The following is a 121,896-nucleotide window of genomic DNA, read 5'->3' as shown; positions in this document are numbered from 1 at the left end:
GGAGTGAAAAAACTCAGAAGACATCATTAGCGGACAGAAAAAAATGAGGTAAAGAAGAAATAAAAAAAACACCTCCTGACTTGATGACTCTCGGTGTGTGTCGGTGTCGGTGATGGTCCATAAAAAAATACTTACTTACAAAACTTGCGGGTGATTCATGATTAGAAGTAATTTAGGTTACTACTGTTGAGGTAATGGCAGACAGGAAACAGAAGGGAATGAGTATTGTTCAGAAGCAGAAGGATTGGTAGAAGGAATTCTATTTAAAAAATATAGTTTGAAAAGAAAAAAATCACCTTGCAAGATTCGCCAAACACTTTTCTGAAACCATGCAATAACTGCTCGTAAACTGATGTCGAGCATGATTTATTCATTTTATAAGAGACAGACAGAGAATATATAGAAACAAGGAGAAAAAGTTAAAAAAAAAAGACATAAGCTCGAGATAGAGAGACATTTGCACAGCGAGAGACCAAGAGAGTTTGATAGTCAACCGACAGAAGGACAATTGACATAAATGATAGACAAACAAACAGGCAGGCAGAGATAATCAAAGTGAGGAGAATAATAAAAAAAAATAACGGTAAATGATATCGACAGATATAATCAGCAGACTGACAGACAGACAAAAAGTCAACCTGATTAATTACCAAAAAATGGACGAGTTTACAAAGTAGACAAGTTCTTTCCCGTTCATTCCTCTCGTCTGGCTAAGCAATACATCTTTCAGTCCTTGTGTCCATCCACGCCACCATCCATCCACTCAGTTAAACTGGAAGATGCGCATTCGACACAGCTGCAGAAAAAATGTCTTTCTTCAAACATTTTCTGATGGCGAGTGAATAAACAAAAACAAAAGATGCTTTTATTCTGTCTGTGAATGTTCCACATTAATTTAATTGTTGACAATATTTTGACAACAAGCAATGGAATGTAAGTTGTTTCAAAACAACAAGAAGTCGGTTGCTGCCAAACTGGAATGGTTGCACTGTTTTTTGTCATCGCCTGTTATTGTCATCGCCTGATATTGTCATCGCCTGTTATTGTCATCGTCTGTTATTGTCATCGCTTGTTATTGTCATCACCTGTTATCTACCATTTTCTCTGCGTGCATACGTGCGTGTGTCGGAATGTGTCATGTGTCAGTGACAAAGTGACAGTCAACAAGCCGGCAAAAGACAGCAACAAATCATGACATTCACACAAATATTTGTTCATTGATTTGTAACTTCTGGCATCAGAACGCAAACATCAATCAATCCGTCCTTCCTTGCCACGGTTGAGTTACAGAAGTGGATTATACAACAAAAGTTCAGAACACAACAACCATCTCTCAGGTACAATCACACACACAGTCACACATGCGCACACCTTTAAGGTCGGTACAGACTGGAATGTTCCTTTGATAAAATGTTTGGTTACAAACTGTAACTAATTTCCAAAGAGTCGCTCCTCTATTCTTCACAACCTTCCAGTCCTTTCCTATTATGCTTCAATATATTCATCGTCCGTCTGGTTAATTTAATGGTCTATAGATAATGAAAGTCGTTTATACAAAATGAAGTAATAAAAAAGCAAATCATGCTGTTGCAGTCCTACATCACATTAATGCTTCTACAACCTAACGGTTCTTCACGAAATGACATCGCAGAGCAAGAAAATCTGTCAAAGTGAAATCAACAAAAAATTACAGTTTAATTCTTAACAATAACTTGCAATTCCTCCCAGTGAAGCTGCTTACATCGGTGTCATTATGTGATAGATTATCTCAACTACTGCTAAATGGCAGGAGAGGGAGAGACAATGGGAATAATTATCATTTGAAGGCTTGCTTTGTAGAAAATATTTAAATTTAAATACAAAAAGAATAACCGTCTAGTCTTCATACAAAAAGTAATTAACTTGAAGCCAGTGTATTGATTGGAGTCTGAGAAAAATGTCATGCTAAGCCTCAGGAGATGTCAGAACCCTATAAGTAGCGCAGTTGCCTTCCTTTCACCTTGTGACTGATGGTGGTTGTCTCCCTTGGATCTTTGCTTGCTGACTGCTGAACAATTGCGGACCGTGTTGCAACGGGTAGAAAATGTTTGATGTTTGATGTTTGATGACTGACCTATTCCTCCATGCTGGCTACTGTACTGAAAATGTTTGTACTTTTGGTACTTTAAAAGGGTAAAGGTCATTCTCTAACCTTTTCGTCACTGCCTTACCTTCCCCAACCCTCTATGGAGTCAGGTGCCATTCCCACCAGCTGAGCCGACTGGGGGAAAAGTTTCATGAATTGAAAGACATTTTAGGCAGCAGCTACATTGCTGTGAAAGATTGTTCCATGAAAAGTCAGTTCACTCCAGTATCGACAGGTGAGCGACGATGATGCAACTCTAAGAGATTGTTCCCATCATCAACAAACACAAAACAGATTACTAGCTGAGCATTTGAGCTAATGATTAAGAAGCCACATGACATTCTGACATGTATACTATATCTAAAAATAGATTACAAATATGACTATAAAACGGTTTGTCACAAGTATATACTCATATCAAATTTTTGGTGCAACGCTAACGATAACCTTCGGGATTTCCATGGTAACACAGAGCGAACTGCTCGCATCTTGGACGGGGTGGCAGGGTTTTGCGAATCATACTTCCCCTGAATGTTCTCCATCAACATGACCAAACAACACACCAAGAGTCACGAGTGCATTAACAATACTACTTCCGGTCACGTGTCTCGAATCCCAGGTCGCTATTGGCGGACTCGTGGTTGTTAGCGAGAGTAGAGATGCCCTTGTCGTTATCTTTGTAGACCTTCACGGGGCTTTTCCCTGCTTCCGCAGCTTTCTTTTCATCAAGACCAAGCTCGTCTTCTTCGTCATCATCGTCGTCAGCGTAACCATCGCTGCCGCCGCCACGCAGCTTGTTGAGCGGCACGTGACCGAGGGTGGAGTAGTAGGCGGAGCTTCGTCGATAGCAGCAGCCGATGATGGCGCCCACCGTCATCATGAGGAGGAGGAGGATACCCACGTGCCAGGAGAAGCAGATGACGGCCAGCATGAGGGCGTGGTGGTCCTCCTGCTCCCATTTCTCGGCTCCGGGGACCGGATTGTACAGGATGGTCCCCACGGCCCAGAACCACGTGCCCTGCAGCAGCGTCAGCAGCGCCCTCAGCATGGGCAGCACGGGCGACTTCCGGTACGCTGCCTCAGCGGCCACAACCAAGATGGAGATGCCGATGACGTAGAGCAGAAGCGTGTGCAGGAGGATGTCCAGGGAGCTGCGCCCGAACAGGTGGAACTTGAACAGTGCACCTTCCACCAGCAGGGCCACGATGATGGAGGCGTAGTCGGCGCCCGCGGGGGCCACGTCCTTGTAGACGAGGATGTCGAAGACTCCAGTCAGGAGGTAGAAGAAATACATGGTGATGTGCTGGCCATTTCCGGCGGAAGTAAAGTGTCCGGAACTGTCGAAACCTGCATTGTAAAAAGGAAGGAGTTATTTTCACTTTGTGTGTGTATATATCTTTTTATTTATTTATTTATATTTTATTTATTTATTTTTGCTGCAACTGCGTGTGGTGAAGCAGAAGATGCACTGCTAGGCATTTCATAATAACAAAAGTAAAGGAAACATAGATAACTACACAGTCTTCAATCGTAAAACCTCAATGGAGAATTCGTGTTCGCCAGAAGCATTTTACCTCCAATAAACTCCACGATAATGCCGACGACACAGAGGGACATCTTGACGACAGCTTCCACTGGAAATGTGCGCATGCGCGGTCCGGAGCAGCAGCCGCAGGGGAAGGTGGCCGTGGAGTGGAAGCGCTTGCCTGTCTTGCGACACAGGAAGTAGCGCCGGAAGACCTGCACCGTCCACCAGGCTCCGAACAAGAAGAAGATGGAGCCGGGCAAGGCGTGACCTCCGAAGCTTCCCATGTTTGCCTCAGTGAGTCGGGTTCACTGTAGCTGTCATGAAATAAAAAATAGGAAAAAAAAAAGAGTTAAATACAAAAAATCATTTATTTGTTTAAAGACTGTTTTTTCTGACGTGTGACAAGTGTATTTTTAGCATTCTTCCTGGAACCGTTTTAATCTGCAGGACATGAAATAATCAGGTATGGTAAATTTAGATATCCAGTGATTTATTGAATCTCAGTAAACTGCTTTAATTGCAGTGAAGGTGGGTTAGTCAGAATGCCTATTTAAATAAAATAAATGCATTTACCACTAAAGCTGGGACACTGGGGATACTTCCACACTTCACCAGGTGTTAACACGGAGCTAGGTCTCTGATGAGTGTTTGTCCTTTAAACTATTAACAGGACATCAGTATCGATCATTTAATTCAATCTGCACGTTCCTGAGATTCGTTTACAGGTCAATCAAGCTACATTAATTCAGTCCTCACGTTCCTGATTTAAAAAAAAAATCTGAACAATTGTTTTTTTCCATGACCTACATTAGATTTTTTTTTAGGTCAACACATAGAAAGCGTTACAGGTGTTATATTAGTCTTCAAAAACTTAAATATCCCTTATGGCTCTAAGATATCATTCAGACTATCCAAATAAGAACCACATGGCAATGAAACTGATCGAAAGGAATAATGTTTGGAAATCAATGAACTGTTTCTGGAATCTCGTGAAGAATAACGAGGACTAAACTAAATATCAAGACCAAGTGCCGTGTGTAGATGTCGGGCGTTAACCCTTTTGTGTGGCCTGGTGATTGACTTTTCTGTCTACATGGGGAAGGCTGACAAAGAGACCGATTCTCGGGCGTTCCCACCGCCAGGACGGGAAGCACGGAATTTCGATGTTACATTTGTGGAGACCTGCACGAAAGGTTACTCGCGCGGGTTGAGCGTGTCTCTCACTGACTGGTTGTTCGATCAGCAGCAGATGGAGCAGCGCCACCCGGGGGTAGGTTTCAGGTTTCAGCTGCATTCACACTCAGCAACACAGGGCGAGATCAAGATGCACGACACTGAAACTTTAACATCTGCAAGTTGTGACACGAGCTTGTCTGCCCACATGTCGTAAAATAACAGTATGTTTGTCTGTGTGTGCGTGATGTTCTTTTTTTTACGATTAGAATATTCTATTGTAAATAATATCCTACACAGAATATTCTATTGTAAATAACATCCTATACACTTTGGATATTAATACGCTGATTATATTTTTATTTTTTTCGTGTTCCTCTTTATTCTGGCCACAGATGTTGCCTGTGATTTGTCCCCTGACATCGACCTGTTTGTCTGCACCTTCGTGTTTTTTTTTTTAATACAGCTTACCTTCTTTAGAAGAGGTTTTTTTCTTTCTCTCTCTCACACACATAAAATTTATTTTTTCAAGTTTGTCATCTACTTCCTGCCTAGATTGCAACAGGAGCGGGGATGCATGTTAGTTCAGCCTGCATGTCCTGGTTACAAATTTTATATAATTCTGGCGTTGTTAATTTTCAATTTTCTTTTATCTAAATTATATAAACTCCTCATTGGTACAAGGAAACAGTCATTTACAAAGAAGAATCCCATTGTAAATTATCGGAAAAGCATCCGCTGGTTGGAAATGTCGCGCCTGCGAGTCACACCGTGCGAGTCAAGCTTCAGACAAAATCGTGACTTCACAATCCGGAGACACAGACAGCCGACGGAAATAAAATGCTACTTCATGCATCCCGATTTTTTCAGCTCCCCACTTCATCCCCCTTCACCTTTTCCCCCCAATACGATGCCTCAGACGTTGGTCACGTGATCACCGCATGGCTCTAGCTCCGAGTGACATGTCCTTCAACTGCCCTAATCTGCAGCTTTATCTTGAATACAAAATAATTATTTTTAAAGGGATCCAATAAGGAGGCTATAATCACGGAATGTTGTACAAGTGTCAAGCTGATCCCAGCAATGTCCATTTTTTTTCTTCCTCATCCGGTGTGTTTCTCCAGCAAAATCACACCAGGACGTATTTCTAACATATTTACGACGCCATTGAAGATACAGCTCCGTGTGTTTGTCAACCGAGGGCACTCCGCAGCTGGATTCTGGAGCTGTTAGCGGCTTGGAAACCACTTTGCTCATATCAGCTTCCATCTGCGCAGCAAAGCTCTCGTCGAGCTCGCGTCTGTACGGGAGTATCCCTCGAGACACTTGCTTCAGACACGCATTTCGCGAACTCTGGTCATTCTTGTAGAAACCCGGATGTGAAGCAGCCAGAATGAATGGCAGCACCGTTTTCAATAGAACTAGTCACAACAAAACAGTCACATGGGTGGATCATCGAACGAGAGTTTTAACCAAATACTGTTGTACACATCAGGAGGAAGGACAAAGAAAATAACTCGGTCTAACACCACGATGATCTCCAGAACTCAGGGTTAGCCATGTCGCTAGGTCTTGTCATTGGAAGCCGAGGAAGACCCAGGAGGTTGCAGGATGTTCCAGAAGTCTTGCTTGCGATTCACAGGCGTGGACAGAATACTAGATAGGGGCTGCAGAGGTAGGGAAAACATCACGGGAAGGGATGCAACCAGGTTTATGTACTTTCCCTGAAACAACCGACCGACTAAACAAACTGGTTAGTTCTATTTTACTCAGTCAGCGAAGTTTATATCGCGGCGAGTTGGTTCACCTCTGAAATATCTAGAGAACAAACTTAGGTATCCCGGAGACGAGATGTGAACCCACAACCCGCAATTTTCACTGAGTATGTATGACGTGTTTACTGTACCACTGAGCCACCGGGCTACTCATTTGACTGACCGACCGACTGAACGGACGAGTGAATGAACGAAAGATCAACGATCAAGTAAAAGACAAAGAGACAAAACAGCAACAACACAACAAACAAACAAACGGACAGGCGGACTGTCGAACGCATTACACTCTCAACAGCAAATATCTTAAAAAGACTGGTCACAAGCTCGAAGTCAGTCAATGAAGATGTCTAATTTTTTTGTTGTTGTTTTAAACTTTTCTGGAATTAAACTGCAGTATCACTGTCTACTCGGGTGTGGCTGCGTTCACTGTTCACTGCTAGCAATTACCTGTCTCGTTAGTCCCAGTAATTAGCTCGGGGCGCAGTCACGTGCATACATTCCAGGACCGCGCCCGTTCTTTTGCTTCACTCCGAGAGAAGAAGGCTAGCTCCTAAACTGGTTTAAATGACCACCTGTCGGCCGACGAAGATGGAGTGAGAAAATACAGTCAGCCTTTATTCTTATCCTCACACAGACGGCTGATGTTTTGTTTTTCCATCGCCGTCTCGATGTTGTGTCACACTGACATGGAAGCAAAGTTTCTGTGTTTAGTAATCATATGCATGCAGGTCGTGTTAATTGACTAACGAAGATAAAGTAAGGAGAGTCACATCTGTCTGATATTTACATACACAGGTATGTAATATAATAATAACAACCAGTTAGAGACTTGGACCTCCAGTAATGAAATTACCCGGATGAAGATTCATGAGTGGAATTTTCAACTGTAACTGATGTCAGAACAGTATACTATGACTTTGTCTGAGCTGGAAGCAAAGGGGTTAATGTATTTGGCGCCAGCGAGTGTCTGACTCTTGCTAACCCTTCAAGTGAATAATCTGCACTCAATGATGATGCATACATTGCAGGCAGCTGGCTGTTGTGTATTGAGAAAACATCTGAACTCGAGACAATAACAAAAACATGTTTTAAGCTTGCCAGTATGCAAATACTTGTGTGCACTCAACATTGTGTGACATATAATATTCCACACCTGCAGACCTCGTAGTGACTCTGAGGAAGATGACAGTCAAGAGGTTACAGCCAAGTTAAACGGGGGATAGAGAGAGCGCAAAACTAGGGGTTCGATACCCGTGTGGCGTACCGTTTTTTCCCTAGTTTATTCAGATGATGAATAAAGTCCGACCTTTTCAAATTGAGCTTCGCACGGAAACGTAGAGATGGAAACCACCCTTATAAAAATCTTGTCCCTAAAAAAGTGCGATTTCTACTAGCTCCCTGCACAACGATCAAAAAGTCCGAGGAAACAACTTGTATCTAGTGATACATCATGGACAGATCTTTGTCTTGACATGAAAGTGTCTGTGAAGATTTGAGTAGAATATTAATTGACATACGGTAGGAAACAGAATGACATTTACGCCCTAAGGTCAACATTTATATTCATGGTTCACTGGAGCGGGGAGAACTGTTTGAGGTCGAGCTACAAAACCCTGAATATTCAAGTCACGTGTCCTCGTGACAATCGCTTCATCGCCTCCGTGACTTGCCCGAGGTCAAGTACGTGCTCATTCACTCAAGTGCCGGAAACATAAAGTATCCCCCATGACCCCCAAAACAAAACAAAACAAAACAAAACAAAACAAAAACGAAACTGTTTTGAAAACAATACAAGGCAACAGTGTAGTTGATCAACAATAGTTTTGTTCTGTGTCTTCTCAAGAATCCTCGAGCTGTCCGAATTACTCATCAGCTGATGAAGGAGCTGAAAATAACCAGACTCACCAACAGTCGCCGATGAGCTGCTTCATCAAATGTATTACAGAGGCAAGGAAAAGATTGGGGGCAGGGGAAGGGGAGGGTCGACTTGGGGCCGGGGAAGGGGAGGGCTGACTGGGGGCAGGGGAGGGTCGACTGGGGGCCGGGCAAGGGGAGGGCTGACTGGATCAATCAGAATGCCTAACGAGGGCCCTACCGCCACCGGCAGGTAGATTGATTGAGGTCTGGACTTTCTGGACTATCACTCCATCGATCTCAGGCAACGGCTCAGGTGGAAACACACGGAGGGCAATGTGACTTGGAGCTGATTGAACCGCGGACCAGGTGCCGTTCACAGCTCACCTGCTTTTGCCGCGGGATTCCTGCTAGCTCACAGGTGTGATTGCGAGGGTTTGACTAGTTTACCTGTTCAGCCATGGAGACCAGACAATGTCGCTAAGAGGTCGCAAGTACCTTTGGGGGGGGGCTGTATACCCCATTACAGGTAGAAATATCCCCTTCCCTCTCCCACAACAGACTGCAAGACCTTATTTCTCTATCATTGTTCTCATTTTTATAACCTAATGCCTTTTTCTTGTGAAACGGTTTAATCGACTTCAAATTAAACGAAGTATGATGGCGTCTTGTGTAACATTGGTGAAGGTTTTTCTTTATCTCTCAGAGATCATGTTTGATTGATTATGCCTGTAAAGCAACATGTTTTTATATTTTTTATGGTTTGCCAGTATTTAAGCAAATGTTCACCTTCATATGTCCCTGTGAGGTGTCGATAATCAGTCGTGCGTGTGCATGCTCCGGTGTGTTTGAAAGAGAGAGAGAGAAAGGGGAAGAAAGGTGAGACTGAGCTATTACTCCATGTTGCTGGGTCAGAACTTGTAAGACAGGTTGTGTACGTGTTTGTAAGAGGATATTATGGATTTATATGTATACTGCAATAGAGGGAAGAGGAGGTAGGGTGGGTGTTCACCTCCGTGGTGTAGTAAAGCGTGTATTTCAGTAGACAGGTAGGTGAGCAGGAACCCTTCAGTTCCACTAATATGTAGGTAAGTTTACATTTCAGTAAGGATGTAAAGTAGTGTTTTCTGTTTCACTGCATGTTAGGTACTATAGTGGATAGTTCAGTACACTTGCACTTCACATTACGCACTATAGTAGATATTTCAGTACACCTGCACTTCACATTAACGAATAAAGGTTATATTTCAGAAAAAAAGCAAAAACGACTGCTTTCAGTTCCACGTTAAGAGTAAGTAATACATAATAAATGCCGGTGAGGGGAAACAGGATTAAAGAAGAAATGAGTGTTTTCAGATCCGTTGCAAATTAATTATTAATAATTATGGGTTAGGAAAACGGAGCAGTGTTTCCACTTCCGTTGCACATGACATGTTAATAGTTATTTTTAGACGGAAAGGGATCTCAACGAATTCCTGTATAACATGGATGTTGGGAAAGACCCACCCTCGTGTGTGAACTTTCAGAAAATGTCCTGCTGACCTTTATAAAACACTGACAATAATTCATTTCTGTTGTTGTCTTATAGCGATGATCGTAATTGTTATTGTTATGATGTTGATTCTGTCATGACAGTATTTACAGGTTATACACAGACTAACATGTTCCTGTACAGTTGATTCTCGACTTACGATGGTGTCACGCCCCTGTAAGCTGCGTTCACTACAACTACTGAACATCATAGCCTAGCCTGCCTTACCGTGCTCAAAACACTAACTTTCATCTCTAAAAAATGTGTTGAAAATATTATGTACAATGATTAATATTCAAAATTCAAATTCCACAGAATGTTTATCTCCTTCGCACCATCGTAAAGACGAAAACTCGGAAGTCGAACCATCGTAAGTCGGGGACCGTTTGAATAGTTTTGGAAGTCGGTCATTTCATATCAGTAGTATGAGTAGCGACTTGCAATTAATGTGTCTGTGTGTGTGTGTGTGTGTGTGTGTTTTATTGAAGATGTCAAGTCGTCCTTCAGTGATAAGATCGGCGATAAGAATCACAATCGTGTGATTTAGTACCGAGAGTTGTGGAGGTCCAGTTTTCGCCCTGTTGTATCTCAATGCTATTGTAACGCATCAAGTGGACATTAATAATAATAACAGCAGAAATTTATAGCACACATATAAATGTAGACCCAATAAACATAGTCCACAGACATAGACCGAGAAACACGAAGAAACAGCTATACAGCAACACTACGACAGATTATTCGAGTATTACTAGGTTTGTAGGTCAGTCGGGTACCCTGATGACAGACGAGTGATGCAAGTGAAAAGTGAGAGACTTGTGGTTCTCCACACTATTGTGTGTTCAATATTACTGTATTGTTGACCACACATCATCACACGTGTAACTCACCACATTACACAGACTAGAAGCAAGGAAATTCTGTTCATCTATCGCTGAGAACTTTTACGACATCTTTGACCTATAAAGCTGCTGTCAAGTTTAACCTTTGACCCTGGTGTACCCACTCACATTCCTCTTCTTGACGGCAGGTGATTCAAAACTCAGTGCTTTTGTACCTTTTTGTCTGTGTATGACGGCGACAGAAAGAACTCGGTACTAAGGGATTTATTTTTTCTTCTCACGAATTATCGCGGAAGACGATCGTGTGGGACCCTCCGCCCAACACGCAGCAGAGGTCGCGGGGTCAGTAAGGTGACCACATCATGCTTCACTCCACAGCCAGAAGATGTCAGATTGTGTATATTTACACAATGTGATGACACAATAGTGTTCTATAGTTATAGTACGACAGATCACAGAAAGCAAACACACGGCCATCTTGCTTCTGTTCGTCACGTGCCTACATCAGGAAAAACCTTTCACAAGTTGTTGCACCGCAAGAGGAACTCGAAATGAATGAGGATTACCGAGACCTCCAGCAGGGAACCAAAGCTTTTAAAAAAATACTAAAAATAATAAAGAAATCGTGCAGACTTTAACATCACGTGACACTGTCTCAACTATTGTATTTCTCGTACTAAGATGTGAACTTCACGCAATTAAAGTTAAATTAACTATTGCTTGATTTATTAGGCAAATTTCTGTCCATACCGGGAACTGTCCCCACAAGCTGTCCAAAACGGTCCCTCCCCGTTTTTTATTTTTGTTGTTTTGTTTACAAATCTCAGCTTCCGGCGTTGCGGTGTCATTGACCCGTCACACGGTATTCAGGTGTAAGTCTGTACACCTGTCACACACAAGCTGGTGTGTTGCCCTGTATTTCTTGAAAACCTCAACAGGAACATTCCAGAAACACCTACTGTCGCTGTTAATGCGCATTAAATACTCGAACTTCCAAATAACAAGACTATTTTTGTAAAACTCTCTACAAAGAATGGGGTGGAACATCGGTGTGTAACCTCCCAACAAGCGAGCTGGTGGTTATCGTTTTCTTAACTGTACACACCGGTGAATATGTTTTGCAACACTGTTGTTTATACGTGGCGATCAAGTACTAGTAACCAAACGTAGTGAGCAATGTGTCCGGATAAGAAGACTGAAGAAGAAACAATGGCTCGACTCTCCGGGTGACTAACGGGTGAGTAGGAACACAAGGAAACATCGATCTCCTCCAGTCGATGAAGGCTCGTTGCCAGTAACCGCCCCACCCGCTGGGAGCACGGTGACTCGGGTGCAGCGACAGCAGAAACTGGCTACAGCTAAAAAAAATATTTATGTCCCTCATGGGAGAGAAGGAAAGAGGGAGAGAGACGGATAAACACAAAACGCGTTTGTGGTCGAGCTGCAGCTAATGTAGAAGAGAGAAAAAAAAAAGCACGGGCGAGTGTGTGCCGAGAGACAATCTGTCTTTTTAAAGTCTTTTTAAGGCGAGAAAGACGGGAAGAGCTACTCACCTGTATGCCAGGTAGACAGGCCGCCACAGCAGTGCGATGCCACGCATGCGGCCTGAGCCCACAGCTCGCTGCTTAGCAGGCTACACACCGGTGTCCCTCGTTTGTCGGTCCCCCCTTTAAATATGGATGGGCTGAGTTTTCTTCCCTCTCTCTCTCTACGCATTTTTCTAAAGTCTTTATATTTCTTTTCTTGCCTGTGTGTGAATGTAGGGATGTGTGTGTGTGTCCGTTTATAGTTATGTTGTAAATAGTAGACATAACATGTTATTATTTTTATATAACTGACAGACTCATTAATTAATCTCTTTATTCCACCTTCCTTAAACACACACACGTGTCAACAAATATTTATTTATGGAGCTTTCGAAAATGATAATGCAATAGAATCAATATCTTTCTATAAATTCTCACACTCTGTGTCACTCACCTCACCCTTCCAGACAATGGTTCTATGTTTTTGCAGTTTTCATCAAGTGGGACATCGGTGATGTGGGTTAATTTGTCATTATTAATGAGACGGATTGAAAGATGCTGGATCTTTCTCTTTATGCAACATCTGTATTTCTTTCAATCAACAGTCAGCAGTACAAACCACTTTCAATTTATGTCTGTGTTGTGAGGAAAAATATCTTTATAGTCTCTCAACGTATCTTCTCGCATCTCGTTGACAAATTATAAAACAATTTCTAGTGTTTGTATGTGTGTGTACTTGGGTTGATATGTCTCGTGTATGTGTGATAATATTTATGCCGGACGATATTATTTGTACCAGGCCTCGTATTTCATTTGTTGCCCGCTTCATATTTACAATACAGATAAACATAAACAAATGTATCCATTAATCATCGTCTTCTCGAGGGTGAGTCAGAGTTGCTGCTGCAGAATGTATGACACGTGACGCAGACGTGTCACAACGTGTCTTTGCGACTCGACGGCACGTAATTATCTCGCGCACGTAGCACGTAGCCCGCCCACTGCAGTGCGTGTGTACCCTACAGGTGCATGTGTGCGGAAACCATTTTTAAAAGTTCTGTCAACCCCTGGAGAGCCTGTGTCCGCTAGCTTGTGTCGTGGTTGTCATCTATCATCTAGAGACCAGCTACCGACATCAGAGATACACCTCGACTGCTCCGTGTACCCGGGGTAGGATTAACGGGGTAGCCTCATCAGCTTGAATTATTGACTTGTTTGCAGGCAGAAGCCAGGCAGGGTGTGTAGACCCAGCAACACAACAAGAACACGATTCCAGTCAACAAGGCCGCCTGCTACTTGCATCAGAACATTGACTCTGTCAGTGAGTGCTTCTAAAGCTAAATAGTTGGGTTTTTTTGTTGTTGTTAGAAACAGTTGGAAGAATAAATGATTAAAAAAAATAAGCATCAGCATGCTACCTATTACATTCTGATAAAACATACTTAGTATCTTATTACCCACAGAGAGACCTACCTTTCCTCGTGAAGAACAATCTAGATTGAATCCTCTTGTACAGATTGACCAGACCTGATTAGTTCATCATCGATCACAACTCTTTTTTTTTTTACTTACAATCTCTGTTGGCCTCATCCTTCTATTTCTACTGAAATTAAATATTGTTTCTTTGACCTTATTGACACTGAGTTCTGAATTATTGTCTTTGAACTAAATGATCTACTGGTCTACATGCGCTTGGTATTTAAAAACATCATTTTGAGAGATACACTCCACCGAGGTCATCAGAGGTTTTGAAGATGACTTGTTTTGAACCACATGATCTGATGTGTATAGTGTGGAAGGAGGCTGGCACAGTCCCCTCAGATGATGGCGGTGGATGGAGTACATTTGATGTGCGAGTCAGCTCAGTTTTACTGGCCCTAACCCTCCCAGGTACCCCTACAAAATGTCGGTCAGGTAGTCAACGACCGTTACAGATCTTTCCGGTGTTATTTGTGTAGTTAGGTCACAAGATATGCTTCAATGGTACTGAATACAAGTCAAAAAGCTTTGAATAGTCGGTGGCTGTCGGTAATCAGAGGAGAATGTATTACAAGTCTATTGCTGGCCTTAAGAATTTTATTGCGGTTGTGGACATTGAGGTCGTCAATGGTTTGCTGAGACCCGACAGCTTACAATTTCACAAGAGACAAACAGACAGCAGTCCTCAGAGATAGACATCCGTGATGAAAGCTTGTGGTAGTTGGTGGTTGTCGCTTTGTCAGCGGAGAATAGCGAGACTACAGGTGGGATAGGCCATGATCAGTCAGACCCAGAAGCAATATGAATGAAGTGTCTCATTTGCATTCACACGGAATAAGTTTTGTCCCTGCGGCTGGGAGACGACACACATGACTAAAATATGGGTCGTGCTGACTTCAGATAGAGCAAAATAAAATCCCCCCCCCACCACCACCACCGAAAAAAGCAGCCAGACAGCCAACCAAACCAACAACAACAACCTAACAAACAATCAAACCAACAAACCAACAACAACAACAACCACCACCACCAAACAACGAACCAAACTAACAAACCAACAACAACAACATGGCTTCCAGTGGGTTAGCCTGTTGATCGCTCAGAATTTGTTAGCAATATCGTTGTTGTTGTTGGACGGTGGGTGACTATAGACATAAGACAGGTCTACGAGAGGGTGTAACAGTGGCGTAGACTGACGACTACGACTCCAACATCAGGTGAACACACAGACACCCTATGACCAAACAAACAATATCATTGTTCACAGAAGTGCACACGACACCTTGTTTCTGTTTACCACTGGCACTGCAGTCTCCGTCAAGTCTGATACAAGAAAAACTATCATTGGCTGTGGTGTACTCTGGAACTTCTCTGTGAGAAAACTCTTAAGAGTAATAGCCGTATGGAGCTCATCCACTTTGTGTAACAAGCTCTGTTCGTTATCTGTGATAATAGATGACAGAACAGACTTACAGTGTCTGCCTTGTCCGCTGTCGAACACCTTTTTGTCTCCATCATCAGCTTCCCTAGGGCGGAGACCATCAGTCGATGGTGGGGCTGCCATAGTCTACTTGTAAACTTGAGGTACGCAGACAGCAACACACAGGAATACTAACAGGCAAAAAAAAATTCAAGCTTTTGGCAGAAATTCAGAAAGATAAAAAAGGATGACAGGACCAGTGATAGAGGAGCCATAAAGTGAACTCACTAAACAAATGAACAAAAACAATATGCACTGTAAGCATAAAAGTATACAAACAAGTACATAAACAAGATTCAAGATTAGAACTTCCGTGAAGCGCTGTCAGACATGAGCCTGTAGGTTCAATAGCCGAGCCTACATTAACATCGATCACACAACAGACTGAATGGCAAATGTCGCAGCTTCTTACACGAAAAAATAATATGGAGCCAGCTAACTGCCAGATAAAATGTGTTTAATGAAGACAACTTCCATCTACCATCTGGTTCTGCAACATGTCTTTCTCCCCGTCAATGAGTTTGGGGAAATAAAAAGACTTTGAGTGCGTTTGGTGTTTGTGTGTGTTTGTGTGTGTGTGTGCTTGTGTGTGTGAAGTGATAAAGTGATGAAGGGGGGCACAACTCTTCATTAAAAATAAATAAATGATAGATGGTTAAAATAGAGGGCCTTCTATAAGAACATTGCTGGAGTCGAGTGACAGTCTTGTGTCTTCCTAGACAAATCATTAGCTGTTTCGTATTAACTTTTTTTTTTTTTTTTGACTAACGGGCATTGACTCACAATACATCTCTATTTCTCTCACTCATACACTCAGGTAGACCTTAATTTTATTGTTTCTTTTGTAATCAAATTAGTTGTGAGTTTGGAAAAAAAAACTGATGGAGCTGCACGTGCAGAACAATAAACTTGCTCCGCACTCGTCAGGCAAACATTTCATGGACGGCACAGGTACAACAGCTTGGTCACCTGACTTCCACCCACACTGTCAACACATCACGAGAGAGAGAGATTGATTGACAAGAGAGAGAAATAAGTAAGAAAGAGTGAGAGAAAGAATCACAGAAACAGAGAGAAAGAAAGAGAGTGACAAGCACAGAGAAGACTCACACAGATACCGCCCACCTGACAACACACCTCAGTCCCCATTATTTCAAGTTTGCCGCCTCCGCTCCGCTTGTCGCTCCGCTGCCGTGCCGCACTTCTACATTAATATACATCAACCCGCGTCCGGTATGAAGTCACGTGGTCAAGAAAGAATAAAAATTGCACGTGTTGACACGAGACAAACAAGATGATATATACACCCTGTCCCATGAGAGGCTTGTACCTGAAGTGAACACACCTGTGTCACGGGAGCGAGGTCACACCTGACTTCACTTTAACACCTGGTAATCGGGGGGTTAATTACAGGTAAGCTGTTGGTGATGTTTCGTAACTGCTGGAGTGTGGGAGGGGAAGGTGTGGAAGTTTTTATTCGCAGTAAACTTGAGGTAACAAGACGAAGGGTATCCAAGTTCCCACTTCACCGGTGTGGAGGTCGGCAAACATAACACCAGGTATCTGCAGGTATCTGCATTTTGCAATAGCAGGACATTGAGTACAGGTGTACTAAGTTACAGCACGCAGATACTCTTACTTTGTACTACCTCTGTCTTACATTCAAGCCTAAAGTTGTATTTAAGATCGTCATACTGACATGAAGATGAAGAAATGAGATTGTTTTCATAGACATTCGTCTCTTCGGTTCTACCACGCGATCTTTATTATGAATATGTGTGGTGAGTGGGTGAAGGAAAGAGAGACTTAACCTGAGTTTATAGGGTTGTGAATGGGTAAGGAATTCATGTGTGTGTGGGTCACTCATGCGTTAGTTCGCTAATTGTCTGTCGATGTTTCCTCGCGTCTCTCATTTCCTTTCGTTACAAGCTAATATTGTTTGTAGTGGAAGTGAGAGAAAGGTTTTGAAAAAAAAATCCTTCAAACCATCACTCCTTTTTTTCTGTCTGCTTCTTTCAGCTGACAATGAACAAACTGACCTTTGACCCTTTTAACCGCAGGCCTGTTGAAAGGAGAAGGTGGCTGAAGCCAGTGAGGAAAGTCTTCAGTCGAACTTGATACGTCGCGAGTCGAAACTCGTTCTCGAATGTCGATATTTTCTCTCTCCCTTACCCCGACCAACACACACACAGAATATCATTTTTATTTTCATTTGTATGAGATAATTTATGTTGATCTAGGAGACAAAAAAAACTTTGCAGCTGCTCCTCGTCCCAGCCACTCCTTTAACGATGTTGCTTAGCGACACAAAAATGCGGATAAGACTTTGACCACAACTGTTTATTTTTTATTTTTAAGACATTGCATTTGCGCAACACCATTGTATAAAAAGGATATGCGATTATATAATTTCTGTGCAATATGTGAATCACTCCACAGTGAAAAAGACTGACGACTCAATAAATATATTTGTTTATACATCCTTACCTCCGTCTTCCACCCCGCAGTAACTCCAGGCATCAAGTTTTTTTCTCCTCTTATCTCCACTGTCTTTACCTTGAGAAGTCCGGTACTGACCAACCCACCCATTCCACAAAAAGAGAAGCTTCTCAAATTTGTATTTGACTACACTCAAATGTTTGCTAGCACAGTTTATCATTTATACAGTTGATCATGGAGATTGATTTTCAGACATCAATAATAGCAGACATTAATTACCAATAATAACATTAATTTTTTTAATTAATTACTAATAAGTGGCAATATGATAGCAAAGTACAACAGTGGAAGTTTCACCTGGGTGAGTATACAAACAGCACCGACAAGGGGCGCGGGGTGTGCAGGCTCACCTGGTGTGGTTGTGGCTGTCAGTCGATTTCTGTACCCGGCCTGTCTGTATACCTCCTGTTCAGCCAAGCGTGCAAGAGGAGGTGGGTAGATGCCAACAAACCATAAATCATCAGCACTGGGTTATACAGAGGCCAACAGGTTTGAGTCTCGCAACGCTTGGCGTGTAATTTTTTTTTAAATTTTTTTATCGGCCTTTCTACCTGTCTGACCCACTTCCTCCCACCTCCACCCGGCCTCCATCTACAGGTACACGAATCGACAGATTATATAGTGTTTATGGGCTAAGTCTTCTTTATGGACACCAGCTTAGTAGCTCTCTCTCTCTCTCTCTCTGTTTTGGTTATTTGTCATTGATATCTCCATCTCTAGTGCTACTGGAATACCTGCACCCCAGTGTGTGATCATTTGTCCTGCCCTCTCATCCACAACTGATCAAGATAGTATCAGGATGTGCTTGCAGATTCAAAGCCATAAAGACTCCATAACTCTTTCAAAATATGTATTAATAACTGTCACATTTTGTACTTAGTCTTCCTGTTCTCTCTGTTGATATCATACTTTATTTTCTATTAGTTTAGTAACCTAGTTTATTCTCCCTCCTATAACCAGCGAGGGCTAAATGAAACTAAAGAATTACCTTTGTCATTGTCATGTCGTTGTCTCCCACTTTCTGTCCTTCTCTCTCTCACACACACACATGCATGCTATGTTCAGGTTGGAGAGCCTTGGCTCATTACCGCTCACCTTGCAAGTCGGTCGATCTACTGACCTAATCTATTGACCTAATTGATATTCTCGGGTACAAGCGGGTAGCTTCGAAATATTCTTCAAGACTGGGTGTCCTGTCCTTATAGTTGTCAGGGAGGCCGGCATGTTACAGGTAAACAACTTGTACCTGGCTGGGGCACGTGAGACCTGGCACGACCTGTCTCACTAACTCACGCGCTGTCAATTTGCCCGTTTTCACAGTAAACAAAAGTTTTTGTTTGTTTGTTCGCACATGGCCACACACCAAAATATAAACGGATTCGCCAAACACTCGACATGTTGGTGTCTGCTGAATTAATTAATGACTGCGTTAATCCGTTGTGTACGTTAAAGTTCTCATTTATTTTCTAATGAATGGCTTAAACTAAATACAAAATGTTTGTTTTTGTCCTCAAATTCTGGATAAGACAACCCCTTGTATGTTCTCAAAGTACAGACCTATCGCCATGCACAGGAGTTCAGGCTCGTGAGGTCACGTTGAGCATCATCTGCCACAGACTTCACGAGGTATTAATAAATGTATCAACTCACCATCCTGACCTCATCCTGTGTTATTGTGTATCAGGATGTTTGTTTACACCTATATCTCAAGGACAGGAGTGAGGTGTACTATACTCAGGTTCTGGGGAATGGCAGAATGAGTTTCAGCAAATCAGAAAACAATATACTTGACCTTTAACCTGTGGGATGACCACTACAATCACCACCCGGAGCCAAGGTGTAAACTGTCAACAATCGAGCATTGGTGTTTAAAGGCTTACTTAACTTAATTGTCAAATAAATGTCCCCCAGACGAGTAGTCGAGCGGTCCCGGGTACGAACAACGGAATAAGGTTTAAGCGGGTGGCGGGGACGACCACGGGTAAGGTCAGGAGGTACTTTAGTTGTGGATGACGAAACACTTTACGAGTATTGAGAGGAGCAGGTAAAGTGCCCCGCTAGGTGTGGGGGGACAGGTATAAAAATAGACTAGGACCCTCATAAAGCTTTGCTCTCGCTCGTGTTCTGTTTGAATTCGTTATTGTGCACACAGGCTGTCGGTCAAGAGAAGGATATTCTCTCCCTGTGTGTGTTTGTGTGTGCGTGAGAGAGTGTCACCGAGCTCAAGATTTAAACCAAACAGCAGCCTTTATAGTTATTTGATAAAGCATTGTCCATATATGAATGTAGACTATGTATACACGGTCGCTGGCCTTCATCTGGCAAACAGTATATAGACTAACTTATAGTCTGGCTGGGTGAGCAGTTATTTAGCGACCCACCATCCATATCATCGGAAATACACCGATGTATATACAACTTATTAGTTGATGACAACCTGCCTTTGCTTGTTTTCCCCCACTTAATTATTTCAGGATAATTAACTGTACACACCTGTGTGCTGATAAACAAGCTGTCAACACGCATGGATTAATGTACCACCTTTGAAATGTATACTGTGACGGAATGTATTAGTCAAGGTGTGTGGAGGAAAAGCTGTGTGTAAATAAATCTTGTCAACATTTTTAGCTTTATGGTGAGTGAGCGTGTTGTACCTGTCTGGGTGACAACAATGTGCAGCCAAACACACTTGTCCTCCTGCTAACCCAAACACACCTCCAACGGAAAAAACGAGTTTTAATAACTGTAAGAACAAAATTTTGCCGTCGAGCATTGTAACATTCATAATATTAATCTTCTGAGTTTTATAAGAACCGAGGGCTCTTTCTCTCTCCCTGATACATAAACTACAGCTTTTCATGATTTTAATGGCAATAGTTTGCTGGATCTTTAACGTGAATAATAAAGTATAATACGAGTATTGGGGCGCCCTGTAGTGACTCACTTGTCACCGCAGTAGTATAAAGGTCTGGGTTCAAATCTCCTCTCAGGATCACTCTCCGTAGGTGCCACCTGTACAACGACAAACGTGTCACATGATATAAAGAGCTTCATGTGGCAGTGTGCTCCCCATCCCCCACCCCACTCCCATCGGCCTCCTCCCGCTTCCCTCCCAGTGCCTCCTCCATCCAGCTGTAAAACTCGATTGTCTGCCCCTGTCCCTCCGTTGCTCACTGGATGGCGGACGTGTTCCTCGTCACGTAGCGCCACGTTTGGCGACGTCCTCAGGCTCGCCGGCGATGTTTGTCTGTCTGTGTGTGTGGCATGCTGTGCATAACCGGATGGCGCCTGTACCACGTGACACAAAAAATAACAGGTCAAGGTCTCTCATTTTCGAGCGTGCACGTCGCAGGAGATGATCGAGCTTGCTTGCGATCGTTCTTCAAAGCACGAGCTACTTTCCCTTCCGTCATCTGCCCACCCCTCCTCACCCGTAAAACGTGGAGGGAGAGGAGCGTATACGTCAACACTTTGTTTATACCCTCCAACTGATTAATTAACTCTCCTTCCCCACCCCTCCGCACAACAAATTGTAGCTTGCTCCGGACTCTATCACCAACTCCCTACCCACTCAAGTCTCTCATCTTGATTATTTCAATGTATCGTGTTAATATCTCACACCAACGTCAGTGTTCGTCAATGTAATCATCTAAAGATGTTATCCGACTGAGCCAACGACAAAAGAAACTCTGGAGCCTCGTCTGGCAACAATGGAGCGGAAGACCTGGTTCGGCAAATGTCAGCCAACACAAAACTGATGACGACCGTCCTTAATGGTGGATGGAAAGGTGGTCGATGCTGATGGAGACAAAGGGAAAAAGTACTGGCCGGCTAGTCTCGAAAAATAAAGAAAAATGTTGCTTATGGCTGGTCAAGACAGTCCTACAAATACGATACAAAATATCTGTAGTAATCATTTTCAGGAAGTTGTTTTGTCTGCCAATGGTAACAAGAGAACATCATTATTAACATTAATACTGTCTCTGTCACAGACACTCGCGTGCACGTAGTCGCCTCGACATTTGCTCGTTCTTTTACTTCACAAAAACAACTCTTATCGTTACTGGAGCCTGATATACTGGTCTCCCATCCATGGCCCATCTCCCAGCTCCGTAGACTGGGCTTGTTGATAGTTACAACAAAAACCAATTACTAATACATACGTGTAGCTTTAAGAGAATACAGGAGAAAGTCAACATAAACAAATACAAAAGAAAGACAAAAAGTTGAACACTGCACATTTCTAGGAAGACCCAGCCACCACTCCCTACACTTGCCGTGTCTCCTTGGGAATTAAAGCGACAGTTAATTATAGGGTCTTTCCCCATTTTTGCCCACTGACTAATAAAACCCTTTTACTCACTCAATAGGTGTGGCTCAGCTATTTAAGCTTATGCGACCCCTCTGTGACAGGCTATAAAAAATAAATCTTTTAATCTGACATCTACAGTCACTTTCGCAAGTATTAAAAATCTCTACGCAGTCACATTGCTACTCAAAATAGGAGAACACAGAGGTGAGTATAACATCAAACATAATCGTATACATGGAGGAAATGGGGGTTGTATCTACATTCTAGATAGCGGGCCTTGGCAGCCACTGCACCTCATCAGTTGTTCCCGAGGACGACCGTTACCCGGCGTTGGTAATTGCTCATCATCTGGCGGGATAAATGGTGAAGATTCATCCATCTTCATGTTTCTCGTGCATCACTAGTCTACTTGTATCAGTCTCTCTATATACCGTAAATTTGATAAAACGGATCTCAATGCTTCATTGGTATGCAGCTTTCATTTGAAAATGTGAACAGTGAACACCTTAACATGGAGCTCATCCAAAAATTAGTCAGAATCTGAAAGATTAAAACAAGCCACATTGCTGTTTGAGCCACATGGTTTAAAGGTGGGGAATACAAATGGCGGCTTAATAGTCCGAGATTTACGGTACATGTGTCTTGCGCGTGATAAAAGTTGTTTTTTTTTTAAACCTTTTTCTTCTTTTCATTTACGATGGGTCTTCAAGGACGCAAATGGCTGCCAGTGAAAGTTGAATCACAAATCAAAAAGTTTTGTCTTATCTCTTGACTTGCGGAAGGAGCTGAACACGTGATACGAGCATTGCTGGAAAGTCACCTGTCAAACGATGCTTTACAAATTAGTCTTGTTACTTGAAACTAGTTTAATATTTCTGACATTGCATTTGCTCCCTTGCAGAACAAACTAATTAAGAGGATTGTATGTGTAGGTGTATCTATAATGGAACAAGGAAACACTGATGGGGCTACAAATAGAAAATGTGAAAATAGAATATAAAAAGTATCTGAAACATTAATGAATTTAAAAACATGAGAACTATTTGTGGGATATTAAGGATTGGATGAAACTTTGGCGAGACCTGGTGCTGTTTTCTTTTGTTCAAGGAAGTTGTCATCTTAAAAATTAGGTTTGTGAAAGATTGATGGTGGAGGGTTGCTCGAAGGAGAAAAAAGTCTTTCTAGATCAGCAGATAGCAATTCAGGTAGACATGAGCACGTGCAGGTAGATACAGAAGACTCACAAGATAACTTTAAACAGCACTCATTGATACCAGCATGCATTACTAGTAATATCATTATCATCGTCAGCGATCACGATGACATGTCAACCCCGCTTCCTCCCAACTCGCACGCAGGGATATATAACGACCAGGGGAAACAACTGCCTTTTGCGTCTTCTTATACCATTAGATTACTTCCCTTTAGAGTTTTGTCTTTTGTCAAAAAAGAACAAAGCATCAGCAACTGTGGGTACTTTGCTCACTGTATTAGACCTGACATAAAAGGAAGTGATGTTAGAAGCAGCATGTTCTATTTTCTTTTCCTTAATCTCTTCCTTGTTTCTCTTCTTACTTTCAAGATACTGAATGTTTTTTCCCTTCAACTTCAGTATTTGGAAAAGGAGAGGTAATATATTAAATGTTGCAAAAATTAGTTTTAGACCTTCTGCAGTTTGTTGCACTTCCATGACTAATAATAAAGATCACCAAAGAAGCTCATGTTCCCTTGAACATCATCATCATCCAATCAATCAATCATAATCAATAATTCATCATCAATCATCACCAATCAACAATAATCTTCTTCTTCTTCTCCAAATGTTCTTTTTCATTGTGCCATCGTGATGAATTTTTGATGTTTTTTGTGGATTATTATGAGTATTTTTATTACAATATTAAATTTATTGTAGCTCATAAGTAGATCAGTTTTTTTTTCAGGGAAGAATAATATTAATTCAGAAAGAATTACTAAGGTTAGGCGCAGTCTACCTCGCAAAATTTTCTGTGGGATTCTGTGCTGAGTTGTCTACAACTTCGGTACTTTTATAAAGAAACGGGCGGGAAAAAAGAGATGATGTTCATGTCTGAAATCAGAATGAACTCATCCTTTCTGGGTTTTATTTTCCGATCCTTTCCAAGGTCTTTCCTTTTCTGCATTTTCCACCTAAACAAAAAAGAATTTGCTTCAACTTTGATGCCGAAGAAGTCAAAGGATGTTGATGTAGTTTGATAAGAGCAGGCTGGCACCATGATCAAAAGCAAACATTTTGTTTCAGATTCAAAGAACCTTGAGAGCAGAGAGAGAGAAAGCTCGCCAGTTGCTGGAGGAGGATCAAGGAGCAGTTTGTACTTTTTACTCATCTTTCCACGCCTCCGCCTGTCTGATGGCATTCTTTTTCTCCTATTCCTTTTGTCTCATTTAAAATCATTCGTTCTTTTCTTGTTTTGCAGTATATCTACTTCTTGTAGGTGTCTGTGAGGGTTTTATTTTGTTGTCACCACTCCAGTCTTGTCTCCATCTGACAACATTTCGTTTGTATATTACATTAACTGTCTCGTCTGCTTTCAATCCATCTCTCTAACTAGACCCATTCAGTTTTATGGTCAGAGAGGTTTGGTGTCTCCTGGAATCTTTTTTGCTTAATTTCTCGTCGAAACACGTTTTAGCCATTAAACTTTCTATAAACTTTTCGAACTTCCGTTTAGAAGTGGTGTGCGGCGGCAGTCACAATTTTCTGAGTTCCAGAACACCATGAGTAGTTACAGACTTATTATATAGGTTTCACTTCCTTTGCCCATCTTCTCAAATATTCCTCTTTCATCTTCTGTCGATAACTGTTAAAGCAAACCCTTCACACAGTTCGATAGTTTTGAAATTCCAAGGTTATTAATTTTCAATATTCCACCCCTATGACCTATGTCTATTGCGTGACATTTTCATTAAAATAAAAAAAAAATGTAAAGCCAAAGTACAGTCAACAGATAAAGATTCACAGTATTTCTATTTTTGTTGTTACTGTATTTGTATGCCCTTCAAAGGTTTTAATTTGTCAATCACTGCAAGAATTACATTTAGCATCTCCACCTAGTGACATACATGATTAACCACTTTGTCACCATGCTTCATTGTTAATCGAGGACAGATTGCGATCCTGAAGGATTTTTTTCTTCTATGATTCCTCCTCCAGGGAGGATGCGACTTCTGGATGACATTCGCGAGTCTGCGCCAGGCGCCCCTTCCACAGGCGGACGTTCCTGTTGAGGATGTCGGAGTAGGCGCTGTGGCTGCCGACAAAGGCCGGCCTCAGGTAGGTCAACGCCATCACAGAGTGCGACTTTGGACGCTGGAATAGTGCACCTGTGTCAGGGTACGTGTCCTCGGGTGGCGGGGTCGGCTGGCTGCAGGTCAGGTCAGGGATGGTTGTGATGGAGCTGCGAGAGAAGTCGAGCTCGTTTTCTGACGTGTCGGTATTGAGGGCGTCGTCAGATGACCCCAACACATCTGGAAAGTAAGATTGAATAATCAAAAGGAAAATATTTAAATTTTTTAAAAATGTCTACAAATAAATTATGTAAAATTATGAAAACTTAGTGCAAAATATGACCACAGAAAGAAAAGAAGTCTCAAACACAAAGAAAGATCTTATAAAAGACAATAAAAAATAAATACAAAAATATAAATAAAAATTTACGAAAATAAAACACAAAGATAACACGAAAAATTAAAACAGAAGAATCGAAAATAAATAAATAAAAATAAACACGGCACAAAAAGTACTAGTAGTTACGGATGACTTAGCTCGCTTGCCACATGCGAAAGAACTCCAAACCTTGGACAGCTTGTCCAAGAAGTGGTTAGAGAACAGAGGTCTCACAATTTAGAAACATAACAGTGCATTTTTCTTACCAACAGAACAGCTTCCGATGCTAGAAGAGGAGCCTTGTCGAGAGCTTGACGTCAGCACGTCTAAGTGGTCGAGTCGGCACAGGTGGGGCTCGCTTTGTCGGCGCAGGAGGGGCACGGAGGTGTCGGGCCTGTCGCCCAGCAGGTCGGCAAATCGTCTTTTGGGCGTTAGAGTGCACAACGACTCTGTCAGCTGCTTCAAGTCCACGTCGGGATGCACGAGGGGGAACACTGCTGGGTGGGAGCTTTCCTCCATCCTCCTTGACCGGGTCAAGCGCTGAATAGTCTCTCCGATATCGATGAGCTGCTTCAATAGGCGCAGGTCCTGTTCTCGCATCTCCATCTTTGGAGAAAAAAAATTGTAGTTGTTGTAGAAAAGACTGAACAGTTCTAAAGTTATTTACCGAAAAGTTTAATAAGATGACTATAAGAATTACAACAGTTACGTGTACAGGTAGTCCTCGACTTACGACGGGGATCCGTTCTTAACGTGGCGTCGTAAACCGAATTTCGACGTAAGTCGGATCATACGTTCATACAGTACTGTACCATAATAACAGTACAGTACTGCAAACACTTAGCCTATCCAAACACCTATCCTAACACAGTGCCCTACATAATTATCAATAAACATAAGTACAGTAAAATATTGTGCAGTACAGTACGCTTTGTCATCACTGTCGCTTTCATAGGAGCAGATCCTGTCACATGTTCAAGGATGCGATCTTTATCCTTGATAGTCGTAGCGACAGTCGAACGACTAAGTCCTAATGACCTGCCAATTTCTGTTGCTGTCTCCCCTCCTCAGATTGCCTTATGATATCCACTTTCACCTCCATGGTGATGACCTTCCTTTTCTTTGATGCTCTGACCTCGTAAGTCGGAATGAGCGTCGTAACCACGAAACGACGTAACTCGAGACCGTCGTAACCCGAGGACTACCTGTATATAAATGCTTAGTTTGAAGATTTTGTGGTCTCAGGAACTGTATACTGTATTAGATGGCATGTCACTAGTTGCAAGATCCGACCACCTGAATAGAGTGTAGCAAATAATTACATGTGTTTTTCGTCCATGTTTGTAATATTTCAAACTAATTTCTTCTCTTATTCAAACTTTCTGTTTTCATATTTCCTAATACGTTTTTTTTTTCAATCTTGGTTGTCTTGCGTTTGGCTTCATCTGGTTTCTAGTTGTTGGGAAGAAATTCTCTAAAGTGTGTTCGCGATGTGTATTTGCTGTCTGCCCTGTGTGTGCATCTGTATCTTCTGCCATGGATTTCACTCTCTCTCGTCAGCACTAGCACTTGAGCACTCCATTAGCGAGTGCAGTTTTCTCGTGACCCTGTTTTTTAAAGTTCATGGTAAGAAAGATTTTACAATATCTGGATTAAAATCGCAACAACCTTTCTGATGTAGACTGACATGCGAAACCTAGAGGAAAACATAAGAGCATGCAGGAAATAGAGAGTTATTTATCTTTCAGACAGTGGTTGTGTTCTCTTTTTTTTAAAGTGCTTTTGTGTTATACTTACACTTTAAGCGCACTCACGCGCTCACACACACAGGGACGAATGGATGGTGTTATACTGACATTTAACATTTAAAAAGTCAGCACACTTGATGCTGTAAGTGGGAGTCTAGTCTATCCTCCAGGCAGTTGATGCCCGTTTCAGCAGCACGAATTAACTGCTGTAACACGCTCCACTGACTGTGAGAGCCAGGAACACGATGTCTCGCGTCTTTCTCGCTTATCTCTGTCGAGCACGAGGCGAGCAGCTTCCTGCTTCATGGTCAGCGGAAGAGATCGAGGGCTGCTCGTGGCGTCTTCCTGCCAGTCCGTGATGACGTAGTTAATGCACGCGCAGGAAATTGCTTCTGATGTCGAATGCGAAGAAACTTAAGTAGCGCTCGTAAAAAAATGCCAAAAGAAAACTGCAAATGTTGTATTCTGCGTTAGAGCAAGAACTTGTTAACAGACGAGAGATAGAGAGAGAGATGTAGTTAACATTTACACTTCCATGGACGAGTCCAGCGACAACCCTTCACAGCAACTATAAACGAAGAAAATAGTCTGTATTCAAAGTATGAAATTGGATTTTCTTACGAGTTCCACCTTGAGAGTTCGCAAGGCAGCGTCCACTCGGCCGATGGTGGAGGCAAAGTCTCTCAGCATGTCCGTTCGTTGGACCGTTCGTACTGCGTTATGTATACAGCTGGTCTGTGGCTCCGTGGCTGCCATGACTTCCTCCTCGGTCCCCTTGTCTGCAGGTAGTCCTTAAGCTGTTCCCAAGCCTAAAATTTAAAATGTTATGATATTTATTTATTTATTTATTTAAACTTACAGCATCTGTGTTTTATTTTTAGGAAATAAAGATATAAAAACAAGAGATGTATTAATGGCGTCTTCACTAAGATATTCTCGCTTTAGTGTTACTTAAAGAAAGTTAAAAATCTGCCTACACCAACACATTAAAAATAAGCAAAAAAAAATTTACAAAAATAAAACTAATTAAGATAAAGTAACCTATCATTTGTAAACAGTCAAGAACTACAGATACCTGTTAAGTATGCAAAGTGTGTTTGTTAAGTCCTGCCAGCATTTTCAAACTGTAGCAGCGGGCAACAGCAAAGACAGGAGTGTTCTGATATACAAGTAGACTAAGCTGTGCGGCACTTCATTCGGTAAACTCCGTGTGACACGTCCTGGAAGTGCAGCCAGGAAGTCGTTGTGGGATTGTCGTGACGTCACAGGGTCTGAATACACAGCGTCACTGTAACGGACAAGTGCCACCGGATAAACTAATTATTATATTTATAGCACGACTGCCCAAGGCAAAGATGTATCTTACTCTTTCTCTCGTGTGATTATGGTCTTGGCTTATAAAGTAGTGTGAGCTCTGTATATCTGTGTGTGTGTGTGTATATATACACGAGTGTACCTGTGTGTGTTTTTGTGTGTGTGTCGATTATTATCTGAATAATGTTTCACACTTCAGGCGATACGACACCAATGATCGAACCTCACATCGAACGCTAACAAAAGCAACTGAAAGCTGACGGCTTCCGTCGGTTAAACAGTTTCTCCGTCTGCAACGTAGCCGCAGCACATAGTGGAGTTGCTTCCCTTAGACTATCAACTTGGTCGCTTCTCTCTATCTGAGGATTTATTGGTACGAGTGAACAAATATTGGCGATCGTAGAATGTGCTGGCGAGTATAGAATGTGTTGGTGTCAAGTGCATAACTAAAAGATAGCTCCTTACCATCCCAAAAGTTGTCATTTTCTGCAATTTATAATATTTTGGGTTTTTTTTTCTTCAGTGCGAATTCCTTTAATGTTTTTGTTTTTCTTCATTACAACTGCAAAACTTCTACACAAGGTATAAATAAGTATAAGGTGAGACTTATTACTGTAAACACGTTCTCAATATTTTATCTAAAAAATCTATCTATTAATATTTTGTTTGATGCCAATTGATGTGAGTATATTTCCAGTCAATGGTGTCGAACACTTTCTCAAAGGATTCGGCTTGGAGAGTTCACAGAAAACTCATCCCACTCCCCTCTCCAAACACACAACTATTCTGGTTGACCAAACAGTGCATTACATAGTACATAGTAGTTTCGTAGATTGGCTAAACTCTTTGGCCCCTACTGATCTTGGACAAAATTAGGAAAAATATAAAACCAAGTAAAGACTAAGGTTCAAGGGTAAGATAACGAAAAATCCGGACTCGTCGCTAATGTAGAAAAGAAGAAAAACAGTTGCTAGCTGCTTTTCTATACTCAGTGACCTCCGACTCCATCTACGTGGCGACTTCTACTTTATGTCATATTTTTCTTTTTCATCTGAGGGAGAGGTTTGCCATATGACACAATGCTTAAATCGTCTTAGATTACAATAACTAACCCTGCTATTGTCACAGTTAATCCTGTTGACGGCAACACATGGCCGACAGCTTACAGTAACAATACTGTATCCTGGACTGAGTTTTATGTGAGGTCTTGAAAATAGGTTTTAAGTCCCCAGTGCCAGATGTTAAGTTTGGTCTTAACAGTCAGTCATGCACCTTGACACCAGCGGAGATAAAACTAATTTTCCTAGACTATCATGCACCAAAGATGAAGACGGTTCGAAACCAGCTGAAAGCAAACCTGGGCTAAAAATTATAGCAGGGCATTTCTTCACTTTCACTTCCATCTAAGTATGTTGCAGTCTTTAGCTTCCCAACCTCGTGGGAAAGTTAATCTTAGAGCATTTATTGCAGTATAATCACTTTTTAATAACTGTCCCATTCAATTTGCTGTAGACTCGTCGATTGTCCCGTTGTGCCTGTATTCTCACGATGGCTCTTAGTACTTAGCTGCTACAAAGGATGCATTCATAAAAATAATCCGAAAATGATTCATACTTTTGAGAACAAATCCAATCTGTTCTCGTCTTGAGATTTGATTCTTCATGCGACAAGAGATTCCCATTATATCAGGATTATCATAATGTCGCTGTGAACGTAGCTTGTACAAAGCATTCTTTGTTGGCTAATACCTAAACTTAGTCTATTAAAGATAATCCTTAAATGATTGAAGAAACGAGAGGTATAAATATGAACCCACGACACTTCTCCACAGAAGGTGCAACATTGAGCTTCCGGTGAGTATGTCTTCAGCTAGCAACGTATTTTTAACTGATACTTATCATGGAAACGCCATGTAGCCATCGGTTTGATGTAGTGTAACAATGGTACTTATTTCTAAAATGTCACTGTGGATTATTCTAATTTTTTATGCCAAGCAGAATATGGATTTGTTTGTTGAGCCATTTTTAATTCTTGCAGGCTTCATTCTAATTGAGTTGTTGAAACCAGCGGACATTATTCAGCATGATCTCCTTTGCAGTCTTACTCTTCTCAGCGCTCGTGTTCTCAGGTAAGTTCAGACATTCGAGTCCTTAGGAGCCTTCATAGCAGGACATTTCTTGATAAATATGTGATTCAAATCGGCATTTATTTCTTTGATCATGGCGTAAAAATGTTGTCAAGGGTAGACACGTACGAGGTGTATCAGGTTACGAAGTTCCTAAAACAGGTACGATTTGAAATCATAAAATTTCATCAACAATAACTAATATTGTCTGTCTGGTATGTAAGTTTACGCTCATACTGGTTTGTGTTGTATGTCAGCGCAAGCTCAGTTCAAGTGTGGTCTGCAAAGAGGCAAGAGGATCACACTCTTCTCCGGCACCATGGAGAGACTCAAGTTTCCCTGCAAGTACAACGCAGTGCGTCAGCAGTGTGGCCCCTACTTCATCAACCTGACTCCAGGTAGCGACATCAGAATGGACACTGGCGAGTACTACGAGGGCACAATGTGGGCTTCCATCGCACTCATCAAGACTGGACAGAAGTGGGAAGGAAGAACCTCCGTCAAAATTGCAAGCAAGGTTACATACTTTCATCGCTCTTTGCCCATCTCAAAAATACAAAACAAAACTTTTTCTAAACACTCAGTCTTGAAACGATTTTTATTTTTCACCCATCATTCCAATCCTTCTTACTTAAAGGGCATCATTCATTGTCTTTGCAGTACATCAACGATACTGTGACCAGAAGACCCTTCCACACTAAGAACAGAGGTCTGGACATCACTAGCATCGCCACGTTTGAGAAGAACGACGAGGCCAACTCTGTGTCACTAAGAGAGAAAAACAATGTCTTTACCATCACCTTCGGCGCCTACCAGGAAGGAGGCTTGAAGAACAAAGTTTCTGGTTGGGAGTTCGTGTGTAACGACCCCAGTGCGGTACTGGCTCCCTACCCGACACAGGTCTGCGGTGGGTATCCTGACAATTTAAGAACTCCTTACAACTCATTATTAGTTTTGACAGTATTATTGTGGCTATGTGCACTTTATCTTTATTCAATTCGTAATGGAGAACTTTATTTAATTACTCCTGCTAAATAAAAGTATTTCTTCGCTACCAATATTGTTTTTTGGAATATTCAGGCAACCTGACCGAAGACAACCTGAAGGCAATTCGCCTTGAGCTTGACTTCCGACAAGACAACCAGGTCTTGATGCTGAACGTGTTCAACGACACATCCATCACGCAAACGTGAGCTTTGCCGATTGGCTGCTAAAAATGGCCTCATGTCACAATTAATTTTAAATCAGAGTAATTTTTATTTGGATAGAAATTATTTTCCATTAACAGAAGGACAGGCGAGGTTAGTTTATTCGACTGCATGTTTTTCTTTTGTACAGCTGTTAGGTTAGAGGAAACAAATTAACATGCATTCTTTTAACATACTCAAATGTTTATCCCCACTAAAAGTGGGTCAGGTTCTTTTTCAATCGCACAGCAATGGTTAGCTAGTTTATTCTTTGTTACTCCTCCAGTAACATACAGGCATGCAACAGTAATAATGATATCCAGATATATATTCAAATAGCTGACATAAAACTGGTAACAAGGACTAAACATTTCAGATTTTCTGTTACATAAAAACATTTCTTTGTCAGGGACGAGGACTGCAAAAATGTGCAAAGAGAATTTGTAAGTGCAAGTCAAGCCGATAGAGAAGCAGCTATGAGGGAGTGCTTCCCAATAGTGTTCTACGGAAAAATTTACAAGCCCATGATAAAAGACAACTTTAGACCAGCCAAAGTCCTCAGGGTAATTTTCTCCTTCTTATACCTTACGTACAGTCGCTCCTTTGTTTCTAAGAAAACCTTTTAGTACTACCAAAAAAGGGTTTTAATAGGCAAGAAACGATTTTCATGTGTGGACACACGATAATTGGGGCGAGCTTGGCTTTTATCAAGGTTTTGGCAAGATGTTCAATGTCAGCAGACTGTTTCTGCTTCTCTCGAAGTAAATTTTCCTGACGTAGCATAGACACGTTTACAATGAAATCCAATCCCCATGTTGCAGAACTGTGTAACGTTCGTCGTCTCTGGCTACACTGATGATGCCAGTTGTGAATACCTGGCCGAGGCGCTGGACGATGCAGCGAGAGTGTCGGATAAGATCGCCCAGAAGATACAGGAGAAGCAGTGCTATCCGGACTTTAAACGAGTCTAGAGCAGTCAGTCCACTCACAAGACTCCCACGGTCACAATATGGCCTGCGTTTTGAAAACAAAGACGACGACAGTTTCTCGTGAAACTCAACTGTTGACAAACTACCTTCGACTGTGTTTGATGGTACACTTTCTCAACAGATAAATAAAACTCTTCAAATCTCTGTATTTGCTTATCTGCTCTGTTTGTATATAATTGCTGGTGAGTGTGGACAATATTTGTACTATGTGTTCTATAGTATGTCTTTGTGTTTTTCTATCTCTCTGTCCGTCTGCGAAAGGCAGTAAACTAGTAAGAAATGATGAAAACGAAAGGAAGCAGAAACGAAAAGACTAATGAAAAATAATAAATGTGAAAGCGAAGAAGATAGTAAACAATGATGTGTCATGACCACGTCACACACTGACGTCACCGCCTCACACGCGGTGTTCACGCGCATTCGAACAACACAAAACACAACGCTGTGTCCGTTGTCTTCTCGTCTTTCTTTACTAAAATAGCCCGCTGTCGTCAAAAACGTAAAATAAAATCTAACATTGCGTCCGATTATGACGTCAGACCACGACGCAGCAACCCCCTCCTCCCCTTCGTTCACGCACGGGTAAGGGAGATAATCCCTTCTTACCTATTCCTAACCACCTGTTTCTCGTTTAGATACTAGTACTGTCGGAAAAGGGTACTTGTCTTTCTACGAAGACGTTAGGTCTGGGGAAAAACAATTGGTGATAATTTTGTAAGTGGTCCACCCATCAAGCTTCTGTATATTGGAAGGGGTAGGTCAGGGACACCCACAGGGGCTTAAAAAGCAAAAGAAATAATTTTGCATGAAATGGTGTGAGGACTGTCCTACTTTTTAACTTTCATTTTAAAAAAAACCTGTGGAACTTTTTAAAAACGAATATTGTGCAACTTAAACAAAATCATATAAGTAGCAAGAAAGCATTATGATTCGGCAGCTGGGACTCTTTATTGACTTAGCAACTCATTACTAATTAATATAAAGCAGCTTACTACTGACTATTGAAATCTTAATTGACAGGCAGGTTAATTGGATCGATTGATCAAAAGATGTGTGCTTCACGTAAGATGTGCCGACAAAATATACATAGTTTTCCATGGTTTTGTATATATATATATACTTAGAAAGATGACATAATTAACATTCATAATCTCAAAATGGTTATAAAATAAATATTTTGTCAAATTTCAGGGCGCCTTGTCTGACCCTAAATAACCTTAGAGTAAATGAGTAACAAAAGAAAGGAAATCGGATTCTTACAATCATATAATTCAAAATATTGCTCTGTAACACAACAGATATTTATTTTGCAAACTAAAGACCAGGGGTGGGCAATTAATTTTCCCAAGGGGCCGCATGAGAAATTGGGAGGGTTTTAGAGGGCCGGACTAATATAGTTAACTCAGTTTTACCCAATACTGTATATAGAGTATATATACTAGCGGGTGGGCCAGCGGACGGGCCGGTCAGAGACAGGAGGCGGGCTGGATCCGGCCCGCGGGCCGGCCTTTGTCCAGGTCTGCTAAAGACCATCAGCAGCAGTGAAACATGAAAAAATATGTCCACAAAAAACTATAATGACTTTTTTTAAAAGACTACCTCACATATTCAAAATATTCACACACATAAAATTAGCAAAGAAATGTTATTTTCATCCATGTTGTGCAATAAACTCCAAAAACGTTTCATGCAGCATGCGGCTACGATCAAAAAAGCTCTAATTCAATTTCAATGTAACCTCTGAAAATCTTGTTTTTTGGACATCTGCCAATGTGGGTGCCCTAAAACAAGAAAGCAACATAACTATAATTTAAATCTTTAAAATGATTTCTGTTAACTACCTGTAACAATTAGTCTTAAACAGTCTCGATATTTTAAGAGTGAATAGAATAGGGCAAATTAGATAAATAAATACATTCTGACAATAATGATGTCTATATGAGAATAGCCATAAGAAAATTACTGTTATCTATTAATTTTTTTTCTCTGACTCCTACAACATTTCTCAGCCATTACATCTGGCTGAGATTTTATGGTGGAATTGGTTGAACTATTTGACATACATTTTATACACTGAATCCAGACTTCTAACTGGTGACTGCAGCAAGCTTAGATCAGCCACCTCCCATTACTGTGTAATTATGGAGCTTACAAGTAATGTCACTATGAACCTGTTTAGCTTGTTCATTCAATGACATTCATATACTCTATGTAAGTCAATAAATGTCCCTTAGGTCTCTTAATCACAAATGATTACAACGATACTTGTCTTTTAACTACAGTTATACTCTCCAAAGCTGTACACTAAAGACTGTGCCAATCTTCAATATATGCAGACCTTTGAAGTTCTTTCTGACTCTCCTCCCACTGAGCATACTTGATCCAGTTGGTCATAACAGAGCGGTTCTTGTGAATGTTGTCTTCAAAAGCCTGAACAGAGCAAGATTCTTCTGAAATCAACTCCTCTGTTGTATGCACAATGTGCATAATATGAAGAAGTAGTTATAAGGCTCATCACAAAACTCACTTTTATTCATCAGCAAACATTTTGAAGTACATGACAAATATGAGTCAGACCCACCACAAATATTTACAAAAATATGGTAATACTGGTGTTCTATTATCAAAAGCTAAAATTTATCATATAAAACACCATAAAAAATATTAAAAAATGGAAAGTTGAGAATATTTCTTTGACAAACTGACCATTCATTTTTGCATCTGATAGTCTGCCAGTTCTTCTGGGTCTGAAATCTTCTGCTTTGGAGACTGAAAAATTATGACAGACACATTTTATTACACAAAACAAGTATCAAACACAATTAATTTGACACAATCCATCTTTTAAAACTGACCAATGTTTTAAGTCAAAACAAAAAGCTAACTGTACATTCTATAAAATCATTTCTGTATGGTTTTTCATAGGTCACAAGTCATCTTAGAGACAGTTTATATGCACATGAAAATAAAATAACTCTTACACACATAATGTTATACTGGTGAAAGAGATACACATCAAAGTTGGGGAAATTATTTTTTTTAAATGCTTACTTGAGATACCAGCTCCATCTCTCTTATCTTTGCCTCTTGCAATAACTGTTCTGCTGTAATCTGCACTGGGGAAGGCATCTTGTTCTTAACCTGCAGCATCGAATAAAAATGATACCATGAAGATGAATTAAATATGCCACTTTACACACTCATATACTCTTGTATGCATCACATTGAAAAGAACTCCATAGCCATAACTTAAAAAGTCTCTTTAGTGCGCTGATAACATACACTGTTAATGTTAATGTTCCAAGTTTTCTAGAAATCTAAGTAATAATAATTGCAAGACCTGAAAGCCATTCTTTGGTGTAATATAAAAGTTTATGTCTCCCTCTCTCACACACACTCAAAAGGGGAAAGAGAGAGAGAAATAGAACTATGCACAGTGCTACAGGATCAAGGCTCTGGTTCAAGAAAGGGATAAGTTTCTAAAGACCTTTTGAAAGAAGAGTGTATTTTTTTTTCCAAATATGGAGGGGCAACTAGTACAGATGTGCTTGATTACTAAAGTAATCCGTAACACAAACGCATATATCTTCCAGAAATACTTTCATGCGCTTTTGGTGTCTATCAGTAAGCATGTGCTTCTTCACAACACTTTCACCCATGGCTGAAATATTCAAGGATATTCCGCAGGCAGCACATCCTGTACAATGTTTATCTTTAGAGTCTTTAACCAACCAGTCTTTATATTTTTCTTCCTTTAAGCAGTTCTCCTGAAAATTATTGGAGTTTGGATTTACTGGAGTCCGCCAAAGGAATGAGAGAGAGAGAGAGAGCTGATGGAGAGAAGCAGATTGAGACAAAAGACTTTGACAGAGAAGGAGTGTGGAAGTGTAGTGTGCTTCAGCTGACACTAGCATCACAAAACGCGAGAGCTGCGGTGCCCTTTGACCCCATGATCGCGACTAAAATACAATGGTTAAAATCCTTTTCAACTAGGACAGGTCATCCTCGCCTTCACAATGCTGTTTTTACTTTAAATTCACACACACTTCTTTAATAACATCATCAAGAAGCTAACAAAACAAAAGTTTACCTCATTCAAACATTCTACTTTTAATGCCCTATTCCCACTTTCACGTAGAATCAACAGTACTTTACTGTCATCATTACAGATAATAATAGCAGAGGAACTCACAAGAAACATTAATGCAGAGGTTTAGAAATAACATTGATTTCCTTTGTTATATTATGATTGAATTGCTGAAAGAAAATGAGTTTCCTTTCATTCCCATCTTTCGTGCAACAATATCACCCAACGTCACTCCCAGACTGAAGATCATTTACAACCTTCATGGCTTCATTGCAGTTTAATCTCTTTTTAATAGTTTTATCGACTCATTCTTCATATACCAATAGAGTCCGTTTGGACCCGAATATCAAGATGGCCTCTGTAACTTCATTTGTGACAAAATGTCTTTGTAGGCTAACACCTCAATAAAACGCATTGAAAATAATCTTTAAGAGCATTTTATTGCCGTGTGGTCCCTTATAGTACGTGTCATATATTCAGTTGGTGGGGCAATGGATTCCTATTAAGCAATGATTCTAAAGATGTTGACTAGAACTTAACTTTGCAGGCTGTTGCCCAAAGAAAGTCAAGATAATCCTTAAATGATGAAAAGACCTAGTATAAATAGCTGGACCTTCGAGGACTCAGTACGGTAGAAGAACGAGCTTCTGGTAAGTTTACTTTAACCTCTCTGTGCTATCAGCGTTGTTCAAAGCCTCTTGAAGCAAAAAGATTTTTTATATGTTATATTTGCTGTTGATAAAAAATAAATTCTTCATTTTGCCATCAAATTTATTTCTGAATTCTGTTGTGGATGATAAATAACAACTTTCGTTCGATTGGGTAGGGAAATAACATGCTATAGACCCTCAAAAGAAAGAAAAAATCCAAGCCAAACCCCTTAATTCTAACCCTAATGCCTATTTCCGGTATAAAAAGGGCCATGACATTGTAGACCCTGGAGTGGATGGACAGTATAACAAAGAATATACCCATGCTGGTCTTTTACAACAGATATTTGTATTTATTGCAGGTTTTATCTGAAAGGAAATTTCTGGAACCAGTGGACAACATTCGGCATGGCTTCTTTCTCTGTTCTTCTTATCTCTGTGCTTGTCGCCTTGGGTGAGTTTATTTCTCCTTTAACCATAGGAGTATTTATCTAAGGACCTTCAGGTCATAAAATTTTTGATTTTGTTTTTTGTTAATTTGATGCTTATTCAGACATCGGTTGTTTTCCGTTCAATATAAAACGATTAAAGTGCAATAATGGAATGTTATCTTATGCTTGTCTGTTTTTCAGATTATCCGTATTTCATCTTGTCTGCTATTTATAAGCGTAATCAAGTTTGATTATTAAATGAGAATAAATATAATTTTAGCACAACATAAATTGGATTCTCTATGTCTGTGTTAACTCTAATTTATCATTTTTTGAACACAAATAATAAACAAATAATGAATAAAGATTTGCTTGTCTGTTACTTCAACTCGGCTTGGTTTGTGTTGTATGTCAGCGCAAGCTCAGTTCAAGTGTGGTCTGCAAAGAGGCAAGAAGATCACTCTCTTCTCCGGCACCATGGAGAGACTCAAGTTTCCCTGCAAGTACAACGCAGTGCGTCAGCAGTGTGGCCCCTACTTCATCAACCTGACGCCAGGTAGCGACATCAGAATGGACACTGGCGAGTACTACGAGGGCACAATGTGGGCTTCCATCGCCCTCATCAAGACAGGACAGAAGTGGGAAGGAAGAACCTCCGTCAAAATTGCAAGCAAGGTTACAGGCTTTTGTCACTCTTTGACTATCTCAAAAATACAAAACAAAACTTCAACTATTTCTAAACACTCAGTTTTGAAGCTATTTTTATTTCTAACCCATCATTGCAATCCGTCTTACTTAAAGTGCACTATTTCTCGTCTTTGCAGTACATCAACGACACTGTGACCAGAAGACCCTTCCACACTAAGAACAGAGGTCTGGACATCACTAGCATCGCCACGTTTGAGAAGAACGACGAGGCCAACTCTGTGTCGCTGAGAGAGAAAAACAATGTCTTTACCATCACCTTCGGCGCCTACCAGGAAGGAGGCTTGAAGAACAAAGTTTCTGGTTGGGAGTTCGTGTGTAACGACCCCAGTGCGGTACTGGCTCCCTACCCGACACAGGTCTGCGGTGGGTATCCTGACAATTTAAGAACTCCTTACAATTCATTATTAGTTTTGACAGTATTATTGTGATTGCGAGCACTTTATCTTTCTTTATTTCATAATGGACAGACATTACTTCCATTATTACTGTTAAATAAAAGTATTTCTTTAACACACACATTGTTTTTTGGAATATTCAGGCAACCTGACCGAAGACAACCTGAAGACCATTCGCCTTGAGCTTGACTTCCGACAAGACAACCAGGTCTTGATGCTGAACGTGTTCAACGACACATCCATCACGCAAACGTGAGCTTTGCCGATTGGCTGCTAAAAATGGCCTAAAGTCACAATTAATTTTAAATCAGAGCAATATTTATTTGGCTAGAACAGACATGAACAGACATTTCGATAGAAGGACAGGCAAAAATAATTTATATGACTGCATGTTTTTCTTTCATACAGTTATAACCGTTAGGTTAGAGGAAACGAAATTATAGTGAATACTTTTAATCTAATGTTTATCCCCACTAAAGGTGGGTTAGGGTATTTTTAAATGGCATAACAATAGTTCGTTATGTTATTCCTTGTTATTCCTCCAGTAACATACAGGCATGCAACAGTAACAATATACAGACATATATTCCAATAGCTAACTATAATCTGATAACCAGGACTGAACATTTTAGCTTTTCTGTAACATAAAAACATTTCTTTTTCAGGGATGAGGACTGCAAAAATATACAAAGAGAATTTGTAAGTGCAAGTCAAGCCAATAGAGAAGCAGCTATGAGGGAGTGCTTCCCAATAGTGTTCTACGGAAAAATTTACAAGCCCATGACAAAAGACAACTTTAGACCAGCCAAAGTCCTCAGGGTAATTTTCACCTTCTCATACTTTGTTCCCTTCTCCGATACAGTCATTCTCTTGACTTTTTCACACATCGGAAAAAAAGGCTTTTAAAAGGCAAAGAAACGATTTGCATATGCGGACACACGATAATTGGGTGCGAGCTTTTCTTCTTTTAAGGTTTTGGTCAGATTTTCTGTCAGTCGTCTGTTTCTTTTTCTGTATAAATAAATTTTCCTGACGTAACATAGACAAGTTAATAATCGAATGTCTTTCTGTATTTATGTTAACAGTTTTATTCGCTCATAAATCTTTACTAATGGTATTTGAAAAAAAAAGAAATGAAGAAAGAAAGGAGATTTAAAAAGTACAAATAATACAAAAAAAAGGAGGAAAAGGCAGAACAGAAAGAGAATGAAGGAAAGAATGTCAAAGAGAAAAACTGAGGATGAAAAAAACCAAAAGATTTATAAAGTGTTACATTGTGATTAATAAACTAATAAAACTTGAACATATGAACCAATCCGCATGTTGCAGAACTGTGTAACGTTCGTCGTCTCTGGCTACACTGATGATGCCAGTTGTGAATACCTGGCCGAGGCGCTGGACGATGCCGCGAGAGTGTCGGAGAAGATCGCCCAGAAGATACAGGAGAAGCAGTGCTACCCGGACTTTAGACGAGTCTAGAGCCGTCAGTCCACTCACAACGGTCCGATGGCCAACAACGTGGCCTGCGTTTTGAAAACAAAGAAGACGACGGTTTCTCGTGAAACTCAACTGTTGACAAAACTCGCTTTAGGCTGTTTGTGATTGTACAATCGTTCAAAAGATAAATAAAACTCTTCAAATCTAATTCATTGGGTTTGTTTATAGTCTTGGCATAGCTGCTGAACACGACGACCTTACAACTCCTATCATCCTTCCTTTTTCCCTCTTCCTTCGCCCCAAAGTGATACTCGAAATCCTTTCGATTTAATGAATACACAATTTATGTCAAGGTCTACTCTTTTTTACAACAAAAAATAATAAGATTTCACCTCATTCTTTCACCTACCGTAATAATAATAATAACAACAACAACAATAATAACATATCATCATCATCATCATCGCGCTGATCTGCCTGCTGTAGAAGTGAGTAGCGATCGTTTGCTCTGGCTACACTGATGACATCAGTTGTGAAGACCTAGCTGAGGCGCTGGACAATGTCGGTAGAGTCTCGGAGAAGATCGCACAGAAAATGGAGGAGAAACAATTCTACTTGGACTTTAGACAAGTCTAAGGCGTTGACGCTGTAAGTGTAGTATGTAACAGACGATTTGAAAACAAAATCAGATGACAGTTTCAAACGAGAGTCAACTGTTCACGATGACTGTTGGCTGTTATTGATGAAGATTCAATCTGTGTGTATGTGTGTTTTACTTTTAGTGTTTTCAAACTATTTTATTTAACAAACTCTTTCTGTGCTTAGGTCAGTACCATAACTCGGCTGAACCATTCGAAACAAACTGATTAGACCTTCAAGTACAAAAATATATATATAATTTATGACAGCATTATGCGTATGTGTTTATGAATTTACCACCAATTTTACCGATTTTGAAACTACAAACCACAACTTTTGACTCGCTTTTTTTTTATACAAAATATAATAAACGATGCTGAAAAAATGAAATGTGCTCCACACTTTCTTGTCAAAACACAAAAGACTTAAGGAAACGATTTGTTCTGTATTACTCAGTACAAATCGTGGTTATTCATGCTGCTGTCCTCTCAGCACGGTCTAACTGTGATCAGTTATGTCTATATTTATAATAAGTCTCTAATACTTTTTTTTTCAACTGCATCGATTCCATTTTCATAAGTTGTGTAAATTTTCATGGTATTGCACTTTTCACTGTTTCGTATCATACTAGCAGAAACATGGCCCATTGTGAAGAAATAAATATTTCTATTAGTTTCTCTTTCACTCATTCTCTCATCAGAAGTCTTATAGTACAATTCACAGCTGGACCAGGCTAGACGAGGAGTGGCCGCAGGACGTCCACGTGTCGATACAACATGTCGTAAAATAAATAATCGTAAAATAAATATTCATGAATATTTGATGCGCAGTCAACGGATCGATTGCAGCATATTTGTGCTATTACAAGAATTGCAATTTTAATTAAGATTATATTTATCCCAGAGGGCAATTCGGGGAAGCGTGAAATGAAATCACAAGACAATACCATAACCTATTCATATCCGCCAAAGAAGACTCACGCATTTATGTTTCAGACAGCTGTATTCATTCTCTCACAGTAATAATAATAATAAAATTTGTAAAGCTCATTCTCACACTCCTAAGGAGCATGGTCGTAGCGCGCCTAAGAACAAGAACGAAAGACTTCATACGAGGGACAGGAAAACAAACAAATAATATAAACTATAAAAGAATAAAAATTCAGTACTAATGAAGACTAGAATCAAATACAGAACACACAAAGAGAAACTAAATATCAACATTAAGAGCTGAGAGTAACATGATATTGCAAAAGGAAAGGTGTGACAAGTCCATTATGGGAAAGTTTGTTCGGAGAAATGTCTACGGAAGAGGTCAGTTTTAGTGCACGTTTACAGGATTCCATAGTGGGAAGGTGGTAGATATGGAAAGGGGGAGAGTTCCATTGTTTTGCTGCACAGTAACTAAACATCCTGTGTCCATATGTTGTTCTGGTGACAGGAAGAGTCAGGAGACGATCATCAGACAACAAGTGGAGTTGTCTAGCTGGGATGTAAGGGAAGAGGGGTTCAGAGAAATAATCAGGGCCGGTGACAGCAACGAAATTAAAACACAGCACGGACAGTTTGTACTGGAACGATAACATTCAGAAGTAACACGATAGGCACGAAAGAAAGCAGCAGTCTGTTGGTCCTGCACTCAGGTACACATAATCATCGCCCCGATGGAAGGTGGAAAAATTCTCCCGATAGAATATGCTTGTCATCACAAAGGGTTTGAGACACTTTCGGAAGTGTCTGCTTGTTATACAGAGTCTGAAGACCACTTAGGGCTTTAGCAATGACATTAGAGCAAGTGGATAAAACGTGATAAATGCTGCTCTTGTCCTTCGCCGATAAACTGCTCTAAAAAGAGAAGAACGAAAAGGACAGCTCGCTCTCTATGTGCGATCTATAAAAGAGCTAAAGAAATTGCTGACAGACAAAGAAAGACTTCAGCTTCCAGAGAAGTAAGATGCGCTGTTTAGTCTTCTTGACGACAGCTAGAATGTTGGGATTCCAGTTCGACAAATTCAAAATAGCCGGTTTTATGGCTTGCAAATAAAGAACCAAACAAACAAGGAAACAAACAAATAAACAAACAAGGAAAAAAAAAAGGAGACAAATAAAAGGAGAAAAAAAATGCCTTTTTGAACAGGTACTAATCCACGTCGTCTGTACTGAGGTGCTATTCCCTCCTACACGCGTTTTTTTTTTTTTTTTTTTTTTTTTTTTTTTTATTTTCCTTTTGGACACAGCATGTTGGAGTTCAACGTGTTTGCTTCTCGAACTATTGAAATGTCCCGTATGCCCTCAATCATCAGTATATATTTTACTCCTTATAAATTGAATTCCCTAAAAATGTCTCCAAAACCCATTTTAACAATGATGAATAAGATCAAAATATCAGATTGGATATATTATTCATGACAGTTTTTTTAAGGAACCAAATTACCAATATAGCGTCAAGCGTAGGTCAACAGTATAGTTTATGCATATGTAATGTAGCCAGCACCATCTGGTCTTTTTGTGTCTTTGTGTCTTTAAATTATTCTTTGAAATGAGATTAGATTGATTCTGACGGTCAGAAAGATGTATATAAACCTCGTCTCCACAGACTATCCCCAAACCGTTTTGGAAGGAACTTTGGTAAGTTGGTTTATTTCTCTCTTATTATTACTGATCATGTGTTCTGAAAATGACTTTATTTAAAGTATCCACAAGTAGGTTTGCCTACTGACTGAAGATGCAGTCGATCATTTACCCAAATCTCCTATCAGTTCCATGTATTGAGCTCGAAGGATCTGGACATGGCTCACTTTCAGTTGTGCTTCCCAAAAACTTTTCTTCATCTTTTGGTTCTAAGCAGGCCTACCCTCTTATACACATTTTCAATTATCATATCAATTACAAATGTGAACCCCTGACTAAAGAACTACAGTCACACATAAAAATTAAGCTGAAAATTACGGCTACTAAAACTACGATATTCCAGCCACACAACTACGCTGTTCTGATGACTGTATCGTCATTATTCCTGTCACCAGAACAACAACATACGGTCACAGGAGTCTTAGTTACTGTGCAACAAGCTAATGGAGCTCTCTCCCTTTTCATATCCACCACCTATCCAACATTGAATATTTTAAATAAGCTCTGAATACACACCTGTTATTTGAGCTTTAATCCCAACAACAGTCCACACAATGCAACATTTTCACCCCAACCCACCCCTTTTCTTTTATTGCTACTTCTCTACTCGTGTTTCTCTGCTCAGTCACGACACTTAGCTCTAGTTACCGGATTCTTTTTTGCGTTTTCTCTATTTCTCTTTTTAAGTCATTTATTAGTATTGTTGTTTGTCCTTCCATTCCTTCATATGTTGTCCATGTCTCGTTCTTTTCTCAAGCGCGAAGACCACGTTCCTTACGACTTTGAATATTTTAATACTTTAACTTGTACTTGTGGTACAGGTTATTCTCCTTTGCTATTACTGTATTTTGATTTTTTTCAGACTTTACAGCAATCAGACTACTGTAGAGATCAACTCTCAAAATGATTGTCTTCACCAGTTTGGTTGCCAGTGTTCTTCTCATGTACAGTAAGTTATATTGACATTAAGACTTATGTGTTGTTAAAGAGTATTTGGTCATAAAAACAGAGCTTGTATCACATATAAGCAGGAGGAAAACTTGTTTCTGAACGTTTGTATATCATTTATTTATTTAGACGTTTACATTTTAGTAGGTTTTTAGTGGTTTGATATTGACTTGCATTAATCGATAATTAAGAATCGTATCCAATCAATGACACAGTGCAGGTGTATTTCTCTTTTTCTAGAAACAAATGTGACATTATATGTCAAAACAACAGTACAAGACTGCTCACTAGTATGTTTCAATAATCAGAGTACGATTTTACGACTTATTCATTACCTATATGTAAAGAATTTGGTGACATTTGGAACTAACGATAGACAGCTTTGTGTCGTAGCCCATGCTCAGATCCAGTGTGGGCTGGAGAAGGGCAAAAGACTGGATACGTTCTCCGAAGACACAGACCGACTGAAGATCCCGTGCAAGTACAACGCCGTGCGCCAGACGTGTGGCCGCTACTTCATCAACGTCACACCAGGCAACGACATCAGGAGCGACACTGGCGAGTACTACGTGGAAACCATGTGGGTGTCCATCACTGACACGGAGACGAAACAAAAATGGGAAGGACGAACTTCAACTAAAATTGCACAAAAGGTCTCCATATTTCTGCAGCTTTCTTTTTTTTAAAAATCTTTTTGCCTATTTCTTTAGTCCCTTCTTCTCTTACCTCGTGTGTGTGTGTGTGCCTTTCTGTCGTGCAAGGTCTGTTTTCATCTTCTCATGCTCATTTCTCCGCGCTAATCGGGGGTCACAATATCTACCTGCTGCATGTGTGAAGAAACATTCAGCCCTCCCCACAAAACACAGCAGCTCGCCACCACGACTTTACCATGTTCTCGCTCAAAAATAAATTTCTTTGTATTTATTGTTTATTTCTCTTTTCGTTTGTTTTCAGGCCATAAACGACCCGGCAAGATCCCCCTTCCAAACCAAAACTAACGAGCTCGACATCAACTCCATCTGTACAATCGGCGCGAATGAGGACACCAACCAAGTGTACCTTATGGAGAAAAACGGCCTCTTTTCAATAAGCTTTGGTGTGTATGAAGAAGGTGGAAGAAAGTCCAAGACCTCCACATGGGAATTTGAGTGCAACGATAATAACGTTGAACTCGCTCCCTACCCACAACAGGTTTGCGGTGAGTTCGCTGCAGCCCAAGAGTAGCAATCTTTTTACTCTTATTCAAGCGCCGAGTACATTAAAATTACACAGGAACATTCCGTAATACAATGAACGGTCATTGACGGCGAACGTCGGCCACCCTTTTACTATTTACTTTTCTTTGCTTTTACAGGCAATCTGACGGAAGACGTGGTGAAAAATATTCGCAAGGACATGGACTTCAGCCAGGACAATGAAGTCTACATGTACTACGTACTGAACAACAAGGCCATCGCTCAAACGTATGTTAATCTTGATAAAGTTTCAGCCAATCGCGACATCATAAATGTACTTGTAACAGCATCAGCATGACTTTATTAGTAAACTGGTGCTGCACTTGCTGTCTCCCTTTGGTGTTAATGTCCGGTGTATCAGAAAGAATCACAAAACTAACATGGCATCCGAGCAACTTGTCGCCCATGTAGTGGTGTGACATTACAATAGCTCAGGGTCTTGCACGATCCATCTCATTTGGAGGAAACATAAGTAATTTGGTTGAGAATATCTTTCTGGCGCAGTTACCTCAATTGTAATTCATAAATCTCCATTATTTGAAACTGGCGACATCTTCTTTCAACTGTTTGACATTGTCCTCTTAAGATTAAATGTAAATTTGTTTCCTACAAAAAGACTGTTGTTTGATCAGATTTAGTTTCATACTCAGGGCTAAGGCATCGGTCGTTTCACTGGCAAATTGGATGAAAAAAACATTTTATCACTCGCACTGTCACGGTCAAGAATAAATTAGCCTTGATATCAACAGCCAATATATCACTTAGTACACCTGTGATATCTCACTACTCAATGTCGTATCTTGTATCTGCTTTTGCATTTGAGAAAGGTAAGTGTTGTGTTATGTCTTAGGAGCGAGGTCTGCAAGTATTTGGAGGAAACGTTTACTACTGGCAGATGCAAAGCTAGAGAGGCATTGGCTGTTCATTTATGCTACAGGGTCGTCTACTCTGGATTCATCTACAAAAAGCTCCTCCGCTTTGGTACTGATCCGAAGTATGTCTGGAAGGTAAGTCGAACTGCTTTCATCACTATGAATAGTAGAAAACTGTTTGTCAACTTGTTTCAGTCTAGGGATCTATTTTAGAGGGGCGGTGGTGGTGGTAAAAATTGGTACATGGTCTCTAAGTAATAAGCTTAAAGAAAGTTTTTGAGGAATACTCGTTCCGTTTAGGATCGTCTATATAAAGCTTAATCACTTCGGGACTGGTCCAAAGTCCTTCTGGAAGGTGCTTTGAGCTGCTTTCAAACAGTGGGGAAAGTGCAGGCTCTGGTTCATAGCCTACATTTTCGTCGAAAGTGTTTTTCAACAGTCTAGGTGGTGCTTAAGATCTATGGGTGAAGGTTATGGTAAAGAATTCGACCTGGTTTCTAAGCGCTGAGCCTCAAGAAAGCTCTTGCGGAAGGCTCGATCAGTTTTCGCAGCTATTTTTTTTAAAGGGTGAAGGGTTAGGGGTTGGGACTTTAAATCTAGCTAGCCCCCAAATACCCTTACATTAACTCTTATATTTTAAGGTCCAAAAGACATCGACACGACTCCCACAAACGAATTAAAATGTGACTGTCATTTTTACTTACATTTCATTAATTCCCTTGCCATTCAATGAATTTATCGTTTGGCACGCACGAGCTCGGAAAATTAGCCACAAAAAGAGACGAACAAACGGCAGTTCCTTGTCTGATCTCTTCCCACCTAGCTCACAATCTCCATCAAACAAAGGTTTGGAATGACCGATTCTTCCTATTTGAAAAAAAATCAACAACCGAAACTAGGACTAACTTTGATGGCTGCTTCTATTGAACCAGGTACACACTGGGAATAATTGCTATAAATGTACACTTACCTTGAAAACGCACGACGTATTACACACACCCACAACACGAGCTCGACGATCCCCTGCAGATGACGATGAAGATAAAGAGATTTGTAGGTGAATCGAGTCGAAGAGGCACAAGTTTCGAGGAATGCCACTGTGAGAGTTATGGCGGACGAAGACCGGTTTTTTTTCACCACTTACTCGGCCATAGAGAAAAATCTCCGTCTTTTTGTATATGACGTCTTTTTCTGCTTCAAGTGACGTGGAACAATTGACGCACACAAGACGTCAGACCAATGACACCATTCATGCACGAAACAAGACGAGACCTACACAACTCATTACAATCTCTAAATCAAATCGCGCCTACCTGGCTGTGCGATTTCAAACTAATGTTTGCTTCTTCTTGTCTGCAGGCTTGCATAGACTACGTGTGCTCTGATTTCACTGACCAAGTAACCTGCGAGTACCTCGGGGAGGCTCTGGATGAAGTCAAGAAACCCTCCGATACAATCGCGAAGAAAATTGAAGAGAACAATTGCTACCCCGGGTATAATGGGTTCTGAGCAGATCTACTTTATTCCAGCAGCGTCATGAGCACCAACGTCGCTTTATTTCTATGAGCGCCATCTGCCTACATCAGTCATCAAGAACGATAAACAGCAAAAGAATTTTGGAAGATTTTCTCCCTTGAGCCTTAACTACAGTTCTTTTTGCATGAGTAAAGTTCACGTCTTGAGACAAATACGGCGAATATGAACATATAGCAGATGTACTCCTAAAGTTACTTTCTACCATGTCCAAAGCTAGAACTTTTGCAATGTAATGTTGTTCATTTTGGAAAACTCCATGAATCACTAAGCCTCTTGAACAAAAACTGTTGTGTGGCAGTTGCGATGTTTTCTGCTCATGTTGCAAATGTTAGTTTGCTGGAGAAACAGCCAATTATCCCTTACGACAGTGATGAGAATAAAAAAGCATTAATTACAATACAGCTTGCTTTTACTTGTTGATTTATGAAGACGATATTTTATGCTTGGTGAAGATTGCTAGGGGAGACATCCACATACACACGCTTGTACTCACACAGCAGACGACGCATGACGTAGCACGGCATGACGTCAAGCGTTGCTACAGGCAGCGAAAGAAGGCCTCGACCTTCATCCCGCGAACCGGATAAAAATAGCCTTGAATCTGACGCGAACTGTCTTCTGCTGTGAGCTGCCTTTATTCACGGTGCGTCTCATGGCTGAGAGAAAAACCCAGGCACACAGAAATGTCTGGCACAAGTAACTTTATTCTTTATTATTTAGTGCAAATCGTGTTTGTTCACGGTGCTATACTCTCACGGTCTAACTATACGCAGCTGTGTGTTTATTTCCAATAAGTGTCTCATAATTTTACAACTACATCAATTCCATTTTCGTAAGTTGTGTAAATTTTCAGGGTATTTCACTTTTCTGCACTCTGATTCGTGTCATGTTTGGAGAAGCTTGGCCCAGCCTGAATAAATAAATATTTCTAATTTATGTTTTCTCTTTCACTCAATCTGTCATCAGAAGTCTTATAATGCAATTCACAGCTGGACCAGGTTAGACGACGAGGAGTGGCCGCATGGCGTCCATGTGTCGATACAACATGTCGTAAAATAAATGATTATTTCTTAGTCTTTGTTTGAGGGCAGGCCAACCCTTTTCTTACGTGGCAAGGTAATGTCAGAACAACATCCTTGTTTACTTTAGTTTCTGGCGTTCACTTGAGAAACTTCATGAATATTTGATGCGCAGTTAACGGATTGATTGCAATATATTTGTGCTATCACAAGAATTGCAATTTTAGTTAAGATTCTATTTATCCCAGAAGGACAAATGGGGCAACTTGAAATAAAATCACAAAACAATACCATAACCTATTCATCTCCGTCAAACAAGACTCAAGCAATTATGTTTCAGACAGCTGCATTCATTCGTACATACTAACACGGCCGAAACGAAGGACAGCATCAGTCTGTTGGTTCTGCATGCAGGTACACAGAATCGGCGGGCCGATGGAAGGTGAAAAAATTCTCACGATAAATTATACTTGTTATCACGAAGGATTTCAGACACTTTCAGTAGTTTCTGCTGTAGCAATGATTTTGGAGCGGGTGGATACAACACGATGTAATCTGCTCTTGTTTTTCGCTTTTTATGTGCGATCTATAAAAGAGCTAACGAATTTCTGGGAGACAGAGAATGACTTCAGCTGCCAGAGACGTATGAGGCCCTGTTGAGCCTTCTTTACGACATAGAAATTTTGACAAATTTGAAATAAAGGGGTTTTATGGTTTGCGAAGAAAGAAGGAAAACAAAGAAAGAAAGATAAAACAAAAAAGCAGACAAACAAACAAACAGACAAAGAAAATACCTGTTGGGATAGGTTCTGGTTTATGTCATCGGCATTGCTGTGTTATTCCCACCTACGCATGTTTTTTTCTTTTTTTCTTTCCTTTTGAGCACAGCATGCATGATTTCAACATGTTCGCTTCTAGAACAATTGAAATGTTTCGTATGCCATTAATTATCAGCATATATTTCTGTTCGCTTTATATCTCAAATTCCATGAGATTTCTAATAAAACTATATCAACAAACAGGGTGTGCGAATGAGATCAAAGTATCATATTGGATATATCATTATTGACAGTTTTCACGGATTCTGTCAAGGTGTGATCGACTTTCCCCCTTACAAAAGTCGTGCTCAACTTACCAATATGGCGTCAAGAGTAGGTAAACAGCATTGTTTAAAGTTGTTTACCACAGCTAGCGCCATCTGGCCTTTTTGAATGTTTGTGTCTTTAAATTATTCATGAAAATAAGATTAGATTGATCCTGACGGTCAGAAAGGTGTATAAAAATCTCGTTTCTACAGGCTATCCTCATACTGTTTCGGAAGGAACTCTGGTAAGTTGGTTTTATTCTTCTCTTATTCTTAATAATCATGTGTTCTGAAAAAGACTTTATTTAAAGTATCCACCAGTAGGTTTGCCTACTGACTGAAGATGTAGCCGATCATTTACCCAAATCTCCTATCAGTTCCATGTATTGAGCTCGAAGGATCTGCACATGGCTCACTTTCAGTTGTGCTTCCCAAAAGCTTTTCTTCATCTTTTGATTGTAAGAGGCATACCCTCAGCCACACAGCTACGCTGTTCTGATGACTGTATCTTCATTATTCCTGTCACCAGAACAACAACATACGGTCACAGGAGTCTTAGTTACTGTGCACCAAACTAATGAAACTCTCTCCCTTTTCATATCCGCTACCTATCCAACATTGAATATTTTAAATGAGCTCTCAATACACAGCTGTTATAGAAGCTTTAATTAAGCCTAACAACAGTCCACATAATGCTCCTCCATTTCCTTCAAACCTTTTTTATTGCTACTTCCCTTTTTATTTTCCTCTGCTGAATCACGACACTATTAATTCCTGTTACCCGATTCCTTTGAGTTTTCTTTATTCGCTTTTTATTACTGTCATTACTGTTGTTTGTCTTCCATTCTTTCGTATCTTTTCAAGCGCTAAGACCACGTTCCTTACTAGCATGAGTTTGGGCTAACCAAATTATATATTTTTTATAGTTATTATTAGAGTAACACTTTTTTAAGTTGGGTTTGATTCGTTAATTAGTACTTCAGGTCATACCACTCGGTATACTTCCGTGCATACACATTCGTCAGCGAGTAGCAGTTTCTTGGGAAGGAAACGTGGATGGAAGTTTCGGCTGGGTTGTGGAAAGTCGAAAACATATGAATGAAATTTGGTGACAACATAACATTGACTGATCTTGTTTTTAATGAATTTGTATATAGAGTTATTTATATCTTTGTGATGTGTCATTTGTGGCTATCAACAGCTAACAGTGCAGCAGTTATAAATATTTGTATTACCACTAACAAAGAGCCCGCTGTTACGGAAGATTAGCATGTTAAATACCGGTTAAATACCTACCGGTGAAGATCTTTGCGGGGTAGGTAGGTGTGGATGCCAAAGTTGTAGGATTTTGTAGCGCGTTATACTTCTTTTCATTGCGTTTTATCTCTTATTCTTTTTTTCTGTATGTCTAGAGCATTTCTTCTGCATTGTCATTTTTTCACATTTCTTGTTTGCATTGCTTTTTAAAATTTTTATAGCATTGGGATTTTAGTCATTGAACTTCCCTTCACCTTGCACTTGTGGTACAGGTTATTCTACGTTGGTCTTGATATTGCTGCAATTATTGTTATTTATATAACTTTTTCAGAATGCACAGCTATTAAACTACTCTGGAGATTACCTCTCAAAATGTTTATCTTCAGCATTTTGGTTGCCAGTATTCTTCTCATGTACAGTAAGTTAGATTGATATTAAGAGAAAGTCTTATAACTGTGTTGTAAAAAGTATTTTGGAATGAAAAACAGAGTTTATTATCACATATAAGGAGAAGAAATGTTTTCTGTAGGTTTGTATATATTTTTATACAGACCATAAATTTTAGCCGATTCTTTTGTAGCTTGATGTTAACTTGCATTTATCTACTATCAAATATTGTATTCAATCAATGACTCACGGTAGTCTGTTTCTACTTTTCGAAGAACAAATATGACATTATCTGTCATAACAACAGTACAAGGCTGCTAACTAGTATGTTTCAATAATCAGAGGACGATTTCACAACTTATTCCTAACTTTTGTTTAAACCCTCTGGTGACATATACTAACGATAGACAGCTTTGTGTCGTAGCCCAGGCTCAGATCCAGTGTGGGCTGGAGAAGGGCAAAAGACTGGATACGTTCTCCGAAGACACAGACCGACTGAAGATCCCGTGCAAGTACAACGCCGTGCGCCAGACGTGTGGCCGCTACTTCATCAACGTCACACCAGGCAACGACATCAGGAGCGACACTGGCGAGTACTACGTGGATACCATGTGGGTGTCCGTCACTGACACGGAGACGAAACAAACATGGGAAGGACGAACTTCCACCAAAATTGCACAAAAGGTCTATCTGTTTCTGCAACTTTCTCCTTAATCTTTTTATTTTTATGTCACTTCTTCTCTTACTTCCATTGCCTTTTTGTCGTGCAAGCTCTGTTTTCATCCTCTTCTCATGCTGGTTTATTCGCGCTAACCGGGGGTCACAATATCTGCCTGCTGCACGTGTGCAGAAACATTCAGCCCTCCACACAAAACACAGCAGCTCGCCACCATGACGAATTTACTTTGTTTTCAGTCGAAAATAGATTTCTATATATTTATTGTTATTTCTCTTTTCGTTTGTTTTCAGGCCATAAGCGACCCGACAAGATCACCCTTCCACACCAAAACTAACGAGCTCGACATCAACTCCATCTGTACAACCGGCACGAACGAGGACACCAATCAAGTGTACCTTATGGAGAAAAACAACCTCTTTTCAGTAAACTTTGGTGTGTATGAAGAAGGTGGAAGAAAGTCCAAGACATCCACGTGGGAATTTGAGTGCAACTCTAGTGACGAAGTCACTCCCTACCCAGAACAGGTTTGCGGTGAGTTTGCTGCAGCCCAGGAGTAGCAATCTTTTTACTCTTATTCACACGTGCTGTGAACATTAAAATTACACAAGGAGATTCCATAATGCATTGACTGGTCAATGTACAAGTGCATGCACACGCAGGATAACAAGATTGAAAAATGGGACACGCAATAGAAACGAAATACGAGGGGAGAAAGACCGAGAAGGATAAAGATCCTCAAGGACGCGAGGATGTTCATGTCCATCCCATTTGATGGTTCTCGTACGTTAATGTTAACACGTCAATCAGTGTGAAGTAGGAATCAGTTTAAAGATGGGAATTCCTGTGAAAGAATAGCGAAGATGTGATTGGATGCATGGAAAATTGAAGAAAAGGTAAATGTGTGTGTGTGTGTACGCTTGCGTGCGTGCGTGCACGACATTATCATTATGTTTTCTTCTACAGGCAATCTGACGGAAGGCGTGGTTAAAAATATTCGCAAAGACATGGACTTCAGCCAGGACAATGAAGTCTACATGTACTACGTACTGAACAACAAGGCCATCGCTCAAACGTATGTTAATCTTAGGAAAGTTTCAGCTAATGGCGACATCATAGACATGCTTGCAGCAGCATCAATATGACCCAAAATTGATGCTGCACTTGCTGTTTCCCTTTGGTGTTAATGTCCTGTGTATCAGAAGGAATCACAAAACTAACATGGCGTCTGAGCAACTTCTCGCCGATTCGGTGGTGTGAAATTACTATAGCTATAGATCTTGCACGATCCAATTAATTTGGATGAAGTAAATAATTCTGTTTAGAATCTATCTGGCTCAGTTTCCTCACGACTTTGTAATTCATAAATCAAACTCGATTCCATAGGAAATCATTTAAAACTGGCGACATATTCTTCCAAGTGACTGTTTAAAATTGTCCTCTTAAGATTAAGTGTAAATCTCTTTCTTATACTGTAAAAAGATTGCTGTTTGGTTTCGTACTCATGAATAAGGCAGTCGGTCGTTTCCCTAGCAAAATGGATGACATCCTTTTATCAATCTCACTCTCACGGTCAAGGATAAATTAGCCTTAGCATCAATAGCCAATCTATCACTTAGCATACCTTTGATATCTCACTACTCAATGGCGTATCTTGTAGCTGGTTTTGGTATTTGACAGAGGTTATGTGTTATGTTTTAGGAGCGAGATCTGCAAATATTTGGAGGAAAAGTTTACAAGCGGCAAATGCGAAGGTAGAGAAGAATTGGCTGTCCATTCCTGCTACAGGGTCGTCTACTCGGGACCTATCTACAAAAAGCTCCTTCGCTTCGGTACTGATCCAAAAACCGTCTGGAAGGTGCGTTGAGCTGCTTTTTATACAGCGTGAAAATGCAGGCTCTAGTTCATAACCTGTCAAAAAATTTTTTCGTGTTTTTCAGTCTAGGCGGTGGTTAACTTTAAGACTTATGGGTGGAGGTAGTTGTAAAGAATTGGACCTGGTTTCTAAGCGCTGAACTTAAAGCTTTTGCGGAAGGCTTGATTAGTTTTCGCAGTCCTTGGTTCAGCTCTCGTCTCGGACACGCCGTTCTTTCTCTGCATGTGGCATCTGTTTACAGGGCTGGATGTCTTACCGTGATTTAGCCTTAGTAGCTGGCTTGGTGTAAAACACCAATTACAACCCACCCACCTCTTGACTCCCACAAGCAAATTAAAAGGTTCCTGTCATCGTTAGCTAGATTTCAGTCTTTCCCTTATCATTTAATCTTCGTAGACACGAGAGAGCTCGGAAAATCGGCAGAATAATAGACGAACAAACATTTTCCAATAACACCTTGTCTGATCCCTTCCCACCTAGTTCATAATCATGATCAAACAAGAGTTTAGAGTGCCCGATTTTTTTCTAGTTTAATAAAAACGAAACAGGACTAACTTTGATGGCTGCTTCTCCTGAACCAGGTAAAAACTAAGAACGATCACCTAATTAACTCGCTGTCCTTGACTTAGAGGTTTGTCTGCGTTTGTTTGACTGTGCGATATTAAACTAATGTTTGTCTCTTCTTGTCTGCAGGCTTGCATAGACTACGTGTGCTCTGATTTCACTAGCCAAGAAACCTGCCAGTACCTCGGGGAAGCTCTGGATGAAGTCAAGAAACCCTCCGATACAATCGCGAAGAAAATTGAAGAGAACAATTGCTACCCCGGGTTTAACCCGCTCTGAGCAGATCTACTTTATTCCAGCAGCGTAACGAGCACCAACGTCCCTTTATTTCTCTGAGCGCCATCTGCCAACAGCAGCCATCAACAACAATGAACCGCAGAACAATCTTGCAAGATTTTCTCCTTTGAGTTTTGATTACACTTACTTCTACGCGAGTCAAGTACACGTCTTGAGACAAAGACAACCAACAGGAACATATTAAACACATTCCTAAAGTTACTTTCTACTGCTTCAAATATTAGAACTGTTGCAATGTAGTGAACAGTGTAAGCTTCTATTGTTCATTTTGAAAAACAGCGTGAAACGCCAAGCCTCTTTAAAAAAAAACCTGTTAGGTGGCAGCACCGCTCAATAAGCAAGTTTAGTTTGACTGCTATGTTTTTGCTCGTGTTGCAAATCTTAATTTGCTGGAGAAACAGCCAAGTATCCCTTGCGACAGTAATGAGAATAAAAGAGCATTAATTACAATACAGTTTGTACTTGTTGATTTATGCAGACGAGATTTTTATGCTTGGGGGAGGTTGTGTGCATTTATATTACCTGTCATCTCACCTGTCTTAGTTTTTAGCGACTTCCTGCCTTTCACCAGCTACACGCTGCTATGGGTTCCTTGGTACTGTGCAACCATGGCAATGTAACGATTCGCGATTGAGACGAATCTAGTTAGATTCATTTTTATTTTTAACTTTCCCTGTGGTCAGGGAAGAGCAGTCGCGCGAGCGCTGACGTAGCTCTGCGTGACGATTCTTTTGCGTCATATAGTGAATGACGTAAAATGAACTGAGCACAGTGTAACTAGGGCGACGGTAGGCAATGGAGAGCCAGGCAGTACTCAGGATTGGTTGAGAGAGTCTCCAACTAAGACTGTTAGGTGGTCGTCCTAGTTACCGGGTCGCTAAGGGTGCCTGATTGGTCAGGAAGAGAAAAAGAACGAGTTAACCTAGGAGATCAAACGGTTCTCGGGGCAGACGAGACCAAGCAGTTGGTGTGTACAGAGCTCCGTGGGGAGTGTACAGTATATGGTTAACTGCCAGCAACGGATAGCCGACGTGCGTCCAGTGGAGTATTATCGAGTGGAGTATTACCCAGTGTGGTACAGTAATCAATCCAAGCGGAATATAATATCTTCGCCGATACGGATTTTATCTTTTATCTTCACGAACTGCGTGAAGAAATTCAGAGGATTAACCTGCTGGTCCAGTGATTTCGTCAGCGCCAACCGTCTGAGAAACGTTTGGAAGAGGTTGACGCTGGAGGGGATAGAGTTATTTTATTTTGTTTCATCCTCATCTCATCGTTAGTTAATTTCATAAACATTAAATGTGTTAATCGTTGGCCGGACCTTTTTGTTGAAAAAGGTGAAAGAGTGCGGCGAGCGTGGTTTACATGCAGATGTTTACACGCGCTCGCAGACACATTCAACACACTCTTTCGTAAAACGTTACAGGCAACGAAAACAACTCTTTAGTTCTTTAGACAACAACAGCCCCAAAGAATATCCCATGAGACCCTTTATCAATCATCCTACCCAGAGACTGTTTTTGCTGTAATCGGCGCTGGTTTTGTGCAAGCAGTGCAGCAACATTTAACCTCCTGTCATTTGACAGCCTTTTTCCTAAAAGCTTTGAGTCTGGCAGATGCTGGAGAAACACGCTATACAATTATTATTATTTTTATTTATTTTTTTAAGTAATAGTAGTATACGAGAGGGGAGATTTTTATTCCCATATTATACTCGTTCACCACACCCACCCCTCTCCTTCCAGCAGAAAAAAGAACCTGATATGAAACACAACTTTCGTTTCTTCCAATCCTATTTTCAACGGACAACATAAAGTAGCGCACACTGGGGCAATGTTTATCAGATGGTCAGTCGGATATCATCTTTCCGTCATCCACTCATTCCTTCCTTTTTCCAACCTCCTCGTGTATACCTGCATATTTAGTCAAGTAAAATATATGAAAACATGCAGACAAAGGATAAAACGCTTTGTTTTCTCTCTCACTGTTCTTCACATAATTCTTTGTTCTTTACTATTTCTTTACCTCCAAGGAGTACTGTACATATTAACACGCTTCCACCCATCTTAAAATTGAATATCGCACTCACTCACCCACCCACACACATACACATTTTATCAACTCTTGTAGTTCACCCTCCTTGGTAATGTTTCCATTTTTTTTGTCGGCAGGTACCTGGCCTTAACACAGGACTTTGCCTTTTTGTACATATCCTTGATTATACATATGAATCTCCCACTAACCCCGTAATTGGTTAGGATAATGGTCATAGGATATAGACAGAGCGTTTAGCAAATATATTCGGGGGGAAAGTGCAAGAGTGGAGTTTTACATCTAGCGAGAATAGTCTCTCAGTCAGTCACTTACACACGCACGCCCACACTCTCACTTTCGCGTTCACACACACACACACACAAACACAGATATCAGCGGGTAAAACAGTGAGTACTTACATCTGATAAGAACAGTCAGTTAGCAAGGAAAATGAAAATGCAAATTGACAAGAAATGCTCTGGTGGGTCCAGTTATGTCCACCGCCTGCATGTGATAATGACCATTACCCAAACATCCAAACCTCCCAACGCTCCGCCACTGCTTAGTGCAAGTAGGGCTGACAGGAAACGTGGTCCACTCCTGCCCAACGAACACAAAAGCCAAATATTATTCGTCAATACTTTGCTACAGCAGACAAACAACTAAAATCACCATCACAGGAGTAGGTTCACACGCAAACCACTAACACCACCGTCACAAGAGTAACTTTACAAAAACATGGCTGTTCCATTCAGCCTTAAAGAACGAAACACAAATTATTTTAAGTTAATGTATTGTGGGTATGAAAACTGTATCTTCACAGCAGACAGCAGAAATTGTCTTATAAAACAAAACCCATTGCTTAATGCATTATAACGAACGATTCACAAATTATAAAAAAATTCGAAATACTTCTCGAGTATTTGTGTGTATCTTCTTTCTTGAGACACGTCCCGTTATTGTCACTACTTCTCTTTTTTTTAATTAAACAGATTTCTAAAAAATGCTACCTACAAGAACAAAGGAAAAATTCTTCAAGACTTCGACGACATCAGACTGTACAATGTACGAGCGACCTATTGCTAGGTATGTGGGTCTCTGGTGTGAACCTTCCAGATTATATGACACTATCGTGCAGGAAAGACACTGAACACAGCTGGTCTCACGTGAACCATGAGAATGAACCCGCAGAAATGAGTCAGCGGTAGTGAACGGTGCGTTAACATCGGAAATGCATAAATATTTGGTCTTTTCTTCTTAATTCCGCTAACAGACCTAAGCAATGTATGGTGGCATATAGCTGCCTCGCCTGCTGTTGTTGGATGGCATTCAATAGTTTGACGGTCGACCGATAAAATCTTATACTTGAATGCACGCTAGAGGGAGAGACCACTCCTTCTCTAGGACTTTGAGTCACAATGCTGATCCTGCAAACGTTTGACTGTCAATAAAGTGAAGCGCACACACACACACACTTACTTTTGATATCCTGAGAAGATTAATGCCATTTTTGTGTCTTCAAAAAACTCTTTTTATATTATGCTATTTATTTTTTTAATCTCTGAAAGGATTATTATATATGTATGTTTGTGTGATAATATATACCCAATCGTATAACGCTTTCCCCACCGTTACAGGCGGACTCAAATCACTAGTCATAACTCTCCACAGTTCATAACGATAGACGAAGCTGCAGTTGTGAGAGAATAGTGTGATGTTGTAACTGCTTGGTTAATACAACTTCAGTGTGTTCATAAGACAACTCGCGATCTCAGTTTTCTAGATCAATCTGTTTTACAGCCTCTTGTCACTGTTGAATCTATGAACGTTACCAGCTCTCAACGGCCCTGAGTTCACATCTACAGCTCGCAAAGCCATTGCGTCGTCAGTAGCAACGCAGAATAAATCAACAGAGACTCGGGTCAACGGAGCTGAAATCGTCAGAAGACTGCTAGTAGCAATGCAATCACAAAAAGAACAGGAAAACTGCATGAAATTTCAAAGCAAATGGCGGACTGTGGGATCTTTAAGATCTTAACAAGAAATCGTTAGGCAGAAAAGACCTGCAGTCGACTGAAAATCAGAAAGTCACAGAAGAAAACAAAAGGTCAGACAGTCATGCACAACAACGACGCAACCAAAAATGCACCGGTCTACACAATGGGCACCAAAAACACAACAAAATAATAAAAATACAAACATTGCGGAGAGTCGCCTCCCTCAAACCTTCTAGGCAAAGGGACGTCACTCCAATAGAATTATTTATATACACAGACACACACACAGAGTAAGGAAAAGAAACTATGTTTTTTTTCTCATGGTCTTTTTTGGTTTGTTTCATATTTTAGCCTATCATGTACGTCTATAGATTGCTTCTGCATGATGCAAGTGGTTGGGTTGGTCACTGTTATTTCAACCATACACTCGATGCTTTTTTGACTATTTTCAGCCACCTGATGGATGTCTTGTGTGGTTTTTTTTAAACCACAAGCTCGTGTTTATCTTTATGTTACTTCAGCGTAAGCTTATTTTGGTTTGCTTTTTTATTTGCCACATTTTCAGTTTTTCTTTTCTGTTACTTTAACACCATGGGGTTTCTCGGGTTGGTTTATCTGTTTACTTCGATTATGAAATAAAATTTGCTTTCGTTTGTTGCTTCACCACGCAGTACACAGCATTTTGCTTTGGTGTTTATAATTTTACCACCAATTTTAAAGGTGTTCATCTTGAACACCTGAACTTTTGACACACTCATTATGAAATAATTATGATAAGATGAAATCAACTGTACACTATCTTGTCAATACACAGAAGACTTAAGGAAACGCTTTATTCTTTTTTATGTAGGACAAATCGTATGTATTTATGATTCTATCTCCTAACTATAAGCAACTGTGTATTTATTTCTAATAAGCCTCCAATAATTTTACAACTAGATTTATTCCATTTTCATAAGTTGAGATTTTCAGGGTATTGTGCTTTTTTTCTACACTGATTCGTGTCAAACTAGCAGAAGTATTTTCTGAATAAATAAATAAATATTTCTGTATATGTTTTCTTTTTCACTCAATCTCTCGTCAAATGACTTATGGTACAGCTGGACTAGGTTGGACGACGAGGAGTGGCCGCAGGGCGTCCAGGTGTCGATACAACATGTCGTAAAATAAATGATTTTTTCCCATAGTCATTGTTTGTGGGGGCTTAAACCCCATTCTTACGTGGCTACAGCCAAGGTAATGTCAGAACAGTATGTTAATTTACTTTAGTTTCTTGCGTTCACTTGCGAAACTTCATGAATATTTGATGCGCAGTCAACCGATGGACTGCAGTTTACTCTTGGTTTTAAACTTCTAATTTACAGGAGACTTTGCGATTTACTTAAGTTTAAATTATGCAATAAAAAGATTTTTATGATTTACAAAAGAGAAAAATAACTACCTCATTTGAGAATATGTTGACTTCTGTTGTCCTTCTACTTTTTTTTTCTAACTGTATTTAGGTTCACATTATGTTTGGTATTTGTAACAGCAAGCAATTGCCGGTGATTTTCAAGCACTAGGTGGAGGAGGAGTTTCTGACAGGAAACATCTTAGAAAGAAATGGCCGTTTGCTTGTAGTGGAATGCGTGAATAAAAGAGCATGTGTGTGAGAGAGAGAGTGTGTGAAAAAGATAATTAGGTGTGGATTATATTAATGTATGTATGTACAGCTATATAGGTATATATGTGTATGATATTATGTTAAATTATATAATGCATTAGATGTTCTAAAGATTTGACATTGTTATTACTCGGATGATGGAGTGCTGAACTTCTCAATACCTTTTTTTAAGGAAGAAAAAATTAATTTATACAAAATAAAATAATTAAAACATAAAATCTGCTTTTGTGCTGTCACAGAGAACAAATCACAGTGTTCAGTGTGTCGGTGTTAAAGTATCATAAGGGTGAGCAAAAGTCCCCACTAAGAATCCAACGAATTCTAATGACAGGTAATACACAGGTAAGAAGCACTTACTCGCTACGACAAACAAGGATGAAGAAAAAAATTGTGGTTATGTGTAACAGTGCTTCAAAATCTAAATCAAACGAAAGCTTTGAAAATGTGACCAGTATTACTTATAAAAAAAAACTGTTTTCTTTTTAGGAAAATTTTGTTTATTACGTTGAATAAAAACCAATGAACTTTCTATTTCTAAACATTTCTTCTTATGCACTCCGTCTTCCACGTTGTACCTGTCTGGGCAGGAACTGGTCCACGTCGTCTGCGTGGCTACGCCATTCACGCCTACGCGGATTATTTTTATTTTCCTTTTGGGCTCAAGGTATTGTATTTCAACATCATGTTCGCTAGTCGAACAATTGAAATGACCCGCAGGCCCTACCTTACTGGCATATATTCCTTTGTTCTTTATAAAGTAAATTCCCCCAGATTTCCCACAAAACAAGATCAACAGAGAAACTGTGTGTGTGTGTGCGATCAAAGTATCATAATGCTTATATCGCCATTGACAGCTGTTTACGTAAAATGTCAAGATGTGATTGACTTTTCCACTCACCCTGTACAAAAAACGCGCTCAGATTACTATTCATGGCGTGCAACGTAGGTGAACACTATTGTTTATATTTGTATACCGCAGCCAGCGCCATCTGGCATTTTTTTGTTTCTTTGGGTCTTAAAATTATTTATGAAAATGAGATTAGATTGATCCTGACGGTCCGAAAGATGTATATAAACCTCGACTCCACAGACTTTCCTCAAACCGTTTTGGAAGGAACTCTGGTAAGTTGGTTTTATTCCTCTCTTATTCTTAATAATCATGTGTTCTGAAAATGACTTGATTTAAACTATTCACGAGTATACTTATCTACTGACTGCAGACATAGGCTTATCCAGTCGATTATTTCCGTAGATCAGTTTAATGTATTAAATGTGTATTAATTTATTAAAAGTTTGGATGTGGCTCACTTTCAGCTTTGTTTCCCAGAAGCTTTAAATCCTCAGTAATCGGTACTGAGCAGACCTACCCGCTTATAGATATTTTTTTTATCGTATCAGCTAAGAATTTGAGCCCCTGACCAAAGAACTATGGTCACATGTAAAAACAAAGCTACGATATCCGAGTAAGTCTTTTTTCTAAGTTTGGATCGAGTGGTTTAATGCTGCAGGTCAGGGGTTCATACCACTCAGAAAAATTTCGTGCATGCACTTTCCTCAGTGATTAGCACATTTCTGTGGACGAAAAGTTCCTTCAACTTCTTCCTCTAACGAACTCATTAGTAAATTGAAGTTTGACTAAATCGAAAAAGCGCATTTGTGAACCAATTCGATCAAATTTGTCCAGAAACGAAAACAGTCGGACGTGGTAATTTGTTGTCGACATGACTTACAGAATTGTTTTACATAAATTTTTTTGTAAAGGGATTTATATCTCTGTGGTGTGTCATTTGTGGCTAAAGCTATTAACAGCGACAGTCATCCATACAAATATTGGTATTGCTGCTAACAAAGAGCACATGGCTACGGAAGATCAGCATTTTAAACGTAAATCCTACGGGTGAAGAACTTTGGGAGTAGATAGATATGTATACCAAAGCTGTAGGATTTCCTGTCACGTGACAGATATTTCTCCTCCATCATTATACCTATTTTCATTAAATATATATCTACGTCGCTTTTCTGCTGCATTGTCCTTTTCTTAGTTACACGTCTTCTAAATTGCATTTTCCCTTTCTGTTCTTTGTCTATGAACTGCCCTTCAACATGTCCCATTCGGACAGGTTATTCTGTTTTGTTGCTTCTTTATTATTATTATTTTATTTTTTTCTTCAGATTTTACAGCAAACTACTGTAGAGATCACCTCTCAAAATGTTTGTCTTCACCATTTTGGCTGCTGTTGTTCTCATGAATGGTAAGTTGTATTCACATTATGAGAGTGTTTAGTCATGCAAAGAAGTTTATAATAGCATGTAAGCAGGAAGAAAACTTGTTTCTGCATTTGTACATAATATGTAAATATATGAGACGCTTTCTTTGCTAGTTGATCTTCACTTGCATTTATCAGTGATAAAATATCGTATCTCACCGGTGTCTCATGTTAGCACATTTCTGTTGTTAGTGGAACAAAACTGGGGTCATCTGGCATGAAACGTATAGATTTTAGAATATATTTATAACTATTTAAAGAATTTGGTGACATTTGGAACTAACGATAGACAGCTTTGTGTCGTAGCCGATGCTCAGATCCAGTGTGGGCTGGAGAAGGGCAAAAGGCTGAATACGTTCTCTGAAGACACAGACCGACTGAAGATCCCGTGCAAGTACAATGCCGTGCGCCAGACGTGTGGCCGCTACTTCATCAACGTCACACCAGGCAACGACATCAGGAGCGACACTGGCGAGTACTACGTGGATACCATGTGGGTGTCCGTCACTGACACGGTGACGAAAAAAACATGGGAAGGACGAACTTCCATCAAAGTTGCACAAAAGGTCTCTCGATCTGTTTCTGCAACTTTCTCTTTTTAAAACTTTCTGCTTATTTCTCTGTCCCTTCTTCTTTTACTTGCCTTCCATCTTGTGTGTTTGCGTGTGGGTGAGCCTTTATGTCGTGCAAACTTTATTTCCATTCGTTTCTCATGCTGGTTTATCTGCACTTGCCGGGGATCACAATATCTACCTGCTGCAAGTGTCCAGCAACATTCTGCCCTCCACACAAAACACAGCAGCTCGCCACCATGGCGATTTTACTTTGTTTTCGCTCGAAAACGAATTTCTCTATATTTATTGTTATTTCTCTTTTCGTTTGTCTTCAGGCCATAAGCGACCCGGCAAGATCACCCTTCAACACCAAAACTAACCAGCTCGACATCAACTCCATCTGTACAACCGGCACGAACGAGGACACCAATCAAGTGTACCTTATCGAGAAAAACGGCCTCTTTTCAATAAGCTTTGGTGTGTATGAAGAAGGTGGAAGAAAGTCCAAGACTTCCACGTGGGACTTTGAGTGCAACGATAGCAACGTTGAGCTCGTTCCCTACCCAGAACAGGCTTGCGGTGAGTTTGATGCTACCCAAGCCTAGTAATATTTTCCTTTTATTCACCTAAGGCGGGTATGCTTAAAATTACAGACAAGTGTTCCATAATACATTGACCGCTTATTGGCGGTGAAGGAGCGCTTGCATACACAGATTAACGAGGGAGAAAGGGACACTGACAAGAAAAAAAAGGCAGGATGAGAAGAATGAAGATTCTCTAAGACGCACACAAGTTCGTGTGAATATATATATATATTTTTTGTAGTCCTACGTTCATGTTGACTCGTGAATCAGCGTGAAGTGGGAATCAGTTGAAGGTGGGAATCACTGTTGAAGAATAGTGAAGGTATGATTCGATGCGTGGGAGGCTGAAGGGAAGAAATGCAGCCCCGAATATTTCAAAGTATTTAAATTTTACTAATTGAAGACCATACTTTAATTTCAGTTAAAAGCTGTAAGCTCACAAGTGATTTGATAGTGGCGTTTGCATCAATTTACTGCTTTAGTTTGAAATAATCAGCCACCGTTTTAACATTTACTCTATGTGCGTGTGCTTGTGTGTGTGAGCCCGCAGATACGTATAGCCGACTCACTAACCTAATAGCCCCACACTCATTTTCAAAATTCTTCTAATTATGTTCAACTTTTCCGCTCTCTAAATTTAGCGTTTTACGTATCGTGTTACAAAATCAAACAAGAAACAATCATCAATTATCGTGTTTTTGTTTTTACAGGCAACCTGACAGAAGACGTGGTTAAAAATATTCGCAAGGACATGGACTTCAGTCAGGACAATGAAGTCTACATGTACTACGTACTGAACAACAAGCCCATCGCTCAAACGTATGTTAATCTCGAGAAAGTTTCAGAAAATGGCGACATCATAAATGTACTTGTAACAGCATCAATATGACCTCATTCGTAAACTGATGCTGCACTTGTTGTCTTCCTTTGGTGTTAATGTCTCGTGTATCAGAATGAATCATAAAACTAACATGGCATCCGAGCAACTTCTCTCCGATGCAGTTACCTTAAGATTGTGTAATTCTTAAATCGAAATTCCATAAAAAAAATTATTTAAAAGTGGCGACATCTTTTTTTAAGTAACTTTTTTAAATTGTCCTCTCAAGATTAAGTGTAAATCTTCTAAAAAAAAAGATTTATGTTTCGTTACATTTTGTTTCGTACTCTTAACTAAGGCAGTCGGTCGTCTCATAGGCAAATTGGATGAGATCCTTTTATCAATCTCACTGTCATGGTCAAGGATAAATTAGCCTTGATATCAATAGCCAATATATCACTTAGTATACCTGTGATATCTCAGTGCTCAATGTCGTATCTTGTATCTGCTTTTGCATTTGACAGTGTTCTGTTATGTTTTAGGAGCGCGATCTGCAAGTCTTTGGAGGACATTTTTGCAAACGACAGATGCGGAGATAGAGAAGCATTGGCTATCCATTCCTGCTACAAAATCGTCTACTCGGGACCTATCTACAAAAAGCTCCTTCGCTTCGGTACTGATCCAAAAACCGTCTGGAAGGTGCGTTGAGCTGCTTTTATACAGCGTGAAAGTGAAGGCTCTGGTTTATAACCGACATTTTCGTCGAAAATGTTTTTTTTCAGTCTAGGATATGCGTAAGGTGTATGGGTAGAGGTGGTGGTAAAGACTTATATTTACTCTTATATCTTAACTGTCATCGACACGACTCCCACAGTGCGGTCCGGTGGCGCAACGGGTAGCGCCTGTCACAAGTGCAATAAAGGCTGGCTGTCCTAGGTTCAGCTCTCTCCTTGGGCACGCCGTTCTTTTTTTTTTGCATGTCATCTACAGCGATAGATGCCTTGCCGTGATATAGCCTTAGTAGCTGGCTTGGCGTAAAATGCCCATTAAAACCCAGCTATCTCTAGAGTCTAGACTACCACGACAGAATGTCATCTCTACCCATTAATAATTAGTTCCCTTACTCTTTAAAATCTTTAGTCACGTGAATAGACGAACAAACATTTTCCAATAACACCTTGTCTGATCCCTTCCCACCTAGTTCATAATAAAAATCAAACCAGAGTTTAGAGCGCCCGATTCGTTCTAGTTTAATAAAAACGAAACCAGGACTAACTTTGATGAATCTACTGAACCAGGTACAAATTGGGAACGATCGCTTAATTAATTAACTCTCTGTCCTTGACTTAAAGGTCAGTCTGCGCTTGTTTGTTTTTTGTGATTTCAAACTAATGTTTGTCTCTTTCTGTCTGCAGGCTTGCATAGACTACGTGTGCTCAGATTTCACTGACCAAGTAACCTGCGAGTACCTCGGGGAGGCTCTGGATGAAGTCAAGAAACCCTCCGATTTAATCGCCAAGAAAATTGAAGAGAACAATTGCTACGCCGGGTATAACCCGCTCTGAGCAGATCTACTTTCTTCCAACAGCTTCACGAGCACCAACGTCCCTTTATTTCTCTGAGCGCCATCTGCCTATAATAAACCGCAAAACAATCTTGGAAGATTTTCTTCCTTGAACTTTAACTACAATTATTTTTACATAAGTACACATCTTGAGACAAATTCTATCAATGTGAACATATTAAACGCATTCCTAAAGCTACTTTCTACTGCGTCCTGTGGTGGACGTGTGCTACTATTGTTTACTTTTCAAAACTGGAGATGGCAGCGCTATTCACTAAGCAAATTTAGCTTAACTGCGAATTTTTTCTGCTCGTGTTGCAAATCTTAGTTTCCTGGAGAAACAGTTAAGTATCCCTTACGACAGTAATGAGAATAAAAAAGCATTAATTACAATACCACTTGTTTGTACTTGATGATTGTTGATTTATTTGGGAAGGCTGTGTGAGAAGACTGCCGTCCTTACTGTTGAAACCTCTAGAGCAGCTGTACTGTAGTATATTACCTTCTACTTATCTTCTGCATATCTAGTATGACATGTCAAATATCCATCAAATGGAATAAAATAGAGAAACGACATTAACATATACAACACACAAGAAAGAAACAAATTTCCCAATCTAATCTTGCGTAATCCTGCAATTGCCCGAAAAAGTGTAATAATGGTGTCTTAATATGGTTTCCTCTGAAAGGATATTGAGACAATGTCCTGTTTCCAGTACATATTTTGTTCTCGTCTTTCCTACCTTTTTGTGCTTGTCCCCTGGCTATTTGCAAACTCCCATTTTGACCTTTCTCATCATCTCTCCCACTATATTCATAACTAGTCGTTACAGTTGACTGCCGCTGCCTCCATGTGCAAAAATAGGCACGGGAGGTAGAGATAAACCTGCCTGTCTCACACCTCGTGCCCTTCACGCATCTCTCTCTCTCATAACATTATAATCAGCATCAACAGAGAAAAATGGCTGACCTCGCTGTCTCAGCAGCGAAGTTGTTCAAGAACGTAGGTCAGCGACTACCAGGTCGGCATTATCATGGATGGCATCAGCATTATCACAAACGACGTCAGCATTCTCATCAAAGGCGTCAGCCCACCATCCCCTTTTCTTCTCATCGTTAGAAACAGCTTGCTACCCGCCATACACAACAAGTTCTACTTATGAGCACATGAGAGTTAATGGCAAAGAGGTGAAATTTATGCAATGGGACACCAAACATGAATAAAATAAATAAGCCTTGATAAGTGTGCCAGAAGTCAATCTTTTCTCAAAATTAGGGTCGCTTGGTAGTGGTCAAAACACTCGCTTGCCACCTCTCCAGTACCTCATGCAGGGTTCAGATCTCGTCTCGGGGCACTCTCTGTCCGCAGGGCTGGGCGTCTTCTCCGGTTTCCTCCCCTCTCCCCCTCACCCATAGTGCGAAGTAATTTTGCTACTAATAAACCAACCATCCTTTTGCAAGAAATAAGCTTCATGAAACTAGTTTCTAGTTTCGATTCCTGTATATACTAGAACAGCAAAGTAAAATTTAAAAGGCAATAAGAATAGAGCAACTGTAATTTTATTAATATAGGTTGAGAGGTCTGTAAGTTTATAACTTACTAATAGATTCTTTGTCTATTGATAAATAATAAGCAGCCAATATGGAATGGAAAGACAATTTAGCAAATACCTTCTGGGGGAAAAGTAATTTACTCACACACACATGAACACACTCTTTTTTAGGCGCGCTCGAGCACACACACCTCCTTTGCCAGATCAGTGAGTAAAAGTTTATATTAAATTACATACTCCGTTAAGTACACACAAATTAAAAATAAGGAAGTGCACTGCGTTACTAAGGGTAACGGATGACGCGGTTAAATGACGCAATGCTCGCGCTGTGACGTAAAGACACGGTAAGCCAGCGTTTCATGCTAAGAGCAGCTGGAGATCGATGAAATTAAAACTGGTGTGTAATCAAAACTGGACTGAGTAGCTTATCTGGCGATTTAAACATCACTTTGCTGACATCTGATGACTGTCAGCCGCGTGGTCACTTTGAGAACCACTGCTTTATTCAGCCTTAAGAAGAAGCCTCAAATATCGCAAGTTAATACACTGAGGATGTGGAAACGGTTTCTTCTCTTCGAAGCAGAGACATCAGAACTTGTCTTTTAAAAATGTAACCCGATCTTTAATCCATTATAAAAGTACGTTTTACAAATCAACAGAAATTTGAAATAAGTATCAAGTATTTTTCTTTATCTGCTTGCTATATTCCCTTGTATCGTCGCTGCTTTTCTTTTTAATTAAACAGCTTTTTTTTGAGAACCTATCGTAAAAAAACCAAGGGGGAAAAAAGAGACTTCGGCGACATCAGATATGTACTGCCAAGCAGATGATAGGTATGTGGGTCGTGCAAACCTAGGTTATTCGATGCTGTCGGGTAGAAAAACGCCATGCCGCAAACACAGCTGCTCTTTTGTCAAGCATGAGGGAAAAGCCTGGATAAAACTGTTCAGGGATCCGGGGAGGCATGTAAACATCGGAAATGCATAAACCTTCTGTCTTTTCTTCTTGTGAACAATTACTTTCATAAGCAATGTATGGCGGCACACACACATATATATATATAGCTGCCTGCTGTTGTGGGATTGTATTCAAAGCTTTGATGTTGGACTCGCGGTCACGCTCCAAGCAGCTCCGCCGATCGGTAAAATCTGTTAAAACTTGAAGGCATTCTGGTGAAAAATATAAATACCACCCTTCCCATAGAACTGGGCAGGAGTCACAATGTTGATCGTGCAAAAGGTTAAATAAATGATCGATCATCCGAAACACACAAACGTGTCAGGTCACATACAAATGATGTTTCATAACATGCAGTATTTCTTTAAGCAGTTTTATTCGAAAATTTATATAAAGGACTAGTTTAGCGACAGGTCTGATGGATGGCGCTGTGTACATCATGATCAGCATGCTCACGCTCTCACACACACATTTGAAAGCATTCTGTCAAAAGAACCTGACCACATTTACAAATGTAGGTAAAATTGTACCGACAGATGGGCTTTTCTTACTTTGACATGCACGCAGGCACAAACATCAAATGAGAGGCAGAGAGAAATGACGGAAATGACTTAAAAAATGTCATATTCTCAAAACTGTAAAACAACAACCCAAAAAAAAAACCCACCTGCTATCTTATGTGAGACTTTGAATATCCTGAGAAGATAAATGCCCTTATAGTGCTATTTATATAAATGCTATTTATTTATATTACATATTGTAAACATACAATCTACAAAAATGCATAATTTATGTATTAACAGCAATGCCATAGGCAACCAGAAATCACAAACAATTGTTTCTTGAAATCATTTTAGCCCATCATTGAGGTAATTTGAAGCAACTGATGAAGCAGAAAGATTAGAAATTAGTGATTTTCTCTACCTTCTCTATGTTTTCTACACTGTTGCTTACTACCATTGAACTATCTCACTTTAAAGGTACAAAAATCAACTGCAAAACATTTTTTTCATCTACCACGCTTCCCCAAAAGAGCTTAGATCCATTAATTTCAGCAGAAATTCTGTCAATATTCTCAGACCTGAAACAAATTATTGATCTTCATTCTGGGACATTGTAACATATAATGTTTTTAAATGAATACCAATAAATAAGCTACAAAAACATTAACAGAACCAACTTGATTTATAAAACGAGGTAAAATACCATGAACTTTAAAAACAACCCAAAAACTGTACTGATGACACCATATACTAATAATGACTTTTTGTCAGATTAAATGACGTCATGAAGATATTTGCAGAAAACAGACTAAAGTGAAATAAAATATTTATTAGATCTCTGGGAAAGCTGTTTGCAATGTCTTTTACAGGTCTATACTTTTATGCAACCCTTTAGAAAAAAGACTGAAATGTCACCTTAGTTTGCAAATATCTCTCCCATGGGCGTCCAAATGGTTTTAGGCTGAGTGCAGTGAAATAGCCACTCTTCTCCTTGTCCCTGGGCTGGGTCACCAAAATACCTGAATCTGCCATGGTTGACCCACGTTCGTTTCAAGCTGTCAGCAGAAGCATACTCTACAAACTTAGAGCCTTCTCTAGAGCCGAAGTACCACATAGCTTGCACATCCTGGTGTTCAGCAATGCATCGTGTCAGGTGATCACTGTTGCCTGAAAGGATGTTGACAACACCTCCAGGGAGATCTGAGGTATCAAAGATCTGGTAGGAAGAAATGAGGAAAATGAAAAAGTACTAGCCCAATGTCTCCAGGATTTAAAAACATGAGAAATAATTTTTACAAATTGATTACAACAGAATAAAGAGACAAAGAGATAGAGAAGAAATACACACAGAAATATATCAAGCCAGAAAAAAATAAGAATAAAAATTAAATTCAAAGAGGCACAAAATCAAAAAGAAAGCAGTAAACAAGTTGTGTGAATTAAAGAAGAGAATACTGAGTATTCTGAGCTCAAGTGTCCAGAACATTGCTGCTACCAAAGAAATGAAGGGATGGAGGACTAAACTAGTCAAAAACATATCAGATATATCAAACAAGGAGAGTTTTGAAAGAAAACATGTGGAAGTAAAAATTAAAAATAAACTTAAAGAGTGCACATAAGAAAATCTTTGCATGATATTTATCTATTTGCATCCACCAGTATCAAGCACCCATATGGGTATTGTTCTAACTGCAGAATAAAAAAGGTGATGGGGCTGGAAATCTTGCCTACCTGGTAGAAATCTAGAGCAGCCAGGGGATGCTTCTCACTGGGTACAATTATGACAGCATTGCCTCTTGCAATGGCAGCAGCAAAGAGAGATACAAATGCCAAGAGAGGATAGCTCTCAGGACAGATCACTCCAATGACGCCGACTGCTTCATTTGATTCTATGACCCTTCCATACAATGGCACCTCCTAAGGTTAAAAAAAAACAACAGTAGATCAGCGAAAAGTTCAATTCCCAGAGCTAAAAGTAACAGGAGGCACTTTAGGTTGCACTTCACAAAAAGAACTACAAAAGTAAACACAAAAGTAGAAATAAAACAACCTATTACACTAAAAAATGAGGACTCACTGAAGATTTTGGCATGTAAAATGCATATCTTTGTCATCAATTATAAGGTTCAACATATCATTTTTTACTTTATGAGTTTTCAATTTAAGATGGGGTTATCAGGGTGTAAGCCCATCATGAGATGAGGATCATCTGTCAGGATTTTTTTTTCAACTAACCTGCACCTCTCCCCCATACTTGTCACAGAAAGCTGCCCAATAAAACAGACGTTCCACTGAAAGATCTACTTCTCGCTGGCAGTGTTCCTTGCTCTGTCCCGTCATCAGCTCCAGACGGTCAGCCATTTCTTCCTGCCGCACACTCAGGTTCTCGGCAAGGTAAAAGAGAATCTGAGCACGGTTGTGACCAGCATGTCTACTCCATCTTTAAAAAAAAAGGTGAGACAGGAAAACTTTGAACATCTTTTTCTTGCTGCTGATTTAGTTATCATCACTCACAACAGTCTCTCTTTTCTACCAAATCTGTTAATTAGTAAAAATTAGTCAACAGGGATTTAACATGCTTCAGATGCAGCAACCACTACAGCTTAAGGCAAGTGGCTAAAGAATAGATTCTTCTTGAAAGAGTACAGGCTCATGGATCCTTGACTTTGTAGCTATGAATCAAAGTTCTTTTATATAAAAAAAATAAAAATTGTAACGCAGAATCTTTTCAGAATATTCCATTGTTTATAACATTTCATTGTTTACAGTCATCCTTATTAAAGGTTTAATAAAGAATGAAGCAAGTCTAACACTTACTGATAATTTATTCCAGTCATGTACAACAAGATGACTCGATCTCAGAACATCATTTATTTTGTTTTCGAGTCATGGTAACATAATATCTGTTACTGAAATAGTTAAAGATTTTGTGATAACCTTTCTGCTTTACTTTAAGGAGATAAATGAGTTATGCTTACCCTACAAACGCTTTCTGAGCTGCTTCCACAGCATTGCGCACATCTTTACGACTAGCTTCAGCAACATGACCTATGACCTGTCCTCCAGCAGCTGTAACAGGCCTGGAATACTGACCATCAGGCCGCTTCTGAACTCCCCCATAGTAAAGCTTGTAAGTTCTGTCAACACTGAAATGCAACTTGAGATTCTGAAATTGCTCTCCATGATACAGGGCACAAAAATAAACCAAAATTACAAATGTTACATAGCATGCATCTCTCTAAAATGGCAGCAGTAAGAGATGTGCATTATACTACATGTACCAGCATTTTCAATATGCAAAATGTAAGGAATTTTAGATAAAAATACACATGAACATGACAGAAAACACTAACAACAGTTCTCTTGTTTACTAGACACATTCAGTCAGGTAAATGAGATTTATAAAAAAAAAACTCACAGAGGATGATCACCATTTTCTCTATTAAAGCAGGAGGCAGAGGGTCTAGGTGCAACACAAGAGCCAAAGGTCTGCAAATTCATGTCCAACTGACCCACTGGAGCTTTAGTTTGCCAGGATGCTTGCATATACTCCAGTAAGCCCTAGCAGAATAAGGAGTTTATAGTTTCTAAAACACTGATATCCAGAGGATATGAAAGCTTTTATTTAGATGAAATATTCCCATGTTTGGAAAAATAATTAACAAATCTACCACTGAGAATAAACATGACATGGTGCTGAACACAACAGATTAAACTATTGCAATGTTAAGGAAAAAAGTGTGTGAAACTTACACTAGACAAATGAGAAAATATATTAGTATTTTAACACTGTGTCGGTGAATGAGTGTTTCAGTCTGTAAGAGTGAATGAGCCTGAATATGTGAAGGCATACAACTAAACACAGAATAGAGATTGCAGTCTAATTCTGAAGCTGTCTCACATAGAATATCGTTCCTACCCGTCTGCCGCCACTGCGTCCACTGCCACTGTGTTTTGGACCACCGACACCTGCTGCAGCATCACACAGGTTATGACTGTTGATCCAAACAGTTCCTGCCTGAACAGCAGCTGCAACTTCCAGTGCCAGTGTGATATTTTCAGTCCAGATACTAGCAGCCATGGCATATGGGGAATTATTGGCTAGTGCAATAGCCTCTGCAGCTGTACGGAATGGCAGAAGAGTCGTAACTGGTCCTACAAACTGTAAACACATATTATTCTTTCAGATCTTTCATCTTGGGTTTCTATTTCTACGATAGAGCTAAATAGACTTATTCAAAACATAAGAATAAAAATAAAAAGCTAGCATGCAGGTTAGTATCCCTGAAGTTAGTACAATTTACACTGATTTGTGTTGAGACCACTTACATCTTCTGTAACTATTCGAGATGAAGCCTGGGCTCCAACTACAAGTGTAGGTGGGTAGAACCACCCAGGAGACTTCTGAGAAATGGGGGCTTGATAAATCTACAATAATTCAAATAAGGATGTTACAATCAACAAAAACATTTTCCTTTTTGCATTCTTCTTTTTGGGAGAAGGTAGTAACACAGATTTTCCTTAATTTCCATAAAATGGACATGATAAAAATTCGACCATTTATAAAGTTAAATGTTTTATTAAAAAGTGTAACATTTCAGCAACAATTAAATATGTATAATCATATTACTGGTAATAAGCTATTGGTAGCACAACTCATTAAGACAGGCCAGATTTAACTGAATGAGATTATGGCTGTAGTTAAAAATCTGGTAAAACTTACCTGTGCACCTTCGTGTCTTGCTTCATCAACAAATCCTGCCACTACCTTTGGCATCCAGGAACATGTCATGGCCCCGAGTTCACAAGACTTGTCTAAGCTGTTTCCTACTCGGAGATTCTCCAGTCTTCTCTGCAGTTTCAGCTGCAGCCGATCAGCCACTGTTTCCTGCACTATCAGTCTGGATGCTGCAGAGCTGAACTGCAGCAAAATTGCATGCGTTTAACAGTTATGCATGTTCTTTCTTTCCATAAAACTGCATGGAGAATACTTATTTCACCGTTGTAAACACACACCACCCAAGACATCGATCTTCAGTAGTTTTAACAACTTCGTTGTCTCTACCTGTCCTTGGCTGGTCCAGATTCCATCCACAACTCCTTCCACAACGCTGTCAAGATCGGAGTTTTCAAACACAATCATTAGACTTTTTCCACTCAATTCCATTGTCAAACTCTTTCCAGAGCCTGCAATTAGCTTTTGTAGAGTTTTTCCTTCCTGAAACATACCATTTCACTAAATAGCTTGATACGATTATTTTTCACTAACATCGTATAACATCTACTTCATAAGGTGGTGGACAGTGATACTAGCTTGAAGTTTAATGCATAATAATTAGATATTCTAAACTATAAACTGATAGTTCCAAAATATATCAGTAATATTTACTAATAAATCTATTTGTATGCACATGAGTGCTGATTTTAAGTATGAATGTATGCATGCACATAAGTGTGTGTAAAAGAAGATATATGAGTTACATAGGGTTTTTTCTCACAACTGCATAGGTCATCTTTTTGATGTAGATAATTACCTATGATATAATTATCAAAGCCTCTAAAATGGCAAACTCCCAGAAGCTGTACCTGAGTTGTTCCCACAAATGTAATTTTATCTGTCTCTTCATGCATAACCAGTGAATTCATCACATTTCTCTCTGCATTGTCTGTCAGGACATTCAAGACTCCAGCTGGAAGTCCTGCCTCAATAGCCACTTCTGCCAGCAACAGGGCTGACAGAGAGGTATCTGGTGAAGGGCAGACAACTACCGTATTTCCTGATTCCAAAGCAGCACACACCCTGATTGACAGGGACAGAAGTGAACGTGCCCAAGATGGTAAAACAGCCACAATTCCTGAAAATTTAATGTTTGAAGCATACAGCCAGTGATACTGTTTTGTGAAAAAAAAATCATTTCCATCTTGACAATTGTAAACTAAAATTGCTGCAGGTGAATTTAAAAAAAATTTAATCATGCATGCTGCAGAATGCTGTTGACTGGTAAACCAGCAAACATGGCAGACAGTCTCAAAAGCAAACCTAAGAGGGCAAAAGAAACTAACAATGTTTAAATATGAATCAAGCAGTCGGCCTGCCCAAACTCTGCAGTCTTTTTTTTCAAAATCAAATTGATTATTCATGGATGGTTGCCAGTATCTATCAGGCCACGTGTGCAGCTATTTAGCTACAGATGTGAAAAAGATGTGTGATGAACATACGAATTATAACTCCCTGTGCTGCAAGATAAAACTTGTATTATCTTTGAACATGTTTATTCAAAGGACCAGTACCATAAGGTTTGTATTCACGGTACTCTGAATTCAACAGCTGAGCTCTGCCAGTATAATGGTAAAACACTCGTACAATCTGTGGCACATCAATGTCACGGGTTTCACGAATAGCTTGCCCACTGTCTAGTGCCTCTATCACACTCAGTAGCTGTTGATGTTTTTGTATGTGTCTTGCCAAACTGAAAAGAAAAAAATACAATTAGCAAAAGCAGTTTTTGATGCTGTATTGATTAATAAACTTCACTCAATCATAAAGTTAGTTTTATAAGTCTATCTACTTCACAGCTTTAAACCCGTAGACTGACACTTGCATTCTTGTCAATGATGTACCTAAAACAATATGCTTTCAAAGAAATGTGTACGGTAAAAAATGTAATTTTAGATTAAAAGCTAATTTACACAACAAACAACATGTGATCATTCGTGTTTCTTGTTTCCCTTATTGACCTGTATATGTGGCGAGCTCGAGCATGGGGAGTTAACTCACTCCACACACCAAATGCTACACGGGCAGATTTCAGGGTTCTGCTGATGTCATCTTGTGATGCCACTTGTAACAATGCGAGAAGTTCACCTGAAAATAATTAAAACAAGAATTAATTTAGTGGCAAATATTTTTCTCTCTAAAAGCAAATTACTACTGATGTTAATACAGAGAGGTGTCACTCCCTTCACTTGATTTTGTATTACAAAATCATTAGCTATGACTGTCTGCTTGTTCCCAGTAGTTTTTAAGCTTCAGTGCCACCCTGGAAGTGGCACCATGGATTAAACAGTTTACTGGTTTATGCAACACATAATTTACTATTGTGGTCAAGAAAAATGTCACATAAATGTATCACATTTTTTGTTTACAATAGTGTATTTAAAAATCACTGATCATTTGCTCTTATAAATTAGTAAGTATTTTAATAAATGAAAATTATTTTACCAAGGGACAACTTTTGAAAATCCATATGTACTTATTTAATAAATATATTTGCCTTTGTCGATGTTTCATCCTTTCTCTGTAAGGCTTTAAGTCTATAATATTTCTTTTCATTTTAAGTTTGGAAAAACCCTTTCCTTATCAATGCCAGAGATTTTACCCAAGCCTGAATAATAAACAAATCTATACTGTTGATTTGCTGTATCAACAACTGCATTAGTATTGCCAATAAGGACCAAGTAAAAACATGAAGTGCATCATTAAAATGTACCTGTGGCTGGATTGAGAGCCTGAATATATTCTGCAGTTTCTGACTGTGTCCATTTACCATCAGTAAAGACACCAAAACGACGCCCGTGATCATCAAGCCATGCCTTTATTATAAAAGAAGAAATGATTAGATTAAAACATTATAACTTTGGCAGAAAAATATCTAATTGCCCTCCTCCCCCTCCCAAAGGTGTGATAACTGATAAATTTGCATAAGCTGCTGACATAATAAGTAAATTCAGTTTCCAAAGTAAGAATAAGCACAACACTGAGTTACACAAAATATGCCTTTCAAGTCAAATGCAAATGAGTAATAAATCGCTTTTTAATGATTGAGACAAGCAGACAAGGATCAGTGGCACTGATCAAGGCAAACCAATAGGGTATATGCCCTACATAAATGACCTGTCTATTCTCCCGAACTTGTATTACACGTCCATGCTTATATCACAAGTTTGAACTTTGAACCCAGGGTGAACTTCCGCACTTGTACCTATATATGTACTCGGCGATCGATCGATCAAGAGAGATATCGCGAGAGCGCGATTTTATTTGCTCAATCACGATTTCTCTGGCCTCTCGGTGTGATCGATTTGTTTTCATTTGGTGACCGAGTACACCATGTCGATTACATAACCTCGTGATAAAGTGCCACTTAGCAGTAATGTAAACGACACGCGCAGTCAAGGCCTAGGGCTAATTACGAGTCTGCATTATGCATTACAACCTTGGCAACGGCGTCGGCGTCTGCAACTGGTGCATATGTAAGCTTTTCAAACACCCCTTTGACGATATTTGCTTGCCCGCCGAAGTTTGCACTCGTGCCTGCCATCGGTTCTTGCTGAATCGAGAAATCCGTTATCGACAAAGTAGAACGGAACAGCTGTTATCAGCTGGCGTGCGTTACTAAAATTAAGGCGTATATGCAGAGACTGAACGGTTTCCTTCAGAACACAGACATCATATCTGCATGTTTTCTGTCATTCTGTTTCGTAACGTGAACTAGATTTTTAAATATATTTTTTTAGTGCGAAAGATAAAGAAGAATATCACTTGGAAAAGTGACAATATATGTCAGATTTTTAATTAGATGGTTCTTCTCCTTATAAGCACAGATTTTGACCAACGCGCACCATGCTGCTTTGAGGACACTATGCTGTAAACACGTATATTCGCAGCAAGAAAAAAAAAATCATTAGTTTATGTGATTTTCCAAGGTATTGTAACGGTTCAAAATTACAGTAGTTAAATCACGGACGCATACAGGGATATTAGTTCGTGGCTTCATCATAAACCTTCCTCAGTAGGTCCGTGAGTTCAATCGCACTATCTGCGTAGGCACTCTGAACGTAGCCCTACTTAGGACTTATTTGATTGGCTGATGTCGCTTAGGCGTCAAAATGGCGGCTGCCGGCGACTTTCTGTGATAACGTCCCTTCAAAGTTTGTACGCAGTTTGCAATATCTCAGCAGAAACTTCAGGATGGATTCCAGTCTTACAAATCTAGACTCACCAGAAGCACAAGCTATTTTGGGAAAATTGTTATTAGAGTCGGTACGTTTTTCCAAGTCTTTTAGCGGTACACTTCAGGGAGTATTGTTGGCTGTGACCGTTTCTCGCTGCAGACACAGTGCAATTATTTGTCTTGAATCGGATCTGGTCAGGGCGGTATTGTGATGTTCGATTCATTACGGACATAACACTCTGTTTAATGAATGGACGTCAACTAAACCGATTAGCAGAAAATTTATCTTACGAAGAACTATTTGCGGATTTCAATATAGTTAAGAAAAGAATAATACAATTAAGATGAAGTGAGTAACAAGCATGGGCTTTATGAGTTCTTTGGCATTAAATTATGTATTTTGAACCAGAAAACAGATTATACAAATACAAAAACTAATACAAAGTAAGCAAGAACATTGCTATCACCACTGCAAAATATTTTAGTTTTTTTTTTTTTATGCTACAGCGAAAATTTTTGTCATTCTATGAACAAGTACTTACATGGCTCTCACACTCACTCTCATATACACACACACAGAAGTGTACATGCACACATTCTTTTGTAATTAAACATTTTATATAAATCTTGATTTTAGTTTTTCCTGTCTGCTTGATAAGATTTCTTCAAACTTACAGGAGAGCAAAACAATAGCTGCAAGACTAAAGCAAGTGTTAAAAGAATATATGCACACAAAAACACACATTTCTTGTCCAGTGCGATCAGCTTTTAATTTCACTTAGACAACATAAATGTCTTGTAATGATTTTTTTTTTTTTTGCTTTCTTTTTTTACACAGGGTGGGGATCACAGTCAGTATGGAAGAGGAGAGCCTACAGAAAAGGAATTCTTATCAGGTGGTGTGCCATGTACAAAATTTGTCCCTTTACCAGGTATGCACATTTAATTTTATTTGCTTCTTCTACTATTCTTTTTTGTGTTGGTTATCAGAAGTCACTAATACTCACATGGTAACGTTAACTGCGTGACGATTTCTAATGACTGGAGTAGAGCATGGCTTAGTCAGCCTGAGGGTCTGCAGGCTGCCACATAGGTAATTCCTTTCATTTGTATACACAAACCAACAACTGACAACAGTGTTCTTTCTCTGCATGTGGCATCTTTTTTTACAGGGATGGCTGCATTGAGTGATATAGCCTTAGTTGCTGGCTCAGTGTAAGACACAAATCCCCCCATCCCTCCCTCTCTCTAATAACTTGTTGTGCATTGTTCTGGCCTAGACACGACTGGTTTACAACAAACAGCATCAGTGCTATGAATCTTTCTTTAATTAATAATAATAATAATGGGTATTCGTAATGTACAGCACCACGATCGTACTTGTTGCACAGACCAGTAATGATAAAAAATTGCTTAATTCTAGTCCACAGTTTGGCTTACTCATAATCTTAATTCCTGAGATACACTGGATTACATTGAAAATAAATCTTAATCTGTTACTTAGTAAAGTACTTGTTTAGTTTTTATGATTTGTATGTTGTAGATATTCATGAATTTAGTTAGCAATAGTCAACAGAAAGTAACAATATTTTATAACCAACACAATGTTCCTTTTTATTTAAATATTGAACAATAATAAAAATATTTATTTCAGGATTCTGTGTAAAACTGAAAACAAGTAGGAATGAGAAAGTTTTCATGAATATCTGCCAGTCAGAAAATGTAAGTTGCCTTTTAGTACTTTTTAAAATGTTTATAATCTTTGAAGATTATTCACTATCATTGTTTGGTAGCACTGTAATCTGTAGCAGCTAAACTGTGGGAATGCAGACCTAGCTGTTTGTGGAGCCAGAGAAATTAATTTGCAGTCAAATGACATTTCTTATTTTCACTGAGAAAAATTAAGTTTCCTTAATTTAGCTTATAATATTAAGCATGTTAGCAGATTCATGAGTTGTCTTTCCTTATTGGCTTTATACTACATAAATAGCTAGTGTGTAATTTACATGTGCTTACCAGGTTCCACCAGCTAAAGACTTGACTGATGACGAGTTGCTGGAGATTTTGAAAGGGGATGACCTTACCAAGTTTCGTGTTCCTATGAGCATTGGAGAACCTCATGCAGAAATTGACAAAGGTAAATACTCACTGTTGTAAAGGAAAGTAATAAAAAATTGTTTTATCTTTTTAGTACTATGGATCAAATTTTATGGAGATATGTATATAATGGAGGCACCATCTCAGAGATCATACAAACTGGTTGTGCTGAGCATTGGTGGCTAGTCAAGCTCTGTTAAGTATACTGCTCATTGAGCTAAGATCATGTACGTTAGATTTAAGAAATCTAGCTGTAAATTATCAAGAGAATTATTTAGCATCTTTCACAGTTACAGACCACCCTCACCCCCAAACCTCTCTTTGGTCTTTGTTATTTTGTTCTTTGTTTTTTAGCTTGCTCATTCAGTCAAGTGCTCTTTTCTTTCCTGATAAATGGTGTTAGTACCCTCATCTTGTATTTGTTTATCTGTCAGAAAAACAGCAAAATTGTGTGTCTTTATGCAAGAGTTGTTGCATAGAATGTCTTTCATTTTGTAAAGGTTTAAGTTGGAAGTTGTCTTTTGTAAAGCTGGCTTTGGCTGGGGATACAGTTCTGCATAAGTTATATGATTATGATTTATTACACTTGTAGGGAGAGAATCTGAATAAATACACATATAAAGGGAGTAGTTTTAGTCTGTATATTGCACTTTTAAAAATTTGTCACTGGAAATACTTTAGTAGTGTCTTTAGTAATCTCTTCTATGCATTCACATACATATATTTATAACTTCAATATTAAGGTACAAATGGGTGTTTTACTATGCACACATTTTAGCTATATGACATTTATCTCTTTAGTTATATAGTGATAGTCCTTTTCAATCATGTTGAATTAAAAAACCTTTCTTTATGCAGCTGGTGTTGGATGCACAGTGTATGATGTAGTGGTTCATCCAGCATTTCTACAGAAGATACAGTCCAGCGAATTGTTTCGCACTTTTTTTCTGACAATTACCAGTGAAGGAATTGAAGAAAAGTTTAAAACTGAACTTAAAAGAGGTATGCTTGTACAAACACATGCAAAGAAATAACTTTCTGTTGGCATCATCAGCCATTTATGCAAAAGACTAACCCGATTAAATTTTGTTTGTGGGGTGGAGGGGGAATCACTATTTAGCATCAGCATTGAAAGATTTTTTTGGGTGATGAGTTTCAGAACATTCTTTTTCCCTCTAATCTGAACTAAACAGTACCCTTTCATTCTCAAAGTACAATCCTTTGAAAATAAAGATGCGCAGGAAAAGGTCAGATAGGAAGATTCATTTTGGAAGAAGACACATACACTTATCAATGCAGCAGACAGCATAAAATCTGAGAATGATGTCATATTTGAAGTTACTGATGGAAAACAGCAAAGATAGTTCTTTGCTTGGTGTTTTAGAGTTGGTATCTTGTCATTTGAAAAAATATTGTACATTGAGGAGTCCTGTGGCTCTTTATCTACTTATCAATATCACTTAATTAGGAGACTTTTACTAGGCGTTGATCCTGTAAATGTTCAAGATACTGCAGAGTTGAAGAAAGTCATTTGAAAAAGATGAGTTTTTAGCCTGCCACTTGAAACTGGTTCAAGATAAAACATGGAGGATGAGAGAGTATTTCAAGCAAAGGAACTGGCATACATGGGGACAAATAAATTGGATAGAATCTGGAGAGTGAGGCTGGTAGAAAGTTAGGAGCACAGTGATGGAGACAGGACAACAAAATATTTCAGTTTGTAAGTGACATGGTCGGTGATAAACAGCCATTGAGATGAGCAAACCAAGGCAGGGAGTTGAATTAATCAGTCTTATGTGCCTGGAGCACAAGATAAAAAGCATTTTAAATGTGTTGAGGGATGTAGACTGTGGCATCAAAAGCCAGCAGATTGCGGCAAACCCGTATTGAGAGAAGGGAGACAACTAGCTTGACAGTGGCATCAGTAGTCAGCATCTGATAGTGAAAAGGCATCAAAAACAAAAAACAAACAAGTTTTAGCAAAGCGTATATGTGGGGCTGCATATAGAGAGTGATAACATTGTCATTTGAAATCTTGTCATATTACCATCTCCACTGTATTTGCAGATTGGATTATTCTCAAAAACAGAAAATGTGTTGGTTACCTTCAGGAGCAGATAGTGCGACTTAAGTCCAAGCCATTAATTGTCGACATGGATGAAGGGTATGTGCCCTCCTTTATCCCACTTTAAAGTTCTGTTTGGGTGCAGTTCTCCCTTCCCCACTAATGACTGGATAAAGCTCAGTGAAAGATACTTTTTCCCCAAATCTGTGTGTATACCTCTCCCCCTTTCTGTTATTGAGACACGTCTGCAGACATCACCATGCACGGGTCAAGGTGAACAACATGGACCTCAGACTGTACAAGGGTATGTTTACATTGTTAACGATTCAGTCGAAAGGGGAATGTTGATTAGGCATATTGGTGTACATTTGTGTCATCACAATTTCCACCTCTTTCTGTGTATGGTGAATTTTTTAGATATGTATATCTAGAAAAGAAGAGGGGAAATAGTACTTGGATTGAGCTTTATGCATTTCTTAGATTAGATCTTTCAACTTAACAGTATCTGAGACAAAATTTTCAATTTGTACTGCATGTAGTTGATATCATTTAGCTGAACTTCTTCAATGGCCATTGTATGTCTGTCATTTTTTAATTTTCTCTTTTTCGTTTCTTTTACTTTGTTGCATGTTTAATAAAAGTATTAAAGGGGAAATTAAATTGCTCAAACAAAACAGCTTATTTACATAATTACAGGACTTTTGCTTGAAAAAAAAAATAATCAGGCAGTTTATATTTGCCACAATTCTAGTTATTTCCCTTGTTTTGTTAATGAGTCTGACCTGTACTTTTTTTCCATTTTTTCTAGTTATCAGCTGCCCAGTCAAGAAGAAACTGCATGGAAAAGGCCAGGTCTTATCCAAGAGGTGCAGGCAGCAGAGATGGAGAAGAAAAGGTATTGTTAAGCTGTTAAGAAACTGGGTGAAAAAGAAGGAAGAATTCCTTCATTAAGAACTAGGTGCATATACCTATAGCTATGTTCACTGTGAGAGATTTGTATTTTGGTAGCCCAGATCTACATAATTTTACCATTTTGAATGAATTTTTTTTATTCATAACTTACATTTATGATGAAAGAAGGGAGGGTATACAAAGTGATGCAGGACTGAGCCTAATAAGACTTTAAACAAACAAAAATCAAACCATATAACGTGATCTTACTAGATTGATGGCTATGATTAAATGAAGTCAAAGGGTCAGTTTCAGGAGAGATACTCTTGGAATCAATGGCGACATCCACGGGCAATCAGTCTAAAGCCTCATTGTAGAGTGTGTCCTTTCATCTTACTGTGGTTGATTGTGCATGAACAGATTGAAACCTTTTTGTTTATTTAGAGCACCAGAACCAAAATTTAGCATTGTGCAAGAACCTGCTGAAGGCTATCCTGAATATCTGGTAGCAGAAATACATCTTCCTTTGGTGGTTAGTCACATTCACATTTTGTTATTTCATGATGTTTTGATCAAAATTTGAAAAGATAATCTATTTTATTTCGAATTGTAATTTGAAATAAAATTGCATGAATTCTTAATTATTTATATTTGCTAGACAAATAGAAGACCTTGCGAGATAAATGAAGAAAACTTCTGTCCTCACATCATAAAAACAATTTGATGTGGAACTTGTAATTTTGTATAAAAAAATTAATAGCTTAACGTTCTAGTTACTGATCACATCTTCAGCTGCATGGGAATAGTATCCTTAGTTAACTGATTGCTTGAGGCTTCCCAGAACCCATCAAAGTTATTGATTGTTTTTATTCAGATCACTTTATTTCCATTGCAAAACATGTTTTTGATTTTCTTGATATATTAACATCAGCATATAAAGATGTTCTGATTACTCTCGCAGAAAACAGCTCAGACATTAACACTCGATGTGGGAGAAGATCGCATCTTGCTAGAAACACGCTCCAATGTGTATCACTTAGACATTTACTTGCCATACAACATTGTGCAAGAGGATGCAGGTGCCCAGTTCGACAGGTGCACCAAGGTAAACTTGCTCTTTTTGAGTCATCTTGGTTCATCTGGTGCTTAATTAAGGAGCTGTTAAATTGGTGAATAAATAGAGGAAATTTTTCTGTAAGTCAGGAGCACTTTTGTACTAGAAAACTAGAAAGCAGAGATGAGAAGTTTTAAATCATAGTAGAAGAACATAAAAATTAAACTTTATTGTATAATTGAAACAAGCCCAGGGAAATCCTTTTCAGTTTGCTATGCAGTAAATGATGTGTTTTTCCCCCACGCCATTAGCCTTGAGTGCTGTAGGAAAGTTAAAATTTACTTGGAAATTAAAGTATTTTCTTTATATGTGTGCATTAGAATAAACTTGTTTTTGGTTTTTCCTCTAGATCCTGACTCTGACTATGCCTGTTCAGCCAAACAGGTGACCCAAGTTTGGAAACAAGCACTGAAATAAACTTTCTTTATTTGAAATATAAGCTGCTTCGTTCTGTGTAAAGAGTGTGGATAAATGTGCTTCCTACAATGCTTGCACAATGTTTTCCTCAAAGTATTGAAACTATTTTAAATGGTTAGGGCTATTTTTTTAATGTTTCTGTTTTGGTCCAAGCAGAAATAATTTGTGGTTTTACAAGTACATGAGTTGCTGCAAGAGGCTGTTCTTTTGTTATAAATTTCTTGGTTTCCAAAGAAGAGATAGCAAGTGTTATTTCGGCTGAACAATATTGAAATGCGTAAAAAGTAAAAGATTAACAAAGGAATTACTTGCTTTGGCATTATCAAGTTTTGCAGATCTCATTAGCTGTGGCAGCTACCGTGCAAGGGAGTTGCATATTTAGGATTACCTTTCCTTGAAGCTGTCAGTACACGTTACCTCTCTTATGCCGTTTCGACATTTTCATGCAAAGAACGGAGTAGAATCTGCGTAGCTTGCTCCAAGGTTAAATTAAAAAACAAGGAATAAAACCCAGCAAGTCGTCCTTTAAAAAAATATCCAGTATGCTTGGGTCACGCTCTTTACGTGCAGGCCTTTTAGTTGTTCTCTCCAAACATTGTAATAAAACCGAACTTGGGCCTACGCACCCATAAAGGCGCAGATGCATTAGGAAATTAATTTCTTTGGAAGATTAAAACGGTGTCAGCAAGTACGCACTTTTTCTGTATGGTGCCGATGTGATCGTGCTCTTGCTCGCCCTCCCCATCCCTCCCACACACTCCACCACCGCCCCCCTCCACTCCATCTCCAGATATCGAGCGACACGTCGATGGTGAAGGGCATCCAGGTCACAAAAGCGGTCAAGAGAATGAACACGAAAGATCGATTCCAGATGCTGCTGCAAACGGTGATAATGGCATTCAGACGAGGAGATTTAGAAATCTCTTGTTCTCAGAACGAGGTAGCCAGCAATAAAGCTCCTTCACGTGCAAGAAAATATTTCTTGTCCGTAACAGAATCTTATTGGGTTTTTTTTAATTCTTTTTTTGGGGGGGAAGGTGTAAGGGGTTTCTTGATACGTAGGATCCCTTTGTAAAAGTACTTGGGTCTGCAGTCGGTGATGATTGACATCTGTGTTATACAAAAAGTGAAATATGAAGAACTGTCTCATAGACATCGTAGACTGTGCATTGAGACTATCAGAGGTTCGTCAACCATCCTGCTTACTCGGCTCGAAGACAGGATTGTCATCCTGCGTGGATGTGCACTAATTTGCTCAGGAAAGGATGCTGAGTTTTCATCGGTTAGAATCAATAGTATGATATATTTGTGTATTATGGCTTTACCATGATACCAATAACAATAATAAATTTGTGATGTATACAGCGCGTGATCACGCTCACTAAGGAGCATGCTATCAGCAGTGAAGACGAGTAGGAGACACGGACATGCCCAACCACTTTTTTCCAACTTCCACGCACGGATCTTTTCTAGTGTCGGGACAAGAGTTCATGTCACCTGTCTCGGACAGGGTGACGACCCTCCCATGGCCGGTTGACTTCCTCGGAAAAAAAAAAATACACGACAGAAGAACAAACGCAGTTTCGGTGGGTTACTGACAACAACAGCTCATCACAAAGCTCTTTTGCTCCAAGCTTTTCAGCGCTTTGGAACCTTGAAAAACAGCATCTGAATAACAAGGGTGGACGACAATGAATTAAAAACCAATAAAGACAGGAGTCGGGTGTCCTGATGACACCGTTACTTTTCAGCACTCCTCGGCTGGACGCCTGGTAGCGCAGTGGTTAAGACGCTGACGAGAGAAGTCTTAAGATGTCGTCACCAAGCACTCTCTCTGTCTGACACCTGTTCGCTTGGCTCACCTTTTGTTTACTTTCCTTCCCTCTTCTTTCATAGAGTAAATCACCTCAAACTCGAAGCATTTTCCATGGAAACCAAACAAAGTACTCCTAGATTATTAAAGCAGCTTTGGTTCACAAGTACATAAGATGGTGAATAATACAAACATCATGGGTGTGGCATAACTGATCCCAGGTTGTAATATTTTTTTACAGACCAGTACCCTTTGATCAAGGTCTTTAATGCACAGCCAACATCCTGTCTGAATACTAACAATTAATGTTAACAACAATGCCTCTTTTCATAGACACGGCCCGTGCGGGAAATCATAATTCGGTTAATTATTTCAAAAAAGATTATAATAACACATATTTGAAAGTCAATGCGGAAGTCATATTGTTCATTATCACAATTAAGCAAATAGGTTTATGCCTGTACATGGGACATTAATCTACTGTTTTTAATTTATGATGAGCGATCCTGGGGCCAGACGCATGAAGGTCGGTAAAGGCGCCAGGTGGGCGGTTACCGTGAGGCAGCCCGACTAAAATTGTCATTGTAAGGCACCGGCATGCATTATAATTAGCACTGCGCATGCTCTTTGACCATGGCGGTGGGTGGTACACTTGGATCATTGGATGGATGCCTCTGTTAGCGTTTTCTACTTTTGTGAGCTCTTCCTCACCTTGGAAAGTGAAGCGCGCGCACAAGCAAGCACTCAGTTCCGTAAAAAGTTTGTGCCAGGTACCCGTACCGAATAATAATAATCGTAATTTACATAGCATATTTCCGACTATTTATTACAGAGGAAATAGTTTAGAGAAAAGACAATTCACATAACGCATACCTACGGACACAGCCTGAAACCTAATCCCAAACAAACGGAGAGGGATACACCAACAGCCATTCACAAAAGACAAAAAAACAAAACAAAAACCAAAACAACAAAAAAACAAAAAAAAACAAACAAAAACAACAACAACAACAACAAACCCTGCACGTGGGTTTGCCAGAGCAGCTCCGAATAAAAAAAGGTTATAAATCATTGTCAGTGAACAGATTGCCTATCTTAATAATTGCTCAATATTGTCGGTTTTTTTATGTGTGAATTTGCAATTCAAGTATGTTCAGATGTTATCGCATCTACAGAGGGATGGAAACTATGCAGATGTGTGTGTGTGTTGATTTACGCCTGCATACGACCTCGACAAATCGTCATAAATGGGAGATCACGTTCTGACTCCGTGAAGAAAGAGCAATTTTGTGCTGATGAGCTTGGGCGTCAAGCGACGTCAGGAAGAAAATTATTTTGAGGGGAGGTGGGGATATGGGTGTGTATTTCGTGGGGTAAATTTTTCAGACAGCATAGCTGCCTAACACAGGAACGATGGCTAAATGTGGCCTTGACAAAACCAACGACAGATGCCTCAGACTCCGACAGATTGCGCAGAGCCATAGATTCCCCTTAGACAATATCTTATGTCCCCACAAAAAAATCGAGGATGGCCACATAGTTTGGATCGGACTTGAACCAAATCGATTTCATTTGCTGTCTAAACGCTGTAAACCCATCATCAATAAAGCCACGAGGAGGACATATCCAGGCACTGACGCAGACACCAACGACAACCTTGTCCTGACGAGCTGGAAGATGAAGCTAAGGAAGCAGTTCTCAAACACACACATCTTCCCAAATTTGCTTTGATGTGAAGAAGCTGCACGACCCATACGTGCAGAGGTCTTCAAGTCCACGGCTGGAGGTAAATTTTCTACACTGAACCTGGTGGACTGTGATGTAGAAATATTAAATATGGCACGGGGTGACAGCAAAAAGGTCTGCTACTGAAGACCCTCACCAAGACAGGTCAACACAAAACTTTTGAAGACAGCAATGGCGTACACACACACACAAGCACACAGTTATTTCAATCGATAACATTCGATTAGTCGAAGCCTTTCTTGGCTCGCTCCTGGCTTTTCGTCGAGAAGGGATTGGAAATATTCGCTTCGTTTCGTACGGCCTCCTGTCTTTAATCAGCCAATCGTGCTACAACTCTTTGTCACGAAACATCCATGCTTCCAGGTTTAGACGACTTGACTCGCCGAAGCTCTTGTCTGTCTTCATGACGAATCGTGCTCGTGTGAAGCCCAGCGCTGAGTGGTTTGATCCCCAAACCTTAAAAATGTTGTGAACTTCTTACGAGGAAACAGGTTTGGAATGGACAATCGACCAACAAGAATTTTAGCGACAGTGATTTATCTGAAAAAGAGTGGAAAAGATGGGAAATTTTTTTTATTGATATATTCAAAATAGTCCCGTGCCGGCAGACAGACAGAGGCAGGGAGATGTAAGTCTAGGTCTCTTTTTTCCTGGGTTTGAATCCCACGGTTGAAGTTTCCAGTAGGAGGGTGGCAATGTCGTTAGCGTTAAACTTCAACGTTTTTTTCTCCCTCGTTAATGCGATCACCTAGTGCTGGAGGCAAGCGAAGGGGAGCATTTCCTTTGGCGTGGCCCCATTGTTGTGCCCAGGGGAGGTACAAGACGAGGGACAAAGGTTGGTTAGGGACACGACTGACACGCAACACGGGAGAGAACGCCCGCCAAGGGACTGCACGCCGCGCGACAAGACTTGTGCGTGAACGGCTCTTGGGCACTCCAGCGAGCAGGAAGTCCGTTTCCATTGTCAGGCAATGCTGGTGCCATGGATCCAGTGAGGACACAAGATGGCAGTCCCTGAGGGTTTTCCTTCCTCTTGTCTGCAAAAAAAGAAAAAAAAATCAGCACAGAGCACTGAGGCAGGCATCCAGGCTAACCCATTCTCTCTGAAGAGTGATAATCAAGGACCATTCTCCCCCAGAACTTCTCATTTTCCACCCTCGTGTTTTTGTTTGTTTGTTTGGTTTTTTTTTTTTTCTTTGTTGTTTTTTTAGGTGTGCTCGTCTTGACAGACGCAAGAAAGCGATTTAATAATTGTGATTAAAACGTTTCTTCTTGAGAAGAAATCCTCTTTCTTGTCAAACTCCTGTTATTCTTTTTTCCATCTTTCCCCCTCCCCACCAAAAAAAAAAAAAAAAAAAAAAAAAAAAAAAAAATCAAGCTCATCAAGTTAAATTACTAATGCATCTACAAAAACTTATAAAGTCACCGATAAACTGTTTTTAAGCTCATTTTACATGCAAGTTTCTAACTGAAAAAGAATCCAATTCAACAACTTTTCTTTCACTTTTAGAAACATGCTTGTGCATATTGGCCAGACGAAACCTTTTATAAATTCAACGTTGATGAATAAAGTTAGCAGGGAGAGATGTAGATGATGTACCCTTCTCTGCAGGCCAGGATAAGGTCTATAATTTTTACTGCAAATTTTCGGTGCTGCGGTCAGTAGAACTAGCCAGTTCATGTTTTCCTTTCTGGTTGCCCTAGTGAAAGTCGGTGACCTCAGCCAGGAGGCTTTGAGTGCACTCCGCGCAAGGCAAATCCTCCAAAGCCCCACTCTAGTCCCGAAAAGCATGAACAGGGAACCTGAAAACATATGACAACACGTTTTCTGTCTGTTATTTATTATTTTAAGTCGTTGACCATGCTAATGAAAGCTGAAGCCAGTGTTGCCCACCATCATGCGGTGGAAGGAAGCAAAGGATTCAGAGAGGGAAAAAAAAGACATTCCTAGAAATAACTTACAGATTAGAGCTGCCTAAAGACAAGTGGAGTGGACAAGATTGCCTGAAAGGTTGTTTTATTTTCTTCTGTCCGCTTTTCGTGTTAATGGCTCCGACCAGGATGATCTTCGATTGGGTGCCGCCAGGAGGAGACAGTGACGTCAGTGGTAATGGCGGCTTCCAGTGTGACAAACGATCGGCCGCAAGGATTGTTTCCTGGCGACTACTTTCTTCTTGCCAACACGATGGTTTTAATTTCCCTCGTCTTTCGATCACGGGAGAGAAAGACTGTTCGGATGCGAGGATGACCTGCGTGCTCTGTGACCTATGTGTCCTATGACCTGGGATCGATGCACTCGGAAATGATGTCCAGGAAGATGATACCCTAGTTTTGCCCATGGCTAGCTGTCGCGGGTTGGATAGTAGATGAAACACAGACTTCTATCATAGAAGATAAGACAAGATAATAAATGACAAGACAAGGGTTGTTGACCTTAATTGTATAGGTTTATTTACCTGTTGTCGAATCTGTTCGATCTGTATTCAAGTCTATAAATATTCGCAACTCTAATTTCTTCGACGGGAATCTTGTGACCACAACAGAAGCTTATCCCCAGACGTAAACAAGAGGAAGATTTCGTAGCCATTTAAACAACAAATTTTGGTTTTGTTTTAGGAGGTTGACGGTTTGCAAATGTGGGGATCCAGCTTAAAGTGTTTCGTGCTTGTGGACCAGGACATGTACAGACGAATGAGGCGGACAGTTTTACATATCTGTTAGCTCATCTGTCCTAAACCCAATCCTCCTCAGTGATTTGTTTTTCCCCTTTCACCTGCAGGAAGCCAGGTTCCCACATTCAGACACACCCTCGCTGTAGGGGCTCAGTACACAACGTACATTGTGCTGGGGTCAACCACGATACAAACAGTGCACCGACAAATCCGTGCACACACGCACACCTGCACACCTGTACACCTGCACACCTGTTCACACACACACACTGGCCTCCTGTCTCAGGTGTTTGCTACTCTATGTTGCTGTTGTGACATCATCACAGAGTAAACACCGCCATTTGATCTCAGCATCATTAACTCGATTAGCTGGCTTTCGATTTCATTTGCCGGAAGAAAAACTTGAGCGAGGAGCTTTCCCTGTTTTGCTGGCGATGTCTTAGATTTTGCGACGGAGGCTTGGGTTCAGTCGGTCGGTCAAACAGTTAAAATTGATTGAGCGAATAATCTGGGGCCTGTTGCACGACACACACTTCTCATTTTAAGCACTATCAGATCTTAAAACTAGATAGAGAGTTTTATTGAGACACCGTGTTAAAACTGTTTAAAGATAAAACTTCATGAACCAGACTTCAATCCCGTCAACACATTTTTCATATGCGCTTTTGTAAGGCAACTAAATCGCATAAAAACGATTTTTGAGAAAAAATATTCAGTTTGCTTATTTTAAAAAGGTTTTAAGTTTTAAATGCATGTTATGCAACTAGCGCCACTGGGGTTTGGAGGGAGGACGGCGCATTCTCTCTTTATGGTTATGTTGCTGGCAGACAAAAACATCTTGTTTGCTATAATATTTGACATTGCCTGTCTTTAAGATTACAGGGGTTGGGTTAAGAAAATAAGAGAAAAGCAAAGTAAGAAAAGAAATTACCTTTACCTTTCTCTCATATCACCGTACACACACTTTTGTTCTCCCTCCCCCCTTTATCATTGAAAAAGAGTTACTCTTCACCTTCATTTCTCTTTCTTTCTCTCTCTCTCTCACTCACATCTGAATGTCACTTGTACCATTCAAACACATAGTAAGTACATTTTTTATCTGTACAGCCCTCATAACGCCACACCAAGTTTAATGTTTACAAACAAGAAAACAACATGAAAATTCAAATAACGAGTTTGGAGCTATGACAGAAAACCGATTTATTTTCAACACATACACTCAAAACATATTATTACAAAATATCGATGTCCCCGTTTTGCGAGGCTAACATCATTGGCAAAGCATCGCGTGCTGCGTGATCAGAAGGATTTGTACGGACAGAAAAATCTGGAATCGGCATTTCAAAGGCTGCAGCAGAACACGAAGCCATCTTGCAACCACACAGAAACCTTGTAGCACGATCATAAAATATTTGTAAAACCTGTGACCTCATTCTGATCTGTAGCAACAGCCGTCCAGCGGTCCCTCCACACCGCACGCACCTGGCACATCGCCAGGCAGCGACATTCACAAACAGCTGTTGCTGTCGCTCCGCTTGTCGGTCGATCAATCGGTCAACCAAACAGGTAAACAAACAAATAAACAGAGCGTACGAGAATTAGCAACTCTGTCTTTTTTCATTATTCTCTGTCCACGCTGTCACCTGTCATTGGCAGACAGGCTACAAAATCGTCAGGAAAGACCTCAACGATGTCCTCACTGATGTTGAGGAGGAAAATCCATAGAGTGGTTCAGTGGCTAAAGATCATGGCTGCTGAAGGCTTGATTTATGATGCTGTTCTGTCCCTAAGGATTTTCTGAAAGAAATAATCTATAACGGGGTTTAGTTCCTGAAGTCTTGCCCAGAGAAGAGTTTATACAAGGCAGCTTGGTTCCTGAAGTCCAAGAAATGTTTGATGTCCAAAGTGACATGGTCGCATTTAAAAAAAAAAGCCGTGGGTTGGTGTCTAATAAGACAATGGTTGATACACAAGAGAGTTTAGTCCCTCAACAGGAATACATGACACAGGGAATACAATCCAACTTCATCAATCCGCACTTACAGGAATGCATGTCTGAGCCTCTAGGGACCATCGACTGGAATTTCATGATTACACTCTTGTGTCAGTAAATGCTTGTCGTGGTCCCTGAGGACATTCACATTTGTGTGGCTTATTGGATGCCAGCAGCAATTCTGTCACATCCGAGTGGATTTTTAGCTGCTGCCAAACTGCAGGGTTCAGCAGAGGTCAGAGTGAACAGGGTCCCTCCACTGGTACCTGTCGATGGAAGGGAGGGTCGGGAGGGCATGGGCAGGGGGAAGCCACTCACACCTAGGTGATAGTTAGCAAGCGATAGTCTTTGCAAACTAGTTCTGACCACCAAGGCGTGAGCATCCTTCAAAATACCTTGAAGGACGATTTTCAACAAGTTGTCATGTCGGATCACGTGGCCAAACCACACCAGCTTACGTCACTTGACTGTTGTAAGTAGAGGTTCCGAGTGTTCTACTCATGACCGGGTGAAGGTGGCGTGGGAGATAGGTAGACAGATTTTGTTGTTGTTGTTGTAAAAGACAGAATTGTCTGCCACACCTGGCGGAACAAAGAGTTAGATCCTCAGCTTCCTGCTGTCAGACCTAAACGATTCACCTGCACACACCTGTCCGTCAAGCCACGGTCGGCTGATCAGACAAGTGAGGCTGAAGACCTTCTTACCTGTTGGACGTTCAAGCGTGGTGGTGGTGGTGGTGGTGGTGTAGATGGAGCAGGATTGGAGGTGGGGAGCTGCTGCATGGTGGCTTGTGGGGAGGATGGGGAGCCACACGTCACACAGTATAACAGCCACGTGACCAGGCCGCGGGCTGCAGCTTGAGTGCAGAAATGGCACGGCAGGTACGACCTTGTCCATGTTGACGAAGGAATCAGAAAATTGTGTTTTTTCTCTGAAAATGCCAGACTGTAGTGAGTGTTCAAGCATCGTTATCTTTTCAACAACGAACTTGCATTGCCAGGAATTCTGGAAAATGATATTTTTGCTATCATCAGTGTGTGTGTGTGTGTGTGTGTGTGTGTGTGTGTGCGTGCGTGCGTGCGTGCGTGCGTGCGTGCGTGCGTGCGTGCGTGCGTGCGTGCGTGCGTGCGTGCGTGCGTGCGTGTGTGCGTGTGTGCGTGTGTGCGTGTGTTCTCTGGCGCTCGGGCTAGTGAGTGCAAATTTTTGCTATTTTTATGTTTTTCGCCATTTCTTTTGTTGCTGACAGTTGAAGTGTTTTGAAAGTCTGCATCCTCCTAGGCATGTGCCAGAATGAGCACAAGGTCTCATTGTTTTGTAGAATCTTGGGTCACCGAAATTGTTTCAAGTCAAAAAAAAAAAGAAAAAGAAAATAATGAAGAAATGTTGACGGCAAGATGTGGTCGCGCGCGCAATATGTGTGTGTGTTTTTGTGTGTTTTTGTGTGTTTAACGGGTGCGCATGCGGCTACTAGACCAGAATCTTCAGATAATGTAAACAGACGGTGAAAAAATCCTGACTGAACATTTGAAAATTGTGCTCAGAACTTAATGAAATTTAAAGCAAATTGTAGGTGAACATATTTTTCCAGACAGAATGTTTGAAAGAAACATTCTTGTATTATTAAAAAAAAAACTTTCATAACCACTCCCATCCCACACCATGTTCAAAATTTCAGCTGCTGCAGCGAGAAAAAGAAATGCTACTCAGCCTCTCAAAGTAAGTAAGAACATCGCTTTGAAATCAGCGAGCCAAACGTGTGCGCGCTCCCTGCTTCTCTGTTACACCTGACCTCGAGGTCGTGGTCAATGACGTCACGAGCAACCCATTGATAAATGGATGTGAAGGTGAAAGTTCAAGTAACACTTTCCAGTTTGTCCAGCCTCCAAAACGCACCTGCTTTGGGGAGTAAATGAGGTCAGATTGTAAGCTATAAACGAATAGTAGGGTGCAAAGGTTTTTTTAAACCTATTTTTGTAAAGCTCGGTGCAAGATGATAGTTTCCTTCCATCCGGGCGAATATCCCTTCTTCCGTTTTTCCAGATGTACATCTACAAACATCGCAATTCGAGGAAAGATGTTAAAGTTGTTAAGTTATATATGTCCAATAAAGTAGATTATTATTTATTATTATTCTTTTTCTCACATTGGCACACTCCAAGCATCAACGACCGTTATGATGACTGTTGTTGACAATGAGTACTTTATGTCTAGTGACTCTAGTCCCATGTCTTCTCGTACTAGTGTACATGTTTTAACGTGCTTTCCCTCTCACATTGATGTATAGTACATGTTCTGAGTTCCTTCTGGTATTAGCCAACAGTTTTCTGAATTGCCTATAGGATTAATAAACAATGTGTGTTTTGATTTTTCTCTGGCGTTAGTAGATGATGAGTAGACATACTATCTTCTTGCATGTAGTGTGCAGCGCATGTTTACCTTCATGGTTGTCTCGCTGCTTGGTGAGTCCTCGACATGAAAGTTCACAGAGTGTGTGGAAATCGTGTTGCACGCGGCTGCTCTTTCCATAACACCATAACTATTCTCACCCCTCCTTCATCAGCGGGCAGGTGAAACGATCACTTCCATCCCACTCATTCTTGATTAAGCGGCCAGGTTTTGTTTGTGTGTCTAGCGTGTGCGTGTGCGTGTGTGTGCGTGTGTGTGTGTGTGGGTGTGAGTGTGTGAGGGAGAGGGTACCCAGCCACCCTCATCTACCTCCCGAGAAGGTTGTGAGTGGAATCTCCTCCAGACTCCATCCTCGACCCTCGCTATAAATATTTTTATACATCAAGTCTGCGTCGCGCGCGGACGCATGCGCAGACGCCCTTAAGGTTTCGTATTTCCGACCTAACGGCTTCGTGATGACGTAAGCATCCGCTGGCGATCGAAGCCCCAGGCTCGCTAATAGTTGTGGAAGCCATGTCGGTGAGAGAGGGGTAAGGGAACTATAAAAACGCTTCTTTTATTTTAGGAGGGAAGGATGGAGATGGGGGATGTTGGAGGAACATTGGATGTAAGGTCAGCTCAAAATGCAGACGAGGATGTTGAAATACCGGACTGGACGTGCAGGTGCCACCTGTCAGAGAGTTAATCGCCCAGTTCTCTCCACCAGCAAACAATCCGACCGATTGTGCAATCAACCAAACAATCGACCGAAGTTCGCCGAAGTTTGCTTCTAGAATAATCGCATTCCACAAAAACGAACTAAACTAACAAAAATATTATTTTTACCTGTTAAAACCGTGACTAGAGCACGCGCCTTGACGCCCCAGGTGACTGCAGGCCGGCCAGGTGGCAAGACACGTGACAGAGCTGGAAGTGTCTGAGGTGAGAACATGTTCAATATTTGGAATGTTCTCGGCGAGTGGGGAGCAGATTTTTCTGTGTAATTAAGTTCATAGTCACGTGAAAATAAATGAGATGTGGAGTTATTTACTTCATGATAAGTGCTGTCGGGGAGGAAAACACTTCCCCAGGGGAGGTATACTGAGAACAGGGCGGAGAGAAAGAGAAGAGCCTAGTAATGTTCTACATACTTCAAAGGGAATTAACTGAGGATTGAAATTTCTGCTACACATTTTCCTCTTCTAATTAACTACTTATATATATGTATGGAGGAAGCCTTGAGTGGATTATCTTTACGATAGTGCGTGAAAATTCCGAGATTTACAGAACACGTAAGAGAGAGAAAGAAGGAGGAAGGCATCTTCTTCTAAATAAGGATAAGAACTACAATTTTCTGGGAGTCACGGCTTTCCAGGAGTCGATGAGCTTTGGATTTGGCAGGACTTTTACCATATTTCCACAGTATGATATCCCATAAATATTTTGTTTTTCACTCAGTAAATATTTCTCCACTTTGATACTGCGGTCATTGCCTTTGTTTCTCATGAGAAGACTACCAGGCCAGCTTAGAAAACACACCATACCGCGTCAGTAAATCTTTTCGAGACCAAAATTCTCTCAGTAAGAAATCAGAAATTCAAAAAAAAAAAAAAAAAAAAAATGCTAGACGATAGCGAAATAATTCCTTGCGGATAAAAATAGGTTGCTAGCTCGACCTATATTTTACATCAACGTCCTCCATTTTTTTCATCCTCTTCATACTCCGCATTTCCGATTCCTGACTAAGCTAACGTAAGGAGAGGCACATCATCGATTGACTGACACGCCGACATAAAATAAGTTATTGGCCATAAAGACATGTCTTCGGAAGTAAAGAAAAAAGTCTTTCATCCCTGCAGTATGTGGCATGGAAGATAACTCTCACAAACTCTTGTATATCTGCAGAAATATTTGAAAGACGCAGTCCGGTGCCCTGAGTTTCTGCTTCTCATAAGTAGAGAGAATTTGAGTATATTTTGTAATTTTTAAAGTCGGCGATTTCCACCCGGAATCGACAAGTCCCGCAAAATCTCGCGCTAGCACTCCAGTCACGTGATACGCCATATTGGGACGATCCAACCCGCGCTGTCTCACTACAAGCTTGTAAACAATGCGGAACGGTTGAAAGGGTGTATCGGATTTCTCACAAGACCTTAATTTATTTTGTTCCAGCAGCACAGAATAATTGGAAATTCTTTGTAGGCTTGGAATACTGCGCCACACACATCTGAACCTGAGGATCGGGAGGGTTCAAAACCCGGGACACCACATGAAGATAATGCAGCAGATGACGAAGCTGACGATGAAGAACTTTACGAAATCATGACTAGCACGAGCAGATGTTCGTGAAATTTTGCAAGCAGGAGCTAACGATTGTGCAAGGTTCACTAGATGACCTCTCACGTGGTTTTGAACAGGTGGGAGAACTTGTTTCTCTTTGAGATTTCGATTTGGAGGAAGTAATAAATGAAAAACAACAAGTCTTCTGAGCGTGGTGTGTGTCTCCGCTCGGCAAGGTCCTTAAAAACAGCGAAAAATAAATAATTAGAAGAGGGGCCGACTGCACGTGACAGGAGACTGTAAGAGAACTGACAAATTTGCAGCAATCGGTCTATCGACTGTCCTTGGAATGTGTTATAAATTGGCCAGGACGGCTGAGGCAATATCAGTAATTACGCCAGTGCTCTCCCCTGAAACATTCTGCCAGGGCCGGCGACTTGTCAAAGTGATTGGAGTAATGGCCTTTTGATCGCCCGTTGCCAGCTAACGGCACAAGAAGCTAGTGGCCGGGTCAAGGACGAAGGAGGGCATGTTCTCTCACGACCCCAACATGGAGGTGGGTCAGTTCTACTTGGCGGCTTGCATGGAGCTCAAGAAGTGAGCAGCTTTCACCATTCTCACAGGATCGGTGGAGATGGTGTGAGTGATGTTGGTAGGTCGGTTCATAACAGTTGTCGGAGTTTTTTGTGGCAGTTAGTCCAGAATGCACTTCTACAAATCTTTAAAAAATAAATCATTGGCTGCCACAAATATTTGCAGGTCATATTGTCATCCGTGCAAACGAAAGAAGGAACACAAAAGAGGAACATGTGGGAGATGGTCACATGACTTGCTCTACCAACACTCATTGATGACGGGCTCTGCCAGACTAAAATATTAAAAAAAAAAAACCAACTTAAAGCAAAGAAATGAGGTGGTAGGGGAGGTGAGTCATCTCATACCGAGCGTAAGCAAGCCGCAGACGATATCTTGAGCACCGGAAATGTTCCTGGACAAAACGGCTAACAGCCTGCGATCTTGAAGCGCGTGCTTCCGACGCTTTCAGCCAAGGGATGGCACCTTCAGACCAACCCTTCTCTTCCACTTTGCCATCCTCCTGTCTGTACCGTTTAGATGGGAGGAGAGTTGTGGCTGGAGCCGCAAACCCTTCACCATACCTCTCCCTCACCCACATCCGCTGACGTCACAGACCTTGCCGCTCTTTAAAGAATAAAGAGAAAAGAATGAGACTGAAATTACTTCGCAGCTCATCCTCGCCGAGGGCTTCCTGTGGAGCCAGGCGCGCCAGCCGCCATTACTCACGATCTAAAGTCGATTTTAATCGCTGGCAGTTTAGATGTCTGCTTCACCTTAACGACCGGCTATCGCTTAGCCACTCGTCGTGCACCTGGGCGCAGCTTTGCTTGAAAAATGAATAAATAAATAATGCTTTGATCGGTGAATAACAATGCAAGGTTCTGTAAAGGATTTTCTCTCACGCACGGCCTCTTATGCTCAGTGTGTGTGTGTGTCAGTGTCAAAGGGAGGATACTCTCCGGACACGCCGTCCTTCCAACCCTCCGGCACCTGATGAATAAACCTCGCAGGAGACACACAGATTCTTCTATCATTTCGATACTTGATTAGACTAATTGTAACTCCTCCCAACATGTCCTGACCTTTTGAAGGATACCCTGTGGGTAGAGTCTTGGAGGAGGTAATTTTTGGGGGTGGTGGTAGTGGCAGGAGGGTAATAGAAGAAAGAAGAAATTTCTTGCACCAGCGCACCGACGATTCCAACTGCAGTGTTTTCAGGGTGTCTCAGGGATGTTGTCAGGGTAGGGCTGGCATCGGGTCGCTATGTGCGTTGTTATTGATTGGGTAAGCCTCGTTTTCGAATGGCTTTGCGAGAAGAATTTGCTTTGACAAAAGCTTGTCACAGGAGCCTCAATGGCCTTTGCTGTCGTCAGCATCCATCGTCATCTTTGGCAATCAGCAGCGAAAAAAAACTGTTTTTATTAAACAAAAAGGTTTCACACTGACATCTTACCCGACAGTGAGAACTGTCACGATGATTATAATGTTTGCAGAACTTCCAAAAAAGAGATAATTCGGTCAGAAACCTACTTACTGTTCGTCTTCTCCTTCTCCTCCTTGTCCTTCCCTTTCCACGCATGCGCAGAGTTGACCACGAAACTCGTTCGAGTCTCGAGGCAAGACTTTTTCTACCCGAGGCTAGTCCTCTGGGGAGAAGCTGGGGAAAATGGAACATGAAACCTTCGCTGGCCACGTGATCTTCCCTTGGTTACCTCCTGTCATCATTCTTTTTTACAACCGGAGTCAGACCACGTGATCTACCCTTGGCTACCGCCTGTCTTGGTGTTTTACAACCGCCTTCTCTCGTCTCCTTGTCCAGCCCCGTATGTTCTAGAAAATCAAGTGTCTAGACATGTTTATGTGGCCATAAGAAAGCCCGTAGGCCTTAAAAATGCATCTGGAATGGCTGTCGGATCCAGACCACATGCAGCAGAATTTGTCTGAGAATTATGGCGAGTTTCTATAAATAACCACGTGGACTGGAGGGGAGTGGAGTGAAGGGTGGAATAGAATAGACGGGGAACGAACACAGGTGACTGGGCAGTTTTTTCTTCTTTCTTTTTTTTCCTTCTAATGTAAATTTTACTCTTTCTTTATGCGTGTGTTTCATTTATTTCTCTGCGATTCATTTCTTTCTATTTATGTGCATGTGTGTGTGCACTCGTGAGTTTCATTTATTTTCTTCATTGTTATCCTCGTTATGAGCTGTTTTCATTAATACTATTTTTTTCCTTTATTTTTTAATTTTTTCACGTGTCTGGAGGTGGGGACTTTATTTAACATTTCATCGTGAAAGACACGAACGTGTGAAATGGACGACGACGACGACGACGACGATGATTGCTTCATCGTGAAAGACATGAACGTTTGAAAGTTACGACGACGACGACGACGACGATGATGATGATGATATTGCCACAGTGCCGCTTTTCTGCTTCACTGCTCCACGTCACCAGCCACGTGCTCTGTGTCATCATCACGCTCTCAACGTCAACTACAATCAAGTTCCAGCCGAGTTGACGAGACTCAGCCGCTCCCCCCGCTCGTGATGCTCGGTTACTTTCCTCCTCATCTCGTCCTCTCGGGTCCAGGCAGGGTCGGCGGTGTGGGTTTCCCCTGCTACCATGGCAACTGTCGCCACTAATCTCAGCCCTCTCCGCAGACCGCGTCTCTGTCCCTCGTCAGGACAATCTCTCGGCAAAGGTGCGAAGTACCAATGATGGAGGAGACTGTAGTGTACCTGTACACAAACATGTTTACCTGGCAGGTAATATTGCCCAGTGTGGTGCGAGTGAGGCCGGCGTCACAGGTGGCGCTGAGGTTGGACTCACGCCAAAGCCTGCAAGGGGAGTAATATTTCATTGTGTCCTAAAGTGAGTGAGCTTGAGGGAGGGTGTGTGTGGGGAGAAGGGGAGATGAGGGAGGGTCATGTTATCACTGATGTGACAGTGGAAGTGTGTTGGCGACCTCTTTCGCACGCACAGTTCATGCGCGCGCGTGTGTATGTGTATGTATGTGTATGTGTATGTGTATGTGTTTGTGCTTGTGTTTGTGTATGCGTGCGTGTCACTTCGATCAAACGCTCGTGCCGAGGAAAATGAAATCCCTGGAACCTGCACTCGTAAAATTAATTTCTTGACAAACATCTCCGAGTAATAAAGGTTTTAAAGCACAGTGTTCGCCATATGATGAAATACTGATTGTATTTGTTTGTTTGTCTAGATCGACATTGTTTCTCGATTTTTTTCTCAGCAACTCCATCTTTGTCTTTTCGGAACTTGCATGGTTGCTGTTGTAAATATTTCTTAGTTTGTTATTGTCAGCGCGACAAAGCCCACTACGCCCTCGTTTTTGAGAATGCTCTTTGGTTTGAAAAAAAAATCTTTTTTTGCCTTTCTCATCTGCTCCAATTTGGTCTTTATTTATTTATTTTTTTGATTGTTTTCTGTTCTTGTTTTCGGTTTTCTCTCTTTGTGTTCTTTCCCTCTAAAGAAAGGATCTCTTTTTCCCATCACACGTCCTTTAGGCATTCTTTAATAATAAAAAATTAGTCCACCCATTAATCATGTCCTCGCAAACAAGTAATGAATCAAACAGTGCAACTGTCAACAACCTGTGTGTTGTTTAACTTTTAATTTGTCTTGTTTAACATGGCTCCACAGTGTTTGGCATCCCACCCCAGTCTTATAAATACCTGCATCAACGGAAACATTCTCTTCTTGTTTCCATCGCCAGTCCACGTCTTTCTCTCCCTTTAATAAACAAACAAACCTAATACCGTTTTGGCTGTTTTTCTGTCTTTGACAGCCATGTTTACCTGTTTATTTTTTATTGAAAACCTCGAATAATTGATTTTCCAGAGCCTAGAAGTGTTTTTTTTTTCTACTTGCTGGTAATTTTGACTAAAACTTTATAAAAAATATTTTTGTTTGTAAGCGAGAAGGTTTAATTAGTTTGTGGACTATCTGTATACTTATCTGTAACCTATCTGCCTATTTATTTATTTATCTGCCTTTCTTTTATTTGCTTCTCTTTCTGCCTGTCTGCCTAAATATATATTTATATACCATTTATTTATTCATCTGCCATATCCAAACTATCTAACTGCTTCTCTTTTATAATACATATATTATTTTTTATTCTCCTTAATTATTTATCTTTATTTCATCCTTTCTTCATAGCTGTCTGAATATCTATTTATTCATTTCCATCTACTCTGTGTGTGTATATATTTCCCTAACTCTACTTTTCATATCTATCCCTATCTACTGTTCATCTGCCAATCTTTCTGTCTATCTACAGACATTTCTTTCGTTCGTTGTCTTGAGCGACCCACCTGTCGATTAACCGTTAACTCAGATTTCTCTCGGAGACAAAACCGTTGAGAATTTTCGTTTTCTGTCGCGGCTTGTGAGACCAACGGTTTCCTGTTGAAATTGTTTCGACCTCAAAAACTCCTTTGTGAGTTCTCCGGCAATTACTTGTGCTGCCATTCCGGGTGCTTCATATTTTCTGCGGGAGTCACTCTTTCCAGGTAACGTCGGCGGGTGGCGCAGTCAAGTGACGCGATGACGTCAGTCGGCCAATCAGGTGTTGACGGGGTGGATATTTGAGAACACACCTTTTACAGGTGTGACGCAGAAGCCGAGGAAAAACGCGGGTGGCTGTCTGTTTATGCTCGGGTGTAAACAAAGTCGCTGAGCGCAGTTGCATTATTTGTACTTTGGAAAATGAGGTCAAAGGGGAATTAGAGTTTTACCTGAGAACTGGGATGGCGGTTTTTTTGTGTAGGTGGGCGAGAGTATGAAGGCAACGAGGCACCTCTTTCTTTCTCTTCTTCTTTTTTTTTTCTCTCATCCACCGTTTGTTTATGTCTCTTTTATTTATTTCATCTCTCACAGAGACTCAACCTGTCGTATTCTCATTTATTTTACCTGTATTTCTTTCACACACTTGGCTTCTCACCCTCGCATTAAGTCTACCACCATGCATGCATATCAAGTATTTGTGTCCGACAAGGTGGATTGTTTGTTAGTCAATGCCTGTAATTCTCCTGTAGGATGGCGGTGGTGTTGCAGTTGTCTATAAACCTGTCAGGAGTAGGTCTGTGCAGTGTTCATGACTGCCTAGTCTGTACGACCTTTGCTCCTGTCCGGACATGACGTGTCGTTCACAAACCGTTCACACCTACCCGACTTCCCCTGCTAACTCACTGGAGTGGTTCCTGGGTGGCCTCTGACAACCAGGTCAGACAGGGGGTGACAAACAGAAGGGTGGGTGTGTGGAGGTGGGGATGGTGTGAGAAAGGGAGGGGTGAGGAAGAGAGGGTGATTGTGGTGGTTAAGTATACGAAAACCTACGGGTGGTGGAGGACTGGGTAGGTCTCGGGTACACTGTATTTATTCAACGGACAAAAGACAGACCATAGACCATATTTACACGACTGCCCACTTCTGTGGCCACCGTCTTTGGTCAGGCAGTGTGTGTAAGGGCCTGTGCTTTTCATCAATAGTGTGTGAGAGAGAGAGAAAGAAAGAGTTTCTGTTGAAACGAATATGTTTGTGCGTCTGTGTGTGTGTAAAAGTGTGAACTTGCATGAGGGAAGGACAGGTGTGTCTGTTCAAACGAATGTGCTTGTATATGTTTCTGTGTGTATGTATGTGTGAATGTGTACACCTATATCTGTCTGTGTGTGTGTGTGGTTTTGTAACCGTCCTGAAGGGTTGAGGATCGAACTCACAGAACCTAGTCTCACCCAATCAAATGTTCGGGTAGACCTGAAGTGTAAATCTTGGGCAACAAGGTGAGCTTCATTGTATTAATTAGCATTTTCAAGCTTAAACACCAGCCACTCCACCTCAGGATCAACATCAGCATACAAATGGGTTTGAACGGGGTGGCTGCACTCAAGACTTGCTGGAGTTTAGTCCGACCATGTTGTTTACACCTGTGTTGTGTTGTCACAGCTAGGTGTTAGCTTATTTCTGTTGCTATGGTGTCTTTGGGTTACTTGCGGTATCTTACTACGAATTGCAATGGCTGCAGTTCTCTCTGTTGCTAGGAGTGTTTTATTGTGATGCTACTTGTTTGTTGTCTGTTGGCAGGGTATATTACTGTCTGTTGCTAGGGTATATTACTGTCTGTTGCTAGGGTATATTACTGTCTGTTGCTAGGGTATATTACTGTCTGTTGCTAGGGTATATTACTGTCTGTTGCTAGGGTATATTACTGTCTGTTGCTAAGGCATATTACTGTCTGTTGCTAGGGTATATTACAGTCTGTTGCTAGGGTATATTACTGTCTGTTGCTAGGGTATATTACTGTCTGTTGCTAAGGCATATTACTGTCTGTTGCTAGGGTATATTACAGTCTGTTGCTAAGGATTTGTGTTTTCTCTGTAGCTAGGGTATGTTACTGTCTGTAGCTGGAGTCTTACTGTCAGCTGCTCAGGATATTTGTTTAGTCTGTTGCTAAGGGTATCCTAGTCTGTTGCTAGGAGAATCTTGTTTCTGTCTGTTGCTAATGATATATATACTACTAGTTGTTGACAGGGCCTCTTAACAGCTTTCGACATCCTCCAAAACAATGCTCAGGTGATAGACACACACACACACAAATCATAAACAAAAGCAACACACACAAACAAGCACATATATACACACAAAAACAACACACACAAACAAACACACACATATATATATACACAAACAGACACAAACAAAACAAACACAACAAAGCACAACACACACACAAACGCAAAACAACGCCTAACACACAAACACAACACAGAAACACAATACACATAAACACAACAAACAAACACACACACAACACGCACACACACAATACACTAGCAAACACAACGCACACACAAACACACAGATGATAAAAGAGAGAGACAGAAAGACGAAGTACTTGTGGCTGGAGGGTAGGAGGAGTGATTACCTGATTGGCTGCGTGCTTGTGTACACCGGGGACAGAGCGACCAGCAGACGACCAGCAGACGATCAGCCCGCTCATGGGATCGTTCGTGAGTAAATCACGCGAACAGGCAGCCAAACAGACTCGCTGCCTAGAAGGTTGGGTAAGGTGTTTATCTCTCCATCGTCCTAATACTAAACACTGGTGTTATAATTATGGGAGATTTTGACGCCACACTAAGCTCGTGTGATTGTAAAGATAAGCAAACACTAATACGATTCTACACGCACGCACGCTGACATAAACACACGCACACACACACTCTCTCTCTCTCCCTTTCTCTTTGTCCACATCAACCAGACACTCTGAAGATTTTGTTTTATTTCCTTTGTGTCGGCAGCATCTTCCATGATTCATAGCTGTTTATACGCTTGTTATCAATGTCAAAACATTTCTGTGCCACCCCAACTGGCATCCGTTTCTCTATTTCTCCCTCACGAGAAACAATTTACTTTTGTGTCGCACGTCTGCTCCTCTACCCGCGCTATCTGCAGTTTGTGTGAGTTTAGAGATTTCACAACATTCTCTGACAGACATACACTTTACATGTAACGGCGATAAAGGTGCTTATGTAATTTATCCTACCACCTGCATCCTCGTTTTGTATGTCGCCAGGCTTCCTCCAGGTGTGCGTCATGGTTGCCAAGGCAACGCTCAATGGCTGAGAGGGATCACAGGCTGTATTTCAGATTACTAATTTTTAGAGATATTTGTGATGTACTCTTTCTTGCACGTGTAGCTTTGGAATTCCTTTAAAAAAAGAAGGAAAGAAAGAAAATCTTTAAAAAAAGAAGCAAAATTTTGTTATACCTCTGAGCATGGAGTTGTGAAGAGCTGCTCGCAATGCATCATTTTCATGTATATTATGGTAACCTTTGTAGACAAGTTAGGACTACAAGTCCTGCAACATATTTAAATGTTCACGTACTAAGAGAACACTTCGACAGACAAGTTCTTGACCACAAGTCCTCAATCTCGTCTAAAATATTATATTACTGGCTTACTTTCTCTCTATAAGTCTTTGACTCATTGATAACTTGAACAACCAGTCAATTTAGCAAACGTTGTATCTTCCTTCCTTTCGATCTAACAAAACTTAATTAGAATTACACAAAACAATAAAACTTTATTGTCTTGTCTAAGGAACTCCTTCTCTTTCTACTTCTCTCTCTCACACACATGCAATGAACTATGCCTTCTCCCCGACCTTACAGTTCGTGTCAGTTCCAAACTTGACATATCGCATTCGGTTTTCAATAAGAATGGAAAGACTGTACAACTACAGGCGGGCACAACGGTTTAGAAAGAATATTCTCGAGCTTTGAGTAACCATGCTTATTAAAAGCGGGAATATGGAAATCCCTGTAATTACCAGCATTTGGAGGTCGATCGTCGTGTCTGTGAGAAATGTTCCGCCGCGGCCTCCGAATTACGCCTGATGTACCCTCAGCTAGTCGCAACCTAAAGCATTTTTGGAATTTATTTTTTAAAACACTGAATGAGATAAATCTAGCAATCTACTATCATGTAGTAAATAAGAGTATTTGTTCATTATCTTTAACAGGGCTTCTGCTAAGGCTAAATTCTTTGGGGTCCCAGGGACCCCTTTTTCAGATTTTTAAGGGGTCTCTGTTCTTCACCCAAATTTGAAGGGGACCCCATTGACGGAAATTGAAGGGGTCCTCCGAACTTTTAATGCGTACTGTACGCATTTTTTTGCGTAAGCAGAAGCCCTGTTTAAGCTGAAGAAAGTATCTCGTAAGGGCTGAACATAATTTAAGCACTGCAGAACTGCTAACTAAATCGTATCGCCTCATACTGGTGTTTTCCCCGAGCCAGACTATCGTACCCACGTGCATGAACGTGAGTGGCGTGTACCTGCTTGCCTGAGAAAGTGGGTCGACTTGTCCCGGGTGACCCCGGCTCTGATTCAACAACTGTGTGTTTGTCACCTGTCCCGGCCGTTGGTTGAGCTTGTGCTAGGCCTCTGCTTTCTCCAGATGATATCACTTTTGGTGATCCCAGAGATCATCTTCAGATCCGGCCAGGAAGAAAAGCCATCGGCAGCCTCGCGTTCCTGCGTGACGTCACCGTTTGTAAACACCGGGAGATAACTCCTTAGCAGCCGAGGCGTATCCAAGGGTGTTTCATCAAAGTCTTACACACGCCACTCACGATCTTCAGAACGGGAAGTTCAAACCCACGTGGTAGTTGTGGTACTTTTCTGAAAGTAGAATCAACTTGTGTTGAACCTTGATGCGAAGGACGTTCAGACACAGCCCTGACCTCTTCACCTCCCGTTTGCATATAGGACGAGCACCGACGGAAAGTAATGACACTCAGGCCAGGGGTCTGACCGCTAGTTTCATCATCTTGCAGTGTCATCGATCAAGGGAGAGAAAGTGTGCACGTGTTACTTGGGTGCAAATGTTATTTATTGAGTTATCGGGATTGTTTGAGTGACGGCATTGTTTTGGTTGAACTCGAGGATGTTTTTAATTTTAATTCGCTCCTTTGAGGGTCAAAATTGCTAGTGACATCCTCCCGTCTCTATTTTGTTTCTCTCGCTGAGTGCTCTCTGAAATTAATGTCAAAATTTGTTTTAGATGAGCGTTGAAATTTTCTCTGGTTAATAATATTTCTAAATTTATTTTTGGAGTCATCCAGGGCATCCCAGAAATTGAAAAATAAATATAAATAATAAGCATGCTCCAGAGTAACGTATATGCACAAAGGAATGTCCCCGACCATAGATTAACATTCTAGTTAAGTTTGAAGGATCGGAAAAATATGGCAGGTTTCAACCACCGACACACACACACACATTCACACACAAAATTTTCAAATTCTTCTTTTTATATTGCGTGTATATAATCGCTCACGCTGACTGTCAGTGATGTGAATTATTTCGTGCGTGCGTGTGCCTTCGTTCTCTCTCTCCCTCTTTCAATCCCACACCCATAAACAAATTATTATTTTCCCCTCAAATTATCTCGGCCACTCTCGTCGAGCTGTTTTCACCAGATGCACGACACCAGGGGGTCAAAAGACCAACCCGCGAGTTCATTCCCCACTGATTAAAGACAAACACCTGTCACCGCCATCAGCAGCAGCAGCCGCCTCCTCACCGTCGCCATGGCGACAACGTCCGAACACCGTTCTACCTGTAGACGAAGCCAATGGCGACTGTGACGTCCTTGCAGAACCTTATTTTAACTACCTCTGGGAGGCTGCTCTCCCTCCCCTCCCCTCCCTTAATTCATTCCTGTCACTCCGGGCTCACCTGATGCGGTAGACGAAGCGATGGTGACGCAGGAGGAGAGCTGCTGTGGGTGCAGGGAGGCTGAGCTGACCCTTAATTCCCTCCTGTCATGGCCGGCGCCAAACCGCAGTTTTTCGGGTCGTAATTTCTCGAGATGTGGAAAGTTCAATTTGCACTAAAACAGTCTCGCGCAGTTTCTGGCGTCGAGCTCTGGGAATTATGGGATCTTGTTTAGCTGTGATGATTACGAGGGCTTGAGAGGAGACACGGGGTTGAGGAGGTCATATCGTCAACTGTCACGTGATCAGAAAAAAGTGGGCTTTGCCGTGCGAGCTTCGCGCCTGGTGTTGTTTTTTCATTAGACAATGAGTGATGAGAGTGAAGCGAGCTCGTTGGTGGCTTTTCGTTTTCGTCAGAATTAATGAATTAATGTCACTCTGTGTGAGAGTCTGTACGTGTGTGTGTGTGCATTCATGTGTCTCTTGTCTGAAAAGCTTTAAGTAAAACGCAAAAATTTCTCCTCTCTCAATTTCTGAAAATAAAGAAATTTTTAAGAGAAAAAAAAATTCCAAGACATGGAGAGAAGAAGAGGGAGATGTTTCCAGTTAAGTAATGTTCAAATGTGTAGAAGAACTGTCAAGGAATGCACGTGCACCAGTGGGTGAGTGTTTGCCAGCGTGAGCATTGACTCTTGTGAGGACCACTTCACCTCCACACGTGCAGACACTTGTATCACGTGCGTGTTTGCATCTGTCATTGACCACGTGCCTCTCACTTCTTTGTTCTTCGCAGATTGAGACCGACAGATCTTTCCTGTATATCCATGTAGATAACTCATTGCTTATTTCCAGGCAGAGAAGTCCTCCCCGTCTTATCCAAGTAGTATCCGCGGATAAATATCCGCGTTTATTCTCTTTTGCAGCTAGACGAATGGTATATTAAGCTGAACGAAAAGTTATCTCTCTCACACACAATGTATATATAAAGATATATTACCTCAAAATTGAATAACCAGACCAGACATGCACATCATATCTTGAAATTTAACAAGAAGAATTGTATTCGTTGTTGTCTTAAGATCCCATACTAACCACAAAAATGTTTGAAAGTAATATTTCTTCTCTCTGGGATTGCGTTAGATAAAAGAGTACACAACTTTATAAAAAAAATGGAAGACAAAAGCCATGCACAAAAGAAAACAAAGGCCTCTCCCCATTTCAAGAAATGTTATTTTATCAAAATTCTACAACCAGTGATTTCCACGTAAGCGTTTCAGCTCTCTGTATCGCAGACATCTCTTCCAAAACAGTTTTTTTTTCAATCACTTGTCTCACAAACTGGGTATTGCCTATACCCTTTTCAGACAACATAATTACTCTATTAACCTAATTACAATATTAACCTTATCTTGACCTTCTGGGAACGGCAAAGGGTGCAACGACACATCGAAGTCTGAGCTCAAATACAAACGCCCTCCAGAGCAAACACTCCACCCTGTGCTGCAACTCGGATAACACTCGGCGAGGCATCGACCAAACTAATGACACAGGCTGAGTCTAAGCCGAGAACTGGGACTTCTTTAAATTGTACTTGTCCTCAAACATTATTTTGTTTATTTGAGGACATTGTTAGCTGTGAGCGTATCGATTGGTTAAGATGAGGTGTCTCCGGAAGACTCGAGGCGGTAGGGCCCCGCTGCACGACAGTTGGTCTAAGTTCTGTTAGCAGTCAGCTACAGGCTGTCCGGCTAAAGACGTGAAGCTTTAAGAAATGTGAAAGTTGTGGTAGCGACTGGTGGCGGCGGTGATGGTGAAGGCGGTGAGGGGAGGTGTTGTGACAACAAGGGGGAAGTAAGCGGACAAGACGGCGGAGACGTGGGGGGGAGGGAGTGGTTGGTTGGTTCGAACTTGGCTAACAGCATTATGGCGCCTGAGACGCCGTCTGGCGGAGCCGCTGGTCTGAGCGAACTGTCGTTGGAGCGTTCTTGATGTAGCTAACACGTCATTTGTAGGAGGAGTTGCTGTTGTCGCTTAGCTTAACCACGGGTTGGCGAGAAGGAAGATAAGAGACTAGAGTGAAGGACGCTGGTTGAGGATGTTACCCAGGATCCACACTGACATGACTGATGTCTGCATGATGTGGACACAACGGTAACTTCTCCCCCCTCACATACACCCAGCAAGTATCGCCATTGGAGATACGTTGTGTGTGTGTATATAATTATATATTGGGTGTACCTTTAAGGCCCATGCTCAAAAGAAGAAAAAGTAAAAGGAGGATGAGGAAATACAAAAGACGACAACGACGATGACGATGATGATTGCCACACTGTTGCAGTATAAATAATTGTTGAATTATTGACATCGTCAAATTACCATGTCTGCCATTCTTATTCATCAGGTGGACTTCTCTGCAAATCAACTTTTTATCTGACATGCACATGGAAGATTTTTTTATACAAAATCTAGATTATTGGGAAACAAATATTAAATTCTTTTTGATTAACAGCTTAAAAATATATGTGAGCTTTATTAGTAGTGGATTAATAAAAAAAGTTTCTAGTAAATTAAGAACAAGCCATCAGCGTTCAATTTCTTTAGTTTCAAAAAAGAAAGTCTCAATGTAATTGGAATTATTTTTTGAATTAAAACTGTAAGTTGAAACTAACTCGGCAACCAAGTTCTGGAAGAGAGTGGACTGGATGTGGACCATCTTCGCTTGTCATTTATCTTTGGCCAAAGGAAACTGGGTTAGGCTGAAAGTACGAGATTGACAGAACAAGAAAAAAAAAAAAACAAACCTATTTGTAGTTTTACCTTCTTTCTTCAGATTAGCAGTTCCCACCGTCTGCTCTAAAGTTTTTAGTGACAGCAAAACAGTTTTTCCATGACAGAACTCAACGACACCAACACTTGATTAATTCCATATCAAGATGCAATTTACGAATCCATTTCTTATAAAGCAGCTTATTTCCAGTGCTATGGTTTAGAATTTGATGAAGATGTTTTTTTTCTCTCCTGAAAAAATGCTTTTGCAAATCTTTCTTCGAAAATTGCAGGAATATTTTTTGGGTGGGTGGGGTGGAGGAGGAGGGGACAAACATCTTGTCATGTCCAGTGAGACCACTGACTTCAAGAAAAGTGCGGTCAGCCTGTACTATAAAATGGAGATCACAAGACGAATTAATTTTTTTTTGTTTGGAGAAACCTCTATCACGCAGACCTCCATCTTTAATCTCCGGAGGGTCTGGACGGATTGGTTTGTCTTCCCTACAGCAGCTGCAGGGAGGGAGAGAAAGAGAGCTGGAAGCCCCTGGTCTTGAACCCCCGTCAGCTGGCCAGAGTGCAACTTCCATTTGGCCATCGGTTGCTGGTATGAAAATGAATGGGTTTGGGGTTGCCTGGGAGTAGTTGCGGTGTCAAGAGAAAACGAATCTGAGGATGACCTCCTCCTTATTACTCCCCTCCCCCCTTTCCACCAACAAATCTCGTTTTGCCTTCGGTTGGAGAAAATAAACAGTTCTACACGTAAGGCAGCGATCGCCTTCGATTAACACTGTCGGAGGAGGGTTGGGAGTGGGTTGGGGGACTGGGTAGGGAGGTGTGAGGGAAGGAGGGAGTGTTGCAATGACGTCAAACAACACAAGACATTCTGTCGGTGCGGCAAGATCGATCAGTTTGTCCGTTTTTCGATTAGCAGCGGTCATAGACCCTCTCTCTCTCTCGCTTTGTATCTTGCAATATTGTCTACCGAAAAGTATTTTTCGAAAACTACTCAGAAAAGTCTACTTTGACAGTGTGGGTAGCACTGGAATTTTCAGACACTCGCCTTTCACACAGTCACTCTCTAAGATGAGTGTCGGGTAGATAAATATACATGTACTTTCAAAATTCTACTTCCTTCTATCCTCTTACACTTCCAATATGATTCCAGTCTCTTGTTTCACCTACACGTGCCTGTTCGCCCGCACACACAGAGAGAACCAGGTTAAAATTTTGTTGCCAGACCTGAACGATTCTTCACAGAGTTTAATGACAAAAATACTTCATGGCAGGGCTGACTCCTTTATTACAACATCACATCGATCCTTCGTCAGCAGCCCTGGTCCGCCACTTGTAGCCACAGCATCATGGCTTCCTTCCCAATACCTGCAAAATAAAATTTAAAAAAAATGAAGAATCAATAACAAAGTGTCATACTTCTAACACGTGAAATAACACGAAACAACACGTGACAGCTTCTTCACGATCTCTGATGCCAAACGAGTTTTATTCGTTTTCCCTCTCCTCCTCCATCTCTCTCTGTCTTGTATTGTAGTATCGACAGTATCAAGTCAATGTTTACATCACGAGGAAGTCAATCTGGTTGAATTGGAAAAATTCGAATTCCAGACGTTGGCTAGGGAAGGGCGAGAGGTCAGGTCACCCAGGACACCTACAGTTACCGCCGGCAGACGATGCACGAAAAGAAACGGATCATAGTCGGTCCTGATCGCTTGGAATCCGCTCTGCGTGTCGCATCCTGTAATTGGGGTTGCATCTTCTTTTCTTCTTCTTCAAATCGACGTGAAATGCTGTTGAACAGAAACTGCGGGCAGGGAAATAGGCTAGAGAAAATTTATTATTATTGTTATTATTATTATTGGTGTTGACCTACTGACGCCCAAAAGTTATTTTTTGAAAATAAGTGTAGAGGACCAACAGCTAATGTAACTGACAAAAATTTCTTGCGAAATGAGGAAAAAACCTTTATAAGCCATAAAAAGGAATACATTTATAGGTTTATTTCCTTTTCAGTCTCTTCTGAGAGTGGCTTTTTCGAGCATTGCCTGTGACTCTAGCAAAGAGTTAGTGCATCAACTCGTACATAGTATTACTTACTAGAGGGCGCTGCTCCTCGAAATCCAACCTCAAACAACAAACATTATCATCGCCATAACAGCAGCAACAACCATAACAACACAGCATCAAAGACTAAAAGAACAAGAAAATCAACATTAGTTTACCGCAACTGACGATGCTATCACCATCCCGTGCCCTTCCTGTCCTCCGCCGACCTCTGACCTTCTCCAAATGACATTTCAGTCCACTGCTGGATGCTGTCTGGTCATTTCTGAATATTTTGCCTGCCTCCGTGCTCTGGTCTCTTGTCGGATCACCTCTGCAAGTCCCGTGTGATCTCGAGACGTGTCCACGTCACTAATTGAAGTCTTGTCTCTATAGTCAGGAGGCCTTAATGGACCTAATTATTTTCCTACGTCTGTTTCGCTGATCCGGGGGATGGCTGGGACTTTACAAGAGATTTGAGGGATCCCCTGAAGAAACTCTTCGACGTCGTCTGAATTCTTTTTCAGAAGTGCATCGCTGTGGATGTTGAAAGATGGAGACGAGGAGGCAGGGAAGTTGGTGGCCTGGAGTGGAGAGAAGTCTGTTGTTCCAGATTGATCTTAGTATGGTGAGCTCTTCTATTAATTACTTAACGGCGTTCATTCAACCTGTCAGAACCCTGCAATTTCTTTCTCGCGTGCGTGTCGGGCCAGATGCAGGTGCAAAAACGCTCGGTGCGCGTGTGACTGTCATGTCGTGATGGCGGGGCTGATGCGGGAGGATGAACTTGCATTCTCTCGTCCGTACAGGGTGATTGATTGGCAGCTTGTGGGTGCGCGAGATAACATGCCACGCCTGCAGTGACGTATCACACACTACGACTACCTGCCACGCCTGCAGTGACGTATCAGACACTGCGACTACCTGCCACGCCTGCAGTGACGTATCAGACACTTCGACCACATGCCACGCCTGCAGTGACGTATCAGACACTACGACGACATGCCACGCCTACAGTGACGTATGTGTCAGGGGTGAGTGGGCGGTCACGTCATGCCTATTCTATTCCCAAGAATGAAGTTTCAATATACAAATTTCTTGTGTGGACTGCGTGCCTGTCTGTGAAGCTGATGCTGGAGAGAGGCTGTATATCAATGTTATCGTCATCATTATCACTCTTATCTCACACGTCCATTTTAAACTTTCACATCCATCACGAAAGACAACTAAAATCAAGCATTCTTCTCCTCGCAACTCTCTGCTCGTGAGAAAAAGATTTAATATATTTTAAAACAATGCAAGTATCTATCTGCCAGCAGCTCTGTTATCTCCACCTTTCTCGTGACAAACGGTTTGTGTGTTCTTATCGCACTGCCTTGAGCAAGAGACAAAAACAACGGACACGGGTATCCGGTCGAGCTCAAGCTGTCTGGTATCTTTATTACGATCATCACTTTCATTTTGCACTTCATCGACCGTGAGAAAGGCACAGTTCTACACACACATGGGTGAACAATATATAAGTACTTCCACATCTTGACTTCGTTGATCGCAATATCCCGGGGCAGACGACAAACACCGGGACAGGCTTTGTGACTAGAAGCGCAGACTTTCCCGAAAAAGTTCTTTGTGGGAATCGCTCGTCTCTGCGGTTAAATCTTGTGCTTGGAATTTTTTTTTTTTTGCAGTTTTCTAGAGAGCAATCGGTGCTGAGATGATGGGGGAATGCAGCATCCCCTATCGATGTCATCAGTCCCGTTATTGTCATGTCCTTGCTGTAGAAGCCGCCATTCAGAAGCCAGAGGACATCAGTCAGGTGTCTGGACATCAGGGAGGCGGCACTGGCAGCAACTTTCACTCGGTCCCTCCCAGACTGCAATACGTTTCCATCAGCGCCAGCTAATAGACTGTAACAAACACACTTGCAGCCACCTCCAGAGAAGGGGGAGTGGTTGCAGGAAAGGGGGATATGAACAGCTGAGACTTCGGGAAAGGACTTTTTTTTCTCCATTAAAAATGTCTCCCTCATGAACTGTCTCTCTCTTTCTCGCTTGGTCGAAGCTTAGGGTCTTTGTGATGTCGTTAATTAATTTCGTGTTTTTTTTTTCTATTCATCTTTTCTCATCTGTTCTTTTTCCTTACCACATCTATCTCACACCGATTTGATATGACTATTGCTCAGAAAATGTAGCTATTCCAAATTGAACCATTTTACCATTTAATATAGGTATTAACTATTCAAAATAAAAGATATCTATAATCTGTTTACAATGTAATGTCTCTTTTCCTTATTGTGTATTGTACATGGCAAAATCGCTTTTGGTATAAGTCTGTTGCCCGACAGTTTATTCCATACATTTGTTTTTTTCTTTTGTGATTTCCTCAAAAATAAAGAATATTTCTCTTAAAAAATAGAGAATAATCCTCTTACGTGTTGAAACTTCTTGATTAGTTTGACGAGTCACGTGGTTGTCTTGTCGCCTCCGCTTGGTTTGAGGATTTGTTGACAGAGATTCAAGAAAGACGAAGTAGGTTCCTTTCGCTCATTTCCATTTCATAAATTTTGTTATTATTTCAAAATTTATTATTTTTTTTTACTACGGAAATAGAGACTCTTGTCCCTCTGAAGTTTTCAAATATTTTATTAGTTTGTGAAGTCACGTGGTTGTCTTGGCGTCTACGGCCCGCCAAGGCATCCGCAGGGTGTACCCAAACAAAAACAATAAATTTTATAACTTTATATTAAGAATGTAAATTATGAGGGCAGGCAATGACCATTATGGGATAGAAAAAGAAACAAATACGGACGAGCAAATGGATGATGGAGATTATAATATTCTCGTCGTCGGCTCTTTCTAGCAGACGACGCGTGACGTACAACAGAAATGACGTCAAGCTCCACGCGAGTCAAGCTAGAAAGGCTTCTCCCTCTCGCGCGAGCAGGATAAAAATACTCCGAGAAAAATGACGTCAAGATGTCGTCTGCTAGGCGCTGCATTTCTTGTCTATGAGCGCCATGACAGACACAGAAACCCACAAACGTCTTCCACGCCCTCCGCCAGGCGTCCCTACGGACGATCGCGAGAAGGGGATGGTGCTTGACGACGACGACGATGATGATGATGATGATTATGATGATGATGATGATGATGATGATGATGATGATGCTCCAATAAACCAGGAGGAGACAAAAAATAAAATAAAACAGGAGCAGAGGTTATATAAAGACGTGTTCTTAAACAACATACACCTCCTGGCTATATGAGACAAAGGCCGTAAGAGTGGTTCACTGTAACTAGCTTCCAGGTTGTCTAAGTCTTCTCCTCCTTCAACCACCAAGAATCGTACTTCGCCGATCACACAAAGGCTGTGCCAGTGACCACCATCACCTCCTCACCCCCACGCACACCCACAAATCCTTTAACGCCAGGAAGAGCCTCATCAGAATCCTAATTGACTTATCTCATCAAAGGTGAGACAACTGCCATTTTTAAGCGTCAAAAAAAGTAGAAAAACTTGCTTGCCTGGCACTTCACAGCTTAATGTACACAGCCTCTTCCTCTCCCCCAGCACATCTCCCTTTGGATTTATCACGAGGTATTACACGGCAAAGGGAGGAAAAACTGCACTACGTCATGGGCACGTGACACCAGCACGGCCTCACCCCTTGGCGCCTGCTGGCGTAGGTAAAAGATGCGCAGTATGATGACAAATGCGATGGGGCGCACGAGAGGTGATCAAAGGCGAGGGGAGATAAATAATGTCGCAGCGCTTGGCAGAAAAAAAATCAAACAGAAAAAAATCAGGGTGAGAGTGGGAGGGTGGGTGGGATTGCCTGAGGAGGACATCAGGGAGGCGAGAAAGGATGTGAGGTGGGTTTTGGGTTGGTGCAGGGCAAAAGGAGGGAGGGGATAAACTACGATATTGTGAGTGACACGGAGTGGATTTCCTTGTCTTTGACGGCCTTTAACGTCGGTCGTCAGAAAACGGACTTTTTTCTATTACCCCCAACACTCCCCCAACTCCGACAACCCTCGACGTGCATAAGCAGAGTTGCTTTCCCTCGATTTGCATCATACGGTTTCATCCTGGGAACATGAAGTCGCGGACTCCACACTGAGGAGGAACGGGGTGGGGATGGAGAGGGTCTGGGGATAACTGCCATAGGCGCGAAAAGGGTTACGGGTATGCGAGGACGTGTGATGGTCGGAAGGGGGAATGGGAAAGTGGAGGTAGAACCAGTCACCCGTTAGCTTCAGAGACCAGACAAAAGCAAATATGTGAGAAAGAAGGAAATTTTCAACCTTTGAAAGCGGGAAACAACCGTGCACAGAAGTTATGACAGGACAGAGAAAAATTGTGTATCACCACAGAAAATGGTAGAAGGACAACGAAGACACTTGAGATAATCAAGAATAATAAACATTCTAATCGAGAAACTCATTAAAAAAAAGTCTTATAATTACATCACAAAAAAACCGCTTTGTGATTACATTACCTTTTCAAACAATAACCTTCTAATTAAGTCATCGTAAGAAAAGACGCGCATGTTTTCTGGGGTAGGAGGTTCGAGTCTCGGCCAGTAATTGCTCTATAATTACGTCGTCATGAGAACATACAGGCGCGGTTTATCGGCGTAGCTCCCGAAAAGCGAAACCTCCAAAATCAGCAGAGTAATCCTCCCGAAGCCATTATCCCCAACTTAATGACCTCCCTTCGTCTCGCCTTCACCCTCTGCTTCGCCTGTTCTGCGCATGCGTCATCGCGATTCTCCCCCTACCCTCACCTCCTCCACCCCATCAAATTCACCCCCTGACCCCTCCCAACACGAAATAACCGAGGTGTGCAGGTTGAGGCGTCAGAAGATGTTAGTCTGACAATGATGTCACAGAAGGACTTTATTGTGCGCGGAGAGATTGAGAGACAAATGTATGTTCATGCTCCATGCCGAGCCATGGAGGGAGGGAGTGAAGCGCGGGGTGTCGGGTGTTGTATTCCTCCACCAACGATTGAGAAATGCAGAGAAACTGTAGCCAAGACCTAGTGACAGGTAACTCAACACTGACTCATAATAACCTGTATTGTGCACGTGGTTATGTCTGTCACTGTCACTTTCTGTTGTTTCATTCTTTTTTTATTGTATTCTTTTTTATTATTATTTTTGTTGTTGTTTGTTTTCTTCTTTATTTGTTTATTTCCTGGTTTTATTTTTGCATTTCTTAGGAGTTTTTTGTTTTTATTTTCTTTATTTTGTACTTTTTTGTTATTTTATTTTTAATTTTTCTTTCTTTAATTTTGTTAAAATTTTTTGTGTTTTATTTTGGGGTTTTTACTTTGTTGTTTTAATATTTTTTGTATGTCTTTCTTTTTGTTTTGTTTTTTAATTTTGTGCCTGACTTATTTTTGTATCCTTTTTGTCTATACTTTTTATTTTTTTATTTGATTTTTTGTTTTTTATTTCTTTTTTAGCTAATTTTTAGGGGTGAGGTCATTTTTCTTTCTTCTTTGTCTAACATAGTTTTTAGGTTTTTTTCCCCTTTTTTTCTTCAGTTGCTATAGTTCATCTTTAACGTCCTGGTGATGAATGGATGGATTGGATGACTTCACCATCGAGTGAACAGGCCAACTCATAATCATGAGAAACTTGACTCATCTCCATGTCATCGATACAAAGACATTCTGATCGGATGCATTCCTCTCGCATACAACTTGTCAGCATTTGAAAACGGCTAGAACTTCAAAATATTTGCTTTTTTTTAGGCTGATCAGAACAATGGTTTTTAAAACTGTCCCCCACTAAGCCCATTTCTCCAGGTTCACCACAGGGACAATTAAGTTCATTCAGCACTTAACACGAGGCTGTCATCTCCTCGCCCGCCCCTCCTGTGTAGCTCACCTGTGTGACGTCCACACCTGTGTGTTAGTAGGCTTCCAACAGACGAAGAACTCAAAAACCAGTCTTTATCGTGGGAAGAACCTTCTCGAAGTACGCACATCACCTTCAGGTGACTGGCTGCTGATCCTCTGTCAATGTCTCGCCGCCCGAATAAAACATGTCCTGCCTGAGGTTTCGAACAGTCGATATCTTACCTTCTGTTTTTATGTCTCATGTGGTAGTCGCCGTGGATGCTTTGTGGACGACGATTCTCCCAACGACGTCGTAAATAACGATAGTTTTATCTTCTCCTATCTCTTACATAATAACAGCTTGCCCTTTACTTTATACATGGGTGTTTCTAGCGACAGGCCTGCTATTTCAGGCGCAGCTCCTGAAACCCCAGACAGAAAGAAATAAACAAACGAATGAAGAAAAGAAAGGTAGAAGCAGTAAAAGAAAAAAAAGGAAGAAAAAAGAGAAGAGAAAAATAAAAAAAAAAGAAAGGCAAGAAGTAAAAACAACGGAAAAGACACAGACCGAAAGAAGAAAAGATAAAAGAAATTAAGACAAAAAAATGGCAAAATCAGAGGGTAAAGGAAAAACGAAAGAAAGACTAATTAAATGAAGCATTATGTAACAGATAACGTGTCGAGCGGATGCTCATTGTTGTAACGGAGTTCTGTGTGTCTGATTTCGTCTAATAATGAAGAAGGAAGAACAGAAAAGATCAGTCCCATCATCTGGCGAGAACTAATCGTCTCTTGTTGGTCTGAAGAACGTGGACTTATTGTAACTGACGTGTCTCTGTGTTAAAGGCTTAGTCGGGTGCAATTTTTTCTGATAATTAATTAAAGCTCAGGGTTAGATGCTATTTTCCCCAATCTAGATGATTACACCTCAAGCATTTTTTGTGGTTTTTGTTGTTTTTTTAATTGACCTACTTTGCATCTCTCAACACTGAATGCAATTTGAACAATCTGCTCAGCACCATCTTGCTTGGACAATATGAATTACTAAACAGCCATTTGGCATGTAATGTATCTCACATATATAAATTTACTAGTTCAAAACTGACAAATATAATTTTAAGATAAAGTAAGCAATCCCATCCCTGACAGTTCTCAAGTTAATACCCATGTTCTTTAAACTTGTTTACTTTTGGAGGAGAAAGAAAAGTTACTGCCTTCCCCTCTAAATGACTGAATAGACAGACAACATGCTGCTTGCAGATATATGTCATGTTAGCAGGGTAGTAGGTGTTTACATACACACAGCAGGACATCAGCACTCTGGTCAACAACAACAACAACAACAACAACAACAACAACAACAACAACAACAACAACAACATGGATATAAATGCATTCACTGTACGAACACGAAAACCTGACTTTTTAAAACGTAGATATAAAAGTTGATTATATGTACACATTCGTAGCTTACAGGTTACTGGGTTAAATATTCGGGATGTAGACAGACAGATTGTGTCCTTAACCTTCTATGACACTTTGTCACACTACCCTAGAGACACAGCTTGACGAATTCTTATGCAAATGTCTAATAGTTTTTTTTTTCCTTCGTCACAGTCTCGT

At 40.7% G+C, this 121,896-nt stretch overlaps 8 protein-coding genes and 3 long non-coding RNA genes across 16 annotated transcripts; 5 read left to right on the top strand and 6 right to left on the bottom strand.

Moving 5' to 3' along the window:
* Positions 1 to 848: 848 nt before the first annotated feature.
* LOC112566718 (transmembrane protein 45B-like) lies at positions 849 to 12,513 on the bottom strand. Of its 3 annotated transcripts, none has more exons than XM_025243049.1 (3): positions 12,382 to 12,513; positions 3,700 to 3,967; positions 849 to 3,472 (listed from the first exon to the last, which is right to left on the bottom strand). In XM_025243049.1, exons 2-3 carry the CDS (start codon positions 3,935 to 3,937, stop codon positions 2,715 to 2,717), a joined length of 996 nt encoding a protein of 331 aa, XP_025098834.1. In that variant the 5' UTR covers positions 3,938 to 3,967; positions 12,382 to 12,513; the 3' UTR covers positions 849 to 2,714. The 3 variants fall into 3 exon arrangements, with proteins under 3 accessions (XP_025098834.1, XP_025098837.1, XP_025098835.1); XM_025243052.1 differs by lacking the exon at positions 12,382 to 12,513 and adding an exon at positions 7,049 to 7,280; XM_025243050.1 differs by lacking the exon at positions 12,382 to 12,513 and adding an exon at positions 4,227 to 6,842.
* Positions 12,514 to 24,991: 12,478 nt separating this feature from the next.
* On the bottom strand, positions 24,992 to 28,751 carry LOC112566726. 2 transcript variants are annotated; one of them, XM_025243061.1, is made up of 4 exons: positions 28,591 to 28,751; positions 28,137 to 28,324; positions 26,034 to 26,373; positions 24,992 to 25,628 (listed from the first exon to the last, which is right to left on the bottom strand). In XM_025243061.1, the coding sequence occupies exons 2-4, from the start codon at positions 28,269 to 28,271 to the stop codon at positions 25,297 to 25,299; spliced, it is 807 nt and encodes a 268-aa protein (XP_025098846.1). In that variant the 5' UTR covers positions 28,272 to 28,324; positions 28,591 to 28,751; the 3' UTR covers positions 24,992 to 25,296. The 2 variants fall into 2 exon arrangements, with proteins under 2 accessions (XP_025098846.1, XP_025098847.1); XM_025243062.1 differs by lacking the exons at positions 28,137 to 28,324; positions 28,591 to 28,751 and adding an exon at positions 27,565 to 27,708.
* Positions 28,752 to 30,649: 1,898 nt separating this feature from the next.
* LOC112566725 lies at positions 30,650 to 33,274 on the top strand. Its single transcript, XM_025243060.1, has 7 exons — positions 30,650 to 30,682; positions 30,867 to 30,957; positions 31,212 to 31,471; positions 31,615 to 31,861; positions 32,035 to 32,143; positions 32,551 to 32,704; positions 32,963 to 33,274. The coding sequence occupies exons 2-7, from the start codon at positions 30,912 to 30,914 to the stop codon at positions 33,110 to 33,112; spliced, it is 966 nt and encodes a 321-aa protein (XP_025098845.1). The 5' UTR covers positions 30,650 to 30,682; positions 30,867 to 30,911; the 3' UTR covers positions 33,113 to 33,274.
* A 1,463-nt stretch (positions 33,275 to 34,737) lies between these two features.
* LOC112566619 lies at positions 34,738 to 36,404 on the bottom strand. The gene is made up of 4 exons (XR_003099669.1): positions 36,182 to 36,404; positions 35,837 to 35,899; positions 35,469 to 35,560; positions 34,738 to 34,911 (listed from the first exon to the last, which is right to left on the bottom strand). It is a non-coding gene; the product is annotated as an uncharacterized LOC112566619 (long non-coding RNA).
* Positions 36,405 to 37,851: 1,447 nt separating this feature from the next.
* Positions 37,852 to 41,046, top strand: LOC112566616. The gene is made up of 7 exons (XM_025242881.1): positions 37,852 to 37,867; positions 38,230 to 38,321; positions 38,714 to 38,973; positions 39,123 to 39,369; positions 39,545 to 39,653; positions 40,067 to 40,220; positions 40,731 to 41,046. The coding sequence occupies exons 2-7, from the start codon at positions 38,276 to 38,278 to the stop codon at positions 40,878 to 40,880; spliced, it is 966 nt and encodes a 321-aa protein (XP_025098666.1). The 5' UTR covers positions 37,852 to 37,867; positions 38,230 to 38,275; the 3' UTR covers positions 40,881 to 41,046.
* A 3,044-nt stretch (positions 41,047 to 44,090) lies between these two features.
* On the top strand, positions 44,091 to 49,117 carry LOC112566617. The gene is made up of 7 exons (XM_025242882.1): positions 44,091 to 44,104; positions 44,970 to 45,056; positions 45,449 to 45,708; positions 46,010 to 46,253; positions 46,410 to 46,518; positions 47,141 to 47,297; positions 48,522 to 49,117. Exons 2-7 carry the CDS (start codon positions 45,011 to 45,013, stop codon positions 48,669 to 48,671), a joined length of 966 nt encoding a protein of 321 aa, XP_025098667.1. The 5' UTR covers positions 44,091 to 44,104; positions 44,970 to 45,010; the 3' UTR covers positions 48,672 to 49,117.
* Positions 49,118 to 49,335: 218 nt separating this feature from the next.
* LOC112566615 lies at positions 49,336 to 67,734 on the top strand. Of its 3 annotated transcripts, none has more exons than XM_025242877.1 (9): positions 49,336 to 49,394; positions 50,037 to 50,159; positions 51,015 to 51,046; positions 52,390 to 52,476; positions 52,870 to 53,129; positions 64,712 to 64,955; positions 65,671 to 65,779; positions 66,320 to 66,476; positions 67,193 to 67,734. In XM_025242877.1, the coding sequence occupies exons 1-9, from the start codon at positions 49,351 to 49,353 to the stop codon at positions 67,340 to 67,342; spliced, it is 1,206 nt and encodes a 401-aa protein (XP_025098662.1). In that variant the 5' UTR covers positions 49,336 to 49,350; the 3' UTR covers positions 67,343 to 67,734. The 3 variants fall into 3 exon arrangements, with proteins under 3 accessions (XP_025098662.1, XP_025098663.1, XP_025098665.1); XM_025242878.1 differs by lacking the exons at positions 64,712 to 64,955; positions 65,671 to 65,779; positions 66,320 to 66,476; positions 67,193 to 67,734 and adding exons at positions 53,415 to 53,655; positions 54,088 to 54,196; positions 54,823 to 54,979; positions 55,691 to 56,308; XM_025242880.1 differs by lacking the exons at positions 49,336 to 49,394; positions 50,037 to 50,159; positions 51,015 to 51,046; positions 52,390 to 52,476; positions 52,870 to 53,129 and adding exons at positions 62,617 to 62,677; positions 63,728 to 63,807; positions 64,129 to 64,388.
* Positions 57,293 to 60,125, bottom strand: LOC112566618. The gene is made up of 3 exons (XR_003099668.1): positions 60,096 to 60,125; positions 58,315 to 58,495; positions 57,293 to 57,774 (listed from the first exon to the last, which is right to left on the bottom strand). It is a non-coding gene; the product is annotated as an uncharacterized LOC112566618 (long non-coding RNA).
* A 2,474-nt stretch (positions 67,735 to 70,208) lies between the features above and the next one.
* Positions 70,209 to 78,727, bottom strand: LOC112566866 (aldehyde dehydrogenase family 16 member A1-like). The gene is made up of 15 exons (XM_025243273.1): positions 78,571 to 78,727; positions 77,845 to 77,947; positions 77,093 to 77,219; positions 76,646 to 76,824; positions 75,941 to 76,209; positions 75,420 to 75,572; positions 75,078 to 75,275; positions 74,684 to 74,782; positions 74,274 to 74,516; positions 73,773 to 73,915; positions 73,333 to 73,500; positions 72,590 to 72,794; positions 72,086 to 72,271; positions 71,270 to 71,570; positions 70,209 to 70,932 (listed from the first exon to the last, which is right to left on the bottom strand). Exons 1-14 carry the CDS (start codon positions 78,673 to 78,675, stop codon positions 71,271 to 71,273), a joined length of 2,478 nt encoding a protein of 825 aa, XP_025099058.1. The 5' UTR covers positions 78,676 to 78,727; the 3' UTR covers positions 70,209 to 70,932; position 71,270.
* A 498-nt stretch (positions 78,728 to 79,225) lies between these two features.
* Positions 79,226 to 85,914, top strand: LOC112567235 (PIH1 domain-containing protein 1-like). The gene is made up of 10 exons (XM_025243852.1): positions 79,226 to 79,397; positions 80,147 to 80,240; positions 80,963 to 81,030; positions 81,328 to 81,445; positions 82,264 to 82,407; positions 83,473 to 83,569; positions 84,279 to 84,365; positions 84,806 to 84,893; positions 85,323 to 85,466; positions 85,825 to 85,914. The coding sequence occupies exons 1-10, from the start codon at positions 79,326 to 79,328 to the stop codon at positions 85,861 to 85,863; spliced, it is 951 nt and encodes a 316-aa protein (XP_025099637.1). The 5' UTR covers positions 79,226 to 79,325; the 3' UTR covers positions 85,864 to 85,914.
* Positions 85,915 to 106,607: 20,693 nt separating this feature from the next.
* Positions 106,608 to 109,743, bottom strand: LOC112566893. The gene is made up of 3 exons (XR_003099718.1): positions 109,622 to 109,743; positions 107,711 to 107,799; positions 106,608 to 107,088 (listed from the first exon to the last, which is right to left on the bottom strand). It is a non-coding gene; the product is annotated as an uncharacterized LOC112566893 (long non-coding RNA).
* Positions 109,744 to 121,896: the final 12,153 nt, after the last annotated feature.

Source organism: Pomacea canaliculata, linkage group LG6 (assembly GCF_003073045.1).
Source record: "Pomacea canaliculata isolate SZHN2017 linkage group LG6, ASM307304v1, whole genome shotgun sequence".
In the NCBI taxonomy this organism is placed as follows: domain Eukaryota; kingdom Metazoa; phylum Mollusca; class Gastropoda; order Architaenioglossa; family Ampullariidae; genus Pomacea; species Pomacea canaliculata.
The sequence above is the reverse complement of the archived record's forward strand: the minus strand, read 5'-3'. Positions and strand labels throughout refer to the sequence as shown.

What these genes read in the sequence shown, in the direction of transcription:
- LOC112566866 (XM_025243273.1), bottom strand. Translation starts at nt 78,675, where the DNA reads ATGGCAGGCACGAGTGCAAACTTCGGCGGGCAAGCAAATATCGTCAAA. An exon ending in CATTTGTGGGAACAACTCAG is followed by an intron (nt 75,573 to 75,940) that starts GTACAGCTTCTG and finishes GGTATGTTTCAG; the next exon opens with GAAGGAAAAACTCTACAAAA. An exon ending in TCTGGACCAGCCAAGGACAG is followed by an intron (nt 75,276 to 75,419) that starts GTAGAGACAACG and finishes ATTTTGCTGCAG; the next exon opens with TTCAGCTCTGCAGCATCCAG.
- LOC112566617 (XM_025242882.1), top strand. Translation starts at nt 45,011, where the DNA reads ATGATTGTCTTCACCAGTTTGGTTGCCAGTGTTCTTCTCATGTACA. An exon ending in CTACCCACAACAGGTTTGCG is followed by an intron (nt 46,254 to 46,409) that starts GTGAGTTCGCTG and finishes TTGCTTTTACAG; the next exon opens with GCAATCTGACGGAAGACGTG. An exon ending in ATCCGAAGTATGTCTGGAAG is followed by an intron (nt 47,298 to 48,521) that starts GTAAGTCGAACT and finishes TCTTGTCTGCAG; the next exon opens with GCTTGCATAGACTACGTGTG.
- LOC112566726 (XM_025243061.1), bottom strand. Translation starts at nt 28,271, where the DNA reads ATGGCAGCCACGGAGCCACAGACCAGCTGTATACATAACGCAGTACGA. An exon ending in GAACTCTCAAGGTGGAACTC is followed by an intron (nt 26,374 to 28,136) that starts GTAAGAAAATCC and finishes TTTTCTCCAAAG; the next exon opens with ATGGAGATGCGAGAACAGGA. An exon ending in CATCGGAAGCTGTTCTGTTG is followed by an intron (nt 25,629 to 26,033) that starts GTAAGAAAAATG and finishes CTTACTTTCCAG; the next exon opens with ATGTGTTGGGGTCATCTGAC.
- LOC112566718 (XM_025243049.1), bottom strand. Translation starts at nt 3,937, where the DNA reads ATGGGAAGCTTCGGAGGTCACGCCTTGCCCGGCTCCATCTTCTTCTTG. An exon ending in TATCGTGGAGTTTATTGGAG is followed by an intron (nt 3,473 to 3,699) that starts GTAAAATGCTTC and finishes TTTACAATGCAG; the next exon opens with GTTTCGACAGTTCCGGACAC.
- LOC112566615 (XM_025242877.1), top strand. Translation starts at nt 49,351, where the DNA reads ATGGCTGAGAGAAAAACCCAGGCACACAGAAATGTCTGGCACAA. An exon ending in CACAGAAATGTCTGGCACAA is followed by an intron (nt 49,395 to 50,036) that starts GTAACTTTATTC and finishes CCGTCAAACAAG; the next exon opens with ACTCAAGCAATTATGTTTCA. An exon ending in ATCCAAAAACCGTCTGGAAG is followed by an intron (nt 66,477 to 67,192) that starts GTGCGTTGAGCT and finishes TTCTGTCTGCAG; the next exon opens with GCTTGCATAGACTACGTGTG.
- LOC112566616 (XM_025242881.1), top strand. Translation starts at nt 38,276, where the DNA reads ATGGCTTCTTTCTCTGTTCTTCTTATCTCTGTGCTTGTCGCCTTGG. An exon ending in CTCTGTGCTTGTCGCCTTGG is followed by an intron (nt 38,322 to 38,713) that starts GTGAGTTTATTT and finishes GTTGTATGTCAG; the next exon opens with CGCAAGCTCAGTTCAAGTGT. An exon ending in CCGTCAAAATTGCAAGCAAG is followed by an intron (nt 38,974 to 39,122) that starts GTTACAGGCTTT and finishes TCGTCTTTGCAG; the next exon opens with TACATCAACGACACTGTGAC.
- LOC112566725 (XM_025243060.1), top strand. Translation starts at nt 30,912, where the DNA reads ATGATCTCCTTTGCAGTCTTACTCTTCTCAGCGCTCGTGTTCTCAG. An exon ending in GACACATCCATCACGCAAAC is followed by an intron (nt 32,144 to 32,550) that starts GTGAGCTTTGCC and finishes TTTCTTTGTCAG; the next exon opens with GGACGAGGACTGCAAAAATG. An exon ending in GACCAGCCAAAGTCCTCAGG is followed by an intron (nt 32,705 to 32,962) that starts GTAATTTTCTCC and finishes CCCATGTTGCAG; the next exon opens with AACTGTGTAACGTTCGTCGT.
- LOC112567235 (XM_025243852.1), top strand. Translation starts at nt 79,326, where the DNA reads ATGGATTCCAGTCTTACAAATCTAGACTCACCAGAAGCACAAGCTATT. An exon ending in AAATACATCTTCCTTTGGTG is followed by an intron (nt 84,894 to 85,322) that starts GTTAGTCACATT and finishes TTACTCTCGCAG; the next exon opens with AAAACAGCTCAGACATTAAC. An exon ending in AGTTCGACAGGTGCACCAAG is followed by an intron (nt 85,467 to 85,824) that starts GTAAACTTGCTC and finishes TTTTTCCTCTAG; the next exon opens with ATCCTGACTCTGACTATGCC.